Raw genomic sequence first — 142,952 nt, 5'->3', positions numbered from 1 at the left:
ACTCGGAGTTTTGACCCAATTTTTTTTAATACAAATTTATATTGTTAAATTTTTAATTCAATAATTAATTAGATTGAATAATTAAAATATATTATTATGTGTACAATTGATATTATTTGCACTATTGTATAAGAGATGTATTTAAACTTTAGATATATAGGAAATCAGGAATTCATATTCATCTCTTATCTTTCTTATCTAAACCCTAGGTAGAACTCTATTCAAACTAACTCTCCACTTCTCTCTCTCTCTCATCCTATACATACACGCGTCCAGATACATTCTCATCCTGTACATACATGCGTCCACATATATTAGAATTGAAAACCCCCCAAATGTGGCACTTGTCCCCTATCCTTTTATCATTATTAGTATCCATCTCCTTCACTCTCCTTCCTCATTCCACTACTTCTACACTTATCGTCTCACATTCTTACTACCTTATTCTCTCTCATTATACATACCCACATAAATCCGAAAATTGAACACCAGTATATTATTTCACTCACAATTCTATTGTTGAGTCTAGAATAGAGAGAGAGAGGGAGGGAGAGAGAGAGAAAGAGAGTTGTGATCGTAGGTGTGTACACACCGTGAGTTTCGTGGGCACACCGCCTCTGCGGGCCCTATCGGAGTGCCGCCTAACGCTGCCTCGAGATTTCAAAACCACCACGGCGATCTACGAACACCGTACAACACTTATTCGGACTTAGAATCGCGTTTGAGGTAGTTTTCTGAAAACCCGAAACCTTAATCTGCATTTTAATGGAGTTAGGACTTACATTTAAAATTTATTGAAGATGATGACCTGCTGTTAAATTGTCAATTTATTTTTAGTCCTATTTATGTTAAAATTTAGTCCAGTTGTGCTGGAATGATTAGTGTTATACCTTGTGAAAATTTATGATCGTTTAACAAGTGTTTGACTGTGAAATTATTTTTGATGATGCATTGTTGATTTGCATTTGAGTGGAAGTTTGCGTGTTTAATAAATTATTGGGGTAGATAAATGTTCATGAAATATTAACAAGAATATTTTACTTATAAAAATTTATTTAGATTGTAAACAAGAAATATTTTAGATTATATATTAGTTAATCTTTAACTCTAATAAATATTGACTAGAATAGCCTCGCATAATTTTGTTGTTATGAAAATCTCATATTAATATTTAATATAGTTAGTAAATACTAAATTTAGCAATAAGTATTTTCTAATAAAATTTAGTTTGTAAAATCTATGAATAATATGAGAGTTAAAGAAAATATATAAATAGTAAAAATGTTTTATAAAATTTATAAACGAGAGAAATAGACTAAATTTTAAGTGTAGTAATTAATTATTTGACTGAATATTATTTTGTTACTCGCATGATTAATTCTATGGCAGGATAAATTTTATCGCATGGTTATGTATTGTTAGCATGTTAGTACTTTTAGTTGAAATGTTGAACCGTGTGGTATTTTATTGTGGTTGTAGATTGGAATAATAGGTTCCCGGAGTGGTTACGAGCAGTGAATCATGTAGACGATGATAAGTAAATGAAAAATGGTAAAGGTTGAAAGTGTGAGTATTGTGTAGATTGTGAATTGAGCCATGGCGATGGCAATGGTAACCTATGGGGCTTTGTGTTGAAATGGGTTACCTGCGGGGCCCAGTGTTGTGACGCTAACGTATGATTAGGGCTGTCCAGTCACCCGACCCGACCGAAGACCCGACCCGACCCGACCCGAAAAATGACTAACGGGCGGATCTGATTTCTCTTTTCGGTCGGGTTCGGGTTCAGTCGGTCGGATTTGAACACATTCGGTCGGGTTTCGGATGCCCATATAAAGTTTCGGGTTAACCCGAACCCGACCGAAACTTACACACGTATAAAAGAAAAAAAACCCTACGATCTTTATTCATTTCGGCGATTTCGCGCAGGCTGCGCAGCCCTCGCTCCCTCAGTTCACTCCTCAGCCCTCTGCCCCTCTCAGCCTCTCCACTCTCCAGTCCAGACTCGGTCCAGTCTCCTCTTCCTCACCCCGTGCTACTGCTCCCGTAGATCTGCTGCTTCTCTCCTGCTTCTCTCCTCAGCCCTCACCAGTACCACCACCACCAACGTCCATGCCCACCGCCACCGGCCACCACCATCAACGCCGAGCCCCACCTTTTCCGACGCAACTATTCCCCCCGTTCTCTCTCAATCGATCCCCGAAGAAGCCAAGAGCCGTAAATCAGTAATCGAGCCCCTCTACAGTGGTACGTCAGTACGTCTTTCTCTCTCTCTCTCTCTCTCTGATTTTCTGTCCGACTGTTGTAGTGATAGGGCTTTACGAAAATATTTTTTCTGTGATTTTGATCTGATGAATGGATAGAGTATTGGATTGGGATAGATAGGGCTTGAATCGATCAAACCCCCTTTTTAATTTTTTTCCCCCTTTTTGGCTGTTCATCAGTGAGGTTTGGCCTGGTTTTTTCGATACAAATGGACAGAGTATTGGATTGGGATGAATAGGGCTTGATCGATCAAACCCCTTTGTTTAATTTCCCCCCTCCCCCCTTTATGGCCGTGAATCAAAATGGCACCCAACCCAACATAAATATCAGAAATATTATCATGCCTTTTCTTTGATCTTGGTTCCTGAGCATGCAAGCATCTAATTTTCTTGTTTCAAAGTGTGGCATAATTTTCTTTGATCTTGGTTCCTAATATCTCTCTGCCGTAAATATTACCAATCAAAAAAATCCTTAACGTGAAAAGTAATATATGTCTTAACTATACATTCTCAACAAAAGAAACAGAAGTTGGCGACCAACTAGCAGTAGACAAGTGCTTACAACACTATCTGAGAATGAATGAATGGTATGTACATTCAGTTTCATTATCGACCTAAAGGCATTGCATTATAATGTAGCCTCTTTACAAAATTCATTGCGGGCTGAAAGTCTTCTTTTTGAACCTTTTCTTTTGTGATGCTAATTATGCAATTAGCCAAGTACTTTTAGTTTTACCACTTCAATGATCTACATTACCGCCTGCTGTTTACTACGTAACAATGTTTTCAATCTCAAGGGGCAGAACTTTCTTCTCTCAAAGATAATAGTTAAAACTTCACTAATCAGCGTGCATACCTAATTATATTCTCAGGAGGTAGGTTTATGGTTAGAATAAGCGATTGCAGGTTCAGGCGCTGGCAAAAGCACTGTGAATTTATCTCTCCTCAAATTGGTCAATACTACTTCCAGTTACTTTCCGATAGATAAAGATACAAAATTTAGTCCTAGTTTTCTCAACCTTTCCTATGGCAACTTGAGCCACAAGACAAAGATATATGGCGTAAATCAGTAAGCCTTTGGCTGGTTTTTTTGACTGTTTTTTTCGATTGTTGTAGCTAATTTTTAGACTGGTAAAGGCTTTACAGCAAAAGAAAACAGCTTATGATTCTATTTCGACCGGTGTAGCACTAAAGCTAATTTTATGATTCTATTTCGAGTCTTCGACTGGTAAAACAAAAGAAAATAGTAAAGCTAATTTTTTCTCTTATTTTGACTAGTGTAGCACTATATCTATATGAATTGCAGTTTATTGATCTTGATTACACTTGTTTGTAGTAGGTGATGGATCCAGATAATTTTGATTTCACGCTTGATCGGGAACTTGAGGATGATGTTGTAGATGTTGAAGAAGTTGAACTTGGAGGTAATTCTAATCCTCTTGTGTCTACGAATGCCAATGTTATTGATATTCAAGATGATACAGTAGCTGAAGTTGGTCAAAATAGATTGAAAAGAAAGGTTCCACCACAAGTGCGTAAACTTAAAAAAGAGCCTGGAAAAAGATATAGATCTCCTGCCTGGGATCACTTCAACGATATTAAAGAGGGTGGGGAAACCAAATGGGCTGAGTGTAAGTATTGCCAGAAACGATATGCAGCTGAAAGTAAAAAACATGGCGTTAGTAATTTAAAAGCTCACATCCCTGTTTGCCCATTATATCCTAATAGAGACCAACATGGACAACAAAACCTTTCATTTCGACCCACAGACGGGGGCGGTGTCAACGTTGTGACTCATGTCTTTTCTTTTGACGATTGTAAGAGAGCTCTTGCCGAAATGGTCATCATTGATGAACTACCCTTTAGGTTTGTTGAGGGGATTGGGTTCAGAAAGTTTTGTAAGGTCATGCAACCGAAGTTTTCACCGGTTTCTCGCCAAACGATAACTAGAGAGGTTGGTGCAATTCATAAAAATGAGAGGGCAAAACTGAAAAAATTCTTGAAGGGTCGTAGGATTTGCCTCACGACTGATACATGGACATCAATTCAAAATCTTAACTACATGTGTCTCACTGCACACTTCATTGATGATGATTGGAAGTTGCAAAAGAGAATCTTAAACTTTTGTCAAATTGAAGATCATAAGGGAGTTACCATAGGCAAGAAAATTGAGTCATTGTTGCTTGAGTGGAATATTGATGGTATTTTTACTTTGACGGTCGATAATGCAAGTTCGAACGCCACCGCTATTGAGTACTTGAAAAGGAAAACAATGGATTGGAAAAGGACTATCTTGGAGCATGAGTACATACATATGCGATGTTGTGCACACATTTTGAATCTTATTGTTGTTGAGGGGTTGAAAGATACGAGTGAGTCTATTCTCCGTGTTCGTGATGTTGTGAGATATGTGAGATCTTCTCCACAAAGAATGGAGACTTTCAACAAGTGTGTGGAGAAGGAGAAAATTAAATCGAAACAAACTGTGTGTCTTGATGTGTGTACTCGGTGGAATTCTACTTACTTGATGTTAGAAGTAGCCATCAAGTTTGAGAAGGCATTCCAAAGAATGGGGGAGGAAGATAGTAGTTTCATAAAATTTTTTGGCATAAAAGAAGGCGAGGACGATTTGTCATTAGAGTTGGAGGGTGGCCAAAGTGGGAGCCATAGGATTAGTGTCCCAACTCCAAGACAACCAACTGTCCCAAACAAGCTTGATTGGAAGAAGTGTGGGTTGTTTGTTACATTTTTGAAACTTTTCTATGATGCAACCAAGAAATTTTCGGCTTCCCTTTTTGTCACATCCAATGTGTTCTTTCATGAGTTGTATGAGGTTCAAACCCGTATAGATGAATTAATTGCCAACCGAGATCCTTTTATGTCTTCAATGGCAATTGAAATGAAACGAAAATTTGAGAGATATTGGGGGGATGGAGAGAAATTCAATCCCCTACTTTATGTGGCAGTGGCAATGGATCCCCGATTTAAGTTACGGTTGGTGAAGTTTTGCTATACAAAATCTAAAGGAAAGGCAGAGGGTGAGAAAATGGAGAAACAAGTGAAGGATGTTTTGAACCGGTTGTATGATTCTTATGCGAAAGAGGGTGAAGGTAGACAAAATGTGCCTAGTGCAAGTCCAATGCCGAGAGTAATGGAGGAGAATGAGGATTGTGATCATCGCTTGAATTTAGCTCTTGAATTTGACACTTACTTGGAAGAGGAGTATTCTAGTGTTTGTTCCTCGGAGGTAGACAAGTACTTGGGGGATTTGTGTGAACGTAGGGACAATCCGGATTTTGATATCTTGGTATGGTGGAAGAACAATTCCAACAAGTATCCAATCTTGTCAAAAATGGCGCGTGATGTATTAGCTATGCCTGTGTCTACCGTTGCTTCCGAGTCGGCCTTTAGTACGGGTGGTCGTGTACTTGATCCATTTCGGAGTTCACTCTCACCGTCAATGGTCGAGACTCTTGTATGCACCCAAAATTGGCTTCTAAGCACGGTTCCAATCTCTCTTCGACAGGCTATGGATAAAGTTGAAGATCTTGAACGAGGTAATTTAATTTAATTGATTTGGTCTATTCAGTCAAAATATTTTTTAGTATTGTATTTAATTAAGTGTGTTTTTTTTTTTCAGAACTCTTACAAACTGAAACTGATGATGCAAGTTCCTAGGGATTGATGAGGCTTTGGACCTTGGTAAAACATAACAGCAGATGTTATTTGATGATCTTTGAAGTTTTTACTTATCAAAAAAACAAAATCTTAGAAGTTTTTAATTGTTTTCTAGTTTTCTTTCTATGTAACAGGTTTGAATGGACATGGGAAATATGGAGATTGGGAGTAGCAGGCAGCAATACTATGGAGTAGGGACTAATGGACTATGGAGTATTGATTACTTTATTTTTATTATGGACTTGTGTGTTTTGCCTAATTTAAATTACTATGGACTTGTATTGGCGGTCGTCTAAACTTGTAATATGGTGGTGGAAAACTGAAACTGTTTTGACTTGTGGTTGATTGGTTGTGTATGACTGCTGAAAAAGTAGGGGAGTAGCCGAGTAGAGATTAGAGAGTTGGCTGCTAGCTCCGTAATTTTTTTTTATTTTTTTGCTATGTGGTGGTGGTGGTGGAAAATGGAAATGTGCATGAGTCGTATGACTGCTCATTGAGTCACTGCTGAAAAAATAGGGAAGGAGAGAGCTAAGAGGCAAGAGCTAGCTGCTCTCTGGAAAGCTAGAAAACATTTCCAGTCACTGTTTTTTTTTTTTTGTTATGTGGGTGTGCTTTCATTCATATTTCAGTCTTGCACATGGGTTTTTTTTTTTCCTGATTGCTTACTGCTTAATCTTGCTTGATTGTAATATGGAAATGTGGTTTTCTAGCCTGCAATCAGACAATCAGTGCAATGGAAATTGTGTTTGAAATTTGGATTGGGAAATATAGAAACTGGGAAACTGTGTTTGAAATTAGGATTGGAAAATGTAAAAATTGAAAAACCGGGCTTGGAGCCTTGGATTGAGCTACGGGGCTTGGCCCAAAATGTTTATCTTAATCCTTGGGCCATTTGGCCTGCTGAAATGATGGAAAACTAGTCCAAAATAAGAAAAGAAGAAAAAAAATAACGGCCCAGAAAAAAAAAACTGGCCCAAAAACTGGTCCAACAAAACTGGCCCAAAAACTGGCCCAATCCGATAACCCGACCGAACCCGACCAACTCAACCCGAAAACGTTTCGGTCCAAGCCCGACAAATTGTCCGGTCGGGTTCGGGTGGACACTATCTCAATCAGAAAACTGTCGGGTCGGGTCCAACCCGACCCGAATCCGAAAAAAATCCGCCCGTGGCCAGCCCTACGTATGATACGTCATGGGAAGTTTCCCTTCGAGGAAGAGAATGGGTCCCATGAGACGGTTATAGTTATTGAGACGTTAATGTATGATACGTCATGGGATGACTCAATCCTCCTGTTATGGTCTTAAGTGAGAACTGCTCGGTACATAACTTAAGTGAGCTCACCTAGGACCCTGGTGCAGGATAAGCAAGAAGAAGGGTGGACCCATGAGACGATTGTAGTTAGTGGATGTGGGAGGAAAGGATCTCGCGGAGAGAATCCTTAGATTACATGTAAGATGATGGATAGTAAAGAAAAAGACGATGTGTTATTATTTTGTACCTTCGGTGTATTATGAATTATTATATTGTTGATCTGCATATTGTCGTATTGGGTTTTAGAATTTCTACTTAGTGAATTATCACTCAGGATACGTTTGTATCCTGGCAAATCATTTGCTTCGGCGTTCAATTTGCCAGAGTGTGCAGAATTTCACAGTGGAGAAGTTGATACAGGTGGGACCCCTGAAACGGAGTCTGGGCCAACGTTGCTTGAAATTCGTGACAAAACTAGAGTCGCTCTGGAGTTGCTTTTGTTAAATAAATGTACATAGATTTTTGTATTATTTTGAAATTGTAATTTTTGTATAAGGATAAATAGGGGCCTAATAGTTTGTAAAATTCAGTGTATTTTAGGACTAATACTTTCAAAATTTCATGAAAAATCGGGCCGTTACAGCAAAGGTCACCGAATCAAACCCTACTTGCTACCAACAACCCCCAAACATCAATACAACCTCAAAAATTTAATATTCCACATCTTTAAATGATCAAAGAAAATAAAAAAATTTACGGATCTTTACAGATATAAAAGAGCAAGTCATTAATTATAAAAGATTACGTCAGGTATTAGTAAAGACCATTTTTTTTATTAACATGGACCAAATCATATTTTTTTAGAGAACATTATCTTTATTGTTTGAGGTACAAAAGAGCAAGTCATTAATTATAAAAGACTACATCGGGTATTATTAAAAACCAATCTTTCTATTTTGATTATAAATGACAACATGTTAGTACTTTTAGTTGAAATGGTGAACCGTGTGGTATTTTATTGTGGTTGTAGATTGGAATAATAGGTTTCCGGAGTGGTTACGAGCAGTGAATCATGTAGACGATAATAAGTAAATGGAAAATGGTAAAGGTTGAAAGTGTGAGTACTGTGTGGATTGTGAATTGAGCCATGACGATGGCAATGGTAACCTATGGGGCCTTGTGTTGAAATGGGTTACCTGTGGGGCCTAGTGTTGTGACGCTAACGCATGATACGTCATGGGAAGTTTCCCTTCGAGGAAGAGAATGGGTCTCATGAGACGGTTATAGTTATTAAGACGTTAATGTATGATACGTCATGGGAAGTTTCTCTTTGGGGAAGAAAATGGGTCCCCATGAGACGGTTATAGTTAGCGTGGGGTAGTGGATGTCCGACCCTAATATACGATACGTCATGGGATGACTCAATCCTCCTGTTATGGTCTTAAGTGAGAACTGCTCGGTACATAACTTAAGTGAGCTCGCCTAAGACCCTGGTGCAGGATAAGCAAGAGGAAGGGTGGACCCATAAGACAATTGTAGTTAGTGAATGTAGGAGGAAATGATCTCGCGGAGAGAATCCTTAGATTACATGTAAAATGATGGATAGTAAAGAAAAAGACGATGTGTTATTATTTTGTACCTTCTGTGTATTATGAATTATTATATTGTTGATTTGCATATTGTAGTATTGGGTTTTAGGATTTCTACTTAGTGAATTATCACTTAGGATACGTTTGTATCCTGACAAATCGTTTGCTTCGGCGTTCAATTTTGCCAGAGTGTGCAGAATTTCACAGCGGAGCAGTTGATACAGGTGGGACCCCTGAAACGGAGTCTGGGTCAACGTTGCTTGGAATTCGTGACAAAACTAGAGTCGCTCTAGAGTTGCTTTTGTTAAATAAATGTTCATAGATTTTTGTATTATTTTGAAATTGTAATTTTTGTATAAGGATAAATAGGGGCCTAATAGTTTGTAAAATTCAGTGTATTTTAAGGCTAATGCTTCCGAAATTTCATGAAAAATCGGGACGTTACAGTAAAGGTCACCGAATCAAACCCCACTTGCTACCAACACCCCGAAACATTAATACAACCTCAAAAAAACAATATTCCACATCTTTAATTGATCAAAGAAAATAGAAAAATTTACGGATCTTTACAGATATAAAAGAGCAAGTCATTAATTATAAAAGATTACGTCAGGTATTAGTAAAGACCATTTTTTTTTATTAACATGGACCAAATCATATTTTTTTAGAGAACATTATCTTTATTGTCTGAGGTACAAAAGAGCAAGTCATTAATTATAAAAGACTACATTGGGTATTAATAAAAACCAATCTTTCTATTTTGATTATAAATGACAACATCGGATATAAAAGATAGAGAGTTGTTCAAGTCAATAACAAGAAGAACACAAATAAAAGATACAAAGTTGTTGATTTTGTATTAATGTTTGAATTATTGAAACGTCCAAATGAGATGAATAAAAAGAGTAAAAAAAATTCTGCAAAATTAAAATTTTTGAATGAAGTAAAAAATAATCTAAACATACTCATTTTCGACTCATTTTTATTTTCATGGAAAAAAAATTTGAACAATATTTATTACACTTTAGATTCTTCTCGTCATGATCAACTAATAATTCAAAAAAAAAAAAAACTAACACAAAACCAATAAATGCGAAAAAAAATACATGAATAAAGGCAAAAAAAAAAAAAAGTAATTCAAATGGCAAAGGTGTGTTTTTGGTAGTGAAAAATTTGTAGAAAAAAGTTTATGGTTTTGAAAAATCATTAGATATTTCCGGTAAATAAGTTTTTGATAGGTATGTGAGTGAAAAAGTTGTTAAGTTGGTAAAAAAAAATTGTTAGTGAAAACAAGATGGTAAAATGCATTTTGAGCTTTTATTATTTTTTATTAGGTAAAACGAGATGGTAAAATGCGTTAAGTTTTTAGTGTTTTTTTGTTGATGGAAGCGAAGAAAATACGCTGTTTATTTTTTTAAAGTGGACATTCTTAAAAGTAGTTTAAAGTTTAATGAAGAGTTTTGGTTGTACGTGGAAAGAGGAGAGAGACGCGTAAGGCAGTTAATGAAGAGAGAGAGAATAATGAAGTTGGCCTTTCAAGAAAGAAATGGGCAAATCGTCTTCTTGCAAGATATTTTGGGATGATATGCCAGATATTTTTCGTGATTTCAGAGCTACCATCACCACTGTCCTGTCATTTTTCCATTTTTGGTAGCAAAGTCAACTCAGGAATTAAGGAACAGATAATCGGCGGTGAGCAGCAGTGTGTAAACGGTTGACCTTTGACAGGTTGGTCATCTGTTTGACCTTGAAATTCTTCCACCTGATGGTTCCATCTAAGCACAGGAAAAAGGTTTGACTTTGACGAACGGATAAGGAAATCGATGGGCAACCGACGGCCACGAGCCCATTTCGGGTCCGATACAGATGATTTGAGTCATTTTAATTTTTAGAAAAAATTGTGTGGACTGAAGATGTAATAATTACAATAAAAAGAATTGAATTTTAATATGATCCTTTTATTTAAACTGTTTAAAAACTTTAAGGTGAGTTTCTTCTAAAATATCTTATAGCTTATGAATGCTGGACAAGTTGTTTCCGCTAAATAAATTTCTAGTCAACGGGAGCCGCATCCCTGTAGTGTTTGAAAAGCGCCGCAAACAACAGTCTCTTGACACGTCGTTGTTTGGGCCAAATTTGATAGGCTTTTGCTCCTCTCCCTCTCTCTCTCTTTGAATTGTACAAATAGTTGTGTGGGGCTCACATTGAAGTCCCATATAAATAATCCAAACCGTTCAATAATTTTAAAAATATTATTTGAGTGGTCATGTCAAAAATCAACAAAAGTAAGATAATTGTAACTAATTGATGGAATCTTTCTATTTTTCATTTAAAATTTAAGATCTTGAGTACTAAATGAATTTCGAGAAAAAGTTAGATAACTATGTGACCAGTACCGTCTTGATATAAACCGCAGATATCGTAAAACTAATTGAGAAGAGCATTCAAAATTTATAGACTTTTTTTTATCATTGTTCAAAAAAAAAAGAGTAGTTCTACCTCCACACCCAAAATACACACCCACATACACACCCACACACAAGTGTGTGGGCCCCACACACACTAGAGTGTGCAGTGTGTGTGGGACCCATACACTTGTGTGTGTGGGTGTGTATTTGGGTATGTGTTTGGGTGTGGTCCTAGAATAATTGAAAAAAAAAAAAAGAAGAAGAAGCAAAATGTAGGCTGTAGCCTAAAAAAGTACTCCTAGTCGGCCGTTAAAAGTAGGATAATCTCACATGGAACGCAGCCACAGGAAACTTCTAAAACAGGCCTTTTCATGTCCAATATAGGGCCCACGGGTCCACTCTTTGTGGGACCCACCCAGTTACCGCCCATCCGAAAACCCCATGTGTGAACACTCCGAACCGTGACGTAAAGTGCCACCTGGCAAAACTCGCTTGCCAACCTGTTGCCTCAAACGCCTAGTACGTCACTGATGTGGTATTCCCAAGGAGTAAATTACACCGACCACCCCTACACACTATAGAAATGTCACTGTAACCCCTTCTCATTCCTTGAAATACCACTGCCACCCCTTGCTTTTGAAAAATAAAAATGGATCACACTTTAGGCCTGAAGTAGTGAACCGATGTGAGAAGCATGACATTAGTGAACAAGTCCTTGTTAAAGACTAACTTTGCCCTTTGTATTGGTGGAACACTTTGTCCAACCCATATATTGCATCCCCTTAAATCACCATGAATACATTATATTTTGAATCGATCATGGATTCATAAGTTTTGCATGAAAATTATGCGTCATGAGTGGATCTTGTTTATTAAGTTTCTTGAAAAGAAAAAAAATTATGAATTTTTACATAAAAGTTTTTTCCAATTAACAAATTTTTGTATAAAAAATTCAAAAGAGAATTAACATTTGCACATAAATTCATAACATAAACATTGAGACCTTAACATAACATTATATGTTATGATTTTTGTCTTAAATGTTATGAACTCTTAAGAAAATATTATGGCCGCGTCTCATCCGAATCTTATATTTAAAACGTAATTTATGCAATGAAATTCTATGCAAAACGTCCTGAATTAAAGATAATTCAAATGGATGCATACCATGCATGTAACAACTCCGATTTTTAGTAAATACGAATCTTGTTAAATATTTGAAAATCCTTATTTAAACCCTAGATTGTTTAATAAAATTTCCTTTTAACTTTTATAATCCGTCATAATTAGATTTGAGACTTATAAAATTATATCATTTCGCACCGGACAATCTAGTCCTTTTTTAAAGACAAATATGCTTATTGAAGCACTTACATATTTTCCTAGTGAGTAAAATAAAATCTTAAAGTTATATTTCTTGGTTAGAAATCCTACTTGGCAAGTAGAATTAGCTTTCAACCCATTAGTTAGAAAAACCTAATTATCATTTCACTTAGTTACATTTTCCTAACCCTAGATGAACCTTATGAACCTTTTGGACCTAAGGAAGTCATCATTATGCTTCCAAAGGTAGAAAACCTAGACTTGCCATGCATGCAAGCCTAAGAATAATAGCCTTGAACCTAATTACCCTCCAAAGTTATTTTCCTAGATTTTTCCCTACGTATATATAAGTATATATACATAGTAGCTTACTATAATAATGCCTATATATACATAGTAACTTACTATAATTATGCCTATATATACATAGATATACTTTCTAGGAAAAGTCTTACCCTTTGGACATTATGTTGCACTTGAAAACTTAACCTTTAATCATCCTAATTCTTACTGTAACGCCCCCAATTTTCGGTACGTTAAAAGGGCATTTTATTGCATAAATAAGAGAGAGTCTGGCTCATATTACATCATAATAAAAAGGGTACATTTATTCAACAAGGGAATAAGCTAGGGTTCCTAACTATACTTCGTCTTGCTCCTCCATCCTAGCGAGCTCCTCGGCTCCAAATGCCTCCAAAGTGTACAGTTCTCCCTGTTTATCTATGAGGTCTGACACATTATACCAGCGTCACCACCAATATAATATGTCAGTGTCACCAAAAGGTAACACCGTGAGCTACAGCGCTCAATAGGAATATCCTTAACCCCAACCTTAAACTTACAAACAATATATAACAATGCATAACAATCACACATCCACATTCGATATTCAACTACCGTTGGTGTCCGTGATTTTCTGAGTTTCTCCTACGCGACTCATCGTAGACCGTGTCACCATTTTCACATACCTATCAACATTTTCCAAAATCCTTTGTTTAACACACCTAACCTCGGTTCCGCCGTTCCGGGTTCCCGAGTATCCTCACAATGGTTCCGCCGTCCCGGGTTCCCATTGACACACATTGCATTGGCTCCTCTCCGCGGATAACCAAGCCACACACCCAATCTCGGTTCCGCCGTTCCGGGATCCCGAGTATCCTCACAATGGTTCCGCCGTCCCGGGTTCCCATTGGCACACAAAATGCACACCACACAATGGGCTACCACGTCCGGCCACATTGCGGTTTCCAAAACATTTCACCCTTTTCAAATCACTTCTTTTCATTAACAACACCCTAGGTGCCATGTTTCTACTTTTTCGATTTCCGTGTCTCGTTTTCATGTATTGACTCCGCGGTAGGACTTCATATGTAACCATGAATCTTTCATTGAAATCTTTAAACTAACAAGATCATCCAACTCAACATTATACCACTAGTAATACAAGCAATTCATGTATGCATGCTCATAATCGTCCTAAAGATCAAAATACGAATACTTCTAAACAAGCGATAGTTTCTATCTCTCGAAAACCGTTCTTTCTTCTTTTGTGGGAAGTTCAAAACAACATATGTTTAATGAAAGTAACAAGCTGATTATCTCAACATGCTCATGCTTCCATTAGCAATAGTACGTTGGTATTCCAAACATTTCAAGCAATAGATAATCTTATCTACTAGAGAAAATAGTTAGGGATGTACTAGTTATAAGAGTATCCTACATTATACTAGGGCTGGAGGATAAGGAGATCCTACCTTCCTTCTTGGCGGTAGAGCGGCTACGATGACAATCGAGCGGAGTAACTTCCTACGGAATGCTTATGGTAGCTTCGAAAGAGAAAGGTTCTCTCGAAACTAAGTCTTGACTACTACTATTACTACTTTTGGATCGAGAAGGTGGTCGGGTGGCGGTTTAGTGGCGGCTTAGGACGAGTTTCTTGAAGAATACAAGAAGAACTTCAAGAACAAGAAGAACTAACAAGAACAAAGGAAGAATACAAGTTTTTCTAGAGAGAGAAGTTGCTAGGTGAAGGTGTGAGTTGAATGACATGAGGGTGGCTCTATTTATAGCCAAAACCTTGGCTCTCTCTCCCTCTCATAAGGCCGGCCCCCCTCTCACTCTCCATATCTTATCTTTTCTTGATTGAAAGCTTGAAAGGTTAGGCTATGGATGGCTTGTACAACTTCTACCTAGTTTTTAGGCATGCAAGGCTAGATTTTTGTCCATTGGATTGGATTATGGAAGATTTGATGGAGAAAATGAGGGATTGTACAAGATTTGATGTTTAAACAAACATAGAAGGACAATAGTAGGGTAGATTTTTGGTTAGGAAGAATATACAACCAAGGATTTGAAAGGATGTAAGAAGATCATGGTGGTACAACCCTATCTTTCTTTCTTTTCCTCTCTCTCTCTCTCTCTCTCTCTCGTACACTATATATACATATATAAGAATGGCCAAGTATAAAAGTACATGGGTACTAGATTTTCAAATAAATAAATCCATTAAAGAATTCCAATTAGGCACATGTAGTATTAAACTAATAGATTATGTACTTTTAGAAAATCTAGGCATTGATACATAAGTACACATGTCCATATATTTAAATATATAAAGAAGTACCAAGTATCTAATAGAATATAAGGCTAGGATTCTCTTATTAAAATAATCATAAAGTACTAGTACTTAAGTATTATTAAAGTACTTTTAGAAATCTAGGGATTAGATTTCCCCAATATTATAATGCATATAAGCACATGGAAAATCTATGGAGGAATTATTTAATAGATCCCAGTACTTTGTTAGAAGATTAGTGCTATTATTCAATGGATAACAATTCCCCTAGTAGTTATTATCCAATGGGCAATAGTTTTCCTAGCGGTTAATAACCAATGGATAATGGGAAAAAAGATATCTAATAAACAATGCATATTTGTCCTTTGCACATGTGAATATACACCAATATATTACTATATCTTTGTACTAATTAAATATTCTAATGAAAGGCCTATTGTTCAATGGACAAAAATTACCCTAACATTTATTGACCAATGGGTAATGGTCCAAAAGTAAGGTAACTAAATGGATCGGTACTTAGGTCTCTCTAACTAATTTGGTTAGAAGCTAACTATACTAGCCAAGAGATGTAATCTAAGTATGACGGATTAACAGAGATCAACGAGAAAATTAATAAGCCTTTCAAGAGGAATTTAAGAAATTTGAATAAACATCGAATTTTTATTTACTAAAAATTGGAGTTGTTACACTTACTTACAACCTAGACCTAGGATTGACTAAACATGAGAAGACTACTTCTTAGCCTATCTATCATTATCTTTATACTTGCAAGACTTGCAACCTAGGGTATAATTACCTAGGATTTTCTTTGAAGCCTTAGGATCCTTCATGATCACATAGTTTTGCACCTAAAAATAGAAATGACAAGTGAGGGAAGGCTATGGCATGATTAAAGCCAAGATTTGACAACACAATGGAGCAAAAAAGTAAGAGAAAGAGAGAGAGAGAGGAGGGGGGAGAAAAGGAGCCCAATTTTTCTATAAATAGCACCCCACTCTTGCCTTGAACTCACACTTTCAAACCTTCAACTTCTCTCTCTAGAAATTTTGTGTTTGATCTTTGTTCTTGCTTTGTTCTTGGTGTTCTTGAGTTTCTTCTTGAGTTCTTCAAGAAACTCATCCAAGGCCGCCACTAAACCATCACTCGACCACCCTCTCGATCTAAAAGGTTTAGTAGTTTAGTCAAGAATTAGTTTCGAGAGAAAAAGAAAATCTTTTATTTTCTCTTTCGAAGCTACCGTAAGCTTACCGTAGGAGGTTACTTCGTTCGATAGCCGACGAACTTACCTTTTTCGTAGCCATATCAACCGCCAAGAAGAACGATAGAATACCTCTACTCACTATCTCTAAATACAAAAAAGAAAATTATATTTATATTTATATTTTGTGTTTGAAAATGAATATTAAGTTAAAGTACTAAAAATATCTAGCAAACTTGTTTTACTAAAATTTTGAAATGAAATATGATCATGTAGGTTATCATTACTCACTATCTCTAAGTATAAGTATAAATGTGTATATTGTTTTGTATGTTTGAAATGCATAAAAGAAAGTAAAAGCTAGTAACTTACTTTACGAAAATCTCGAAAGGAAATATAACCATGTTGAATATCCCGATTTGAATTACCGGAAAAACATATGTTGGTTTGAACTTCCCAAAAAGAAAGAAAGAAAGAACTTTGAAACGTAAGAAATAACAGTTTGATTGAAAGTATTCGTATTTTAATCTTTGGATAGTTATGAGCATGTATACATGTTTACTAGGATTTTTTATTTTGATGTGTGATAAAGCGTAAGTGGTTTCAACTCCAAAGGTATCCGTCCATGTGATACTATGCTTTAAGTGTGTGGTAATTGTTTGAATGTGATTCCGTGAACATGAGCATGATAAAGTAATATAGAGTTGGATGATCTTGTTATTTTAGTTTCAAAATTACAATGAATGATTTATGATTACTTACGTGAAAAGTCCTACCGCGGAGTCAATGCATGAAAACGAGACACAGAAATCGAGAAAGTAGAAACATGACACTTAAGGTGTTGTTAATGAAAGGTGTGTCTTAATGAAAAGAAAATATTTTGGAAACTGCAATGTGACCGGACGTAGTAACCCATTTTGTGGTGTGTGTGAGTGTGTGCCAATGGGAACCCAGAGCAACAGAACCATTGTGAGGATACTCGGGAACCCAGAACAGCAGAGCCGAGGTTGGGTGTGTAGCTTAGTTATTCGTGGAGAGGAGCCAATGGAAATCCGGAACGGCGGAACCATTGTGAGGATAGTCGAAAACCCGGAGCAATGGAACCGAGGTTGGGTGTGTAAAAACGATTTTGAAAAATGTTTTTGAAACCACAAATGTTTTTTTTTGTATGTGTGTGTGTGCCAATGGAAACCCGGAACGGCGGAACCATTGTGAAGATACTCGAAAATTCGAAACGGCGGAACCGAGGTTGGGTGTGTAAAAACATTTTTTTCAAAATGTTGATTTGGTAAATGAAAATGAGACACGGTTTATGATAAGTCACGTAAGAGAAATACAGACATCACAGACACCAACGCTAGTCGAATAGCGAATTTGGATGTGTCATTATTAAGAATGCATGTGCTATTTGAAATTTTTGATTGACATATTATTTCTATGACATATTGTTTGTAATTTATGGGTTAGCAGGTTGTTTGTAATTTATGGGTTAGCGGGTATGAGATTATTCTGCTGAGCTCTCGTAGTTTATGATGTTACCTTTGGTGACCCTGACATATTATTCTGGTAGCGACGCTAATATAATGTGTCAGATTTTGTAGATGATCAGGATGAGTTATACACCTTAGAGGCTTTCAAAGCCGAGGAGCTGGCTAGGATGGAAGAGTAGGCGGAGCTTAAATAGGAACTCTAGTTTTCCTCCCTTTGTGTAATAAATGTACTCTTACGGAAGTTATGTTGTAATAACGAGCCAGACTTTATTTAAGTTTCCAATGAAATTATTTATTTAACGTTCTTAAAATTCGGAGCATTACAATGCATACCCAAATAAAAACTTGATTTCCTAATTTTAGCATTTAACACTGTAATTATTGCAATTCGCAAAAACAAAAAAAAAAGAAATAGAAATATAGTTTTTAGACATCACAAAAGAAATAAAAAATAATGACATTCAAAACATTTAAGATCCGTAACTATGTAAATATAGATCTTTTTCACACTAAATTTTTTCCTTGTTGATTTATGATGAAAATGATCTAGTAAACATTGGACTAGCGTTTGAAAAAAAATGAGTAAAAAAAATTCAACAAACTAATAGTACTTGTCTAGAGAATGCCAATATTAATTAGGATTTATCTCTTTGAGGGCATTGTGGAATATTTATGTTCGAGATTAAATTAATTATTTCCACCTCAGGTGAAAAATCCACCTTTTCCATTAGCGCCATTTGTGGGCCCTACCATGTGTTTGTTGCAATAATCTGAACTGTTTATTTTTTAGGACCTATCAAGTAGTATATTCACGAAAAAAAAATTAGTTTTATTGGACATCGATAGATATGTCAAAAGTTGGATTTTAATTTGTAAAATGGACGGTCTGATTTTTTAAAGTTAAATTGTCCATGGTCATATATTTCAAAAACTAAAATTCAATTTTTGATATACACATCTATGTCCGATGAAAACTGGTTTTTGTCGAAAATATATTACCTTGCAAGTCTTACAAGATGAACGGTTCAGATTATTTTAATCAATGCACAATAGGACTCACATTATATAGGTGGTGGAAAAGGTGGATTTCCACCTAAGGTAGAAAGGATTTATTGTCTTTTATGTTTTCCAAGCCAACGTGATGATTGAAAAGGGAAGCTGTGGTATTTTTCAAAGAATAGAGGGGGGACAATGTTATTTCAAAAATCTCACGTGCTACCATCCAAGGAAAACAGAACAAAAATTAAATTTAGAAACAAACAATCAAATCCGTGTCTGAAAAGTTTGAGCTGGCATCCACGTAATCCCATGGAGTACTTATATATAACCACTTCTCGCTCTCTCCCCCATCCCCGCTGCAACCTTAAAAAACAAACCCACCTGAAAGAAACACAGTCCAACACCAAGCATGCACAGCTCACCCAAAAACGGCGGAGCCAACACCTCCCACCACCCGTCGACGCCGCAACCGCCCCGTCTCACCCACGAGCAAGAATCCTCCGTCATGGTCGCCGCCCTCCGAAACGTCATCTCCGGTGACACGGCCCAGGGATTCCGGCTCCTCCTCTCGCCCACCGAATCCGCCGCCACTTCCTCCGCCGGTGATCAATACGGACACCCATTGTTCCCCATCCCCGATCCTGACACGTGTCAGTTCTGCAAAATCAACGGCTGCCTGGGCTGCAACTTTTTCGCGCCAAATTCGGCTGAGGAAAACAGGAAGGGCAAAGCCGTGAAGAGGATAAAGAAGAACAAGTACAGGGGGGTGAGGCAGAGGCCGTGGGGGAAGTGGGCGGCGGAGATACGGGACCCGCGGCGGGCTGCCCGGGTGTGGCTGGGGACGTTCGAGACGGCAGAGGAGGCGGCGCGCGCTTACGACAAGGCGGCGATCAAGTTCCGCGGGCCGAGGGCGAAGCTCAATTTTCCCTTTCCGGACAACACATTGGTGAATCAGAGCGAGAATTCAGAATCACAGCAGCAAGAAGAGAGGGAAAATCCGAGGGAGGAAATGGAAATGGAAATGGAAATGGAAATGGAAATGGAAATGGGAAAGGGAAAGGAAAGGGAAAAGGAATTGCGGGAAATGGAAGTGTTTGGAGTGGAGGATATAGAGGAATGGATGATGACAATGGTGGGTTCGGATGGCGGTGATACGACGTCGGACTCTGGTACGGGAAATATTCACAGCTCTTAGCTAGTGTTATATATATATATATATATATATATATATATATATATATATATATATATATATATATATATATATATATATATATATATATACTCATTTTTTGGTTTGCAGCTGGTTAGGGTATTTTTTTAAAACTTGCTACAAATAAAACTAGTATAGAGTTTGAAATATTGTTGACTGCAGTGAAAGTATTGTAACATCTTACTTGGGTTTGCGTTGTTGATAACTCGAGATAACTATTCCTAAAATCTACTTGTTGAATCTATTAGGTTATCCGTGGAAAAATATGATGCATGCAGGCCTTGACATTATTGAGTTTTTTTTATTCCTAAATAAGATTGATTTTTTTGGAATTAATTCTCTCTTTTATTCATGAGGGGAGGATTAAAGCCAAGGGGTGGATTAATGTCGCAATAAATCTCAACATACGACGAGCAAATCAAGGCCTCTAATTTTATGGGGTTGGCTGAGACGATCTCATGTTCTAATCTATCAGGTGTTATCACTCTGACTAGACATCTCGCAAGTGAGCGGTAAAATTATTGAATAAGTCCCAAGTATTAGTCAAGGTGCGTCTAAGTTGATCCGGAAACCTGAGTTATAAAAGTACTGTATTAAGAAATCAAAGTCTAATTAATTATATTTTTTCTCTTTACAATTTTTCAAAAACAAAAAAAAAATTCACAACATTGCAGCGGGTCCGAGTCACAATCATCTCATGCTTCAAAGGAGAGCTCCTCATGGTCCCCCACGTGTACTAAAGATCCTAGTAAACAGTGAACTTGCCAAATAGTAATAGAAAAATGCGAACCTCCGCCATTAGGGTAAAAGGATAATAGATACAGTAAAAAATATATTGATATTCGTAAAAAAAAGTATTGATATTTATTAAAGTATATTAATATCTATAAAATATGTATTGATATTCGAACTTATTTAGAGTTATTTGTGTATTATCCTCTGCTCTTAGGGTGGAGGATAATAGAGTGAAGGATAATAGATAAAAAATGTATTGATATTCGTAAAAAATGTATTGATATTTATGAAAGTATATTAATATACATGAAATATGTATTAGTATCCGAACTTATTTTGAAATTATTTGTGTATTATCCTCCGCTGGGCAAAAGTTAGAAAACCAATAATAATTGCATGTGCTCAATTTGGAGTGAACTCAAGAAAGCTTTTCTCTTTTCAGCCCCATGTTTAACATGTGCGCGTATATGCCCCGCTGAATAATTTCCGTCCCACTGAGTGGATTATGCGCAGAGAGATTGTGTGTTGAGAAATCCGGGGTCCGATCTCCAATGTTTCGAAAACTTCTGTACCAAAAAATTTTCGGCCATTAAATTATATAATTTTTTAAATATTTTAAATTCAACGATTAAAAATTTTCTCGGCACAAAAATTTTTAGCAGAGAAAATCTTGTCCAGAGATTCCGCAGGGAGACAGAAGACACGGATAAGGAGAGGGAAATTGGAAAGGGTGGGCCCATAATAAAATAAAACAACGATCTGAGTCCACTCGGTGATTGGACACTGGTGGGGTTTTAATGGGATGGACCTGGTCAAGTGGATGGAGGGCGCACTCGGTGGATTACTCGGGGATTAGATTAGAGGGTTCGTTTTTACCATTTATCGAGATGATGTGATTAACGTGGGCGGGCTAATTAAGCTAAATGATTAATCCGTTTAATGACTGCGTCAATGACAACTTATTCACAGAGAGGGAAAAGGAAAGGGATAGGGAAAGTTAGGCTCCGTTCCGGAACACTTTTATAAAAAATAAGTACTTATTTCGCATTTTTAAATTTAAAAATAATATAAATGAAAAATAATTTTTTAATTTTTTTTGCACCGTTTAAAAGATCTCAATTAGATCTATTAAACAAGATTCATATTGATATGAAAATTATTTGCGTAAGCACATAATTTTTGAATTAGAAATTACCTTCTTAAAAAATTAGTATTTATTTCCCTTTCGGAAATGGGACCTTAGTATAGTACTAAAATCTAAATGAAAACGACAGCGCTCCAGCGCTAATACAACATGAGGAAAACATTTAAATTCTAGTACTCCGCTTGATTTATTTCATTTATTTTTGAACTGCAACTTGCTGTTACTTTATTTGATCAATTATCTTTGTGAAAGTGTATTACTTAATATTAATGAAATGTGCATTGTTATCCGAACTTATTTAAAATTATTAGCATATTATCCTCCAAGACAGTTTTAAAGGCATCAATCTTTAGGATTAGAAGCAGGGTCTTTTCACCAATGGAGAACAAAAGGGTAAATTTCACTGACCTCCTTTGAGGTTTTTGAAATAGCACTGCATTCCCTTTCTTTTACCGACATTGTCATGATTCCCCCCTCCAGCACCTAGACGTCAGAAATTTGACAAAAATAGGTTGGGAATGGTGATGTCATGGCTGTCTTGCTTTGAAAATGCCAATACTACCCTCTACCTTATATGGTCTACTATAACTCTTAGTTTTATATTATTTGTTAAATCTGTGAAATATACTTCATTGTTTTTTTCCACATCAACTCACATTGTTATTTTTTACCAATATCAATTACACAAGTAATCCATATGTTAATTTTTATTTTAAAAGATGTATTGGCAATACATAGTATATATAGAGAATCCACTCAAATTAACTATTGTTCATCAATAATCCAGTTAAAGACATAATTGCTTGTTAAATACATCACTTGAATCATACTTTATTAAATTCACCTCCCAAGATACTTTCTAAGAAAAATGACCGTTCAAGTGAAAAACTAAACCAAATTCTTTGCTATAATGGTTGTTTCCAATTTCTTTTCTATTGAAATTTATTGTACCCTCAATTTGGAATGCCTATTTTTACCTCTCTCTTTTTCAAGCAAAAGATCATCCCAGTTATATTAATATGGAAATAAAGTATGACACAAAAAACCAAAAAAAAGTCACATGAAATCAAAGTTGAGCCAGAAATAATTTTTACCCATTTTAAGTGCATTTGTTTGATGTTTTCCTATACCACAACATATGAGAGCATTTCCTGCATCTACACTAAACAGTTATTCTTGCAAATGGTTTAATTGAAAAACTTAATTACTTATATGGCCTTTTATATTTTTATAACATACGATATATATGTAAAATTAGTTCAAAGTTGATCAATTGTGTTGACAAGAGAAATTGAAAAGGTGTAACAACATCGATCAAGGTTGAAAAACGTACACTAATTAAAGACTAAAAAAGTTTGAAAAAGACAAAAAATAATCTTTTAGTGTCTTTAGCGTCATCTTATATAAACTTTTTTTTAACTTTGATCTATATTTTTATACTTTTTTGATTTCCCTCGCTGAGACGATAGATGTGACGTAAAATTATCATAAAAGATAACTAAAAGTTAAATAGACTAACTGCTACCAAAAAATAATTTAGTCCAAAGGCCCTCTGATTATAAGAATTAAGTACCTCTATAGTGTGAGTTTGAAAAATAAATTACTTTAATAGTTTTATTCTTAGTCTTGCTCTCCATAAACAAAAAATTATTTGGAAAAAACAAGGAGGGAGAGAATGAGTGCAAAAAGGAGGTAGTACACATTAAACAAGGGCAATTTTGTCATCCTATTGTGTATTTAACACCGTTTGCAAGCAATTTAACAGAAGGGGGACTTGTCACAATGTCAGTAAAAGTAAGGGAGGGCACTATTATTTCAGAAACCTCAGGGGAGGTATCTGTTCGTGTCAAAAACCTCAGGGGAGGTCAATGAAATTTACCCAGAACAAAAAAAATTTGTCGGACAGTTTCTCTTTTAATTTTTTTTACAATCGAATGTTCAGGCCAGTTTGCACGCACTTCTAATAATTTGGAAATTCTGAAGTTAATGGTCGGGCAAACCTCCAGTGGCTCAGAGATTTGAAATGTTTGACCTTCATGAGATTCAAACCTTTTACCTCTTGAGAGATAAGTCCTTTAGTTATTTTCTCGTGCCCACGCGGCTAAACTGTCGCATTTTGTTGGATTGTTAAGAGACCAACCTTTAACGTGGAAATTGTAACAAATATGTGATGTCACACACTTGGATTTAAGTGAGCATTGACATGTAAATCTGTCAATAATCAAAAGGCCTGAAAACCACTGAAAGAACACCCATGTTACAGTGCGCCCATATGTGTGAGCGTGCATTAAGTGCGTGCGTAATTCTGTGATGTCACACACTTGGATAGACAGTTAGACCCCGTTTGTTTTAGAATTTTGGATTTGAATTTGTAGGTAATGATTGTAAAGAAAAATAGAATAATTATTGGAGAGAGATAAAAAAAAATTTTAAAAAAAATTAAAAAATATAGAATAATAATTAGAATTCAAAATCCAATACCTTTAACCGAACAAGGTCTTAGATATCAATGTAAACTGAAAAATAGTAGAATTTTGTTCAAGAGCCTTTTAGTGACTTTGGGCCAAAATTAAAGTGGAGCCCAACCCTTTGAGTTGGGTCCAAATGAGTTTAGGGACTCCTAAATAAGAATCAAGGGCCTTATTCGTTTTGATGTTTTAACTTTGTTTTTTAATCATTATCTTATATTTTTCTCCACTCATTACCCTATTTTTCTAATTATTAATTTTATTTCTCTCTCTATCTTTTCTCCACTCATTACCCTTCTCTTCAATCATTACATTATTTCTCTCTCCACTCACTGCCAAAACTAAAATACCCAAAGTTATCAAACGAACAAAACCCAAATTCTTTCTTATGATTATCTATCATGTTATTTTTTATGCAACGCAAAATAATCATTTTTTACAATCCAAACCCATTCATGTAGTCAGTGATTGCAACCGATTGGGTTTAGATCGGTGGTGCTCCTTCTATATCCGATGCCCAAATTCCATGCTCATTGTGGGATCCCATATTGAAAGCATATGTAAAGGTTAAAGTACTGTAATATATAAGGTAAAGCCCACCAGCTTCTATCAAGGGGCTGTTCGGTTAAAAAATTAAGCCAATTTTCCCGGCAAATTAGGCTAAAAAAGCCACACTGGTTCGGCTAAATAAGCTAGCCTAAAAGTTCTTCCTGAAAACGGAACATAGCTAATCCTACGTAGGCCCCCTACAGAAGGGAAAACTACCAAAATACCCTGACAAAAGTTCTTATTCGGGCTCCTTCTAACCCTATCCTTTACTGTAGCCACACAACACTCTAAACCCTTTTCTCCTCCTTACCGACTCTCCACAGAACCGACATCTCCTCCACCCAACAATTCCTCTGTCCATCTCCAAATCCCATTAGACACAAGAAGTTCCCCTCCGGCATCACCCCTCCTCCGATTGCGAACCCTACACGGTAGCAAGAACTTCCACCTTAGAGTTTTTCGAAGGCAGATCATATTTGTCCTACCTATGCCCCCTCTCTTAACACACGACGGTGAGTTCTCAAACCCTCGTCCAAGTTGATGTATATAATGTTTGTGTTTGTTTGTATTTCTGTGAGAATGACGCTATGTGAAACTTTCATTTGTTACGCATAATTTCTGCAAAGATGTTTGTTTCTGTCGCATTGTTTTTTTTTTTTTCCTTTTTTTCTGGATAAGCTTCTTGGCGGCAATTTTTTTTAATAGATGGCTAGATGCTTGTCGGTGGCAACGGAGGGTTTTTAATATATTAGAGGAATTTGACCATGTGAAAAGAAAATGCTAAACAAATCAGCACTTTTTTTTTTATCTTTTCCTTTCCTTTTCTGCTTTGGGTTATAAATCGATTTCAAAAGTAATCATGCAAACAAAACCTAGAACTTTGTTTGAGGGTGCATCTCCAATCTTGGCTTAACAAATGGGAATGTCAAATTTTGTCTGAAGGCTTACATGATAATTTTGCATACGAAAATTAGATTTTTTCAGATGTAGGCTGCAACCATTATGTCAAACTTAGGTATTTCTTTAATTGTTTTGTAATTTAGCAAGTTTTGGCAAAGAATGAGGGTCTCACTCCAAAAAGGTACTCAAAGAAAATAATTTGACATCAGTTGCCAAATTTTTTCCCTTGTGAGAGCGATGCTAAAATGACACTTATAGCATTTTGATGTGTTTGTAGTTTCATCAAATGCGAAAGGGGTGTGGAGAGAAAAAAATGAAGTATCTAAAAATTATATAGATTTTGTTTCTGTATAAATGTTAAAGCCAACAGAAATCAGAATCAATGGCTTCAAACAGGTCCTCCCCCAATTCTGGTTTGATGCAGCGAGTGTGTGGTTGGTGTGGATCTGGACCTTGTGTTGTCAAACCTCGCGATCATTGGAGAATCCTGGACGTCATTACTTTAAGTGTCCGAATAACCCAATAAATGTACATATAATATATTCATCCTTAACTTGTCAAATTCAGCATAAATATAGTTACTACAAATACTTTTACTGAACCCTAACATTCTACTACAACAACTAGCCTTGCGAAAAATGGAATGGGTGGTGTGACGAGTCTCTTCCAAGCAACGCTTTTGTCCCACGTCCGAATGAGATACATGGTGTTCCTTTCGAACTTTCAATTGTCATCCCTACGTTGATTGCTGACATCGCAAACCTCAAGGCTGAAAATCGGGAGATTCTCAACTTAGTGAGGACACTTCAGACAGTCATGATTGCCATAGGAGTTGTCCAACTATTGTTGCTTTGTCTTAAGTTTGCCTAGATGAACCTGACTTGTTGACGTAGTTCCATAGTTGGACTCGTAATCCTTTTGTTTTAATATTGGTAATCGACTTTTGACTTGTAATGTGCCTTATGTTAAAGTGCCTAAATTTATGTAATCAACTTGTGACTTAAGGTGCATAGTATGAAAAAGTTAATACTTGTTTGATGTTTTATATCTCCTTTTATCTTTCGTAACTTTTAATTTTGTGGCTACATTGGATTTATACCACATAGTAAACTGTAATATTGTTATATTTTTTGCTTTGTTTAATATACGTGAAGACATGATGTCCCTTCGTAAGAGGATGAACCTTGGGAAGAAGGTAGCACCAAGTGGCACTCATCGCCTTGGGGTTATGCCTCCCAGAACATACAGACCCGGAAGAGCTAATTGGGATTCACATATGACAAGGCTGTTCTTACAGCTAGCCATAAAGGAGATTGAAGCTGAGGGTAAGGGAATGACACAACTTTCCAACAATTCGCTGCACAACATTGCTGCAAAGATTAGCGCTAGGACTGGAGAAGTGATCAATCTCAAACAATGTAAGAATCAGTATGGCGTCTTAAAGCGGGATTGGCAGGCATGGATATTACTGGCTGATTCTAGAAAAGGTGCAACAGGCCTGGGTATGAATCCAGTCACGGGTACTTTTACAACACCTGACCATTTTTGGGCTAACCTAATTGCGGTAAACACTTTCTCCAATCTAAAAGCTTTTATTCATTTATTTTTCTTGCATAACATATGTGCATGACAACAGATTAGAACTTTTACTTGGTTAAACACTTTTTCTCCAATTCAGAACCTTTTTATATGTTTTTCTTGTATAACATATGTGCATGACAACAGATTAGAACTTTTACTTAATTAACAATTTAGGTGAAGCAACGTAAGGAAAGACAAATCTCTCAATGATAAAATATTCATTTTGCAAGTTCTAGCTCCTCTCTTCCACAGTCTAATATATCTAAAATTAGCACAGTTTCTTTGGTCTCTATGTTATAAGACGAAGTTTTATGTTTTTCCCTTTCTGGTTTCTCCAATTCTCCAATTCTTTTGCTGATTAAAGTAATGGTGCCAAATTATTTTCTGTTTTGCCTTGCGGTAAATCTTTGATTGCCCGCTACTTTTGTCTAGTCTTCACATGGCAACAGTGAAGTCTGCCATGCTTTACATGTTTTTGACCAAAAAAATAGTATCGAAGGATCAAAGCTCACAAGCCAAACAGTGAACTCTGCCATGCCTTACATGTTTTTGATCAATAATGGTATTCAAGGATCAGAATTCACATGCCAAACAGTGAACCCTGCCCCCATTTTCAGCTCCAGGACCATTATGTAAAAGGAGGAACAAGGCAATCGGACAATAGATTTGTCTGCTGTGTTGGCCTTGATTTTTTATTTTCCATTTCACCTTTTGCAGCCTTTTCAGGCTTTTAAGAATGTCATTTGCTTTTTCATCTCGCCCGGGGTTATAAAAACATGGTACAATGCATGCAATATTATTCACCCACAAGTTAAAATCATTGACCAGGTCATACTCTATCCTAAACATTTCTGTTTTAGCATAGAATTATACTTCTCAGATTGCATTTTTTACTTTAATTATGTGAATGTCTTATGTGAACTCTATCATGAAGTTACCTTGCCATTATGCTGAACTTTTTATTGCTTTATTTGTTAATGCATTAAAAAAATTGTCACTGCATTATAGTGATGGTTTACGTGTTTGCCACTGCCTTTTTTGCCACTACATTATATTGACAACAGAGATGTTTTCTATGTGTAACTTATCTATGTCATGCTATATGTATTTATGTTTTGGTGTGTCTCTCTAGCAAAATGAATCTGTGGCAAAGTTCCGCGACCATCCGTTGGAGCATGAGGAGTTGATGCAAAGGGTATTCGAAGAAGTTATAGCCACTGGCTCAGTACAATGCACTTTGGGAGCGAAGGGGGAGCTTGGTATGTTTGCAGATGGTTGTCGAGCTTTGACTACCGACAATGACGACCGGACTGATACGGATGGTGAGGGCAACATGGTTGGAATAGAAAGCGGAGAGGAAATTGGTAGTGAATATACAAGCACAACCCCTGAACATGGTAGGGGAACCCCCTTTTGCAGTCAACAAGGTACTAGCAACCCCGTTTTCCCTCAATATGGTGGTACAACCAATCCTTTTTCCCCTCAACATGGCAACCATAGCAGCCCATTTTTTCCTCACCATGGTGGCACAAACACCCCTCCTTTCCCTCACCATGCTGCCACAAACACCCCCCATTTCCGTCAACATCTTAGAACAAGTCCCCCACCTTTCCCTCAACATGTACATGGTACACACACCACCCCTTTTTGGAACCTTGGTATAACAAGTACCCTCCCTTGCCCTCAACCCGAAATCAGATGCTCCCCCCCTTTATCTGAACATAGTACAAACACCCCCCCTTTTTTGAGAGCTATGCCCATATATCCCGGTTACAACTCAAGTGGAACGGAACAGAAAAGCACGTCAAGCAGGACAGATGCTCTCTCGCAGTCCATGACTAACATTTTGGAAACCATGATTTCGAGGCAGAATCAGTACAGATCCGTGATTAAGCACGGATGTAACATGGTGGACATAATGAAGATCCTTGGTCAAATGGAGTATTTCCAACAAGAACCCGTTCCCCCGGTCTATTGGTGGCTTGTTGACTGCTTGTCCAATGATCCCATGAAGATGGATGTGTTCTATGGCTTGCGAAATGATGAACAGAGGATTGCTTTCGCTCAACGGGAGCATACAAAGGCAATGTTAGCACAATCATGCGAACAAGGCAACCCAACTGAGACTCTCCCTCCTTGGCACCCGCCCCCTCAGATTTAAATATTTCATTATTGGAAACATTAGCACCTATGTTTGTTTTTAATTTGTAGTGGCAATATGTTTGATATATGTTTTCCATGTTGGTGTTTTTGGACTTTAAAAATTAGGATTGTGTGCCCTTTTATCCTATACTATCGTGGTTGAATTTTCATGTATGCTTGAATATGTGACAATCATGATTTGCTACATTCAATGGATTGTTATGAATTGTGTTTGGTAATATATTTTCAGAAGAGATTAGTCCACACATCCACGAATATCATCAACAGTAGAGGTCGAGATCGGAACTGGGCCTTTCAATTGCGTTCGACCTGGTATACATTTTTCTTGTTATGGTTAAAGTATTACATGCTAATTGATTCCTTTATTTTTGTAATGGGCAATAGTGTAAAAAATCGTATGAAGATGTTAGGTTACCAAACATAGTGTTAAAAACGTATTATGTAGCATATTCGAAAGGTTAATCACAGTATGTCTTGTTTAGCTCCTTCCTCAGGTGAAAGAAAGCGGTCTTGATGCTGAGATTGAAACTAGCAGTTTTTTTTAAATCAATTCCATTTCCACTCCCCTTTCTCATTCAACTGGCTAGAGTAGCGTAGCAATTACCATGTCTTAACCCTTTTGGCTTAGCAGGATAACAGTTCTTTTGCGAAAAAATAGTTGGCTTGTTGTAAATGGACAAAATACAAATACGAATAGCTTGCATGAATAAAGCTCTGGGACCGATGACTTTCCTTGGGCATTTGCAAGTGTGCTAGATCAAATTTGCATTTTTTTTTCTACAAATCATCATATTTCCAAAAGTTTAAAATTGTACCATCATTTCATGACAACAGTCAAATTGAAATTTTATTCCTCAACAACGGATTGTTTTTGTTTGTAGGGGTCATGGATAATCCAAGTTGGGGGAACTCTGAAAGTGCAGATGACATTGGAAGGGGGACGTTCAACCTTGGTAGTTTTAAGAGGTTATTGAAAACTGGAGTTTACCCAGAAAATTATCCCAACTTTAACTCTAGAAACGGAGGGAATGAACTTTCCAACTTTTACTATCCTAGAGTACATCAACAATCGAACGAGCTACACCAAAATGGTGAGGGGTACGCAAACATGCCATGGGTGAATAGGTTTGCCACTATCGGGCAAGGCGATGCAGGACCACGTGACAATGTTCCACGTATTCAATAATTTGTGGAGCAATATAATTCTTCGCCTCACTTGCATGCATCTTCTGACTTTCGGCAAAGTCACAACAGTAAAGGTCATGGAACTAAGCCTTAGGCCAGATATGACAATGGGAGTGGATGAATGTCACAACCCCGATTCTAGAAATTTTGTCGAGTCATCGTGACCGGCCGATGAGTCCTAACGCTCATCTAGGCCTCTTTTTCATAATTAAATTTGGAGACAATGTTATGAGAAAAACATAACTGTTTTATTTCACATACCCTTATTACAAAACCCAAGTCTTTTAAAAAGATAACTTCTTTACAATATCTACACAAAAGTATAACAAGCATATCCCAGGGCAGCAGCAACTCCATCTCTATTCTTCATTATCTGTAAAAATTATCAATTTTCATAAGCCAAATGCTCGTGTGAGATACAAATACAAAAGTTACACGTTTTATACCATGGAAACAATTTTAACACAAATGTTTGCATAATCTGAAACAAGTAATCTTATGATATTCATCCAACAGCCTAATCTTTCTGTAGGGGAGCGACCCCTCTTGTTGTGTGAAATGATCAAGTCACTGGCCACTAGGGCCCTATTCTTTCCGTCCGTATAACTCCATTATGTGTTATGGTATCTTTTTATGCATCCCCCAAACTCGGGACAATTGTCTGGATGCATCAATAGGTCATCCCCTTTGTCTGACCGCTTTCATTTTCTAAGCTTAAACTTTACAGCGTCATCACCTCTGTTTGACGTGCTTCTAACATGAAAAATTTATCATATCTTTTCCCATGGCATATCTAAAAAAATTATAATCTTTTCTCAACACAAAATTATGCTACTTTATAAAGGAAAATCATGTAACTAGAGTATAAGTATCTCACCTTAGAATTCTTTGTTACGTATACTTGTTAACCTCTGGACAACGTAGTGGTAGCTCAGTGAAAGAAAACTAAAGCACGGCTGGGAGTCCAGTACCTCTTTTCCCTTTATTCAATACTAATCTACTACTATTCAGTACACATTTCTTTCTTCCCTTTTTTTTTGCCGTACTTAGTAAGTAGTAATTCTTTGCTATTTTTTGGCCATGAACCTAGAATAGGGCTTCTATTTATAGGCTTTCCATATTGGTCTAGCCCTGACACATGGCTTCCTAATTAGCATAACTTTGACACTTGTGTGCCTAACTTAATTTAATTTGGACACATGGTTTCTTAGGTGGCAATATATAAGCATGAGATGGCAATCTCATGTTTCCTAGAAAACCACAGAACCTCTAGCCTACTTCCGTATTTATCTGCTTTATCTTTCTTTTTTCTTTTTCTTTTTTTTTACGCGTATAGCATGAAAATATTCCTCTTTTTTTTATCCGAAAATAAGCTAGATAATTTCAAGCGCCGATTCCAACATTGTCTTCACTTTTAGTCGAGTCACATATGTATTTTGGGTCGGGGTGTTACATCCTTCCCACCTTAAGAAGTTTGGTCCTCCAAACTTGCATACACTTCGAGAATAACCTGAATCTATTTAGTAAAGAAATAATTTAAGTATGGTACTTGATGGGATGTTCTTGATTTCTCTCATGTATCGCCAGGAAAAATTGCATAAGCTCTTCCTTGTCTCTGGCCTTTTCCTATGTGTCCGGTCTTATTTTGCGGGTTTCCATTATTTTCTCTTTGTTGATCCCCATTTCCAACCAACAAGTTTGAGTTCTTTGGGCAATTCCTTCTGATATGGCCCAGCTCACCACACCCATAGCAACCAGTTGATCCTTTCAAACATATCCCTGTATGTGCTTTTCCACAATTTAAGCAGTTGGGGCGATTCTCAGTCCTATTCTGATTTTGTCCTTGCCCTCCTATATTTGGTCGCTTAGTCTGTCCATTACTAGTATTGCGGTCCTCGTTCTTCCTTTTCTTAGGTTCTGACATATGGTCTGTTTTTGTACTTTCATCTTTTAGCATTAAAGACCGATCTAGTACTTCTGCATAGGTGGGTAATTTTAATGACTTAACGAGTTTGCGCAAGTCTGGGTTTAATCCTCCCTCAAATCTACGAGCTTTCATGTTTTCGTCTGGAATCAGATGTGGAGCATAGTGTGCTAATGTTGTGAACTCAGCCTCGTAATTGGGCTATAGTCATGCCTGGTTTTTGTGTAAGGTTTTGAAATTCCATACTTTTGTTATCTCTGATGGATGGAGGTATATACTTTTGGTTAAAGAGGTTGTAGAATCGTTCCCATCCCATTTGTGGTTCAGCCCTCCTTACTAGTGTCCACCAACGTTGTGCTTCCCCTGTTAGGTTGTATGCTACTAATGCCACTTTTTCTCTTCCTTCACATTGCATGACTTGGGCTATCTTTTCTATGGATTCCAACCATTCATTGGCTTTTACGGGATCTAATCCACCGGGGAATGTTAATGGTTTTAACTTTTGAAAGTCTCTTACTCGGACCTCAGTTACCGCTGGAACTGGTAGGGGATTTTCTGGGGGAATTACGGGTGGGTCATTCAAATTAATATGCACTCCCTGTGGAGGTGGCTGATTTTGCAAAAGTGTAAGAATTCTTTCCACTTGTTGTTCTAGTCTTTCAAATCGTTGGCTCGATTCCATTTAAAACTAAGCTGGAAAAAAAAAGAGAAATACAATCACAACATAAATAACGGCATTTATTTATAAACATAAAAACATCACACTTAATTTACAACGCGAATTTACATTGTCCTTTTCCTTTCCTTCTCTTTCTCTTCTTTTTTTTTTTTTTCATCTCCTAGTCGCTAGGGATGTCTATGGGTACCAATGACGCACATCCTGGAGACAGGGGTTTCGCACTGCAAGAACCCTCGCTAGGAATATGGTGGCGAACTCGAATTGGAGGATTTTTCTTAGCTTTCTTTTCAAGTTCCTTCATTTCTTCTGGTTGCTCCCCAATCATTTTGAATGCCTTGAACCACACTAAGCAATTGCTTTTAGCACGCTTCTTTAAGATAGATTTCTTCTGCTCTTTCGTGTAGTATCCAAAATATTCTTCTATTCTACTTATTTCTCCCGTTAATGCCTCCTTGGCCCGGTATTGGACTCTTCGCTCGTGAGAATCTTGATTTACATGCTTGGCTTCATTTCCTTTAACTCGGAAAGGTCCCCATTCGTCAATAGTGATAGAGTCCGATAAGCTAGACATCCTGAAACAATCATTTTTATTGTAATTCAATTTTGTTAGTATACTTCACTATTATCAAACCGTAAGACATTCTGTTTGGTTGCCATCAGACGGGAAAAAAAATGCGACATCAATTATTTCCTTTTACGTTGTTCTAATATATTACTATATACTTTGAAATTCCAATTACTAGGTGGTACCAAATTCATTACAGAGAAAACAAGACCTTTTTATTTATATACATATCTATAGACAAACTACTTCTTCCCTGTACACTTTTACACTATTTATACTATTTACACAGGCATTTCCCCTTCTAGTGGTACCCATTTTCCATTGGCAACGGATTATCATTAGAGGGTCTTGGTCCTTCCCTATTAGCAGCTCGTCTCCCATATTCTTCCTCTTCTGCATTTATCCAATTCAACAAAACTTGGAAGCGTTCATTATCTTGCAAAAGTTGTAACGCTTTCTGCCTTATAAGAGTTTCGGTATCGAGACGATGTTCTACAACACTTCTTTTTGCTTCTGTTGATAGTAAGGGTTGGAATTGCACCACCCTTCGTACTGCTCGGTAGGCGAGTGTTTGGGCATCCTGAGCGGTAAGATGTTCGTATAGTTGGGGGTTCGTTGGGTGAACGGCAAGGCGTCCACTAACAGATGGGTTGACTATGTATCCGCCCCAAATATCCATTGCATGATGATTTGCCATTCCTACAATAAATATATTTAGAATTTAAATAATTTCACCGTTTAAGTTATGCCAGTTGCCCGGAGACTCTGTTGAACAAACAAATAAAAATATATGTATATATTCTTTTCCTTCAAAATTTTAGGGCTGCTAAAACTTTTTTTTTTTCACTTCTTTTTCTTTTAAAGAAAAATTTTCAGGTTGTTTTTTTAAAAAACATATATATTTCTTTTTGTAAAAAGCTTGCTCTGATACCACAATTGTCACGACCCCGATTCTAGAAATTTTGTCGAGTCATCGTGACCGGCCGATGAGTCCTAACGCTCATCCAGGCCTCTTTTTCATAATTAAATTTGGAGACAATGTTATGAGAAAAATCATAACTGTTTTATTTCACATACCCTTATTACAAAACCCAAGTCTTTTAAAAAGATAACTTCTTTACAATATCTACACAAAAGTATAACAAGCATATCCCAGGGCAGCAGCAACTCCATCTCTATTCTTCATTATCTGTAAAAATTATCAATTTTCATAAGCCGAATGCTCGTGTGAGATACAACTACAAAAGTTACACGTTTTATACCATGGAAACAATTTTAACACAAATGTTTGCATAATCTGAAACAAGTAATCTTATGATATTCATCCAACAGCCTAATCTTTCTGTAGGGGAGCGACCCCTCTTGTTGTGTGAAATGATCAAGTCACTAGCCACTAGGGCCCTATTCTTTCCGTCCGTATAACTCCATTATGTGTTATGGTATCTTTTTATGCGTCCCCCAAACTCGGGAAAACTGTCTGGATACATCAATAGGTCATCTCCTTTGTCTGACCGCTTTCATTTTCTAAGCTTAAACTTTACAGCGTCATCACCTCTGTTTGACGTGCTTCTAACATGAAAAATTTATCATATCTTTTCCCATTGCATATCTAAAAAAATTATAATCTTTTTTCAATACAAAATTATGCTACTTTATAAAGGAAAATCATGTAACTAGAGTATAAGTATCTCACCTTAGAATTCTTTGTTACGTATACTTGTTAACCTCTGGACAACGTAGTGGTAGCTCAGTGAAAGAAAACTAAAGCACGGCTGGGAGTCCAGTACCTCTTTTCCCTTTATTCAATACTAATCTACTACTATTCAGTACACATTTCTTTCTTCCCTTTTTTTTTTTTGCCATACTTAGTAAGTAGTAATTCTTTGCTATTTTTTGGCCATGAACCTAGAATAGGGCTTCTATTTATAGGCTTTCCATATTGGTCTAGCCCTGACACATGGCTTCCTAATTAGCATAACTTTGACACTTGTGTGCCTAACTTAATTTAATTTGGACACATGGTTTCTTAGGTGGCAATATATAAGCATGAGATGGCAATCTCATGTTTCCTAGAAAACCACAGAACCTCTAGCCTACTTCTGTATTTATCTGCTTTCTCTTTCTTTCTTTCTTTCTTTTTTTTTTTTACGCGTATAGCATGAAAATATTCCTTTTTTTTTATCCGAAAATAAAGCTAGATAATTTCAAGCGCCGATTCCAACATTGTCTTCACTTTTAGTCGAGTCATATATGTATTTTGGGTTGGGGTGTTACAATGAATAACAACAATGGAAATGCCTGTTCAAGTAACAATGTGTTTGACGATGACGATGACGATGACTCTGAGTACTCGATCTCGGCTGATGAGTTTTATACCGAAATTGCAAAGGACGAATTTTTGGTTGACCTGGCGACCGTAGCATTGTTGCATGCCATACAAATCCTACGTAGGCCGCAGAGGCTACCGTTCCACACGTGCCCCTTGTCAGGTAAAACTTATCTGTATGACCTAATGAATAGTTGTGATGAGAGGTTTCAACTTGAGCTTTGCATGCCCAAAGACACATTTGCAAAAATAGTCCAAGAACTTCAAGGAACCTATGACTGGAGTTCTTCTCGAATGAAAATTGATGGAGTTGACTGTTTTGAGAGTTTTGCAATGTTCATGTATCTACTTAAGGGCCCCTCAAATCGAAGAACATAGGAGAGGTTTCAACACTCGGGAGACACTGTGAGCAGACATGTGCACAAGATATTAGCGTGCATGAGGAGAGGTTTCATTGCTGATAAGTTAAAGCCAACGAGACGACAAGGTAAGACTCACGAGTACTTGGATAGACGCGACTTCTATAAACCATTCAAGGTGAGTTATCTTTCGTGTTTCATTGTGTTTAGGTAATGTTAGGATAGCGTGTCTTTGCACAAAAATGAGGGTCAGTGAATCGGTTTACACTTTTTGTATTGGTGCAGAAAAATTGTATTGGGGCTTTAGATGGGACCCATGTTATAATAAAATGCAAGAAGAAGGAAGACGAGAAGAGGTTCTTTTCACGAAAGGGTTATGCCAACCAAAATATAATGGCCGTCTGTGATTTCGACCTTACTTTCATGTTTGCATCAACTGGATCAGAGGGGATCTATCACGATTATAGCATATTCAAGCGTTGTGTCTTGAATCCGAGATATCGTTTCCTTCAACCAGAACCAGGTAATAATTTAGCTCCATTTACACCGTATAGGAGTTTTGTATGATTCTTTTTATATATTCCATTGTTCCAATTTCTAAAAAAGTTGGTGTACAACTTGCACATGAAAATACTACCTAGTGAATGCTGGTTATCCCAACAGGCCAGGTTTTCTTGCTCCCTATAAAGGGTTTAGGTACCACCAGGCTAAATTTAGACAGGGGCAACGATGACCTCGCGATGATAGAGAGCACTTCAATAGGGCACATTCATCGCTTAGGAGTATCATTGAAAGGACGTTTGGCATTTGGAAAAATAAGTTTGGTTTCATGGCCATTATACCACCATGGCATGAAATGCCAACACAGTGGACCTTGTGTTGGCGTCGATGGTAATTCATAATTACATCCGTAGGGATAGAGAACCTGATAACTTCTTCGCTCCTGTAAGCTCGGCTTATAACTATGCATTTGAGGCCCGGCCAGATGAGGACCCAGAGTTGAAGGACAGATTAGACGAAAGGGGTGACATTGTTGATGAAGATAATATTCCAGAAATGAATGACGTGAGGAATAATATAAGGAGAGCACTTCATAGACTACGAATACGTGGTAATAGAGCTAGATAACCAAAATTGAATACAGATGAGGCAAGAAATATGAGTGGCAATGAACTTCTAGTTGACCTTTAGTTGATTTGCTGAAATGTTAATGTGTGTATGGAAATTGGTTGTTGTAAGAGAAAAAAAGGAAAAGTGTATAGGGTGTTAACTTACTTTAACACATAAAGAGCTTTATTTATATTATGTCGTGACCCATTACATAACATGACTACCTAATGTGGGACTAAACTATTCTAACACTCCCTCTCAAGCTGGAGAATAAATATCACAAAGTCTCAGCTTGTTACATAACAACTCTAAACGTTGTTTGAACAATAATTTGGTGAAGATATCGGCCAATTGAGCTCCAGTAGACACAAACAAAGTAGCTAACACACCACTGTCAATCTTCTCGCGAACAATGTGACAATCTACCTCAATATGCTTGGTTCTCTCATGAAACACCGGATTCGAGGCAATATGTATCGTCGCCTGATTGTCATAGTACATAGGAATGGGCAATTGCACCCGAAATCCCAGCTCCTCAAGAAATGATCTCAGCCAAACAACCTCACATGTAGTATGAGCCATAGCACGATATTCTGCTTCTGCACTAGACCTTGCAACCACAGTCTGCTTCTTACTCTTCCAGGTAACTAGGTTGCCACCAATAAAAGTACAGTAACCAGTTGTTGAACGTCTATCAGAAGGTGACATTGCCCAATTTGCATCAGTAAATGCCTTAACACGCAGATGACCATTGGAACAAAAAAATAAGCCACGTCCATGATGAGCCTTAAGATACTTCACAATGCGAATACAAGCTTCCCAATGTGGAAGACGAGGAGCAGACATGAACTGACTCACCACACTAACAACAAACGAGATATCAGGACGAGTATTGGTAAGATAATTCAACTTACCAACCAAGCGACGATATTGGTCTGGATGAGGAAACTCCTCCCCCTGATCAACGCAAAGCTCGGAGTCTCCACAGGTTTGGCTCCCAACAAACCTGTCTCTTCTAGAATATCCAACACATATTTTCTCTGGGACAAACTAATACCATCCTTAGACCTTGTTACCTCAATACCCAAGAAATATCCTAGCTTACCCAAGTCTTTAGTGTGAAACTGACTATGTAAGAACTGTTTTAGCTCTTCGATCCCTTTTTGGTCATATCTAGTAATAATAATATCATCAACATAGACAATGAGCAATATTGTAATACCAGCCCCGGATATTTCGAAATTTCAATTACTTTTAATTGAACTATGTGTTTTAGGGGTTTAAATCGTAAACAATAGAACTTGCGAGGGTCCTGTGTGATTTGTGATTGGAGCATAAGTTAGGACATGGTTCCGCTTGCATGTGATAAATTCCCTTATGCCCTTATATAGCAAAATATCCTGAGAATATTTATCTTTCTCCATACGTATCTTGTTTCTACGTAGAGAGAGAGAGAGAGAGAGAGAGAGCGAGAGGGGGGGGGGGGGCAGAGGGAAGGAGAATAAGGAAAAAACTAAGGTGTAGGGCTGTTCTTCACAAAATTATTCAAGGTACCTAGAAAGCTTGTTAATTTCTGGTATTTTTACTGAAGGTTCATTAGTGTGTCTATTATATCGTGTTAAATTTTCAGAATTTTCTAAGAAGTGTAGAAAAAGATAAAAATTATAAACCTAATTGTGGTCAGGATCCTATTTTTTAGTAGACAGCTTATAGAGCTACGTCTTTTATCAATTTTTTTTATAGTTAAGAGATCCTCCTGATTATGAGTTCTTATGTGTCTGAAAGATTGATAAGTTGGTGATGTCTTGGCATTGGAATTACTAAAAAGTATTAAGTATTCAATTTTTAATAAATTTTCGAACACAAACTGTTCTATTGGAAATTGTGCTTCACTGCACAGAATTTCTAAGTTTGGGGGTAATTTTGACTAGGTTCCTTTATTGTGAAAAATCTGGAAAAAAAAATCAGGCATGAACTTTGATGAGTGATAATGGTGTGTACCAAATTTGGGGTTTATTAGATGCATATTCTAAGTTTGGAGGATTTTACAAGTCGGTGTGTCCCTGTTGAGTTTTGTATTTGCTGCACTGACACATTTTGGAAAAATGGTCATATCTTTTAGCTCAGGTATCGGGTTAGCGTACGGGTTGTTGATTCTGAAACTAGACTCATATGTCTTTCGGAATATGTGAAGGTTGTGGCTTAGTTTGTACCGAGTTAAATCAGTGTTTAATTTGAAGTTGATAAATGTGCAGAATACGTGATTTTGGACAGATTTTTGTGTAATTTTGGACGAGCATAACTTTGTCGTTCGGACTCCGTTTTTAACAAATTTTATATCAAAATTCATGTACTATAGGTTTACTTTCTAATGGTGGTGGTTTCAAGATTTGATTTTAACACTATAAGAAGTTATAGGCAGAATACGATAGGCTGGTCGTAGATTTCAAACTAAATATAGGGGTGATGTGGTGTTTGAGTATTACGCTTGTTTAGGGACACTTATAAACCTTTAAAATGGACATGCTTGTATGCGTTAAGCATCGTTAACCTATTGTTAGTGTTATAGATTATTTTCAGGAGTTGGTGGTAACGTTTAAGCGTTTAATAAATTGATATGGTTAGCTTGTGACTAAGTAATAAGCCAGTCAATTGGAGAGGTTCCGAAACCGTAAATTTGGCGTACCTCGGTTGATACAAAGGTGAGTGTGTTTAATATGATTTTTCTCCATATAATACTGTTATGGTGGTGGGTGTATATCTTGCTAATCGTAGTTAGCTTTTGATATGGTTATCCTTACTGAGATATTGCTATAGTGGTGAGTGTATATCATGCTACTGTAGTTTAGCTTTGATATGTTGTGAATGTGTGTGTGTGAGGCACACCATGTCGTAAGCCATATCGTTCAATGGACGATGGTTGGGAACATGGTGTGTGGGACACGAGATTTGGTTGTGCTATGCATGTTTGACGAAAATACATGCTGATGGGTGTTGATTGAACCGCTGAAAGTTAACGTGTAAGACATACCATGTCATATGCCATGCCGGCTAATTGTCGATGGATGGGAGCATGGTATGTGGAACACCTTATCTTGGGTTCATGGGATATGGCAGACGTGCAACTGCATGTGTTGTGATTACATTCATATGGTTGTGCATTGATTATTATTGCTCAGTTGGGTGGATATGTTGGTTATAACTGTTATATACATTCTAGTATTTCAGTTACATTGGTGATGTGTATTCATATTGATATTCCTTCGGGTATTGTGATATTATGTTGAGCATTTCTATATCTCACACACTCTGACTTTCCATTTTGGTCTGCCAGGTAGCAGGTTGCTTAGAGTGGGTCCACTACCGGTCATCGTGTTGAGGTGTTTTGCTAGTGTCAGGTGGGGTTTTGGTTACGTTGTTGTCGAGTGACTTAATTGGTACAGAACTTAATTTGTAAGGAGTTGTAGCTAAGGATAGTTAAAGTTTTTAAATTGTATAGGTTGTAATTAAGTTTGGTCGATGGTTGACGTTCTATTTGAGGTTAGCCTTGGACGTTATGGATGGTCGAGTTTGTTGTAGGTGGTTGATGATGAAGTTGGTTTATTCAAGTTGTAAGTAAGTCGTTGGTAGATGTATTGTAGTATAGAATTTTTAAAGTACTCTAATGCAGATGTTGTTTCTTGGTTGTGCTATGTCATGGTTGGTTGGTCAATTCATTGACTCATTTTTTGTTAAGGTGATAAGTCTTCCGCTGGGTGTTTTTTTTTGACAGGTTGTGAGGTGTGTTTTGGTCTTCTGTGTGGAATGCCACGTGGTTGCGCCGACTAGACCCCACTTTATGTGCCGTTTGTGGGGCGGGGCGTGACAAATATTTTCCCTCGAGCTGACATAAGGGAAAATACAGAATGATCTGAGTGACTTTGACGCATGCCAAACCTCAAAACAGCCTTAGTAAACTTGCCAAACCATGCTCTAGGGGATTGCTTAAGCCCCTAAAGTGTCTTGCGAAGATGACATACCTTGTGATGCGCCCCCTGAGCAACAAATCCAAGTGGTTACTCCATATAAACTTCCTCTTGGAGATCATCATGGAGAAAGGCATTTTTGACATCAAGCTGAAACAATGGCCAACCAAGATTGGCGGCAAGAGAAATAAGAATCCGCACAGAGCAAAGGTTGGCAACAGGAGAGAACGTATCGGAATAAGCAACACCATAAGTTTGGGTGTAGCCTGTAGCAACCAGGCGAGCTTTGTGATGCTCAACAGTGTCATTAGGAAGATATTTGACAGTATAGACCCAACGACAGCCAACAGTAGATTTTCTAGCAGGAAGAGTAACCAACTCCCATGTGTCGTTAATAAGAAGAACAGATATTTCATCCACCATAGCTGTACGCCACTCAGACCGGGATAATGCCTCTTGAACATTTTTAGGAACAGAAACGGAGGAAACAGTAGTAGTGAAAGCACGAAGGGATGGAGAGAGATGAGCATAAGAGATAAATCGAGAAATAGGTTGAAAAGTGCTCGAGATATTAGTATAACCATATTTTACCGGAGGACGACGATTCTCACGAGTCGGATAACGAGGGGCAGGCAGATTCAGCGACGGGAGAGAAGACAAATGCGTGGGCACGAAAATTTCGGCAGACTGGAGTGGATTAGGAGGTGGAGGCGGAGACGATGCTGGTGCCAGAAAACGACGAACATATACCTGCAAAGGGTTGGGTGAAACAGTTCCAGTAGGAACAAACATAGGTAATACAAACTCAAGGGGAAAAAGGTCGGTAGTAGTAACAGGATCCGAGTAATATGGTAACAACTCATTGAACATGACATCAGCACAGACAAAGTGACGATGTAAAGAAGGAGAGTAACAACGATATCCTTTCTGGGTGTGTGAGTATCCCAGAAAGATACACTTAAAAGATCGAGGATCAAGTTTACTCCTATCAGGGTCAAGAGTGTGAACATAACAGGTACACCCAAAAACTCAATGAGGGAGAGAGTGAAGAGGCTGACCAGGAAATAACATCGTATGAGGAACCTAACCACCTAAGACCGTAGAAGGCATACGGTTGATTAGGTAACATGCAGTGAGAGCGACGTCACTCTAATAGGACTTAGGAACCTGCATTTAAAATAATAGAGCACGCATAATCTCAGATAAGTGTCTAATCTTGCGCTCAGCAACTCCATTTTGTTGTGGAGTCCGAGAGCACGACGATTGGTGAACAATGCCATGATCAACGAAAAACTGAGAAAGTAGATGGTGAAAATTTTTGCGGGCATTATCTGAACGAAGTATCTTAACAGAAGTATCAAATTGAGTTTTGACTTCCAGGTAAAAAGTTTGAAAAATGGATTTCAATTTAGATCGCTCTTTCATTAAATAAAGATATGTGATACGAGAAAAATCATCCACAAAAATAATGTAATACTAAAAACCATAAACACTAGGCACATGAATAGGCCCCTAAATATCTGAATGAACTAACTGAAAAGGATGTGACATAAGACGCTCAACCCTGGGTAAAAAAGTGACTCTACGGTGTTTACTAAACTCACAGACCTCATAGACCAACTTATTAATGGAACGACAATAGGGCACCAGGTGTTTCAGACTCTAAAGAGAGGGATGACTAAGACGACAATGCTGTTGGTAGGGAGATTCTGATGTCTGAAGAGCTGCAGACTGAGGATCAGTCAGGTAATATAGGCCACCTCGCTCAGTGCCCCCACCAATCTTCTTCCCCGTCTTGAGATCCTAAAAAACATAGCCATGAGGAAGAAATGGGACGGAACAGTTTAAAGATTTTGTAAGGCGGCTCACTGACATAAGATTAAACGGTAAACGAAGAACATGTAAAACAGATGACAAAGTAAGAGAGGAAGTGACAAGGACGGAACCAAAACCAGTAACAGCCGTGGTAGAGCCATCAGCCAAGGTAACATGAGATGGTCTACCAACTGGCTGTCAATCAAAGAAAATAGATGTACCAGTCATATGATCAGTGGCACTTGAGTCAATAACCCAAGGAGAGGAAGAAGAGGAGGTAACACAAGCAATAGATGTACCGGTCTGAGCGAGCGTAACAGTAGAGGATCCTATCACATCCTGAAATGACAAAAAATGCTAGTACTCCTCAGCTGGAATAGCCACACTATCGAAAAAAGATTGAGTAAATTGTCTAGTATCTTGAGAGCTAGCAGCCTGATGAGCCTGGAGAAAACCATGAAGATTGTAACAGAACTCTGCCGTATGATTTGTTCCCCAACAATGAGTACAAAATCTAGAATCATGACCGCGACCGCGGCCACCTCCCCCTGATATGCGACCCCCACGAGTATCAAAAACAAAATCACGGCCACTAAAGCCACGACCAAAACCACAGCCTCTAGAGTCACGACCACGACCACCAAACCCAGATTCACGACTGCCAAAGCCACGACCGCTCACCCCATAGTCGCGATCATGACTATTAAACCCAGACTCACGGCCACGACCACGGCTAACATAGAAAACAGAGCCATCAGAACTACCAAAAGTAGGACCAGAAATAAATGACAACTATTGGAGACTACTGAATACATCGCTGAGAGAAGGTAAGTCACGACTCCCCAAAATCTGATTACCCACAGGACCAAAATCAGATGATGCACCAGATAAGAAATGAGTAACCCGCATGTGCTCATGCTGGCGCAGCATAACTTGAATATCAGTAGACAGTGGCTCACAGATATCCAATTCATTGCAAATGCGTCGAAACTTGGCATAATAATCTTTAAAAGAATCAGCACCCTGAGATATATCAAAGAAAGACCGATGAAGGTCATATGTGCGACGGAGATTGTCGACCTGAATATAATTCTTTTGCTTGGGTCCACACCTCTTTAGCGGTATCACAGAACATCAGCGTACTGGCAACCTGTTCCATCATTCTATTCCATAACTTTGATCGAACATGAGCATCAATAGCTTTCCATGCCCTATATGTGGGTCCATTAGTAGCAGGAGGTTCATCAATCAAATAGGAGTCCTCAAATTGACCCATATAATACACCTCAACAGCTTTAGCCCAAAGAACATAATTGCCTCCATTTAATGGTGTTGAGGTAATAGGGCGCCTCTCGCGAGACCAAGAACCACTCGATGAGCTACCAACAAGAGTAGAACCAGAGCTAGAAACAGTACCAGACTCAGAATCCTTCTTCTGCTCAGACATTTTACCGGTCAACGGAGAGACAACAACCAATAACTAGTAAATAACCAGTACGCAACCAAGTTAATACAAACCAAGCGGAATATCAATAACTACTGATCAACAACATCAATTAATATACTAACACTGTCACCAAACTACATCGGTACCCAACATTAGCAACTCCAACATAACAGATCCGTCACAACTAATAACTGTAGGCTCCGTAAATCAAAGCGAACGACAGTTGAACCCAATTGCATGAACAGCAACAAAAAACATCCAGAAGACGATAACGCATGAAAAGGTGAGCAAATAAGCAGTCAAAGACACAATACCAGAGGCAGAACAGCAAGGCGATGAACAACGCGCGATGAACAGTAACGTCGTGAACAATAATCGATGAACAGTAACATCGTGAACAGTAATCGATGAGTTACGATTAGGGTTAGGGTTAAGGCAGAGGCTAGGAGTAGGATTATGATTTTAGGGATTATGTACAGAGGCTAGGGTTTAGGCTAGGGTTGTGGTGGTTTAAGTTTAAGGTTAAGATCCCGTTTTAATACCATGTTGTAAGAGAAAGAAGGAAAAGTGTATAGGGTGTTAACTTACCTTAACACATAAAGAACTTTATTTATATTATGTCGTGACCCGTTACATAACATGACTACCCGATGTGGGACTAAACTATTCCAACATGGTGTATACGCCAAATGGGGAATGGGGACGGTGGGTTTCTTTTCTTTTTCTTTCTTTACGAGGTAGGTGGGTTTCCCTTTGTTTGGAAAATGGAAACATTCAATTGTATTGCAATTATTGTGTAAGGGCATTATAGTAATTTTGTTGGTATGAGAAGGAGTCAAAACTATAAAAAGCCTGTCAACATCATTTTCCACCATGGATGCGGACCTTGGCTTTTTCTAGGATAAGCCAATAAGCCAGGCTTAATTTTTTAGCCGAAAAACCTGTAACGACCCTAATTTTTATCAATAAAAATTATTTTACTCGATTGTTTTATTTATTTATTTATTTGAGTATTGATATTATTAAACAAATCCTAAATTATTAAATTTAGATTTGGGAGGCCATAATAAATATACATACACATACATGGAGAGAGAGCCGAATGGGATTTCTATCCCAAAGAACCCATCATATCACCTCATTTTTTCCCACCCTATGTCATCCCAACATCTAGCCTTATGAGTCTAGTAGAGAGAGAGAGAGAGAGAGAGAGAGAGAGAGAGATTGCCGAGAGAAGAGATGGAGGAAGAGATAAGACCGCCATCAGATTTTCTTCCCACTTGCATCATCATGTCAACCTATATTAGCTTTGCAGGCTAGAAATTTAAAATTTAGAAAGTGAGGGTGTGTGCCGTAGAGAGAGAGAGAGAGAGAGAGAGAGAGAGAGAGAGAGAGAGAGAGGGAGAAGTTGGGATTTTTATCCTAACTCCCATTAGTCAGGACTAAAGACTAGGCTATGACAATCCTATAATATATATATATATAGCTTATAAGAGAGAGGGAGAGAGAGAGAGAGAGAGAAGGAAAAAAAGATATGGATAGCCTCAAAAATCTCATTATAGAAGGCTTACTTCATCTTAATGCATAGGCTCATAAGTCTAAGAGAGAGAGTGAGACCGGAAGATAAATGAGAGAGAGAAAGTGTACTGCCAATAAATACTCCCAATTCTAACCCACCAAACCACCCCATCTTTCTATCCTCTTTTGGAAAACCTGTGAGGAACAGAGAGAGAGAGAGAGAGAGCCGAGATCCACTTTCCAGTTAGTCTACTTTTTTTTTTATTTGCCTTTCATTCTCCAAGAAGAAAAGGCTAGGTGTTCGGTCAAACCAAGGCTTAAAAGAGACGTACCATTTGCGACCCGATTCGACACCAACCCACTACCGCCAAAAAGCAAGGTAGAAACCTCCTATCTACTTACCTAAGTATAACACCGTTATAATTGTTGATAAATGTTGGAAATCGGCTTCTACATTATTTGCAAGTACAAAAAAAAAAAAATGTGTCAAAGTAAGTTAACAGGAAACTTGGCAATGGAAAAAAAGAAAAGAAAAGATCATGGTTGATCTAGAGAATGATGCCACGTAAGTGATGAGCTGTTATTTTCTTTGTTGACTTAGGAAAGCATGAAATTAGAGTAATACAAGGAAATCTTGAAACCCACGAAGTAAAGAAAATACTGACATGTTAACGTCACTTCCTGGAAATAAATTGAAATAATAAACTTTAAGTGAGTAAGAGAAATGCTGCCCTTACATTTCGAAGCTACTGTTTTTCTTCCTAGAAAAGCATGACTTAGATTTATTAATTCTAACTGTTCTTGTAAGATTAATTTGTAGCGAATAGCTCAAGCATGTTTAACAATGAAATATTGAACCGGAATTAAGTGTTGTTACGAACCCGGATTTAAAAGAACAAAGGCCTAAGAATATGATTTACTTATAGTATCGCATGATTTTAGCAAGCTTTGAAAGAATAATGTGTTCGCGAGAAAATGATGCATGTATACAAGACACGAGAAATGAGAAAAACGATATTCGAAACGAAAAGAGCAAAAGAGAAATTTTGACTTGTGTAAACCTGGGAGACCGGAAAGGCGGAACCAGAGTTTGGGTGTGTGTGAGTAAACCTAGGAGACCAGAACGACAGAACCAGAGTTTGGATGTGTGTGAGTAAACTTGGGAGACCGGAACGGTGAAACCAGAGTTTGCATGGTCAACCGTCATTCTGAAAGAGGGAGTAAACGAAACCAGTGCTAAAGGAAAAGAATTGATAATAAGTGAAATTGACGTTTTGACACGAAGTACGATACACTATTCTAAACCCAACACTTGACACATTATTTTTCCGTACGATGTCTATAATAGTTGATTGTTAAAGTCCTGTTTAATGCCTTGTAAAGTAGATGTTATTTTTTGCTAAAGTTTGGGACATAGGGGTAGGAGTTAGTTACTGAACTTAAAAGCTCACGGTGTTACTTTTGTGGCCCTGGCATTTTATGCCAGACTTAGAACGCGAACAAGAGATGTACTATAATCTGGAATAGTATGGAGCTAAGCAGAAAATCGCTGAAGAAGACAACCACCCTGAAGAGTAGAAATTTTCCATAGTACCCCTCTCTATCTGTGGGCAGCGTGCCCTTCGAAATTTCCGGATTCCGAGACGCGAGATGCCCGGGTTGAGGGAGCGCGAGCGGGGAAGCAAGCGCTCGCAAAATACAGAGTCGCCACTTGGGTTTTGAAGGTCCGACACCCAAGGAACCGTATTTCGAAGCACTTGCCGCGCTGTTTGATTTGAAAAAAGTTAAGGAACCAGTCCGTCATAACCATATCTGGGTTCGGGAGCCAGGTTACGAGAGGGGAAGGGTTTTATGGCACCCCTCTCGCCCAATCCGGAGATCGGTCTCTACTTAGGCATTTGCGAAAATGTTTGTTTTGCGATTCTGTTTCATTAATCAATTTTTAGCCAATTAGGGCAGGGGAACAGTTAATCGGGGATTTAAAACTGTAACAGTTTGCAGGATGTGATGAGATATGGCATGGATTAGTAAGATGACAGGTAATAAATGGAACGAAGTTCAAAACATCGATCATACATCAAGACAGCGCTTGTGTATGATTTTGGCACGAAGAAACAGCCAGCTTGCATGCGTGAGTTCATCCGCATGCAAGCAAACCGTCGCGCGACATATCCATACCCTCGCGCGAGTGTTCATGTTTCACCAATGGTTTGAATTTCATTCCCTTCTGGGCTCTGGAAGGACCAGTGCTCACCCAGGTGCAAACCAAGCAGTTTATGGGTACTTGAAAGTAAATAATATTACAGCCAACAGATAGAAATATTATGAAAAAGCAACCCCTAAACAGTGGGGGTGTCTAAACGAAGGCCAAGGCCAAGCTGCTCATGCAAGGGCATTCCCTGGGAGAGAGAGAACCATCGCGCGACAGTATGAGACAGCCGCGCGATTGTTCTGACTGGACTTCCAGGAATTGCTTTGCATACTTGGGGCTCTGAGACATGTTCAGGAGCATCCCAAAAGCATTCCAAACCAAGAGGTGTTATAAACTAAGCCTAACAATGATTTTCAACATGCAAAATAGCAAAGCAGTGAGCTAAATCTCCTTTAAAGACTTTTAACAGACTATAAGCACGATAATAAACTTAAATACCAGGGTCCCTTCCCCACGTGGTCCATTCTCACGCAGACAGAATCGTCGCGCGAGCATCTGGGACCATCGCGCGAGGGTTTCCCTGCTAGCGGCTCTTGAAACTCTGCCAACTTTAGGGCCAGAACTGGTATCAATTACCAGCCTTGACCCTGCCAGCCCCCCTTAGGGGTTCGAACAGTGAGCAGAAAGATATTATACCTTTGCTTTGAGTGCCTTGGAAATGGCTTGCATGATGAGATGGTGAGACTTGGAGAGTGATTATGTGGGAGTGAGTAGTGTGAGATATTTGTGCTTGAGCTTTTCTTCTTCTTTCTCAAAGAGGGGTTTTTTTTGTAACCCTTTGCAAGGAAGCAAAGGGGTGTATTTATAGGAGAAGAGGGTTAGTGGGTGGCTAACCAAGCCCTTGTAACCAGCCAGCAATGCTGGTTACAAATGCTTGGTGGAGGAGTGGGGTGGCAAAGGTGATGGGAGAGTGGGGGGTGAGGTGGTGCAAGGGGAGCCCCCCCAGAACGCTGTTCAGCCGAGAAAACGGGGTCACATGGGTCTGTAGCCCCCTGACCAACACGCAATCTGGGTGAAAATGACAGGTGTTGACCATCGCGCGATGAAGTGAGACCATCGCGCGAGGGTTAAGCCAACCCCGCGAGGGTCAATGGTCAAAGCTTTGACTTTGACCACCACCTGGCAAATGAACCATCGCGCGAGGGTTCCAGTACGTCGCGCGACATTCAAACCCAAGGTTCAGGTTCTGATTTAAGGTTTTAAGGCTAAGGATGGGTTCCTCACATACCAAACTCAAGCCATTCCAAGTTCTCGGGACTGTTTCGACCTGACTCATCATCGGGGAATCAAGAAACCGAAGAACAAAGTAAAACGATTGGGAAGTCAGATTGGGGTGTCTACACTATCCTTAAATAAATGTAATCTTGATTTGAGAATAATTTGGAATGTAATGACTTATTATTCTACTTTTATTTATTAAATGTTAAGTTTGAATGAAACAGTTATTATTAATGTTCCCAAAAATTTGGGGTGTTATAGATTTTGAGTCACGTGATTAAGGCTAAGAGTTAGGAGGTCAGTTAGCCCGGACCGTCACAAGTGGCATCAAAACTTGTACCAATTGAAAGCGTGGGGCGGGTCCCGCGAGAGAACATGCTTAGGTGGATCCAACAAGTGAGGAGCTTCAGGTGCTTGACATTCTTAACTAGGCTCGACAAATGAGGAGCTTAACATGCTTAAACGGGTACTTGTCCCACATTACTTGGTGGGAGAATGTTGTTGGATCATAGGGCACAACGTTGACGTTGCGACTTGCGATCTTAAGTGGAGGAGATTGTGAAATTTCACATTTATGTAAAGGCTAAGTAATACATAAGGTAAGGCCCGCTAACTTCTCTATATTAACCTAAGTTATTGTAACGCCCCGAATTTTGGGTACGTTAAATAAGACATTTTATTATAAAAACGAAGTGAGTCTGGCTCATTATTACATCGTAAACCTTACAAAAGTCTACTGCTCCGCTTCTTCCTCCATCCTGGCTAGCTCCTCAGCTCCGAAGGCCTCCAAGGTGTACATCCCACCCTGTTCATCTATGAGGTCTGACACATTATACCGGCGTCACCACCAATATAATATGTCAGGGTCACCAAAAGGTAACACCGTGAGCTACAACGCCCAATAGGAAAATCTTACCCACCAACCTTAAACTTACAATCAAAAGGTTATAAAAACACATCGATTTTCACATGATACATGTATACACAGCTACAAAAGACAATATCAATAACACATCCGCAATCGTTATATAACTATCGTTGGTGTCCAAGATTCTCCGAGTTTCTCCTACGCGACTCGTCATAAACCGTGTCAACATTTTCATTTACTAATCAACTTTTCAAAAACCATTTGTTTAACACATCCAACCTCGGTTCCGCCGTTCTGGGTTCCTGAGTATCCTCACAATGGTTCCGCCGCACCGGGTTCCCATTGGCACACAAAATCTTGCATTGGCTCCTCTCCGCGGATAACCAAGCCATACCTCACCATGGTTCCGCCGGTCCGGATTCCCATGGGAACGCACACAACCTCACAATGGTTCCGCTATTTCGGATCTCCATTGGAACACACACAACCTCACAATGATTCCGCTTTTCCCGGATTCCCATTGGAACACACACAACCTCACAATGGTTCCGCTATTCCGGATCTCCATTGGAACACACACAACCTCACAATGGTTTCGCTTTTCCCGGATTTCCATTGGAACACACACAACCTCACAATGGTTCCACTTTTCCCGGATTCCCATTGGAACTCACACACCCATTTCACATTATGCCACCAAAACCGGTCATAATGTAGTTTCAAAAATATTTTCTTCCTCGAAAAGCATTTTCTTTCATTAACCACACCCTAGGTGCCATGTTTTTACTTTCTCGGTTCTCGTGTCTCGTTTACATGCAAAGACTCCGCGGTAGGACAAAGTAAGCATGAATCATTCATTGTAATCTAACAAGATCATCCAACTCTATAATATATCACAAGTAACACAATCGATTTATGTATGCAAGCTCATACTCCTTGAAATATCAGAATACGAATACTTCGATTCACATGGTAACGTTTTAACTTTCGAAAACCGTTCTTTCTTAAAGATCAAACAACATACGTTTTACTTGGAATAAGTAAGTAAGTGAGTAAGGATAAACTTAGAGTTAGGGGTAAGAATAATCTACCTTGATCCGAAACTAGTCGGGGCCGAATAAGCTAGTTGGAAGATTCTACGGGTGGTGAAACTCGCAAATCTGGACCGAACTTTGGATGGCCGTAACTCAGTCAGTCTTTGGCCGAATATGATCGTTCTTGGGTCGAAATCGAAGCTCTAGAAGCGCTCTACAACTTTCGTGAAGGAAGTTGATCCTAAAAACTACTTTAGGTAGGAGAAAAATGGGGATAAAAGAAGGGACAGTAAGCTGTCTGGATATGGAAATCCGAGATTTTTACTGAACTTTGAATGACAATATCTTTGGCATTTCTTCACCGATTGGGGTGGTTCTTGGGTCTAACTTGAAGGTCTCGAAGTGCTCTACAACTTTCCCGAAGAAACTTAGCTCTAAAGACTAACTTAAGAAGGAGAAAACTGAGGATTTTCGAAGGGTAGTAGGCTGCCTGGAAAAACAGAAATGGTTTCTAGAGAGAAGTGAGAGCAAGAAGTGAAGGTGTGAGTTGAAATGCTTGGAATGGCTTGCTATTTATAGGCAAAACCTTGGCTCTCTCTCTCTTCTCTTCAAGGCCGGCCCCCCCTCTCTCCATAGCTCACAATTTGACACTTGTCAAGCAATCTTTGAAAGATCAAAGCCTAACCCTAGGCTTACATGGCTAGATTTGTACCAAGGATTGATTTATGGAAGATTTGATGGAGAGATGGATAGTTTGTACAAGATTTGGTGTTAAACAACCATAAAAGGACTATGAGATGATAGATTTTTGGCTAGGAATGAAGATACACCAAGGATTTTAAGTACAAGGAAAAATCAAGCCAAGGTACCACATTCCTTCTCTTCTTTTTCTCTCTCTCTCTCTCCCTCCTCTCTCTCTTGGCCGATTCTCTCTCTCTCTCTCTCTCCCCTCTCGGCAATCTCTCTCTCTCTCTCTCTCTCTCTCTCTCTCTCTCTCCCTCCTAGTACACTACATATATATACATATATAATGATAGAAGTACAAGTACTAGATTTTCAAATCCAAATACCCCATTAAAGAAATCTAATTAGGCACATGCCCCATTTAAACAAATAAATGTAGTACTAAGCCATTTAAATATTCATCCAAGTACCATTATAATATTAACTAAGGTACTAAGTAATCTAGGGAAATCAAGACTCCCCATTAAATTAATCTAATTGAGTACAAAGTCCCAATACAAAATAATATTAGGGTACCTAGAGAATCTTAGGTCCTAAAGTCTAATAAGTACCTCATCCCATGGGATTTTTAGGAAAAGACTAGTTTATTAAAACCCTTGTACTTAGTAGAAAGAATAACCCTATTACCCAATGGATAATAAATCCCCTAACTTTTATTGTCCAATGGACAATAGTAAATAGGGAACTTTTATATTAAAATAATCAAAAGTTGTCCTTTAAAGCATGTGACAAAAAGCCCTATATTTAAATATAGGAGTGGTACCAAGTACCCCAATTAAATAAAAAGACTAGGATTCTCCCCATTAGATTATAATAGAGTACAAGTACTAATTTAATAAATAAAGTACTTTGAAAATCTAGAGTTTAGATATACCCTAATAGTTTAATGCATAAAAGTACATGGGAATCCAAATCTTGAATATAAAATAGGATCTTTGTACTTAGGAGGAAGATTTGGGCTATTACCCGATGGATAATAGTTTCCCTTGCGGGTAAGGACCAATGGATAAAAGAAGTACAAGTACTTTTGTACTTAAAATATGATTTTGAAAAGACTACATGTACTTTAGTCAAATATTATAATGAAAAGTTTATTGTCCAATGGACAAAAATTACCCTGACCATTATGGACCAAAGGGTAAAGGCAAAAGTTTCAAGAGGTCCAAAAGGTTCATCTAGTAACTAGGTGAGTTGGTTGCTCGGTTCCTCCAAGTAGTCGGTTAGAAACTAACTAAATTAGTCAAGTAGGGTTTCTAGTCGAGAGTTAACCAATGACCAAAATCTAACTACGACGGAAATTAATAAGAAATCATATAGCCACTCAAGAGAAAATAAGTAATTCAAATAAAATTCAAATATTTAACAAAATTTTTATTGACCAAAATTCAGGGTCGTTACGGTTATAACTTCACCCATACCCTTAACAGGTAAAACGGGTATTACCCATGACCAAGTAGTATTGTACAGAAGTGTGAATCTCAGATGAGACCCAAATAGTATTGTCATAAGCTTGATTGATTTCTTGAGTGTTCTTATTTACAGAAGGGAATGTTTGCAGAGTTTTAATGTACCCTAAATTATGTGTTGCGGGGAGGAGTACCAAATTATGTATGAAAAAATCCAATACGTGCTAATTGTTTGGCTTCTTATCGACACTAGATGAACAGTAAAGATATAGGTACCAAAAGGGGGGGAGGGAAAACGTACCGACTGGCTGAGCCAAGCTGTCTCCGGCCACCGGACGGCCGATCAAAGCCGTCAAAAAATTCTATAAAAAAAAATCGATTGGGCCTACGCGAGAATCAACGGCATCCAAGGTGTGTAGGGTGCTTGATCCGAGCACCCATTTTTCGTGTATATATGTATATACGTGTGTATACACGAAAAAGGGGTGCTCGGATCAAGTATCCTACACACCTCAGATGCCGTTAATTCCCGCGATGGCCCTATCGATTTTTTTTTATAAAATTTTTGGACTGCTTGGATCAGCCGTCCGGTAGCCGGAGATGGTCCGCCAGCGGCTATCGGTACGTTTTCCCTCCCTCCATTCGGTACATATAGCATTACTCCTAGATGAATTCAAATGGCTTTGGATGGCCTTGTTTCCCTTTTATTTTTTCTCTACAACTTCTTGCCTTTAGTAAAGTTGTTTCCACTGAACTTTTTAACTCAAAAGATTTTATTTCCCTTCATTTTTTTTCAAACTGGGGGATGTGCTGTGTGGGTGGTGCATAGCACCATGCTGTGCGTCTTCCTAGCCGTCCGTTCAGCAATCCAACGGTTCAAATTTCTTCTCCACCGTTTAGCATCCAATTCGTTCATTGCCAAGATGAGATTTGAACTGTTGGATTGCCAAACGGACGGTTCGAATGGTGCTATGCACCACCCGCATAGCACCATCTCATGTCTTCTACAACTTGTCCACTCCTTTTAGTTTAGTGAAAACAACTTAACTATACGTTAACGGTAACAACTTGTCTACTCCTTTAAGTTTAGTGGAACCAGTATTTAAAAGAAAAAACATGAATCTACCAGCAGCAGGAAATGCTGTATAGAAAAAGCTTAATCTACGGAACCAAGAGAGCACTACAAATGACACGAGAACATTCAGACTCAGACCCGCGGCATGGTACGCAAGGGACCAACCATTCATACGTTTCTACCACTCCACCGAGCGTTGGTGTATCACAGCAAGTCCTGTTGCAAGTGCAACCTCCGCTAACGAATGCTCCACCGCCAGTCTAGCTTGTTGCTGGCGAGAATTGAATAGATGGGAATAAGAAGGAAGCTCAAAAGGTCTAACAATCTTGTCTAGCTTTCTACATATCTTTTTCTTAGAACTCTCTTTCCTTTTCTAGCCAAAACCAGCTGAAGGAAAGGCTTCATAGCCTTGCATAACCATAGGTGGTGTGCAAGGCAAGATTTGAAGGGGCGTCAACTGTACGACTCGATCCTTTTACATTCAACTTATCAATTGACTTATGAGAGTAGAAAAAGAACTGTTTAGTGCAGCAGCAGATTTCTCTGCTTTGAAAAGTACCAACTGTTAAGGCAATCATACAAGGCAGTAATCCCTTAAAGCCAACACCAAAATGAAGTTTATCAATACATTCTACATGATCAAATAATCATGACCCAAACCGACCCACTTACCAGAACAAGAAAAAGAAACCTTTAAGAGACTCACAAAAAAACTCCATTCAGAATTCATTTTCACTGGACTCTGGTTTGTTGGAAAGCGGAAGCGACTACGAACACACACACACTCAAACACAGAGAGAACACAGATTTTACGTGGTTCCCCAAAGAACGGGTACATCCACAGGCAGCGGATTTTACTATGAAATTAGGGAGGAGAATACACAAATCACCCAACTCAACCTCACACTCTCACAACTCTCTTTTCTCTCTATTTCCCACCGGTGGTGGGGGAGTTCCCCCGAAGGGACTCCTCTTTCTCACGTATCTCCTCTGCTCACATTTTTCCCCACACTTTTCTCTATACAAACACAACTATAAATAGGATACAAGATAGGGAAGGAGTCAGAGATTTGGATCACTCTGAATCTCCAACTCATATCACAAATACAATCACGTAACTCCAAAGTCAAACTTTGTGGCTGGTTCCATTGGAACAGTCCAACACGTTTTCCTTATTTCATAATCAAGCTTACTTTTTAACATGGTTTGACTTTGGAATCAAGTCCAACAAGATTCGATAGGCCAGCGATAACCCTGCTCCTCTACTGTATCCATTGTCACATTACAACCTTCATCAATGCTTCTAGATTTGTATGCCAGAAAAACATGGTACCAAGACGGGCATACAAATGATACAGATGGGCTGAATCCCGAAATAAATAGCTAAATTTTTCTACGTCACAAGGCATCGCGGGCAGCAATCCTACATGTAATAGCATCTGCAAGAGAAGATATTCCCAGTTCCGGACCAGGTATTTTGTAGTGCTGAAATAAAGAATCGAAGATTTTCATCTGTCAAGAGGTCAAGCAGACATGGCATTTCAAACTTCCACCCAAAGCAAGCTATTGAAAATATCCACAAACCTTCTGTATCTGGGCTTCGTTTGCTCTTCCTAACAATTCCTCCAAATCAATCTCTTTACCCTTGACAAGCTTCTCGATGGATTTCATCTAGTATAAGAATGGCATTTAAATCTTATACTGGGCTAGCCAACTATTAAATTTTACTGGACAGGTCAAAGAAACACTGCACCATTATTCTTACCTCATCGACATAAGAACCAAAACGAGCCACAAGAACGTATGTTGAGCTTTCAGAAATCCCGCACCTTTTGAATGATTCTGTAATCTGTAATAATCGAAGAATAGAAGTGAATCCCTTGAAATGATGAAGATTAAAATACAAACCGAAGTTAAATATACATAGAAATTACATGCTTAGAGCCTGAATAGTTGTAAACAAGCTCTGAATGAAGAGTGCGTGTTGTCAAGGACTCCAGGGACTTGACCAGAAGCGTCTTATATGCGGCTGCTAGAACAGGGAAAACATCTGGGATCTGTTGTGATTGTTAAAGTAGTGTTAGATAAAGTTCCTTGAAGGTAAGCTTAGCAGACCAACACACCGAAACAATAAATAATGAGAACACGGCATATAAGGCAGGTAAAGGAATGCATGAAAGGAAACCTACAAGTGATGCATTCAGAAATGCTACTTCTGGTTCCATCAAGTCCAGAAGTTCTCTGCAAGATAAGTAAGCTTATAAGGCACGTAAACCATCTACTATCATGAATATGACCCACAAAGACATTGATTAATAGATCAGGACGTCGAACACAAATAACGCTTAGAGGACAATGCTTTAGACAATAGGCACAGTATTACGCAGTATTTTGACTACAATTGATACAGAAAGTATGGTGCTTTCCATTACTTTCACATTATGATCCTATCCCCTAGAAATTGGTTGTCAATCTAAACATATAAGGGACATTTACTGAGGAAGAATGAAAATCTAAGCCTCGGCTGCAAAATTGAGTGCCAGAGATATATCTAAGCTTCCTTCAATGTTTGCCAAATCTATGTAAATCACTTGCATAGTACCAGGTTTTTATATCAGAGTATTGAGATGCATAACAGTGTCGGTGATACTACTCCGTACAACCATATATCAGGCGATATTAGACAGGAATAGCAAATACATTGGTAAACAACAGTATCGGAGGCCCAAAATCCTATCGTATCGGCCTATACTAAGAACCCTCCGAGTACCAAACCATTCATAACCAAATTGCCAATTCTGCATTTTCTTTGCAAAGCAAGCAAGTGAAACATCGTATGTAGAGGTGTCAAACGGGCCGGGATAGCAGGGGCACGACACGGCACGAGCACGACAAATTTAAATGGGCCCGGAAGTGGATAGGCACCACACGGTCTTAGACAGGCACGAAACGGAAGTGGGCCAGGCACGGTTATGGATGGGCACGGCACAACAAATAATGAGTTGTTAGGTGTTACACAAATCTTTTTTCCCAACGAAACTCGATTGGAGATGGGTCGGCACGGCATGGTAAGATTAAGTGAATAGGACAGCACAGCACGAAGCTACATGCCGGGTGGGCCTATTTGAAACCTCTAATCATATACAACTTCAACTGCCAAACAAACAATTCCACACAGCAGCCCAAAAGGTTAGTGCAAAATGGTCGAAGTAGAGGCCCCCCTGTTAACGATGCAGCCACGAGTTCGAAGGTTGCGGTTTGTGGCGTGGGTTGTGGACTCGTGGGTAATTCTAAAAAAATAATAATAAATTCCCTCGCAGACCGACCACAATGTTCAGCTTCTACCCTGATCTCAACGTGAATACTAACCATTCCCAATAGCATAATAATAAGGCGCTTAACCAAGTTGAAGACATGTTACGCAATTGAGCATATGCAAAAACACAGATACAAGTAGAAATATGTATTTTGAGAGAGAGAGAGAGAGAGAGAGAGAGTACTTGGAATTGGTGACGTCTGCGCAGAGGGCAAAAGTGAGAGTGCTTCCATCGATCTCGAAGACCTTCATATGGATCCTGGTTTTTGGGAAACGCAAGGGTTTTGAAATTGTGCCCAAAAAAGTAACGTTAAATTTAGGGTTTAGTTACCAAACAGGGAAGAAAGAAAAAGAGTTACCAAAAAGGGAAGAAAGAAAAAGTGAAATTCGCGCCAGGTAGGGGTCGAACCTACGACTTTCTGCTTAGGAAACAGACGCTCTATCCACTGAGCTACAGGCGCCTTATTATTGCTTTCAAGGTTCCCTATTATTTATTGAAATAAAATCAATCTATGCACCATCTGTGTAAGTAGCAATGGTTGTTTTTTTTTTTGAAAATTAATTTCTACACCAGAAAAGCTACGTGCACAGCATGATGTGCGCAGATCCCTTTTTCTCCCGCCTCGGGTCGCACAAAAATGATCGGAGCCGCTCATTTTGTTCAAAGAATGTCATTTAAGGTATCTGTAAAAAATGAGCTTCGTTCGATATCGTTAGAGGCATTAACAGAACACCCAAAATCACTTCAGAATTTAGGCCAATGAGCGGCTCCGATCATCTTTGTGCGACCCGAGGCGGGAGAAAAAGGGATCTGTGCACACAGCTCTTTCTACACTTCCCTTTTGGTCATCAGTAAAGATACAAGTACAGAAAATGATGCATAGTAGCCGCGCACAGATAATTTTTGCGCCCATATCGGGTCCCGCAAAGATGATCGGAACCGCTCAATTTGTTTAGAATACTTCGTTTAGAGTTCCTGTAAAAAATCACCTCAATCCGATATCAACAAGGCATTTATGAATTTTCCAATTTTGCTTCAAAATTTATCCTAAACCTCTCTTTATTAAAAAAATAAGTTACTTGACTTGTTTAACCGATCAAGCCCTTAGAATAGCAATTACAGTCAAATAAGCCAAGACAACCTTAAACAAGAAATCCAAATCACTTTTCAACAAATCCTTTCTAGCCTAGTGTTGGAGAAAAGGAGGTGTGACCGGGTCAAGTATCAATCCTACTACTATCTTCATGCACAGCCCTCTACGTGTCCACACCTCTCAGACCCATGTCCAAACCTCCCTTTTTTCCATTCCCATTTCCTCTCTCTCTCTCTCTCTCTCTCTCTCTCTCCAAACTTCCCAAAAATCATCCTTTCTGCTATCCATGCCCTTTCCCATACAATGTCCGCCCCAGTCTTCATCCTATGGCTTGTTAGCATCCCTCTCATTGTCCATGCCGCTGTCCCTGCTCCACCTAGAGGTAAAAAAAATCGCATTCCCAATTTCTTCCATTCTCTATACGTTTATCTATACGTACCATAACTATATAGTATATACACACTACCTTATCCATATGTATATACTCTTGGGTGCTATCCCCTTTTATGGGGTCGGTTTCGGTGGTTGTAATGGGACCCGCTAGTGCAAGGGCTGAACCAGGAATTTCTAACGGTGGGGTCTATTTAGGAACATGCGTGATCTTATTCTTATCTGCTAATCAAAAATTGGATATGTATTACTAGCTACTAGAAAATTATTAGTGATTGAGCACCCTTTAGGAAGCTGGAAGCGGTAGTTGTGCAAAAAATTATCTCGATATTTATGAAAAATGCATAGAGGTTTGCAAATGTGTATTTTTAATTGATAAGCGTGTAGTGAAATCGGAACATTTTTTTGGCATTCAGTGAGTATTATCCACACTTACTGATAGATAGTGAAATTCAAGTTTTAAAAAGAGGACAAGTTCATAATTTTAATGGAATTGCTTCATGCTTGGGGCCACTTCGTTAAAATCATGGGGTCAAATTCACAAAATGTAGATTTTAACCAAATTAGTGGATTAATGTGGGAGTCAGTGGGGCAAGTGAACCCACTTGCTTGAGGATAGCTCCGCCCTTGCGCTAGTGGATGGTGGAATACTGGAATTGGTAACTAGAGATTAGTCAAGCAATGCAAGCTGGCCGGACACCTGAGGTATCAAAGAAAAATGCTGAATTCAGTGTCAAAAGTCAAAGCCGGAGTTAAACCATAATCACTCACATGGTGGTTTGGTAAACCATCATGTATGAGGATCCCAACATCCTGCTATGCATTCATGGGTTGGATGGTTAAAATCCCAAAACTCGTAATTGGTGAATTCGTAGGTTCAATTCTTGCTGAATGCACGCTAACGAGACTCCCTATTAAGTCTCTTCGAATTGTCTGTGTACCAATTTAACCTTAACACCCATTGTTTTGTATGTACTGTGTAAGTCTGCCATGTTTACTTGATGAAAGTGGAAGCTTGTCCTATCCAATAATAGTGACTAATAGACTGTGGACGTAGGCCTGTTTGGGTGAACCATGAAAGTACACTACAAGAAAAATAAAAATTAGTGACGAAAAAGTGACGACGAAATTTAATTTTGTCACTAAATGAGTATATTTGGCGACGAAAAAATAAATTTGTCACTATTTTGATAACTTTTGTGACGAAATAATTTTGTCACCAATTATGCCTGTTTAGCGACGAAAAAAATATTTTCATCACTAAAGGTACCCATTTGGCGATAAAATACATTTTTCGTCGCCGAAAGCTTAAAAAGGTGACAAAATTATTTTTTGTCCCCAAAGATAATCATTTGGTGACAAAAAATATATTTCGTCGCCAAATGTGAGCAATTTAGTAACGAAATATTTTTTTCATCACCAAATGCTTAACTTTGGTGACGAAAAATAATTTCGTCACCATTTTAACGCTTTCAGCGACAAAAAATATATTTCGTTTTCAAATGGGTACCTTTCGTGACAAAATTTATGAATTGCGCTTTGTCACTAAATGTATTTCGGACATAACTCTTTACTAAAATCTCCGATTGAGATAATTCAAATTGGGTTTGAACAATAACTCAATTGCCTACAACTTTCATGTTTATCAAAATTGCTAATTTTAATGTTTAAAGGTCCAAAATTACATTCGAAATATATTTTCATGTTAAACATATGTGTTATATATTAGATATTTCAAATATTTACTGAAAAGTGTGTGTAGTGCAGTTGGTTGGAGCTTGCGCGAAAAACTCAAGAGACTCGGGTTCGAAACCCAGCAGGAGCAAGAAAGATGGATTTCTTTTCCCATATGAAAACATCTTTCGCAACGAAAAATTTCGTCGCCGATTTCTTATATTAGTGACAAAAAATTTCGTCACCAATGTGACCCATCGGTGATGAATTTTTAGGAAAAAAATTTCGTCACCAATTATTCACTTTTTGGTGACAAAATATTTCGTCATCAAAAGGCACTATAGGTGACGAAAAATAGATTTCGTCACCAGGTAGGAATCCTCGACAACGTTTAGTCGACAAATTTTTTTTCGTCACCTATATTATTTGTGACGAAAAACATGCAATTTGTGACGATTTTCATTCGTCACCCAATTGAATTTTTCTTGTAGTGGTAGAAGCTTGTCCTGTCCCAATAATTGTTACTAATAGACCGTGGATGTAGGCCTGTTTGGGCAACCCACGTTAAATTTGGCATCTTCTCATGGTTATGGTTATTAGCTCTATGAAGTAATTTTCTAGCATAATAAGCACTCACAAATAGCTATTGAGGCTATAACCGAGGAGAGCTTGCTGATGAAAATACAGTAGATTTGAGAATGGAATCAAATATGCCCTTTTCAGAGACAAAAGTAATTGGTTTTTAGGCAAAAAATGTAGCTTTTGACATCGAATCGGCATCAACTAGAGCAGAAAACAAGCATTGGAGGCAAGGGAGTGTCTGTCGTTAATATCTAATTGTCGTTGATCTTTTTCGTAGAAGTTATTCAGGGCTTGTATTGGCCCATACATTCAGGAGCCACATAAGTGTGGATCCTATAGAACTCAGCGGTACTTGGGCATTTCCTTGGAGAAGAAAATAATTTCCCCTGATATCACTACTGTTTTGATGCAGGAATCCTGCTGAGCTGTGGCTCGCCTAATGAAACAGTGCAGGGTGGCCTCACGTACATGACTGACGAAGGGTTCGTATCAGTCGGAAATAAAACAACCATCAACCAACCAGATTTACTTCCTGTATTGTCCACTCTGAGGTACTTCCCAAACACTTCGGCTCGAAAATATTGCTACACATTTCCCGTGATCAAAGGAGGGAAGTTTCTTGTTCGAACCACGTATTACTATGGAGGCTTCGATGGAGGGAAAGAGCCACCTGTGTTCGATCAGATCATCGATGGGACCAAGTGGAGCATAGTGAATACGACAGAGGATTATGCCAACGGGCTTAGCTCATACTATGAGATTGTAGTCGCTGCTCAAGCTAAGACCCTGAGCGTGTGTTTGGCGAGGAACGAGCAAACAGTGTCGAGCCCTTTCATATCAGCTGTTGAATTGCAAACTTTGGAAGACTCTGTGTACAATTCTACTGATTTTGGGAAGTATGCTTTGGCCAGTGTTGCTCGAAATAGCTTCGGTTATGATGGGGATATGATTAGGTAAAGCTACTTGGCTTGAAATTTTCATTATTATGGATTTGTTATTTTGTTAGATTACTAGTCGTTGCAAAAGCTTAAGCTGAAAAATGAGTCTAACAATGTATACCAAGCTAGCCATTCTGATAACCTGGAAGAGACGCATTTCTATAGTGCATGATGGCATAGACCATTGGCATGAAAATATTTGAGCCCAATGCCTCTTGAAAGTTGAAATGTATGTTAGATCATCTTTTGAGTTTTGAGTTTTGAGTTTGTTATGGATAATGATTACCTGCTAGAAATTTAGATTTGTTATAAAAAAAAACCTACTCGCAATGATGTAGCAGTGATTTTTCAAAATTATGGGGCATAGCATGCCAATCTTACATGTTGTAATCATGTATAAGATGCGGTTTCTTGAGCATAAACCTTTTATTATATACGAGTTGCCTCAGAGTTGATTGAGCACATATACTACAGTACATCGATTAAATGGCAGATGTCACAGAATCCAATTGTGGACTTGGTTTGAACATTACTTATTTCTTGTTTAGGTTTGCGTAGAAAGATGCTTGGATTGGTTTCTGATACTGAATATTGAATACATTAAACTAGTTTTCCAGATGATCAGTTTGACCGCTTCTGGCAACCTTTCACGGATGACAATCCTGTCGTCACATCCCACTCTAACATAACTCCTTCAGAGTTCTGGAACATCCCTCCGGCAAAGGCACTGTCAAGTGCCCTCACAACAAGCCGCGGGAAGACACTCACGATCAAGTGGCCACCATTTCCACTCCCAAAAGGCAACTACTATATCGCGCTTTACTTCCAAGACAACCGGAGCCCCAGCCCTTATAGCTGGAGAGTGTTCAGTGTTTCTGTGAATGGAAATGACTTTTACACCGACATCAATGTCACCTCAAGCGGCGTGACTGTCTATACGGGTCAATGGCCGCTTTCTGGACAGACAGAGATTGTGTTGACTCCCAAAAGTGATGCACTGGTTGGTCCTGTTATCAATGCTGGGGAAATCTTTCAGATTATGAATCTTGGAATGAGGACTCTCACTAGAGACGGTACCGACTTTGTTGATTTCCATCTCCTTTATGATTGATTTTCAGTTTCTTTCTTCTTGTTGAGTTTGTTTATTTGGGTATCTTGCAGTGATAGCTATAGAAGATTTGGGAAGAAGCTTTGACAACCCTCCTTCGGATTGGCATGGAGATCCATGTCTACCTAAACAGAATTCATGGACCGGAGTCAAATGTTCTGATGAAGGAAAATTTGCTCGAGTTGTTTCTCTGTAAGTTGATTATATTTTCTCAGTCCGTGCTTGGATCAAGGATATGGGTGAAGAAGAGGAAGATGAAATGGAAAAGTAAGAATCTAATGGCTCATGACGGGTAGTTTGTTCACCCTTCTATTTCTTTCTCTTTTCCCTTGCCCAAATCCTTGATCCAAATGCAGCATATAAAGGGACCAATGGATTTAACTCAATGTTTCCTATATGCGTATGAACCAGCAAAAGCGAAAACAGATGCCCAGTAGATTAATTTATGATGCAGTGGTGCAAACCAGCTAGAAATATACTTATTTGGTTTACTTCCGATTTCTGTACGAATTAACTTGGATTTGCATGCATTTTGTTTTTTGAAGAGATCTATCAAACATTGGGCTCACTGGGGAGCTGTCTGAAAGTATAGACAACTTAACAGCAATTAGGAGCATGTAAGTACTTGGCCCTATCATCGTACTTGCTGAGTTTGAACTGTTTGATTGATTCGTTGTATCGTTCAATAGACACTTGATCTTCTGTCTATTCTCTGTCCCAATACATGCTTCGCAACTTGGCCGAGCGCGGCCGGGAAGCTTGAGTTTAGACTAACTTTTCCCAAACGGCTTACTTTTGTATTTGGTAAACATTTTCCAGGTTCAGTTAAGTTTTTTCCACTACATGAACCAAATGTAAGAAATGTTCAGAAAAGACAAAAACTGTTCCAATTTGGTCCATGTATTACATCTCTTTCTTTTTTTGATTTCTCCCATTGAGACAAATCAAAAACACAAAATGTTTCCAAAATATTAAAGAAGTTCAGTAAAAACAGAAATAAGCCAATCTACAACCAATAAGTTAAGACAATCAAAACCGAGGAGGATCTCAGGCACAATCAACTCGAAATCTGACGATCGGGATGTTTTGCTTACAGTTACCTTGGAGGCAATAAGCTCTCAGGTCCACTCCCAAATATGGGCTCCTTGAAGGCCTTAGAAACTTTGTAAGTTTTCTTTCAATTGTTTCAATCTCAGTCTTGTCAACTTAATCAAGCTTCCATATGTTTGTTGGCACTGCCTGAGTTAGCTTTTATCATGATCAAACAAAGGCATTTGGAGGGTAACCAATTCGAAGGACCAATCCCCGAGTCATTGGGCAGACTTCCTCAACTTCATGAATTGTATGTTTCTCTAACTGATAAAAGCCAGTTATTTAATCCAATCCGCTTTACTGTCAACAAAAATTCCACTGAAAAAAGGCTGCGCGTATTCGTATGACTGAGTGTGGGGCTTGATTCAGAATGAATGCGCAACAAAATTCTGGACACTTCGACATTTGAATTTTGGGTTTGTAGTATGACTGACTGTAGCTTGGTGGCTGAGTTGATGATGTGTTTTGGTTGCCAGGTTTCTCGAAAATAACAAACTCAATGGTACCGTACCCGAGTCCCTAGCCGAGAAAGTAGGCATAAACCTTCAGTAAGTGAAGATTTCTCCACTTTGATTTATGTCTACTAATATAACCTCATAACCCTTTTTGTTACGGGATCCTCTGCTACTTACAAAATGAGATCAAATTGTCCATTTTGCTTCAGGCTTTCCCCCGGAAATCATTTGTCGCGGGTAGCATAATGCTAGAGAAACACGTTGAGAGAGGTGCAGCGGATTATTCAGAACAGGTTTTGAGAAAATTGGGAAGTTTTAGGCTTAAATGAGATGGATGATGGCAAGGATTGTTGCGGAGGGTTGCAGAGAGAGATGCATGGACCCCAATTCTCCTGTGTCAAATTGGGTTGTCAACTTTTTGATACTTGTATTTTTACACTCAATTTTTAGCATCATGCTGCTGTATTTTAACCATAATATTGCTGTGTTCTGTCTATGGATCCTGGATTCATAATACAATGGATTAAAAGCATGGACTTCATACTTATTTTTTGTAACTCAGGTGTCCGAACCAGCTTACGCATACTTCGACTAATCTTGGAGGACCAATCTCACCATCTGCTTGCGGGATTACGAATTAAAGCTAGTTTTTTTTTTTGTTGTGTATGGACTGGCTCTAAAAATTTTGTACCTGAGACTTTAGAAGAGAACAAACTCATTATTCCCATGCCTTGACTAGTATGCCAACCCTTTAGGGTTTGGACTTCATACTTATTTTGTTCACATAATTTGGACAATGGAAAACCACGATCCAATTAAATACGTATATGTATAAAACTTTGGCAAACTTCACTCATACCCTATGGTTTGGCCATGTGTGGATACAACATGTTCACTTTGTTGCATCCACACCTCCTGTGTTTTGTGAATTTGTGCAGAAACACCCAATTAACGGAAATAACGCAAAATCTATTTAACAGAAATGATGAAAGGTCCAATGTCCCCTTATCTTCTCCCTTGAGTTCTTCCTTAAATCTAATCAATCCATCAACTATAACAAAAATTTAATCCAAATTGTTGATATTGTACACCTTGACTAGTGCTACATCCATTCAAAAATTCAACTCGATCGGAAAATGAAAACCTCATGGCCGAATAGAATTTATTATGAAGTAGATTTCAAATTAAATTTAACTTCCACTTTAATAAGAATAATCCTCTCCGATTATTGAGTTATTGATATTGATCGACATGATTTTTTACAGAGATGCTCTGCTTTTTAAGGGGCGTGTGAAGCGGTTTACATAGAAGGATTTTGGGTGCATCTGCATAGATCCACAAAGCATACGGAATTGGGTGCCTCTGCATAAATCCACAAAACATAGTCGGGTGCAGATGCAACAAATTAGCGAACGTGCGGAGATGTTCTTCACGTGGCCCAGACCTCAGGGGTATAAGTGAAGTTTACCCAAAAAACTTCTTACCTTTTCTTTTTCCCCTTGGGCGCTGCTATTCGCAGCCCTCTATTTACTCCCATAGCTCGTTAAAAATTTTCAATTATACTCGACAGTTAGTTACCGAAATTGAGATATATTTTCGGTATCCAATTACCGAAATATAATATTTTTTTCAACAGATGTTTACCGAAAATGCATGTTCGGCAGTTGTTTACCGAAAGTTGAACATATTTTCGACATGTAGTTACCGAAATATAATCTTGTTTTCAACAGCAATTTGCCGAAATGTTATTTATGATTTTCAACAATCATTTACCGAAATGTAGTGGGCTACAGGAGTAAATAGAGGGCTGCGAATAGCGGCGCCCTTCCCCTTTTCCTTCGTTCTCGACTTCTCGGGAATCATTGGCAAAAGTTTGGAGTCCTCTCCTCATAGCATCTCCAACCAAGTTCTAAAACACAAAAATAGATAATTTATGTGACATATTAAGGAAAAATTTTGTAATTTATTTTCTCTTTTTGCACTTTATAAAGATAATTTTAGAGGGATCCATGGTACTTTTTAGAAATTCGGTCTCCAAAATAGGAGTAGAGTCTCTATTTTTGAAGATCCAAAAATAAATTTGGAGACCAAATCTCTAAAAGTATCATGAGTCCCTCCAATATTCTCTCATAAAGTGAAAAAAGAGAGAATAAATTACAAAATTTCTCCTTAATATGTCACATTCATTCTCTATTTTTATGTTTTAGATGATGAATCGGAGATGCTCTTACCACTCCTTGCACCATTGTGGAGTATAATTTTCAGCTACCTTTCTCCATATTCTTCACCCTTTTTTATTCTATAAAAGGTCAACTAATAGGCAACATGAAGGAATGGAACCACATAAGAGGATATGCTTTCGGATGCACGCAAGAATCTGGATAATTATGTTAGAACACAAATGTATTCTGACCGTTCGATGTATGTGGACCTCGGTCAAGCAATTGGTCGAAATCTTATATATTATGTGCACCTTTTGCAAAAGGATACCAACCGTAACTTTTCATATACGGACACTGTATTGTGTGAGACTTTCACGTATATGACGGCTCCGAACACATACGTGTGCGAATTTGTCTGTACAACCGTGTTCGGACTTCCCCGTATATGATGGCTCTGAACACATACGTGTGCGAATTCGTCTGTACAAACCGTGTTCGTAGCACTGCTGGAGAATTTTAGATAACTTGTTCTTAGAAATAGGAATTGATTCTTCTCCTACGTTCCATTCCTTTATGCAGCCACCTTCTCCTCTCTTTTCTTATCCGATCCCTTGCCTTTGGAATATTTTTGTTCTGCTTAAATCTTTTACCTAAGGAATTAAAGTTAACCTTTGCTTCGTCCTCCTAACTTTAGCATCCGAATATAATCCACACGATTTGATCCTCAGAAAGCATATAAAGATCAATAGCCGCGTCTACCGATTCAAACCACAGCCATCGCCGGTCTCTGACCTTTGTTCTGGTTCAATCTACATTCCGCTCGCTAGCTGTTAGATTCACCAACAGAATGCCGAAGACGAGTTTTCTTGAGTTGAAGTACAACCTCTCAAAGAAGAAGTTCCTGACAAAACCGAGTCGCACGTTTTCATTCGGGGATGGACAAAACGAAGGCCTGACGACCACTTACCAGCCAAATCCAGGTGAGATGAAGAAGGTGTTCGACAAATTCGATTCCAACAGAGACGGGAAGATCTCACGTGAGGAGTACAAAGCCATGCTGAGAGCACTGGGGAAGGAGAACATGATCAAGGAGGTAAGCAAGATATTCAGGGTGGCTGATTTGGATGGAGACGGGTATATCGATTTCAATGAGTTTGTGGAGTTGCACAAGAAGGAAGGCGGGGTGAAGACCATGGACATACAACGTGCCTTCCGGGATTTCGATGCGGATGGGGATGGGAAAATAAGCGCCGAGGAAGTGTTTAAGCTGCTTAAGAGGATAGGGGAGAAGTGCAGCTTGGAGGATTGTCGGAAAATGGTTAGAGCTGTGGATGCGAACGGGGACGGTGTGATCGACATGGATGAGTTCATCACCATGATGACTCGCACCATGAAGCTTGGTTAAGCTTGTCAATTAACCTCAACATTCCAACACTGACCAATCCCCTGCGCTCGACACTCAAATACACGAGGATCGAACCATTTCCTCGGGCTCTTTGTTTCAGTCACCTCTATGTCATATGTTTACGATAGATAAACCGTTTCATGCATGCAAATTAATAGGCCCTAGCTGTTTCTGCTTCATGTTAGCTACGTTTATGTTCCTGAAACGGGGATCGATCATTGGCCATGTATACTATAAATAAGAACATACATTTGTCACCTCCGTCTCCGCCGGAGATGTTAACAGTAGCAATTTAACAAATTGAGTAATTGCCCAACTCTCAAAATAAGGTCAGATTTACATGTTTCCGGTTTAAAGTTCGCCGTATGTAAGCTAGTTGCGTAAGCTTTTAGGCACTAGCGGAATTCCCCACGTACCGCGAACTTTATTCTGTTACTGAAGTAAAAGACATCCTCATGGTCAACAAAAGAAAAAGAGGAAGAATACAGTATGGGAAGATTGGTGGTGATTGCTAAACCAACAAAATTTTTAAAAGCAATAGGGGGCGACGCTTGAGGAGGGCATATTTCAGTTCTCTTCTAAGAAATAGTAATCGTTCCAAGGGGGTGATGGGAGTGGTTTATGCGCAAAGTAAAATTCCCCCAAGGCAAATGTTGGTATCAACTTTCAGACACCAAATGAAGAAAATGAACAGAAACTTGGTTGATCATTTTCGAAATTCTGAAATGGCATAGGATCAAGTAATTCCTCCAATTTGATAATATGGATAACAAGTGCCATGTGCGATTGGAAATCAAGAACGCATCTAAACTGCTATATCTCTTTCTCACACAAAAATGCAATGATGTCAAATTGTTAGTAAATCTCTTCTGCAATCAAATTATATGTAATATCCAGAAAGACCGTAGATGAACAGCACCATTAACATTTCCTAAGATACTGGCAAAAGCAAGAAAGGGTGAAAGATAACTTCTATGATGGATCAGCCTACATACAATAATAACTTAAAATGGGACTGAAAAGTAGAACATGTCTCCAAGCGATCATGTTTCAATGGATAGTTCATTAAGCGTCAGACTGAAAACAAAGTAAGAACGTAGTACATTATACACTGTGGACAATAATTTGTCACCTCCTCATACCAATATAATTAGGCTTACTGGCACTCGACAAACTAACCTGCAGATGAGGTTTTTTTTTTTTTTTAACAGTGAAAGGCGAAGATATTATCGACAACTAAGATCTGTACAAGAGAAAAGTAGTGGGTAAAAAAGGAATCAGAACGAGCGAATGACATCCCAACTAAGTTGACACCCCATACGCTCGACAATCATATGCCAACCCAACTCCCAAAAGATACCACGGTTGGCAAGCTTTCAACCGAGCAGTTAAGACACCTACAACGCATACATATAGAACATGTTACAATTCAACACCCCCTGAAAACAGATTGAAATCAGATTACAATGTTCCAGAATAAGCGACTCCAACCCTTTGTTTGGACATGAACCAGGCTGGTATTCCCCCAAGCGAAGCAGTAGTAGATTTTATTTTATTTTTTTGATCCAAAGCAGTAGTAGATTGCAGGCCATAGTGAAAGCCAGAAACTGATGCAACTTCGAGTGTGGCAGCAACTGAGCATAGAATCAAATCATTTGATTCAAATGTGATTTGATTCAAATGTATCAGCAGCAGAGCATAGGATAAAAATGGCATTTTTATCTTCAAATGTACCAACAGCAGGACCCAAAAAGTTTAAATGGTAGCCTATTTTGGAGGCCAAAGAGTTGATATTCATTCACAGACACCAGACTGGAGGTAGGAGACTCACCCCAAAAAAGACACCCACCCCCCAAAGACAGCCCCAGACACAACCACCAAGTGTGCTTCCCCAACCCAACCCACAGGAACCAACAGAAAAAACCAAACAGAGACACCCCACCCAAACAGAAACCCAAAAGAACAACACAGACCAGAAGAGAGAAAGGCCCACCCAAACACAGACTCCCCAAACATACTCCAAGACCAGATGAGAAAGACACCAGACACACCAAAACAGACACCAGACTCGACCAAATACAAAAGAAAAAACAGGATATGAAGACACAACACAGACACAAGGGAAGCACACCCACAAAACTGAAACATTGACAGATTACACAGCATCAATGATACTTTTTAATTTGAAAATGAAATTATCCGTAACCATGGTAACCTCAAGAGCGTTTCCCATCCTTGAAAGGATGGAACCATTTAAGGCAAATATTAGTATCAACTTTCGACACCATAATTATTACCAACAATAACCCAGGAAAATGAATAGAACCTTAGTTGATCATTTTTCAAATTCTGAAATGGTATAGCCATATAGGATCAAGTAATCCCTCTGATTTGATAATATACTCCCCTGTGCGATTGAAAATCAAGAATGCATCTAAACTGCTACATCTCAGATGATGGCAAATTGTTCAGAGTAAATTTCTTCTGCAAAAACAACTTATATGTAATCTTCCGTAAGACTGTAGATGAACAGCACTGTTAACATTTCCTATGATACAGGTGAAGGCAAGAAAGAGTGAATGATAACTTTCATGATGAATCAGCCTACAATAGGAACTAAAAACGGGACTGAAAAGTAGCACATGATAAAATAATACCAAGTGATCATGATTTAATGGATAGTTCATTGAGCTTCAGACCGAAAACAAAGTAAGAACAAGGTACACTATACGCTGTCCTCAAGAAATTGTCATCTCCTACTACAAATAGAGTTTGGCAGTTGGCACTGGACAAACTAACCTGCAGATGAGAAGATATTATCACCAAAATTCCGGAACAACGGTAACCTCACCAGTAGTCTCCACAAGAGCATTTCCCATCCTTGAAATGATGGAACCGTTTGTTATCCCTGACGATCAACTCCCTCCCAACAATCCTGGACATGATCTTGATGGCATTGTGACAGTCACCGCACACACGGAGATTCTTGATTATCCTCAGAGGCGTCCTGGCTGGAGTACTAATCAAACCATAAGCAATCGCCAGACGCTCACTGTGATATTGCAATGCCTGCTCCTTTGCCTCCTGGTCAATATCATGAAGTACATATCTTGTATCAGGCACATACCCTTGTTCCTTCTTTGCTGCCAACAACTTCTCATCATCCCTATACAGAGTTGGGTTTCTAAACTCGCTTATCCTGTTTTTACCCTCAAGCATGTTGATCGCCAAGTGCTTTCTGGGAGGTGGTGTAGGGATCTTGTTAGAAATCGCCTTCGAAGGGTCAAGAAGAACCATTAACTCCTCAGCATGGTCCTCAAGATCGATATCTCCATGAATACGAGCATAATTCCTTAAAGCCTCCCAAATTACAGCTGTGGGTTCAAATGGGAGATTTTCAATGAACTCAAAAGCCTCATGGACATGCCCAGGATGACCAAGAACATCGAGAAGCCCCAAATAATGCTCAATCCCAGCAGACATTCCGTATTCGGTTTTCATAGACTCAAAGTGCAGAAATCCTTCCTCCACAGCATCAGCACTAGCACAAGCTGATAATACACTAAGAAAAGTTTGCTTATTGGGTTGCAAACCCAACTCCCTCATCTGTTCAAACAATCCTAGCCCATCGTCACCCATGCCATTTCCTGCATACCCATTAATCATCAAATGCCAAGAATCCATGTTCCTCTCAGGCATGTGATCAAAGACCCTCCGTGCATCGGTCATACTTCCACATTTTGAGTACATTTCGATCACCTTATTATTCAACTGAAGATCGCCCCTGAAAGTGGATCGGAGAAAGTAATCATGCACTTTCTTGGCATTGTCTAGTACCTTCGACTTTGCACATAAACCAAACAGGGCATCAAAACACTGAGCATTGGCAGATACCCCTTGTTCCATGAATTCAATAACTTCTTTCACCTTGCCCTCTTGGCACAAGCTCATCAAATCAACATTAGCGGGTGGGCCACTGGGGACTTGATTGTTCACAACCTGGCCTTGATTTTGGGCCTGGCTGTCCGGCTGATTAGAGCTTCCGCGTTGTGGGTAAGCTTGATTCTGATTGTCAAACTGATCACGCTGCGGATAGTTCTGAGTTTGATTACGGTTATCGCGTTGTGGGTACGCTTGATTCTGATTGTCAAACTGATTCACACCACGCTGCGGATAGTTCTGAGTTTGATTACGGTTCTCGCGTTGTGGGTAAGCTTGATTCTGATTGTCATACTGATTCACACCACGCTGCGGATAGTTCCAAGTTTGACTAGGGTTCTCGCGTTGTGGGTAAGCTTGATTCTGACCATCCAACTGATTCACACCATGCTGAGGATAGTACCGAGTTTGACTAGGGTTCTCGCTTTGTGAGTAGGCTTGGTTCTGACCATCCAACTGATTCACACCATGCTGAGGATAGTACCGAGTTTGACTAGGGTTCTCGTGACGTGGGTAAGCTTGATTCTGATTACCATTCACGCCTCGTTGTGGATAGTCCCCAGTACGGTTCGGCCCCTGATTTTGATAATTCCACTGTCTATCATTCCCAGGAGGCAGATAACTCGTATTACGACTCGGGTTTTCACCCTGAGTATAGCTCTGATTAGGAAAATCGGGGCTTCCGCGGGGGGGAGACGAATATCCCTGACCCGGATTTGGGTTTCCTCGACCGGGATAGTTCTGATTCGGATTATTCATCTGATTGAACTGATTAGGGTTTCCATACTCATTATAGGTCTGATTTGGGCCGTTCCACTGATTAGGGCTACCATTTCCGTTCTGATAATAGTTATCAGACTGTGGTTGTCGTGGGCCCTGGAAATGGTTTGGGACGGCTGAGGTGGACAGGGACTTGAAAGGGAGGTTTAGAGTAACACAGGAAGAAGATAACGATATGGGTTTGTTCCTTAGGGTTAGGATTTGGTTGTTGCGGTGAGTGGAAGTGAAGCGAGAAGAGTGGAAAGAACGTACCTTGAATGAAGTTATGAAGATGGAAGTCATTGGTGCTCGACGAATCGCCATTAGAGACGCCATTTCTCTCCGTGGGAGTAAGCAGGCAAAACCCTACAGAATTTGGAGTGATAAACCCTGATAAGGTGGAGGGAGACGAAACCAGAGGTTTCTTTCTTACCCTCTAGGTTTCTGCTACCTATAAAGAACTTCCGTGGTGGAATAACAAAAGTTAATAATCAAAAGTTTGGCACATTATCTTTTTGTTATTGGATTACAAAGGTTAGTAATATAGAAGTACATAATAGTACAATTAAAATTGAATAATTAAAATTTTTTAAATTATTTTTTAATTTATAAAAATTTAAAAATTGTGACACAGAAAATAATTTTTTAAGAATAATTTTTAAACTAATAAAAACAGATTATTAGAAAAAAAGAAAATAGTCTTTTTTGAAAACATTGATTTAAAAAAAATATTTGGAAAAAAGGTTTTAAAAAACAGTTTTTGAATAAAAAGTTTTTTTTTTAAAAAAGAACAATTTTCGGGAAAAAAGTTTTAGTAAAAAAACTGTTCTAAAATGGGAAAAACAGTTTTAATTAAAAAAATAGTTTTTGCAAAAAAAATTAATTTTAAAAGTATTTTTCTTAGAAACATGTTGAAAATGAAAGAGAGATAAGGTTTTTGTGTAATGATGGTGTGCTTGATTAAAAAAATGTGAGGACAACTAAATTTGATTATTGGCAAAAACTTGCTAGTTTTGATTATTCAATAGCCAAAATTTGATGAGTTAAAGCATCCATAGTGAAATAATCAAAAGTTGCCACATCATTTTTTAGTTATTCATTTAAAAGGTTGCTAATGTTAGCAATGTAAATATCCACAATGACATATTCAAAATTAAATAATCAAAACTTGTTAGATCACCTTTTCAACCTATAAAAATCTAAAAATTGTAACCATATAAAATAATTTTCAAATAAATAAAAACAGGTTACTAGAAATAGAAAATAAATTTTTGAAAAACACTTTTCAGGAAAAAAAAATTTTAAAAAAAAAGAAGAAGATAGTTTTAAAAAAACAGTTTTTTTAAATACATTTTTACTGTTTTTGCAATAAAATAAAATAAAAACTTCTTTTAAAAATATTTTTCTTAGAAACATTGTTTAGAGAGAGAGAGAAGTTTTTGTGTAATGATGTGTGTATTTGATTGAGAAAATGTATGGACCACTAAATTTGGTTATTGGCAAAATGTTGCTAGTTTTGATTATCCAATGGCAAAAATTTGATGGGTTGCTAAGAAATTGTTAAGTTTGGTTATGCCACTGTGGGCTCTTTTTTTAGAAAACATTGCTAATTTTAGCAACCATATAGTTTTGGTTATTCCACTGTAGCTACTCTAAGAGGTTGCTAAGTCTAGTTATTCCAATGTGAGCTCTTTTTTGAACAAATATTGCTAACTTTAACAACATTTTAATTTTGATTAAACCATTGTGGATGTTCTAACAAATACTCCACAATTAAATCTTAAGGTTTAAGAAACTACTACATTACACCCCCCAAGGCTCTCTTTGGAAAAGAAAAGGAAAAGAAAGAAGAATTAAAATAATTCCCTTCTATTATTTGGTTGGAAGAGGGAAAAAAAAACAACAGTGAATAGTAAATTTTTTCTCACATTTTTCGCTCAAGGAAAAAAAAGAAAAATAAAAAATTTACCCTTCTATTGTTTGGTTGGAAGAGAAAGAGAATTAAAAAAATCAAGTTTAGTGAACAGTAAATTTTTCCTCCAATTTTCTGCCCTTTTTTTTTTCTTTCTTTCTTTTTTTCTTTTCCTTAGGTTCCAAACAGATTAGTATGGAACTTGTAGAAGGGAAAGGAATAGAAGAGAAAATGTTTAAAAGGAAAACTATAAAGAAAGTGTATTTCTTTCTCTTGTTTGGTTCTAAAAAGAAAATAAGATAAAGTAAGAGAAAATGACTTTCTTTTGTTTGGTTCCATAAGGAAAAAGAAAAAAAAAAAAAAGGATTGTGATTTTGACACTCCAAAAATTGATGGAAGAGCTCCAAAACTGAATTATGTTAATACACAAAATGACGTCGTTTTAAAACCCCTCTATCAAATTTTAGAGTGCTAAAATCAATTTCTAAAAAAAGAATGAAGATCTTTTCATTTCATTTCATTCCATTCATCTCGGTAAGCACACAACTTTCCATCTGCTCCGTTCAAAAAAAAGATCTTTCCATTTGTTCAACACGTGGCACGTAAGCCTGTAAGGAGCAGATATGCCCGGCTCCTTTCTCTTTGCAGGGACCTAAAAAGCTGAAGGGACCGTGCATACCGATGGATTATCGACGGTCATGCATGGCTCACTTTGGGTTTCTCATAGATAATTTGAATCGTTTAATAATTTGAAAAATAACAATCGAGTGGATCCATAAAAAATTATCTCAATCTAATATCTGTAGATGCTTGATCAAATCTTTTATGTTTTTCATTTAAACTTTTTTTTTTATAAGCTTTCATTCCGATTTCAGGATCCAAAATTTGAATGAAAATCCTTTTTGATGTTAGTTCAGAATCTTAAAGATATTTCGATCGGTTGAGATAAGTGTGTGAGATATGATAAAAAAAAGAAGAAGAAGAGGAGGAGATAAGTGTGTATGATAAAAAAAACTAAACTTAAAAGCAAAAGTTCAGAAGTGCAAAACATTACCTATTATATATAGGAGGCCCCTAATGCCACGAGCCTTTTATCTAATGCCACGAGCATTAAATACTCTGCAGGGTAGAATTACTTAATTGTCTTCTTTTGGTCAAAAGCGGTAGCCCGTGGAATTTGTTTCCCAAACTACCCTTCTGTAAATGAACAAAAAGTTACAAAACCCTTATTCGGCTTGAACAAAACCCTTATTCGGCTTCTGATAATACCGCTGCTTTTCCACCGCAAATTTTCATCACCATTTCTGTTTCATGTTTTGTCTCTTTCCGATCTGACTTCCCATCTGTGCTTCACCAACTTTCCCAGGTTTGTATTTTTTATTCATTGCCGGATTTTTTTCTTAAGAAATTTTTTTCTGACAAGGATAAACAAAGATTATTTTCTTAAGTATACGTTTAGGCCAGGGTTTTATTGGAATATTCAAGAATTACTATTGTTGAGCCAACCTCAAGGGGTTGGCCCTGTTGTCAAGACTTGAGACTTAGGGGTTTACTTCTTTCTAAGATTTTAGGTTTGAAATCTCTTAAGTGCTATCAAACACTTCGGGGCTAGTCCATTGATAGCTTTGCTCTAACTTTAATTGGGACCCCGCAAATAAGCAATAAGATTGGTCCTCCAGAATTAGTCGAGTTGCGCAAAAGTTGACCCAGACAACTGAGCGATAAAAAAAATACTATTGTTGAGCCTATGTTTAGCATTAGTGTACTTTGTATCCGGTAATAAACAAAAATTTAAGTGTTTTGAATGTTTAGGGACTACGATTTGTTGCGTTATTTCTTTTTTTTCCCTTTCTGTTAGTGCTTACTTATGAATTTTTAATGCCACAGTCTCTGCTCAATTTTTTTCATGATGTAGATTTGGTGATTGAACCATGGACATTGAACAACCATTTGAATGCCTCCATGGAAGTTCTAGTGATCTGATTGATGAACACGGAATCGACATGCAAAATCAAGAAAACAAACAAAAGGATATGCTTGAGCAATTTGGTTGGAAATTTGAATCTCGGAAAGAACTTCTCGGTACTCTTCGAGAGTTTTTCTCAATACAAGGATATGCAATATCTATCAAAAACTCCAGACAAGATAGATATCTTACCATCGGTTGTGATCGGGGTGGTTGTTACCGGAATAAGTGGCATGTTCCCTTAGAGAAACGGCAAAGAAAAACGACAACTCGTCTCATAAATTGTCCTTTTGAATTCTATTGTAAGAGACAAGATGATGGCTTGTGGGTGGTTAATGGAGTCAAAAATAGCTCACATAATCATGAACCCTCAAGTGATATGTCCAGACATCCCTCTTGCCGTCGTTTGTCAGAGAAAGAGATTGCGAGAATTGAAGAAATGACTAGATCAGGAATACCCCCACGCCAAATTCTTTCTTCACTTAGACAATCCAATCCGAAGCTTCAAGCGGTATCAAAAACAATTTATAATACAAAGGGGAAAATTCAGAAGGACAATTTGACAGGACGAACTATGATCCAAGCATTGTTTGAAGAGCTTTGTCAAGGTGATTTTACTTTCGACGTTGCATATGATCAAAATGATCGTTTTACACATCTATTTTTTGCACACCCTTTTTCAAGCATATTAACCAAAAGCTATACAAATGTCTTTGTGATGGATTGCACCTACAAGACAAATAAGTACAAGATGCCACTACTTGACATAATTGGAGTTTCAAGTTTTAACAGTTCCTATAACTCTTGTTTTGCCTTTTTGGAGAAAGAGGGAGAAGGAGATTATATTTGGGCTTTGCAAAATTTTAGCAAGATTTTGGGTCCGACTTGCCATCCTTCTGTTATTGTATCAGATAGAGAATTGGCCTTGATGAATGCCATAAAAGTTGTTTTCCCTTCAACTAGAAATCTATTGTGTGTGTGGCATATTGAAAAAAACATTTTGGCAAATTGCAAGCCTTACTTTGATACTCAAGATGATTGGACCACATTTTTGTCCACTTGGAACGAATTGATAAACTCTCAAGATGAGGAGGCATTCAATGAAGCTTGGAAATTAGTTGAGCTACTGTACAAGGAAAAGGAAAAAGTGGTATGCTATATTCGAAAGACATGGCTTCCATTCAAAGAGCGATTTGTGCATGCATGGACTGAAAATTGTGCTCATTTTGGAAATCGTGTTTCTTCGAGGGCAGAAGGTGCACATGGAAAATTGAAGAAATATTTACAAGTTTCAACTGGTGATCTCTATCAAGTGAAGAACAAGATATGTCTTGCTATTGAAAATGAATTTAAAGAGATAACGAGTCAACTCTCAAGTGAAAGGATTCGAATCCTTCACAACTGCAATAATTACTTCTTTAAGGAGTTGATCACCAAAGTGTCATCATTTGCTTTGCGGAAATTAGTTGATCAATATGAGATGTTGAAGCATGGTACAATGAAATCAACATGTACGGGACACTTCATGGCAAGTATGGGTCTTCCTTGTGCACATAAGATGATTGATTGGAAAGGTAAGGTGCTACCGCTTGATGCAATACATTCACAATGGAGGATTGATACGAGATCCTTTGCATTTTTTGGTGGGGGAGAAACTAATTCGAATGGGGAAGAATTCAAAAGGTTAGTTCATGAGTTAGAAAATAAATACCAAGAGTGGCCTGCAAGCCAAAGAGAACGTGTATAAGAGAGGATTTCTCAACTTGTAAATCCATCACTACCGTTGGTTATTGAGCCAAATATCCTACCACATAAAGGACATCCATCGGGGTCAAAGAAAGGTAAGGAATCTAGTTCTACAAGGCGGAATGCACCAAAATTTGAGATTGTGGATGCAACACGAAAGTGTAGCATTTGTAAAGGTGTTGGTCATAATTCATGTAAAGGCAAATGGGAGGTGAATGCATCGAATCCAACTCATGTAGCTAATCTGGAGGAGGACGAAAGTACCGTGAATGTGCTCGACACAAGCCTAATTCCTACTTCACTTGACTGCTTTTGGTTGGATTGACCACTTGAGGTAAGACATTTCTTTGTTCATTGTTACATAGTGGGCGTATTATTGGTAAGTCTTAAAAGATATCTCAATTTATTAAAGCCACAACTTTTACCATTTCTTTTGCAGGAGATAAAATGTGTCTTTCCCATTCAATGCTAGCAAACATCATGCTGATGAAGTGAAGAATGTACCACATTTCGTTTAACACATGATTTTTAGTTTTCTCTCCAAGAGACATGATATATAGATTCCATTTTTCGTTATAAAGTTCCAGTTTGGACTTCGCAATGCTTCTTTAGATTCACTTTTGGAATGTTATTATGGATTTAGATGAAAGTGGAAGAAACAGGGCATTTTCCTGTGAGGAAGCGACCTTAAATTTTGTATCTTTACCGTATATTGACAATTGTTAAGGAATTTTCTTGAATGGTGATTTCTTGAATGATGATATTTCTACTTGTACTAGAGAGCAATTTTTTGGTTTTATCGTTCGTCAACCACAAGAGGAGAGGAGATTTTTTTCTTATTAAAAGGTTCTTTTTTTTTTAGAAGTATCTTTAAAAAAAAAGTAAGTTAAAATGGAGAACCATGTGTATGTTTATTAGAGGGTGTAACATAAAAAAAGAAAATTGAAAAAATGGATAGATTATTTAGGGTCACCAACTCACCAGTGTGAATGATTTTGAGAAAAAAAAAATACTGTACTAAAATCTGGAGTGTGAGAAAAGCACAGTTTTCGCTTTGTTTTTCCAGTAGTTAAAAACTTGACTTTGCTCACTATCAAACAAGATAGGGATTCTACTAGTAGGGTGAATGCTTTTGACGTCTGCTATCCACTCAAATTAGAAGGAAGCTGTCAGGGGATGGGTTGGGTAGTTGAAGAGTCAAATTTAGAGCTAAGGATAGTTTGGGAAACAAATTCCACAGGCTACCGCTTTTGACCAAAAGAAGACAATTAAGTAATTCTACCCTGCAGAGCATTTAATGCTCGTGGCATTAGATAAAAGGCTCGTGGAATTGGGGGCTTCCTTATATATATTATATCGACATACTCCACACGCATCACATCTAGAATAAACATAACAAGAACATCCCAGACATATACGCCAAAATTTGTTCATATCTATCTATCGATTATGATTCTGGATCCTTATAGCGTCTATTAAAAATGGATCATTGATTTTGTAAATCTTCATTCGACAATGTATATCCTTGCTATTCTGCAAAAAGCTCTAATTCAAGAAGACATTCTTCGAATCAAAAAAAAGAAGAAGACATTCTTGAAATGCATCATCTTTCTTAATTCTTTTCTTGTAATCTGTATATCAATCTCTTGTTCCATTTCCACAAGAGAACCATTACAGGTGAAGTCATTCGAGTCAAAAGTTAACTATCAACCATCCGACAAGATCCGTAACGTACATAATAAGTTCACAAAATAAATTAATCTCAATGACTCATTAATTCAATAAATGAGTACCACAATACCTCGAATTCAACCCAAGGCACTACTCATCACGTTCTTTAAACAACCAGCAACGCAACACAAAATAGATGCACCAACAGACATGATTTGTTTTTGAAAACATCAATTTCTTCCTAAAATAATCTCGAAAAAATTTACTACACTTAAATCTCTCACAATAATCCTCTGGCATGAGTATAAAATTGACTATTTCAACCCCGTCCAACAAAAATGCAGATCACTCTCATCGAATACTCATCATGCTCTTTAAACCCAAATACTCTTCCCAAAACCCAAAAAAATGGAGAACGAAGTGCCTCGAACCGGCGCGGAATTGATCATGTCAAACCATGCGAGGGTTCTGTGCTAGGTGGTCTTGAACCGCCAATCCCGCGATATGCTCTACCTTCCCAAGGTCGCCTTCAGCAGGGTTATGCAGACTGCGTTAACGAGTGCCGAACAGGCACAGACCGACTTTGGCACCAGCGTCGTCCGTCAGTACTCTGAGGTCCGTTAAACGTAACTACTGAATAAATAGTTTATAATGTAAGAGGTGTCAACAGAAAAAACAAGAAGGAAAAAAAAATGTTTGCCAATACAAAAACCAGGGGAAAAAAAAGAATGGAAACCCAAAAAAAAAAAAATATTATTGTTTGCCTATATGTGGTTTCAAACCAAGGAAAAACAAGAACTCCTAGTTTAGAACAGGGACCAATTGATTTCAAATACGTTGCACACACAATCAAGCCAGCACTACCATTTGCATTGTAAGACGGAAATAATTATATATAATATATACTTGTATTATGTGGACAATTCGGAGGCCTAAAGCGGCGCATCTCCGGCTTCACATCAGGGTCGGCCCTATTCTTCTCTTCACTCCCTCTCTCTCCCTCGCTCTCTTTTTTTTTTCTTTTTCTTTTGTTTTTGTGTTGTGTGTGCAAGTAGAGAAGGGATGGCACACCTGTTTATATCAGAGTGCTTAGTATCTAGAATTATCTAAACATCTAGAATAATCTTGTATTATCTTTAAATAAAATTCAAATATATCTCACATTAGGGTCCGTTTGATTAAGGAGATAATGGTAGAAAATGCAAGAAAGGTAATATATATATATATATATATATATATATATATATATATATATATATATATATATGTGTGTACTTTTTTGTGTGTTCACTTAGCAAGAATATCCTAGAAAGTGGTAAAAAGTGAACTTTTCTGTACAACCCTCTAAAGCATGAGAGCTTACTTTACTTTTTCTCACAAAATGTGTTAGAAAATTTTATTTTCTCGAGAAAAGCAAGAATAATTACTCTAACTTCCTTCTTTATCCTCTTCCCTCCACATTTTCTCTTCTAATTTCGGCAATTTTATTCCATCCAAACAATGTTATCTTATTTTCTCTACTCTTTTCTTGCAAAACTTCCATTCTAATCAAATGGATGTAATAAAAAAAAAAAATTTTCTTTTCTTTCACTTCACTTTCTATCATTTTCACTTGCTATTTTATTTTTTTCGCTAATCAAACAGACCCTTAGAGAATAATCCATGGCAAAATCCATAAAATCTATGATAGACTAATAATTTTAGGGTGATTCCTATAATAGGATGCCAACTCACCCACTTTCCGAATTATTATTGTTTGATCCCTACAGTTCTTCGCCTCGCGGTGACTTGTGCCGCAACACTATTAACAATCACTTACTTAAATGTTAACAACTTTTTTTCTTTTCTTTATTATTATTTTATTGTTTATAATATTTGGGGTCTTACACCTCATTTCTAAAGACCAAGAAGTGTTCTCTAAGGAGAGAAATGATCCAGTGGCAATTTATGATTGGGCCCAGCTAAATACAACTGCGAATTTACTACATGTAGCCAATTCATAAAAGGGAATCCAAAAATTTCATTTTATGAATTGACTACATGTAGTAAATTCGCAGTTGTATTTAGCAGCACCCTTATGATTTTACCATTGCAGCTCATCAATCTACAACAAGAGGCATGCCAGAAATTGACCTGTTTTCTTTTTTTTTTTACCATAATTAAACTCGATCTATATATAACAAGCAAAATACAAAGGACCGGAACTCCATCGGTCTAAAAAAACAAAAAAGTACAACAGACAAAACACAAACAAAGAAAAGCCGCAACAAATCAGCGCCGAAGTCGAACCCACCAGACACACTCGTGAAGGAGGGTGGGCCAGATCTGCCCAGAGAAGAAGCTCGTTCTCGCCGTAGACTGAAGTAACACCATCGGATCCACTGCAGACGTCGTCATCGATGCCGTTGGAGAGCTCGAAAACCTGTCATCAAGACCGATCATATCCAAGAGCCAAAACCCAAGCCTGGTTCCCCAGATCTAGGTCTCCAGAGTCCAAAAATGATGGGGAGAGGGGAGATCTCCCTTCCGAAGGAGAGAGTCCCAACCGACTCACAACCATGGGGGTCGGAGAAGAGATGAGAGGAGGGAGAGAGAGAGAGGTTATAGCAGAAGGGGGACAAATAGTTGATGAAGAAAGAAGAGAATTGAGAGGGGAAAAATGAATAGGGGAAGAAGGGGAAGGGGGACGATGGGGTTGGGAGGAGAAACCCAACTGCCCAGCTCTCTAGAGCTCTCTCTTCAAAACATTGTTGTACGTGTCTTATTTATCTTCTTAGTTCTTGGTTCTTTCCACTTCTCAACATGAAACAGTCACCAAAACTCTTTTTGATAGCCTTACAGAAAGGGTCAGGCTTCAACTCTAAAGGCATCAAGTGTTAGAAAAATATGTTTACTTTTTGTGATGAAAATCAATAATATGAGTGCAATGAAATCGGAACTCAAAAACCTAGAAATCGATGAAAATCAATTAGTGATCAAGGCGAGTGTTTGATACTCTATACTTAAGACAGATTCGACATCCCTGCTATGATGCTTATGGTTTACATGAACGTCTATCTCCCAACACTAGTTATCGAACCCCCCACAGAAGCAACACTACAATCGATGGGTTTGTTGAACCTCCTTGTGTTTTGTAGTCTCTCAAATGAATGACTCTGATTTCATGAAAATAAGGACATAAACATCTTTTTGAAATCAATATAGAATGAATAGGGAACATCCTATTTATAGACTAACTGATGATTATTCGAAATAGTCACCAAGGGAGGAGACACATTTATTCATATAAGACGCGTCCATCCACGACCACGAATAGATCTCACTAAAAAGACATGACTCTAAATCAAGTCAATTCACATTCAAACCAAATTAAAATATTATATTCTAATAATATTTTCCAACATCAAGAAGCTAAGAGCCCATTTGGTAGGATGGATTCCGTGTGAATTAATGAGAAAAGAAGAGAAGTACAGTCCACTCTCATGTTGGGTTTCAAATCAAGTGAGAAACGGTGAAAAAGACACCTGTCCTCATGAAGTAGTGAGATATGGTGAGAATTGGAGTTGTTTGGTCATGTATTTTTCATGATACCAAGATTGTCCATCGAGTTGTCTTTGTCACAAAAATAGTGAAATATGGTGATGAATGAAACTGTTTGAATTCTCAAAATAATATTGAAATTGAATTTTCAAGGACCAATTAAACCTTGCAAATCCAAGGATTCTAAAAAAAAAAAAATTCTCTAAGTCTTGAAATCAGATTTTCTAGTCCCTATACAAATCTTGAAACCAGAGTTTTAATTCTTATTTTGAAATCGAATTTTCAAAATGCTCATCTCTAGTATTAAAACCTCAAGACCGAATTCTTGAGAATTTTCAAGTCTCAATAATTTGAGACCGAATTTTCAACATTTTTGTCATCATTGTAAGGACCCGTATTTTTTGGATATTATTTAAGAGTTTTTATAAATGTTAGAAAGTAAGAAAAATATAAAGTTTGTTGAATTTATGTGATTAGGAGTTTATGTGATAAGATTGTTAGATGAGGGAGTGCTAGTGTGATTTGTGTGTGAGCAAGTATATATAGGTATGTGTGAGAGTAGGGGATCATAATCCCACCTCCCTTCTCTCTCTCCCTCCCGACGTCTCTCATCTCTCTCTCTCTGCTCATCTCTCTCTCCCTCTTGCTCTCTCACTTACAACTCATTCCATCACTCAAAACCCATATGAACCAACCTCCAACCCATCATCTACGCGTGTTTTGGGGCTTGTGCTTCGTTGGCTAGAGCTCAGTGGAAGTGTATTGCTCTCGGTGTCGATTTTGGAAGTTAGGGCTCGATCTCTCTTTGGGTTTCGTTCTTCAACGTGAGGTAGGGATTTCTTACTCTTGTTATGAGTTTATGTGATGCTTATATATCTGGATCGTGCTATGGTTGATTGGATTTCAAAATTATGCTCATTCTTTATTTTTTGCAAATCGCGTACTATAATGCATTGATACCGGTACCTACTTTTTGAGGTACCGGCACCTTGGTTTCTGATTTCTCTTTGGATTAGTACCTATATTTTGTGGTATCGGTACCCAATGCTTAGAAAACTATTTTAAAAATGTTGAATCCCCTTCGATTATATTGACTCTCGATCACTTATAACATACTCTAAACATTGTGAAACCATCTATAAACTTGATAACTCGGGTCCCAATATATGATTCGTTGATCGTCTCAATCCCTTCGATACTCGTTAAACGTAATCTTAGTACCGTTGTAAATGAAAAATGTACCGTAACATTGTTTAGGTGTACCGTGGGTTATATGAGGCTTTGTGGTGAGTGTGATGGGTAGTCGTGAGTTTGGCTAGTGATCCGAAAGGTAACATAGTAACTCGTATCCTTGTGATGCATCTCGTTAATCACCCTAAACTCATTGAGCTCTCATTCCATGAGCTTCTAGTATAGAGGCTAGTGGTTAGTGTGTCGTAAAGTTACTTATGAGTTCAATACGCCGTGTAGGATGTGGTGATATACTTAAGGAAAATGTGTGTGCTTATCTATTTGTTGGTGTATGTGATGGTTGAGTATTTGTAGCATAATGCCATAATGGGATATGATTGATTGTTGAGATTGTGGACACAACGTGAATTTGACACAACGGGTATCACCATTCTGCTAAATACCGATATGGTGAGAGAACCACAATGGACACAACAGGTATCGCAATGGACATTCAACGAATTGATAAGATCTGCAGATAATATGAATGGGTATCACCATGGATATTCGGTGAGATAATCGGACTACACAAATGAATGAGTATCACCAATCAGTGAGATGACCAGAATACTAGCAATACATGCGAAAACCTTGTTAGTCATAATATGAGATTATCGAAAAAGGGAAGAAAGATTGGTTTTTACCAAATTGACTTGTTTTAAAGGGAAAATGATTTTTTTAATAAAAATCCTCCAGATATTCTTGAACGAATCAACGGTTTTCGGTATTCATGCACATAATTAACGGACTCTGGCTATTCAAGCTCGAATCAATGGAGTTTGACCATTAAAGATCATGTATTTCTCTGCATTAGACCTATTTGAAAACAAAAGAGAACGATTTATGGGAAAAAGGATTTTGATGACTGATGATAAGAAAAGGAGAATGATTGTGAAATGAGAGAGATTGTGATATAATATGTGAAGTGACGAAACGGTTGAGAAACCAAATATTGATTATTTGTGAATGATGTGGGAATGTTAGTGGCACTAGTATGGCGTGTGAGATAATAGGTATTACATATAGGATTGTCTAGAATTCTTTGGCCATAGTGAGCTGCTTGTTGATAACCATATAAATCTTGGACATATCTGTTTATACTCATTCACTCTAGAGGTATAACTCATTATATTTTCTTACAACTTGTGTATAAATTTCTCTACTAGGCGCGTGTTTGCTCAACCCTATTATTTTCAGGTACAACACATGTAACGCCCCGAATTTTGGATACGTTAAATAAGTAATTTTATTGAAAAAGAAACTGAGTCGGGCTCTTTATTACAACAAAACTTAAAAGAAGTACTTTTATTACAAATGGAAGGGAACTAAGGTTCCTAACTACTACTCTGCTTGTTCTTCCATCCGGGCTAGCTCTTCGGCTCCAAAAGGCCTCCAAGGTGTAAAGTTCACCCTGTTCATCTATGAAGTCTGACATATTATACCGGTGTCGCCACCAATATAATAGGCCAGGGTCACCAAAAAGGCAACACCGTGAGCTTAAACGCTCAATAGAATAATCCAAACCCTCTAACCCTTAACTTACAACAATACAACACATAGTCAAAGAATTCCTCATAGCATGCCTATCTAGCCAATTTAACTAACAACAACACATTCGTATACGATAAACAATCAACGTTGGTGTCCAAGATTTGTGAGTTTCTCCTACGTGACTCCTCGTAGACCGTGTCAACATTTTCCACATTTCATAAACGCATCACCTTTTCAAAAACTCGTTTTTAACACACCCAACCTCGGTTCCGCCGTTCCGGTCTCCCGATTATCCTCACAATGGTTCCGCCGTCCCGGGTTCCCATTGGCACACAATGCATTGGCTCCGTAACACGGATAACCAAGCCACACACCCAACCTCGGTTCCGCCGTTTCGGTCTCCCGAGTATCCTCACAATGGTTCCGCCGTCCCGGGTTCCCATTGGCACACAAAACACACACCACACAATGGGCTACTACGTCCGGCCACATTGCAGTTTCCAAAACATTTTACACTTTTCAAAACACGCCCTTTCATAAACCACACCCTAGGTGTCATGTTTCTACTTTCCCGATTTTCGTGTCTCGTTTCTCATGCATAGACTCCGCGGTGGGACTTTTCACATACGATATTATTCATTGTAATATGCAATCTAACAAGATCATCCATTTTAAACTACTTAACATGCTTGAATCACTTAATAACGAACATCATGCATTTCATACGTTTCCAACAAAAGATAACATTATCTACTTTAAATGAAATGATTAAAGTTACTTCCTAATGAACTTATATTTGGGTACAAGACTATATTTGGGAAGGTAGGTAAGGATAACTACCGTTCTTCTTGGCGGTGGTCGGCTACGAAGATTTGGTCGTCGGTTTTGGATTTCGGCGGCGTAACGGCGTCGTTTTGCTTCGAAAGGAAAAGAGATGTACTTTCTTTTCCTAGAAACAACTTTACTAACTAAAGTGGACTACTTTAAGATCTATTGGTGGTTTTGGAAGTGGTTTGGTGGTTTCTCTCAAGAACTTTCAAGAACACAAGAAACTAGAACTTTGGAAGCAAAACATCTAGAATTTCTAGAGAGAAGGAAGAGCAATGGTTGAAGGTGTGAGTTCAAAGCTTAGAGTGAGCTTCTATTTATAGGCAAACTCTCCCTCCCTCTCTCCTTTGGCCGGCCCCCCTTTCTTTCTCTCTAAGTCTCACTTTTCTTTCACATGTCAAGGTGGATTGAAAGGTTGATGGGTGAAGTAAAGGCTTGCTTGCACACTAACCACCTAGATTTAGGCTTGCATGGCTAGTTTTAGTACCTTGGATGGGATTTTGGAAGATTTGTTGGAAGGAAATGAGACATTGGTACAAGATGCTAGTGTTAAACAATTGAAAGATGTACAAAGGAGGACAATGGAGTTAAGATTTGGCTAGGAAGAAAAATCACCAAAGATTTGAAGTACATTGGAAGACCAATGTCAAGGTACACATCAATCCTTCTTCTTTCTCCTTCGCTTTCTCTCCCTCTCTCTCCCTTTCGGCTCATCTCTCCTCTCTCTCCCCTCTCTCTCTCCTCATGTACTAGCTATATACATATATTACAATGTGCAAGATAACAAATAAAATAATAGGTACTTTTTGTACTAAAGATCAAAGAAGTTTAAAAGACTAAGATTTTCTCAATAAACAAATAAATGGGTACATGTGTACTAAGGCAAATTGCATCATCCAAGTACTTATATAAATATATACATATGTACTAATGTACTCTAGGGTTAAAAGGGTCAAGATTCTCCCACAAAACTAATACAAAAAGTACTAGTACTTAATTAATATAATAGTGTACTTTGTACTATCGGGAATCTTAACAAAATATTAGTTTAATAGGTCAAGTACTTAGTTGAAAGATGAACCTATTACCCAATAGATAATAAATCCCCTAACGGCTAATAACCAAGGAATAATAAAGGACGAGTACTTTAAATAATAAACTAAGTCTTTTAAAAAGACTACATGTCCTTTGTAATTACACATGTGTATATATACGTGTACTTATCAAGATTATAATATTTGGAAACACTATTGTCCAATGGGTAAAGATTACCCTAACGGTCATTGTCCAATGGACCATAGTTACTAGGGTACTTTTATTAGTAAAATAATCGAAAAGTACTTTCAAAGTAATTATAAAAGTCTATTTCTTAAAAGATAATAGTACTTTGTTCAAATCTTTCAAAAATCCTTTTAATATAAAGAATTGGGTTTCTATTATCCAATGGAAAATAGTTCCCCTAACATTTATCGTCCAAAGGATAAAGAATAAAACCAAAATAATAAAATAAAATAATTAAACAATTTCTAGTCTAGGGTTTGAAAAGGTTCAAAAGGTTCAAGATGGGCAAAATGGTCCATCTATGGTTAGGAAAAAAGTAACTAGGTGACTTCCTAGTTTGGTTTCTCCAACAAGTCGGTTAGAAGCTAACTAGACTTGCTAAGTAGGACTTAAAAGTCAAGAAACGGTCCTTGAGGGGCTAAAGTGTAATTATGATCAACTACCGGAAAAAATAAAAAAAAATCAAAGCAATCAAGCAATTTAAATAATAACTTGAATAATAAATAACTTTTTATTTATTAAAATTCAGAGTTGTTACAACACAGGTCACTGTCATGAAATGTTTAGAGTGCATGCTGATGTATGATTTTAAAGCTATTTTTTTGGAGAGCACTTTATTATCATTGTAAAATAAAACTGCATTGTTATGTATTTTCTGTTTTGGATCGTTGTATTTGTGGACAAGTTTGTGAAATTGGGTACTGTATTGTATTTTGGGGTTTTGTATGTACTATTGTGAGGATTTTGTATTTCTAATGGTATTGTTATTTATATTGAAAATCGAGGATGTGACAATCATTATTGAGCTTTGAAATTATTTCCAAAAATTCTTTTTAAAAAAAATTCTCTCAGTCTTGAAATCAAATTTTCTAGTCTCACAACAAGCCTTGAAACCGAAATTTCAATTCTTATATTTACAAAATAGACCTTTATTAACTTATTAATTAAATTTAAGTATAGGTTTGCGAGTCTAACCGAGCCGAATATCGTTAGGCTCAGGTTCGGCTCATTTACGGAACGAGCTTAGAATTGAGGTTCAAGTTCAGTTCGTTTAGCAGACGAATCAAACTCAAACGAGCTCTTGTCGAACAGAGTCTTGAACAGTTCGCGAATGGCTCAATTCATTTAGGGAAAACGACGGCTCATGACGTGTTTTAATAATTAATACTCGCCAAGAATAAATTAAAAACATTTGTTAATGCTAAAAATGTCTTTGACGGATATTAATTATTAAAATACGTCCTTAGCCACCATTTTTCCATTCATTTACGGCCCTGATCAGAGGGTCCATGTCTGGAGAATGGTATCCTAGCATCCAAACACACCCTCTTGCCTCGAAATATTTACTCCTTACAGTATATATTTGCCGCCAAATAATGTTTGATTTTAGTACTAAAGTAGAACCGCCAAATTAGGTCTGATTTCATACTCGCTAGTGAACGGCGCCTGAACGAAGCAGGCGTTCAAAATGAAAGAAGAGGACGATGACGATGACGAAGTCCTTTCCCCGTCCGACGCCAGCGATTCGACTGAAGAATTCGATTGCAACGGCGACGAATCGGATTCTGAATCTTGTGGCAATGATAAAGGTAACGGAGGCGGAGATGACGACGAACCATCCACCGTCCTTCGGCTTCCGTTAAAGGACGACAGGAAGTCTGCGTTAAATGACGACAGAAAGTCTCAAAATGTCGCGGCTCTTGTGACGTAGGTTCCGATTTCAGTTCATTTGGTTTTTTTATTTTGTTAGCTCGTTTCGTACTGTGGAAGGTTTTTGCTTCAATCTAGGGTTTCACATTACTCCATTTTTTTTTTTATAACTCAGGTGTCCAGCTAGCTTTTGCGCACCTCGACTAATCCTAGGGACTAATCCCACCGCCCAGTTGTGGGGGTCTCAATTAAATTTACAGCAAAGCTTTGTATGGACCGCCTCAAAGAGGTTACTTACTAGCGCTAAGAGGTTTCGAACCAGGTTTCGAACCTGAGATCTTGGGAGAGAGCAAACCCCCTAAGTCCAAGCCTTGACCACTAGGCCAACCACTTGGGGTTATCTAGAGTTTTACATTACTGCAATTTTGTAAGGCGCTGATGGTAGTTTAGGGTTTTGATCGTTAGTTCACTAGACGCCCGGATGCAAGTGCAAATTGGATTATTTAAATGAGGAAAAGTGAAAACTCGTCGATTGAAATTAATCTGGATTCTGGAAGGAAATCTGAGATGTGAAAGTAAAAAAAGGGGATGAAAGAAAATTAGGGTTACAGTTCCCCCCTCCCCCCTCTTTTCTTGGCAGTTTCTTCGGTAGTTAAAGGGGTAGTTTAGGAATTTAGAAGTGCCAGCCAATTTCATAACCACCGTTCACACCAAGAAGTGTGTTCCCTTATAAAAGTAAAAGTAAAAGACATACTAGGTAAATTACGTTGATACATATATTTGTTTGCCATAATTCGTCGCAGCCATCTCTGGGGTAGTAATTCTATTGGATTTGGTGGTTGAAAGCAGTTGGGTTTGGGTGGTTTTAATGAAAATATCATAGTTTCCCCTTGCAGCTATCAGATGCTAGAAAGTGAATACTACGGGTAATGTTCGAAATTGAATGTGTGAGCCAGCTTCATAACTGCTGTTCACACCATAATGGGGCATTCCCCTCATAATAGTAATAGGGGTGTGTGTGAACAATAACACAAAAGGCCCCACACTTGTATTTATATATCTTCAGCTAAGGTATAACTACCTCGTTTCGCACTGTGGAAGCTTCCTCTTTTGATCTAGGGTTACACTTCACTGCAATTTGGTAGCTCACCTATAAGAGTTTTTGGTTTTGACGTGTGTAGTTACGTGGATGGAATTATATTCATTATTCAATGTATTTTATCACCTAATGTATGAACTAGCATGTTCTGTGGAGAAGTATCTGTATGTGTGTGAACAAGAACATACAAATCCCCACCCTTGTTGAATGGAATTTGTATGGCTTGGGCTGAAATTTCCCGTTTTAATCTTATTGTTGATGCTATCTGGATGAAAAATGGGGCTAATTTAGCCTTGTGTTTTATACCAGAGGCCACCTTCTAGTGAAAAGACAATCGCTGCTTCCAAGGGTACTTTCAGTGACAGATGGAGCAGCTGTTGTTAGAAAACCCTTCAAGCCTCCCTGTCCTAATGGATACAGTAATCAGAACGAACAGCTCAGTCGTCGTCTTTGGGCTCGTAAACGGTTTGTACCCTGGGGCTCTACGAGACCTGCATTGGTTGCAATTACCAACAGGTTGGACATTCCTTCTATTGCTGAGGAACCAGTGTCAGAGGAGATTGTAAGTCTTCCACCAGGGGTCGAACCATTGGTCCTGTGGCAACTGGAAGAATATGATGAAGGAGCTGGTAATGTGGAGCCAATATCAGTGGATCCTGTGCTTGTCCGTTTCCTTCGGCCCCATCAAAGGTATTTTCCAGAAATGATGTTTTTTGTTCAAATTTACTGCATGAGGAAAAGCATGTACATTTGCCACTGTCGCTAACTAGATCTTTTTTGTTTCAAGGAACATATACCTTTTCTCACCTTTCAGACTGACAGCTAGGTCTAGTCTATACTAAACCACACGAACAAGTATTTTTCTTTATTAAGAGCAAACTGGTTAGTCTCAAGAAGGAACCAACCAATTGGCATATCCTTTTACGTTAGAACTTCGCTCCAAAATCTTCTTTTACTCGTTATGCAGTCACAAACCAATGCACGGGCCTGTTCACTATCCCTCGGTAATGGAAAACTAGTAGAGACATTTTTTTCATGGTTATAACAAATCATCACTTCTCTGGTGTCTGGAATTGTTGTATGTTTATATGTATGCAGTTGTAAATTATACGCTCTACATATTAGATTCATCACTTCAAGTATGGTCAACTGCAACTATTCTATGCAGCAATTGTTTTGGAATTTTACATTTTTTTTTTCTTGTCTTATATTTGCATATGCTTGTGGTTTGTTTTGATTACTGAAAGGCCATTTTCCTAATTCTTCATGCAGAGAGGGGGTTCAGTTCATGTTTGAATGTGTTTCAGGGTTATGTAGTGCTGCCAACATAAATGGATGCATTCTGGCTGATGATATGGGGTAAGTACAACCCCTACTGGCTATTTCTCTAGACAGTGTATATTGTGCTCTACTTGGCCATGTGTGAAGGTTATTATTGTTTTTGGGTTCGTTTTTGCAGTTTGGGAAAGACTTTGCAGTCAATCACCTTACTATATACTCTTCTTCGTCAGGGGTTTGATGGAAAACCAATGGTTAAAAAGGCTATAATTGTAACTCCTACCAGCCTTGTCAGTAATTGGGAGGCTGAAATTAGTAAGTGGGTTGGAGAAAGAGTTCAACTTATTGCATTGTGTGAAAGCACTCGGGATGATGTTATCTCTGGAATTGACAGTTTCATAAGTCCTCGCAGCTGTTTACAGGTAAATCTGCATAGCCATTAGTTGTCTCTTTGGAGTCACAAAGTGATTTATTTGATACTCTCCCAGGTATTGATTGTTTCTTACGAAACATTTCGGATGCATTCGTCAAAATTCAGCCATGATGGATCCTGTGATCTTCTCATATGTGATGAAGCACACAGACTGAAAAATGATCAGACCTTGACAAATAAAGTAAGATGCACAAAAATGGTCTCATTCTAAGTTTGTTCATTTTTACACATCTTGTTCTGTGGCATGCTGATATGGTTGTTGGAGTGTTTGCCTCAGGCTTTAGCTGCTCTTTCATGCAAGCGTCGCATCTTATTGTCTGGAACTCCAATGCAGGTTAGAGAAACTCAGTATTCATTTGAGATCTCTGTTTCTTGGTATCAATATCTTATTCACGTTTTGTAATACCGTGCCTCTTCCTATTATTATCATAATCTCCAGAATGACCTAGAAGAATTCTATGCAATGGTTAACTTCACAAATCCAGGAATATTAGGCAATGCTCCTTATTTTCGAAGATACTATGAGGTGAGTTAACTGCTTACACTTTTGAACTACAAGAATGTTGACTTTATATTAGCATTTGATTTGCACAATGTATAATACGATTGCAATGTTCCAGAAATATCAGCTACTAATCTGCCAATTAGAAATTGGACTATTTTCTACCAACATTAGTATAATTGTGTGGTAAACAATCAATTGACTGAAAGCATTGATTTGCCTGGCTGGAAATTATTTTTTGATTTTATGGGTCTTTCAGAAATTGCAATGTTTATATATCTACCAATACTTGAGAAGTTATTTTCTTCATTCTCTTTCCATTTGTTGACACTCATTTTTTGTTGTTTTTAATTTTAACACCTGGTTAATGAAGACGCCAATCATTTGTGGAAGAGAGCCAACTGCTGGTGAAGAAGAGAAAAAGCTAGGTGTTGAGCGCTCAGCAGAACTAAGTGCAAAAGTAAATCAGGTGATATTTTCCTCTAGAAATTGGTAGAAACTGCAACCTGGCTTCTACCGCTTCGTGCTTCAATGAAGAGATATCTGTCTTTTATGACTGCTCGAGCATAGGGCATGATGTTCGAGTATTGGGTGTGGGTTTTTTGTGTAGGTGTTAGATCTCCCTAAACCCCGAAGCTTAGGATATGGGGAGATGTATCCGAAAATCTGAGACCGGTAATTTGATAATGATACGTCATGGATCTTAAAATATGATAAACGTTGTAGAACTTTGCAGAAGATATTGTCAAGGAATGCACTGCAAATCAAATGGGTTTAGGGGAAAAGGAGGTTATTTTTCCGTAAATGTGAGCTTCTTCCTTTTTTTCCTCGTCTGGTTTTCTGAGGAAGGTATATGCGCTGCTTCTTCTTTATCATCAAACATTGGTAAAGATCCTAGATCCAAGGTTTCCAACTTGGGTACAAGTGTTGGGCCCATGTCCTATGGTAAAAACAAGTAATTGGGGGGATTGAAGGGTGCGTGCTGGCCCTTAGGGACAGCATGCATGTTAGGCTAATCTGGGCCGTCCATGCTCGGCAATGGACAGCTCAGATTGCATCTCAACGGAACAGCAATGGCCGGCCGAGATGCAAACCGTCCATTGCCGAGCATGGACGGCCCGGATTGGCCCAACGCGCATGCCGTCCCTAAGGCCCCCAAATTCGTCCATCTAAGATTTATATTCTGAAACGATGGGATTGTTTTGAATTGATGTGCACCTTAGGTAAATGTGCATGTGCAATAAGCATTAATTGACTTCAATTTCAAATAATTAATTCTTGCGCTTGTTTACAGTTTATACTGAGGAGGACCAATGCATTGTTATCAAATCACTTACCACCGAAGGTATTTATTTAAAACCTCAATCAATATGTTTGTTGAATTTGTTGAAGCTTGCATAATGTCCTCCAACATATGTATAAGGTCAATTGTCAAGCTTTATGGATTTTCTGTTTGTCTATAATATGATAAAGTACAGCCCACTTTATGCATGCTATTTGATGAATTGGCATATTTACATAACAGAATTCAACCTCGTCCTAATTTCTAACTGTGCTTGCAGATAGTTGAAGTTGTTTGTTGCAAATTGACTCCTCTCCAATCAGAATTGTACAACCATTTCGTACATTCAAAAAATGTAATTTCTCATCTTTATCTAATAACTTTTGGAGACGTGCACAAAAGTATGACAATAGGAACTTGAAGGTAGTTACTTCTTGTTTTGCTTACCCTAAAATACAGGTTAAGCGAGCAATTACAGAAGAAGTGAAGCAATCAAAGATCTTGGCTTATATTACAGCTCTTAAGAAGCTTTGCAATCATCCCAAGGTATAATCATCTGGAAGAATAATATCTGTTAAGTTTTTGTTTTGTTTTTCGAGGACTTTATCCTCTGTATAAGAAACGAATGTAAGAAAGTTAGTACAATATGAACGAGTAAATGGACCCCTAGTTGCAAAAGTACAAATAAGTAAGATTTTCTATTTGCTCTCACAAGTCACAAGTATTCTATCTTGGGGTGGGAAAGGAAATGCACTATAGGGATGTTGAAATCTTTTCGGATCCCTACAGTACATCGTACAAAATTTCTTCTTAAGCATTCTCAGGAACTTGAATGTTGAAATATTTGAGGGACGATTTTTTTTTTCTATCATAAAAAACATCTGTTTTTGTATCTTTAGTTTCTAAGTGTTGGAAATCATGGGTAGAAGTAAATGTCGGCCAAGGTCACCAAATGCATTTCTGCAAAGCTGTCATACAGGTATTCTCTCTCAAAGTTTGAACAAAGGTCAACAGGTTTAGAAGGAGAGCGAGTGAAGAAACTCAACTTTGGAGCATTCCTTGTGTTGTATTTTGAGTTCTTATCATGCTGGACAGTTATGGGATTTTCCATCTATATGAGATGCACTTTTTTCACAAGATGTCCAGATGCTCTTTAGTTGCCAACACCTATGCCATTTGTAGTCTCATTCTCGAGAATCTAGGATGACCCTATTGTGAAGTCAGTGATGATTATTTTGATCTTTTATGTATAAGGATTTATTATATGTTTTTGGCAAATTTTTCTGCTAGTATATAATCTTATCCTTGGACTTCCCGGTGTCATGCCAGGTAGAGTTCTGATCCTTAACGTAGTCATGGCATTGGTTTCTTTGAAAAGTCTAATGTCCATTAACTATAATTTCTGATATTTAATTGATTGATTTGAGAATGCTGGTGTTGGATTTGATTCCGAGGCCCTCTAGGCTTGCTCTCTACTCCTTGTTACTATGGACATTGTGATGTATTCCCTTTGTACTTATTGATTGTGTTTACTATGAGTTAATGGTTCTAATACAAGGTAGTTTAATTTTGAAGCTAATCTATGATACTATGAAAAGTGGGAGTCCTGGAACATCAGGATTTGAGGATTGTTTACGCTTCTTCCCTCCAGAAATGTTCTCCGGAAGGTAAGTCATTCTATTCCCCACGTTTCCTGTATTATTTCGTTCATTATTCTGATCATGGAGGAACTGTCTGTTCTGTTAGATCTGGATCTTGGACTGGTGGTTACGGTTCTTGGGTTGAACTCTCTGGAAAGATGCACGTCTTAGCCCGCTTACTAGCCCACTTGCGTCAGAGAACAGATGACCGAATTGTTCTGGTGTCAAACTACACACAGGTTGGTCTTAGATAGAGTGTCTTGCAAGCTAAAGAAACTTGTAGACTTAAGTACAAGTTGAACAATGTTTCAATGGGTTATGCTTTTTATCTCCCACAAAACAAATTGGTTTTGTCAAATTGTCACGGTTTGCAGTTTCTGCATTAAGGAAAATGGATCAAATGTAATGTTTCTGTCGTTGAAATTGTTGTTTTTTTTTTTTTGTGTGTGTGTCTATGAAAGTACTTACGGCTATGCAAGTCATCGTCTTATTTACAAAAAACGTAATGTTCACTTGAATATCATCAGTCTTTGTGTTTTAAAATACTAATCTTAATTCATCAGACGCTGGACCTTTTTGCCCAATTGTGTCGGGAAAGAAGATATCCGGTTTTGAGACTTGATGGAGCTACATCAATCAGTAAAAGGCAAAAGCTGGTGAACAGCTTTAATGACTTTTCGAAGGTACCTAACTTTTGGTCCATTGTTTGATTGTGCTGCGATAACTAAGGTCACTTCGTATAACAAGTTCAATTTGCATCTGGCAGGATGAGTTTGTCTTTCTCTTGAGCAGCAAGGCTGGTGGTTGTGGCCTCAATTTGATAGGTGGGAATCGACTTGTCTTGTTTGATCCTGATTGGAATCCTGCCAATGACAAACAAGTAATCACTTACCCTAGATCCTTGTACTGGAATTGACGTTAGTTGAAAAATAAGCCAATGTTTTTTTCCATTAAATCCTTTTGGTTGTTGCTTGATTTTGTTTTATTTTGTCTTCAACCCATATGCAGGCTGCTGCAAGAATCTGGAGAGATGGGCAAAAAAAGAGAGTGTATATCTATAGATTTTTGAGTACTGGAACAATTGAAGAAAAGGTGTTAACACTGCAGAAATTTAGTCAATGTTATAACTTTCTTTTCCCTCTCTTGCGTTTAGGTACCGGTTAAAGCATGAATGAGTGATTTATCTAAGTTTCAAGTACTACACTGATCTTGGGCAGGTATACCAGCGTCAGATGTCAAAAGAAGGGCTTCAAAAAGTTATTCAGCACGAGCAAACAGAGAGAACAACGGCACAGGTACTTGTTCTGATACATCCTCTTTGCTGTTAAAAATGCCTTCAAATGTGTAACACCAAGAGTTGTAATGACAGGGGAACTTTCTCTCAGCAGAAGAATTGCGAGATTTGTTCACGTTCCATGAGAATGTGAGGTAAGTGCTTCATGTCAGAACGTATTATGGGATAATCATCTGTATGAGATGGCAACTTTTCAACCAATGACTCGCTGAAGAAAATCACTTTTAGGCTTCATTAAGTGGAGATAGACAACGTAAACTTAAGAGGAGAAGGAACATTATCTGTATTATATGCCAAAAGCTTCTTCCCCCCCCCCCCCCCCCCCCCCCCCCCCCCCCCTCGCTTTCTTCTTCTTAACAAGCTTTAACCTAACTGTATTTGCCATTCTTTAACATACTCAAGTAAAATATGATTAGAGAAAATACAGGTTTCCAAATTCCTTTAGGAAGTACAGTGAGTTTTGCCTTGGGGACAGTCTAATCATTAAGTGCTTATGTCCTTAATATGAAGAATTTATCTGCTCACATTGGATTAGTAAACAGAACCCAGTGATCTATGCCTTGGTGACATGGTATTCACTGCTTTCAAATTTTGTGAGGAAACACTGTAAGTTTTGCCTTAGCATCGGACAATCTGTGATATATTTCGTTTTAACATGGAACTAATGAACCAAAACTAGACTGGCTTGAATCTCTCTTTTCAGAACAAGCTTCCCGGTTTCTTACCAGTTTGGGTTCCTTTCAATTGTGGATTGAAATATGTCGTCCACGTATTCATGCTCTGATGAGATCGTTATTAAACAATGTTGAGCTATACCTTCTTTCTCAATATTTGCCCGTTTATGCGCCTTAGATCTGAAATTCATGAAAAGATGAGCTGCATCCGTTGTCAACACTATGACGCAATGGTAGATGATGGGCATGACAAAGGAAACGATGTTGATGGTGTCAGAGCAACAAATGAAATTTGTCAATCAGAGCAAGAGGATATAGGAGGATTTGCTAGCCTCTCAGGGTGCTTGCATAAGTTAAGAAGCTCAGAGAAACAGGTTAGTTGAGGTTACTGGACTACAAATTTTGGTGTTAAATTTATGTTTGACATAACTAATATTCATGTTTTGGAGATCCTCTTTGAAAATTCTTTGGCTTATTTTTTCAGGTGGGAACTCCTCTGGAAGAGGATTTAGGTAGTTGGGGGCATCATTTCTTCACGTCATCAGTGCCTGATGCTATTTTTCAAGCTTCAGCTGGACAGGAGGTGCTAAGAGATTACATTTTCTTATAGAGTGGAATACTATGGATTAGGATTTGTATTGCTTCCTTCAATATTACAGAAGACCCTTCATATGCTAACCATTAACATTAAATTGGCTTTGAAAGGCAGATCAAAAAAAAAAAAAAAAAGAGGCTTTGAAAGGCTGAACGTAGAAAATTTTCACAGTTGAGTAATGCATCTTTTTTTGTTTGCCTGAGAGATGAGATGAGATAGTTGATACGAACTCATGCATGAGTCTTAGTGATGTGTCAACCCAGGTTTAGGTGGAACGATCATTTCAAAGTTTTGCAAAATTGATGAATGTGCCATTCCTTTTAAGTGCCGTTTCATGCCGTGGTCTGATGGAAGTGAAATAACAGACAACACAAGTCATAGCCTCTTGGTTTTTAGTACATAAAACATATCATGTGCGGATACCAATCTGAGAAAATCATTCACACCAATCACTCATCAATAAAATGTTCAAGTCTAGACTCTGATAATTGCATCTGCTTGTTTGGATGAGTTAGCTTATTTTGCTTTTAGCAGTTATATGGATGTAACATATTGTTCCATACACTTTCTTAAGAATGAAACATAGATCACTCTTAATGTGGTGAGCATTTTCTTGTGATAGTCAATGTTCTCATGCCAAGAGGTAGACTACCTAGATCTCACATATTGTGTGTTTTTGCAGGTTACATTTGTTTTCACAAATCAAATAGATGGGAAGCTTGTTCCTGTGGAATCAGTTCAAAGCCCAAAGAACCATGGAGTAGAAGGAAATAAGAATGAGTCCTGTTCAAAGGAAAACCTGAGACAAATCACCATGTCCTCATCAAAACGACTCTCATCACCATCAGTTTCTTCTAGTGTTGGTCCTGTCCGGAGCATGCTACCCGCTTCTTGCAAGCCTTTGCAAAGGTCAAATTTGAAATCAGCGATAAGTTCTCTAAAAGGTACACTGCATGTAGCATTAGAGCCTAAACTCTCTCTTGAAAATCAATTACCTCGGAAAAGATTGTCTCCTGAAACTATAGACCTTGACGATTTTCAATAAATCATATTAATGTGTTTTTCTGTTCTTTCTTTTGGTTCTAACTAACTAGGGGACTTTTGGCTTCCACTAACTGACAATACTATAGAATCCTAATATCTAATTTGTGATTGTATTATTACGACATTGAATTGCCATTTGAATCAGCTGAAATTTTTTGCTTCTATTTGCTAGGACATAATAAGCATTTGTGCCCCTTTAATCAAAACTGCTGGGAACTAATTTGCTAGGACATTGTTTATGTGCCCTACAGCTAAACAAAAATAAAAGCCTACAGCTCTGAAAAAAAAAAAGTTTGGTGAATCATATTTTATCTATCTTTAAAAAAATTTACATGGTTAACGACTAGGGTAATATCATAACGTATATGGATTAGAAAAGGTAAGTTTAACTCGATAAGGAAAAGATGGCTGTGATGAATACTTTTACATACTAGGATTCTCATGACTTCAAAGTCTATACTGGCCATCTATCTTATCAACTCATCATTGACTTGGGTATGTGTGCTCAGTGCGGGTATAGATCTAAGGGTTGAATTCATTTAAGTTTGATCTCAAGGACACAGGGACAAGCCAAAATATTCAGATTATTTTATTTAATTGGTTGAATGGTGGGTGATTAAAAGGTGCCTTGGGGCATTTCATCCATAATGTAGGAGTCCTATGCCTAGTTCATGGTAAACTCCAATTAGAAATTGCTAAGTGAATGTCCGACTAAAAATGTCGGACAAGGATCCCATACTCTTTTATCCGAGTGCCTTTGCACATTTAGAAGGATCCATGTAACATAGCGAGCCATTTAAGTTCAACCGTTGAAGTTCTAGATTGATAAGAGTTGATAGACACGTCATCCTGAGCTCTGCCTCATGGATGCCTTAGAATTTTAACTTCATTCAAATTTTTTAGGTCCTTTGTCACTGACACACTGTCATTATCTATGCCACTTTCATCTTGAATTCCAAACCACCATCAGTTCAACTCTATCCATGTAAAGTAGTGGCCGATCATGGTAGTCGACTAGTAATTAAATGTGAAAATAAGTTGAACAAATTGGTGACCTTAATCAGGTTGATGTAAAATTGTTAATTCTCAACTGAACATAATAGATTGACTGCCAATGTGGATTGGCCTAGTTGACTGCAACTTGGAGTTTCACCTTTCAGCATTCGTTGCAAAAGGAGGAAGGTTGTTATCTTTTGGTTTTGTCTGGAGTAATCTCCCGTTGTGTCTAGTTAGCGTTGTGAGTATAAGTGATGCAACAATGACCTCCTTTTAATGAGGCATAACAAAGTTTCGTAGCTGCAGATAGAACATTTCATAAACGGCTCCAACATTATTCTCCTCTTGTCGTACAGGCTTCGGTCATAAAAGTATTGATATGACACAAATACGGAGACATGACATGGCAGTTCTAAATAAAAGGGAACACAGACATGGTAGGAAACAACAAAACTAAATGTATGGATATATGTTATATTTTTGTATCGTTAGGTATGCGATTAATGTATCCACAAAGACCCAACATTAATGAAAACCAACACCAAGTAGTAGAATAGAAACAAACATTGTTAAAATTTCTATTCTTTATAAGTTTGTTAGAGTTTTTAACCCTTAATATAAGTTCTTTATATTATGAAGTGACACCATGTTGTGTCCTCACACGTGTCCCCTATGCGTCCCTGCTTGAATTTTATTAGTATAAGTGAATCAAGTGATTGGACACGCTCCATACATATCCCTGAGTGTCCCCGGCATGTCGGTGTGCTAGGCTTCCTCAACACAGATACGGCAAATAATTCAGCTATCGGTGCTTCATATATGGTCGAATTCATCCAGAAGGAAGAAAAGCAATAGTTAAATAGAACTTTTAATTGTAAAGCTGATTCATATTAGAGCAGAAATTCCTGTGGTAGGTTGTCAAAGGTAGTCAAATCTTGAATAGAATCAACCTCTTTTTCGAATCGTGAATCGTAACGATTTGGTCCAATTTTTTCAACTACATTGGAAAATGTATCTGCGCACCTACATAATAAAGATACATTGTAACATTAAAAATTGTAAGCTTAAATCTATATTATAGTTTGTTTTCTATATTAGTTGATGATGACATTGTCTAATAAGTGAGACAACGCATCCATATAGATATTATCCTCAACAATATTCAGAGTTACTTGTATAATTACCATCTAGCAAATTAAAATTATAACATTTTAAAGACGTTGAGCACATCTATTGACTCACATTGTAACAAAATATGAAAATTTTACCAAAATAAAATGCATAACTCATCAGTATAAGATATCTAACTTGTAAAGTGATTTTTAATCTTTAAGAAGACCGAGGAAAAAAAGGTTAACATGCTCCGAATTAGAATAAATACCAATATTAACAAATTTTGTATGGGAATAAGAATTTTTGTACTTAATAGTATATTATCTTATAATCTTGCTTTCCTACGAGAAAAATTAAGGCGAATTGCAAATGTGGGTTCATATTAGTCTAACGCAATTGTGGTAAACCTTGACTCACCTATAGATTCGCATTGTTTTTGCGTGAATCGTGAATTGTATAATTCACCACCGATTGTACATAAATCTTGATTCACCTATTGATTCGTATCGTTTTTGCGTGAATCGTGAATTGAATCGCAAATCGTATCGTGAATCATACAATTTTGACAACCATCTCCAACCTTAACATTAGGTTATCAGAATTTTGTGCTCATCAGTTTGGCCGGATCATGGGTTGAGAGGACCACTACCTCAAACACAACCTTTTTTTTGCTCAGCAATCAAAAACATAACCTTCTTGAAGGATGGATCCATTGCTAGTAAACAAAACTAAGTAGTTAGTTAGAATTTTGGATGACTAGAACCACCAAGTCTGTAGTTTAAGATTCGATTTGATGCTTAGGCCCTTTGTTTCGATTGAATTAAGATAGACCTTCAGAAAAAAAAGAGTACTGACATTAGTTGGAGTCGTAACGATGCAGGATGGTGCAAAACATTCTTTATCAGAGAGAGAGAGAGAGAGAGAGAGATGACATTAGTTGGAGTCGTAACGATGCAGGATGTTGCAAAACATTCTTTATCAGAGAGAGAGAGAGAGAGAGAGAGAGAGAGAGAGAGATGACATTAGTTGGAGTCGTAACGATGCAGGATGGTGCAAAACATTCTTTATCAGAGAGAGAGAGAGAGAGAGAGATATTTTGGTCATGTGATGAGAAAGAATAGTTTGTTGTGTATGGGGAACATTCAGAGCACCCAGATTAAGAAAATAAAGGGTTTTCCTCTTGATCTGACATTGTAATACGTGTCGAGAATAGAAATATGATATATAGGATGAAAGAGGTACTTAGCTGAGAGTACAAAAACAAAACTTGCTCACAAATTGGGAGACAGATTCCCTTTGACCAAGCTTTTTCCTCCACTACTTCATGGGGTTGGTATTCATGTCTTGAGACCAATCGAAAGAAGTTTTCACAGTTGTAGTGTAGGGAATCAGCCACCTGTCCAAAATCCCATTTGGCTATCTGCTGGAATTCCTGCTCAAAAGAGGATAAACCATGTGCAGGTCAGTAGTGCAGTCCAAGAAGTGGAATCCCCCTTCATTATATTCCACCAATTACTATAACTCGATGTAAACTCTGGTTTTTTTGTATCTTTATTGTTTTTTTGTACCATCTTATAGGCAAACTCACACCTAACTAGCCTTACTTTTTTACTTTCCATTGAATCGGCCAGATTGACAATACAAAGATAAGCACAAGTACACATGGCTCTAGGGACTAGGGAGGTTGACACAGTCTTGTAAACGTGCCGGACTGAGCTGAGTCTAGGGCCTTTTTTTTTTTTTTGATAACCTGATGTTCGGACCAGCTTGCGTGCCTCTCGACTTGTTTGATACTACATAGTTATTGATGTTTTTTATTTATTTTTATTTTTATTTTATCGGCTTGCATAGTTATTGATTCAAAGTGTTCATTTACTTGTTTAACAAGATTGCCTTGTTTTTCATTTTCATTTTGGTATTTGTCGTTGAAATCTAGAACGAGATTTAATTGAGCGCATTACCAGACGAACACTCTGAGTAATTATAGTCATAGGGCTTATTAACTTGTCGAACCAAATTTGAGTCTAGCACAGAAAACAAACGACGTTTAATATGGACTCAAGCTTGGGTTCTTAGTATCACGAGCTGATTCAGTCTGAGTTTTTAGTGGAGCTAACCGCGAATTTAGCTCGAGTAGCTTAGTTCATTTTAGATTCGTAGTCTAATGTCTAAATAATGGAATCTCAAACTCCATATGCTGTGGAAAATGGAATATAACTTAGCTTATGGTAACTTGTCATCAAATTTTGTCAAGCAACTCCATTTCGTTATCTTTTGGGTGTTATGAGTACATGTTTCCATTGACTATATGAACTGTCTTGGTTTGAAGTGCCTTGCTTGAGAAAGTTCTAAGTTTATTACCTTTCGGCTCTGCATTTTTGCATTACTTTCATTTTAGCATTTGAAAAACAAGCACTGGGAAAAGAACCAGTGAAATTTGGGGAATGCTTTATTAGTAGAGCCAACTTTTGAGGTATTTTTGTTGACCTTGTGAAAGCACTCAAGACCCTCAACTTGCCTTATCTCTTTTGTAAAAGCTTAAATTACAGAGTGCTGTAAAGTGGCTTCAAGTTCGTATCCTGGAAATACTTTATGATTCTTCATCACATACTAGTAAAGTTACTAAAATGATTTCTCGTGGTACTCCTAACCAATCTTGCAGCGGCAAATTTGTGTTAAAATAGCGGTAGTCACTTTTGTCGGGAGACAAGTGGTAAAACCCACATTGTCCGGATATGTGATAATTCATTTGTTGAGAGTACCACGCAAGCATTGGGATATACTAATACTCCGAGTGTACTCAATAATTAGTTCATACGAACAGCAAATTGTGGTTCTCTTTTTACGGTTTCATTTATGTATGGAAGTTGCAGTTTGACTAATTTTAGTTTTGACCCACGGATCGCGCAATTCAAGCCCGGTATCTACAGCTAATTTCGATGCTTAAATATGTGAGTGTTGAAGGTTGATTTTGTTTAGTCCAAAGTTTTCAGATACATCTCCTGCAAACTAAATTTGTATATTTTCTCTCCAGACTTTGCATGTGAGTAATGGACTCTCCATGCCAGGCAATGTTTATTTATTGCAGCAAAAAATAAGGATTCGTTTGGATAGATGATAATTTCCAAGTGAAGTGATTTTTAAATTGTAATTATAGGAATTATAGTTGGCTTGTGAAAATAAAGTGGAAGATGAATTGGAATTATAGGATATTTAGTTTACTTGGGGGGTTGCATAATTATTGTCCTTAACATAAGGGGTTTTAAAATAAAGTAATGAACCAGTTCAATCTTTTTTCTTTTTCGTGCCTGTTTCTTGGAGTATTCATTTTGATAATTAGAATTGTTTGGTTTGTAGAGCTTGTCAAAAGAGTCATGTCGATCAATATCAATCAATATAATTTTTTAAAAAATAGGTTGACACATTATATTGAAACTCAGTTTTTTCAAAAAATAAAAATCTTGTTTCTTGATATTCATTAACATGACTTTTGACATAATTGAACTTTTCAAAGAATTTTCTGACATAATTAACCGTTGCGATCATCAAAGTGGATTTGGAAAGACTCCTAAATAGACAACTGGATGAATTTATTTTTTTTTTTAAATTGGAGAGGCCCCCTTTCAAAATTCATCTTGATTGAGCTCTCAAAATCAATCTTGAAACAGCATGGTAAAACCTAATTTTTTTAGATATACAAAAGTGTTAGGATCCAGGAAATCCAATACATAAAACTATTCATGAAAATTGTTTATATTTCATGGGAGTTTCATGTATTGGATTTCATGGACCATACTACTCAAAAAATTATTGGATGCTTCTGGGTAACACCACCTATTGCTCCAACTCTCTTTACCGTCACATATTTAAGACTTGGAACGCTATGTTGCAATGCCCAAAAGACAATAATTACTCGATATTAGAATATTTTGTTTGCGGTTTTGCTATTGTCAGTCTACTGGATTGACGATAAATACACTAAAATACAAGGAAAATATATATTTCTGTGTACTTTTTATACCATTTAATATACATTCACACGTTTATTATTGTCAGTCCATTTGGGCCGATTTTAGAATTTTCTTGGTTTTTTGAACGGCAAAATTTTTTTTGGAACTGCAATATCGGAGTAGCTTCCATTGTTTTTTTGTTCTTTGAAAATTGTAGCCGCAGCATGCAGTGCCTTGAGACTTGTATTATGTCATTTGTGTTCTTAGGGAACTGGATGGAATAGCACCAAAAAAAAAAAAAAAAATGACAAAAAGCCTTTCCTGGTGAATTGAAATGTCGGAACTGGTGCTGCTCGATCTGGGTTTCTATGTAACTTGTATTATATTTAATCCAAAAACTTATGTTGCTCCCTCCGTCTCTTTTTAAGTATTCACTATAACTCTGTGTGCCATTTTTAATTAGCTATATCTCTCAATTTATATTGTTAAAAAAATATATAATATGGATCTTATTTGATATAGATTTTCAATTATTTTTACAACACAATGATTTTAAAAACATAAAACATAATATACATTAAGATATATGAGCCATTGAAAATGGTACGCAGAATTGTAGTGGATATTTAAAAAGGGACGGAGAGAGTATTACTATGTGATGAGGAGCATCTAATCACCAATTCATGCACAACCAATGTAAAACTATAATTCTGACGTCCTTTCACGTACAATCTCTTTTTGGGTTTATCATTGTGCAACTTAGGCCTATTTAGCAAAGTGGTTTTTTTTTTTGTCCTTAATCAATTTTTTCTGCATTTGTTAGTTTTGCGGTTATTTTTTGTGGATTATAGTGTCGTCATGACGAGAGGAATTTAAAAACTTAAAAATTACCATTGAAATCCAAATTTTATTGAATAAAGACGAATTTTTGGGTTTCGATCGTAGTTTTTTACTTTTTAGATTCCTTTTATCATGACGAAGTAATAATTCACAAAAAAATTGACGAAAAAATAATAAAGTGGAAAAAATTTAAATAAGGACAAAAAAATAAAATTCAAATGGATTATTTATCGAACGCACCCCACATTTTTGGTTGAATTCGTCAGTGTGTGAATGTTTTGTATTGTTTATAATTTAGGATGGGATAATCCCAACCATGATACATGTAACAATTATAGATCTAAACCTAAAAGATTAAATTGAGAGAGAGAGAGAGAGAGAGAGAGTATCGTAAGTCCAGTCTAACTACAAACTCCTTTGAGTAAAAATCACTTTCTATGAATTTCCGTTTGACCGGGAAAAAAAAAAAATCACTTTCTATATTCATAAATTTTGAATGCCTTATCTCATACCCACATACACACATCTATCTAATATCTATTGTTTTTTTTTTTAAACACGATAGCAATGCATTAGATAAAGGATAACAACTTACAGAACAAAATAAAACGCAAAGGGGAACAACAAAAGATACAAGCGAAGGGAGCTAGGTAAACAAAAAGTAATGTTCAGCTCCTGTCAAAAAGGGGTTCCCTGTGTGACCGGTGAAGCTAAAGGGGACAACAACACACCCGTTTGGCTAAGCAATGGGCTTGGTGTGCATCTCTGCAATCAACCTTGGTTAACCTGCAAAAAGATAGCTTGAAAGTTCTTGCCGAAGATCGTGCAAAAAAAACATCTGCCTAATGGGGTTCAGCCCGCTAGCTGCAAAATGGCATTGGTTAGTTTCTCCACTGTACCCACCTTATCTTATCCAGTTCAACTTGTCTGCATTTCCAAGTAGGGGCTATTGTTAGTTCATTCTAATTTCTGATAACAAAATTACACTTGTTTATAAATACACTTTAAAAATTATCTTTCCCTAACCGTAAATGAACAGAATTTCTCTGTTCATGAGCTCGAGCTCGGCTAACCGAGTGGATCGAGAAGCTTCAGCCTTACATTTCGAGGAAAGATGTGAAGTGCAACGATAAAAAATAAAAAAAAAAATTTTGCTACGATAAAAAAAATAATTTTTCGTCAGATAATAGTTATACTACTAATTAGCTAGAGCACAAAACTCCAAAAAGACAAATCACGTCCTCTAGTTTATTATTATTGTATTATTTTAGAACATGTCTTCTAGTTTATTAGGATAAAGACAAATTTCAGTAGATCCAGTCAAGGAAAGCAGCTACATAAAAAAACAGTTAGACATGGTACCAATAATTTAGATGGATTTCACATGTCTGTTTTCAAATGTTAAGCATAGAGACATTTTGTGTAATGACAACCCAAAAGGAAAAATTAAAAGGTCTACTGCATGCATGCTCAATTAATTTCTATGTTAAATGGGAGACAAAGGGCACTCGTCCCGCCAAAGTGCCATGCTACTATTAAATGTAGAAAATATATATACGTAACGTGTCAGACACTCGATACCCAGATAGTTTGTATTCCGAGATTACATGAACTGTGCATACGGTCCTTGTTTTAGGCACGAACTGTCATGACACGCCTTGTAAATGCAATTTACACTTCAAAATTGTATGATGTATCTATTTTGGAATATTCATGTTCCGGTGTTTCCATGTTCTTGAGATGAAAATTAGATGAATGTGAACATTTAGTACAGCTTGCACCTCACACCCTGCACTTGAGCCCATGGAAAATTAAAACAGTTACTAATTTTTACAAGATGCCATGGGACTTCCGTGGTAAAGATTCCTGTCTCGTTGTCTCAATGCACTCGACGCAGCCACCGCTCATTTCCCGGGCTTCAAATATCTTTGAAATGGGTTGTTACGTTGTGCAGAGTTTTGAATGCATTAAGATAAGGCGGACTTAAAAAAAATTTAAAAGAGAATCTACAGCCCTTTTACTGACTTTCATTTTCATCAAATTAAGCTGTCATTTTGTTTTCTAATAAAGTACGACGGACACAGCACAAGACAGGAACCTTCCTGTATAAATACCAACACCTGCATGGAAACTTGGTAGTAGTTCAAAAGACAAAAGACTAAGGTCGTGTTTGGTATATATATATATTGAAAACATTTCTTGTCTTGATGGCATACATAAACATGTTCAACAATGAGCAACAGCAAGGCCACTGCACTTCTATCCCGAGGATATCCTTCTCCAGTGACTTTGCCGATTCGCAACAAGCGGTTAAACCCGAAAACAGCTACAGGGAACCCCCCGTGTCCTCCGATTTCGAGTTCTCCCTCTCCAACTTCGGCATGATCGCTGCGGACGAGCTTATTGTCAAGGGAAAGTTGTTGCCTCTGAAAGAACTCCTTGCCGACGAAGAAGAAGACGACGAGTACGATACCGTTTTCCAGAGGCCTCCGAAGAGTTCCGGTCGATGGAAGGGGAAGTTGGGTCTAAAGAGATCTCAATTTTTACCAAAGAAAGCTGAGAAGGGCCAGGAGCTATATAAAAGGTATTTCAAACACATTGAATACTTTTCTTGTCTCTTCGTGTTTTCCCTATTGAAACCCAATATCCAAACACGGCCTAAAATTCAGCAAGAACTTTTCTTTATGTAACCCCGGGGTTGTTGGTGCAGTAGCAGTCACCTCACAATAGGGGCCTCAAGAAGCCTTTGGTCGGGATTTGAATCCCACCTTGTGCTATCAATTTCCCTGTTGCATCCGCCCATACAGGACTTTGCCCAGTTTTGAAGTGGCCCTTAGTTAGTGTATAGTGGAATCAATCTCCAGATTAGTCGATCCATTGTGCTGGATACCCGTCTTGTATATGTAAAAAGTAAAAAAAAAAATACTAGTCTTGATCAATTATTTACTTGATTTCTTTTGATGCAGGCCTAATTGATGGACTGCTAGTGGTAATGGAGGAGGAAAAGTAATGTAGAATCATGGGCATTGTCTAAAGGAATCAAGGATTTTTGGATGCTAATGCTAAATAGAAGTACAGGTTTGGCTGGAAGTAGAGATCTTAAAGGCTTGTTTGTTTGGTTTAACTCTTTATCATTTTTCTCATTCGAATCGTGTACGCATGCAAATGGGGCCTATTTTATTCTGTACAAATGTCTGCTGAAAGAATTTCAAGTAGTATGCTTAACATGTATTTGATTGATCTAGTCTATGTGTAATGCAATAATCCTTTGCTAGCTATTTTTTCACCATCTCTATTTGTATGTTGACTTTGGAGCTTCCCTTGTATCACAGAATGTCACAAATGCTAGAAGTAGCCTCCTTCCACGATTTCGATTTTACTTATTCCCTTTTCCTCAGAAATCTCAGAGCCAAACATGGCCTAATCCGGGTTCAAATGAATGAAAATCCATCCATTACATGCACGAGGAATTAGAGCTTTTGATCATATAAAATTCTTCAGCAAGTGAAAAAACATACACATACAGATATTGAGAAACAGTATCATGCACATCAAAAGAGAAATCTAAAAGTTACCTCCATGGTTTTGATAATAACTGATACATGTTCTCATATTGAAGTTGGGGATTATCCATGTTTCAATTAGAAAAAGAGATGTTTTATCAAAACGTTCTCCTTTGTGGGACCTTAGGCCTTGTTGTGCTCATCATATGAGTCCCATCCCGAGCCTAAAAAAGTGATATGAACTGTTCATCTTTTCCGGCTCGTCAAGTTTCTCGTGTGATTATAAAATCACGTTTATTGAAGACTGGTATCAACATGAACAAATTTTGATTGTCTTGAAGAAATTTAAGTAGTATAATTTTCAAAATAAACTCTAGGCAAATGTGTCTCAATCATTGGCTACGGATTTTCCATTGGTGTCCTCTTTTTTTGTTTTCCTTACACGATAAACTCAACAAGCTAGCCGAACAAATTGAATCGTTCATATCACATTTTTGAACTCAAAATGGGACCCATATGATGAGCACAGCAGGCCCCATAGTCCTTTTTGGGACTAGTGACACAAGAAAGGATATGTAAGAAGCTTCAAACCTTAGAATTAAGTGATTGATGAGAAAACATTATAATCAAGTGATAGTCTTCAGTATTTCACAATCCTCAAAACAGGAAATATAAACGGGTGATGACATTTCACAAAAATATACCTATATATCTTAGCAAAAAGTTCGTTCTTTAGCATGGTGGTTTGGGTTGTTTTACTCAACCATATGTTTACCCTACATAATTTCAATTTTCAAGGGGACAAGCAAAAGAGAGAGAAGAAAAACATCTGCTTGCCCCTACGTTGATTGAATAAGAATTTCACAAATACTTCATTGGGTGCGTTAGGTTTTCGGTGTTGGAATCAGCCTTGTTACACATCGCAGCGGATAGTTCATGGACATACTATAAGACAACATAAACAGTACTTTCATCTTAGAGGTGCTTAGAGCACGAGTGACAAACCCGCGAGGCCAGCTATATATTGTACTAAACGGACAGTACAATACATTCAGAAAGGGCTTGCACCGTGCCTCCTATGTTTATTGGGGATGCTACAATGGTTAGAAACACCCTTGAGCAGTTGGTCCCCAAAGTTGATCCAAATGTCTATTTTTCTCTTCAATTGGCTTGGAATGCTTTAAGGGCTGTCCATCCAGTTATGCCTTGGTATAGGGTCGTCTGGTTTCAGAAGCATGCTCCTAGGTGGTCTATAATCCAATGGATGGCAATTCATGGCAGACTCCCTACCAGGGATAGATTGCTTCAACTGGGAGTGGTTTCTAATCCTACTTGGGTAAAAACTCTGCAATAGAATTGCAGAGAAGCATGACCACTTGCTTTTTTGTTTTTTACTTGCCAAAATATACAAATCAGGTTTCGAATAGTATTTTGTCCAGATCGAATTGGTATCAAGAGGCAGTACTCAAACCTTGGAATGTGTTAGGTTGCAGCACAGAGGTTCTGATATGGTCTCAACTGCGTTCGAGCTCTCGCTACTCACTGAAACCAACAAGGTAGCTTACCCAATCGCACAATGGAATTGATGTTTGCAGCCGTATGCGGAGGGAGAGGAATAATAGGATATTTTTCAAGGCGTGGCCCAAGATGCTCTAATGGTGGTTGGTGGCATTATCAAAGACATGAGAAGTTGCATTCACTCTTGGAGGAACATAAAATAGACCGATCGATCAAAATAGCCTTCATATGTTTGGAGTGGAATATTTCCAGTAAGGTGATAATGGTGGTGGGAGCAGATTTGGATAGCTGGGCTGGAAAAACCTTTATTTTGTTGCCTTTCGGCTTGGTTTTGTCCATTCGTAGCCGGTGTTGGTTTTTCCTGTAGTGCTGGTCATGTATGTTCCTATGCTGTAGTTTTGCAGTGTGCTGGTAATTGCTTGCGAGTAGGTTTTGGTTGTTTGTGTTCTCTGGGGTATAAAGAGGCGAAACTCGATCGGTCTCTGTCTAGTGTTCTAAAACAAGAAATTAATCGGCGGTTAATCGCTGGTGGAGTCTATCCAATCAGGTCCGACTAACGATTAATCACCGATTACTAATTAATATGCACCAATTAATCCGATTAATAGCTCGAAGGTGACCGACCACCCGACTAGCACCTAGCGACTCTTAGAACACTGGCCTTTGATAGTAAATGTGAACCAAAGACATACACTCCTCTCAGCTTCATTTTTATGTGAAAACATTTTCAATTGATTTCATGAAATCGAAGAGGCAATGTCAATCAATAATCGAAGAAGCTTTTACTTCTTGCGTGTGGTTAGTTGAGGCCTTTTATCTAAAAAAACATGTCTTTATCATTTTATTAAATCGTGTTTCCATTGAAACTTTGAAGTTTTGAAATTAGTAGTAGCATCTTATAATAGAGTTGAAGAGGTCATGATCTATGCGTGATCGATCTCAGTGTCTTAACCACAAGACCAACACCTTGATGTTGGCTCAACAATAGTAATTCTTGAATATCCTAACAAAACCACAAACGTATACTTAAGAAAATAATCTTTATTTATCCTTGTCAAAAATAATACTTAGGAAAATAAACCCTAAAAGTATACAACTACACAACGAATAAAAAAAAAATACAAACCTGTGAAATCTGGTGAAGCACATATGGGATAACTCCAAGAAGGTTGAGAAGTCAAATCGGAAAGAGACAAAACCTTAAACAAAAATGGTGAAAAAAAAATTGCAGTGGAAAATCAGCGGTATCAGAAGCCGAATAGAGTAATTCTACAACCACACCCATTTTACACACCCAAATACACATCACACACAAGTGTGTAGGTGTGGTCCTAGAATAGTTGACCCGAATAAGGGTTTAGTTCATTTACGGAAGGATAGTTTGGGAAACAAATTTTATTGGCCGACAAGCTTTTGATCACATAAGGACAAGTGAGTCAATTTACACAGTAGAGCATTTAATGCTCGTGGCACTAGAGAAAATGCTCGTGGCATTAGAGGCTTCCTGGTATATAGGAGTATGTTTTACTTCGATTTTAGTCCGCCCTCTGCTATGAACGGTAGGATTGATCCCCCAATAATTAATTAAAATGTGTATACAATGGCCCGAACACCTTGAGATTAAAAGAAGTTTGAAAAAAATGACTTGTCTAATATTTTTATTGCATAGTATTGTCATTTTAAAAAGTATCACACAATTTTTTGCGAGTTACAATTAACTCAAATTGTAGTTGTTAGCAAGACATGATGCAAAAAAATTGTTATGAACGGCTATGCATGCTGAATTGAACTATTTTACACTTCGAATCCTGTTCTATTAAAGTTCTTATTTTTTAAGTGGAGTACTTATTTTTCGCTTTATGAGACAAGTCATTATCTCACAATACATTATTTTTAATTCAAGAAATAAATAATACTTATTTTTGTTAGCGGAATAGGGCTCGTACCAAAAAAGGAAAGAAATTCTCCAGGCCACTCAACTCAACCAATCTTTCTACTACTCCTATTAGTCTTGGGTTGGCTTTAGCTATTTTTGAGAGAGAGAGAGAGAGAGAGAGAGAGCGATTGCTTGAGCCAAAATTTGGCTTGGCTATGGATGCGGCTTAGGATTGGAGAATGATTTTGCTGAGACTCAAACTATTGTTTTTCGTTACAGAAAATGACTCGGGGTTGAAGATGCTCTTAATATGCCTTTCTTTACTTCTTCATATGACGTGCGTCCTTCGCTATTTAGCTTCTCGTGTGCAGATCGTGAACCAGATCCTCGAGCAAGGGAGCCCAATGGTTGGATCCTCGTACTCCAACGCATGGGATTCAGGGTTCAGTTGCCGCCTCATCTCCTTATCCTCTCTCCTAGGCTAGGCTAGGCTAGAGTATGTATTCCCAGTGTACGAAGGAATTGTATTGCAGAATCTCAAGATACAACTCTCACCATTGGTTTTAACTTTTATGCTAAGCACAGGTTGAAGATTATCCTATTTTGATCAAGAATATTACGCGTTCTGATCTTTCAACTGTCTTGTCAATTGTCGTTACACCATGGAACTCCACATGCATCACAAAGCATCTATTCACAGCTTTTGATCTCCAGCTAGGAGAAGACTACGGTCCAATTTGCTTCCGTGGGCCATTACTACACGGCTGTCAACGCCCATTTTAATAATTCAAGTCGGTCATTTTTTAGATCCGTGCACGTATCCTCCATGAGAAAAATCACACTGACCCGATAATCGTAACCTCATGATTTCATCAATTGCAACTGATTTTCTCAAGACGTGAATAACATGTCCAGTGATTATGGGATCAATTTCAATTCAATAATGCTCTTTCAACCCAGAAGTTCACTTCCATAGAACAGTTAGTAAACTTTTCAAAACCATGGGAATCAACAATTTTAGCAACAAACAAAGAAAATCACTTCAGAAGAATGTGGACTCCTGTTGACATTAAACCTTTTGTGAAGGTCGAGGGAAGCAGATAACAGGCACAACTAGAAGTCGACAGAAACAGGAGTACACGAGTAATTCACTTTTTCTTCTGCTAAATAATATGCTGTTTATTTCAAGAAATGCAACAGTGATGCAGAAAAAAACAGACGTTAAACTGGACGACTGTAGCACAACTCCTCTCCAGCAAAATAATATATTGTTCATTTCAGTTAGAACAACCAGAACACTATGTATATAATTTGTCTCCGACTTGCTTCTTCCTTACAAAAACAATACGAGTTTAGTACAAAAATTGCGTACAGAAAATGGATACAAATTTCTCTTCAGCTAAATCCTATCAGGTTCTTTTTTCGTGTGTGATTTGGAAGTATTGTACACTATGTTGCACATCAGCAAAGTAACTGTGTCAATTTATGACTTTTGAGTGCAATTCTAAAAACAAACACTATATACTAACAACATTACTGCACTTACCACACATGGCATAACCACTTCTAAAAAGCTCAAATCATGCACCATTGCCATTCACTTCCAGAGCTTCTCAGTCGCAGCACCGAGCCTTACATTGGGTGTTTGTCCAACTAATGAATACTTCCGGTTAAGAGCTCTCATCACCCCTTTGACACGAATCTACCTATTCCAGCTTCTCTACCTCTTCGACCCTTCTTGTGTTTAAACCAAGGTTGAATAGCTGCCCAAAAAAGCCAAAATATTATGCCAACTAATCATTTCAAGTCAATTCTCCAACTTGCAAGATGCTATAAATTGCACACTTTCAAGCTCCAACGGCATTTTTGGTCAATAAACTACAAGCATTTCCAGCTGTGAACATAGTATTGATAAACTGGATTTTGAATGCAGCTTGACTCCTTGCCTTGATGGTCGGAGATTCTAGAACCTATAGATCAAACCATTCAAAGAGATATTGCCTACTCAACTCACTTTTTCACCAAATAAGTGCAAAATACTAGCACATCCTATAAATCTTTTACCTTCCAAAACTTCAGAGCCCCAACTGTCGGTGTTTCTTTTAGAAATATCTTGTACAAGGCCAAGGTTCGAGTATGGTATGACTGGATAGTTTTCTTGAATACTCTTTTGAGGAGTATCTCGCAGATGAGGCTCCATAGTCTTCTTTTCTTTTTTCCAAGTCCGGATATTCTTATCTGCGCATCATTTTGCCAAGTTCTAAGTTTAGGGCATATACAAAGACTAGATAGACAAAGATTTGAGTGGATATTCTACAAGAGAGGAAAATGAGAGACACACAAAAGTACTTTTACCAGAGTACGTTCTTTTTGCAAGAGCAACCAAATTCATAAGGCAAAGAGCTGCATTCACTTCATCTAAACCATGAACCCTCACTATGTGCACCTAGGGGGAGGCAGAAACAACAGGTACATAATCAGCCAACTAGCAGACAAAATCCCTGACGTTCATCACAAACGGAGAAATTTTAGTGTCATGCTGTCATTTCAACAAAAAAAACTGCAGTGATGCTTGCTAAAGTTTTCCAATTAAATAATTTCCACCTTTTATGCCGATTATACAATGTTCTAAACTCGCTAGGCACTAGTCGGGCGGAATAGGGACTCCTAGCACCTAGGCAGCGACTAGTTGGCCACCTAGCACCTAGGCGGGAACTTGTCAGCTGACTTTTCTAAGCGAAGAATGATGGCATTCAATTCTCTGTCAAGTTAATATAACAAATGTCTGCCGATTGAAAAAAAGAAGAAGTTAATATAACAATGTGCGTGGATGTTTTTTGGGCAATGCCGGGAAGAAATCTACAATGGACTAACTCTAGTCATTAACTTACACATATCTTTGGATCTGTACCATCTCTCTTCACTACTCAGTACTCGCTTAAAGTTCTGTAAGTTCAGCAGCACTAGTTTTCATATATTTTCTCAGCCACAACCTTTTCTGTTCCTCAACTTCCAATGCCAAGTTGCCAACTATTATGGCAACTGTAGGCTCCAAAAAGTCGAGCTCCATTTTGGTTGGCAATTCCATTGACAAAATCCACACATTTATTTGTATCCCGGTTTTTTATCGACTTGTAATTATTTTTTACTTTTTATAGGTTTAGTAAGTCTGTATAAAATTAGAGTGGAAGGAATCTAATCTTTGTAGTTGAGAGTGAGAGGATCGTGTTGATGAAGACCAGACAAAATCCATCAACAAAATCCACACATATATTTGTATCCCGGTTTTTTTATCGAGTTGTAATTCTTTATTACTTTTCTAGGTTTAGTAAGAGCATCTCCAATCCAATACTCCATTTTTGCCTTCATTTCTTCATTTGAGAGTATCAAAATAATATATTTTATTGCAAAAGTGATTATGGAGGAAATCTAACTCCAACCCAATACTCTATTTCTACCCCAAATCTCAAACTTTCCCACTTTCCCTCCAAAACTCAAATTTTCATTTTTCTAACTTTATTAAAAAAATACTCAATAAAGGTCTTATTTTGAAGATATTGTACATATCTTTTGATTGGTACCAATTTTATAAAGGATTAGTGTATCAAAACTAATTTGATAAACAAAACAGGATTTGGTGAGGGTGAATAGTGAAATGGAGGACATTCTCCATTTTTTTCTCCATCCTCCATATTTGAAATACCAAACTTGATCCTCTCAAATGGAGGAGAAAATAGAGGATGGGTTGGAATGGTATTTCCTCCAAAAATGATCCTCTCAAATGGAGAAATAGAGGAATGGAGGGTGAATTGGAGATGCTCTAAGTCAGTATAAAATTAGAGTGGAAAGAATCTAATCTTTGTAATTCAGAATGAGAGGATCGTGTTGAAGAAGACTGGTCAAACACAGGGAAGCAGATCGATTGCATTTAAAGAGATCGATCAGACTGAACCTAATCTATCGGGTCTTGGCCGGACATCGGTCGGACCCCTGTGGAAAAATGGCCTTATGAAGCATAGAGAAATCGACCGATCCGAATTTGCGCGTTTCTGGACATATAAATACACGTGTTCTCTTTATTTCCAGGATTCTGAGCACTGCAAAGACCAGATCTAACATCGTTAAGATCACAAAGAAAAGAAACCCTAGAGTGGGTTAGAGTGAATCTTGGAGCATATACAAGATCTATGAACCTGTGATCATTCAATACAATTGCAATACATTCTTCATCTTCAAATCAGTCAACTTGAGTTTCTTCCGATGGATTTTTGGAAGAGTATTAGAAGGCTTGAGGATTCAAGGCGGAGGTGGTCAAACACAAGGTGTGGTGAACGACGATTTAACAATCGATCTTGAGTCAATTGTGAGCAGTCTCAATTATGTAGTAAGGTCATTTGTAATCACACAATGGTTTTTATAGTGTTTGATTCCTTCTGTGGTCTTTACCCATTTAGGGGTTTTCCATGTATATCGCGTGTTCATTGTATCTCTTCAATTCCTATCTTATACTTGTTGATTGATTCAGTAGCATCATAGGAATTTCAGTAAACCAATTTACTTCACAAAACAAATCCTTGACAAGATATAGTACAGCTTTCAGAATGCCTTTCCCTCCTTGAAAATTACAAGGCTAAATAACTGAATGACTGAACACAAGCATCATAAGAACTTCAATAAAAAGTTAAAACCATTACCTTAAAGGTGCAAGGTTTGATCAAATAGAAGACCAAACGATCTCCTTTAACTAGTCTCTGAGCTAGGGAGAAGCCCCTCCATCCGCCGCTTAACCCATGCCTATCCACTAAATAATTTGCTTCATACTCTTTCCCCCATTCATCCACCAAAATTACTGTGGTATCTTGCATTGGCAAATGCAAATTGCAGAATTTTTTAGGAAAAATCTGCAGCAAGAGAAGTTAGCACGAAAAATTCTGCTTGGTACACCATATAAGGTTGAGCTCTGAAATAAAATAGCGCTTACCAGCCAAAATCCATGAGTGACGTTTGAGGGAAGCATACACTTAACAAAGCCTGGGAATCCATCTGCTATATTTGCCAGGACCTCTTCTGTGCGCTCCATAACGGAAAACTTAGCTTCATCATTATCATACAAGTCTTCAATCTTTGTCCTCTTTTTTTTACAGCTTTAAGTAGATCACAGAGGCAAAGCAGCCTTGTCACAAGATACTCCAAAAAACTGCGGTTTTTGGATGTTGTCCACATATAAAAGGACGAAGAACTGAACAGACATTCAAACAATATTACTAACCTTCCATATTTTCCACCATCATCCGAAGTTACCTGCTCATGAATGCAAAACATTTTCAATAAGTGCGCTAGTCTAAAACAATTCCCTGTTATTTGTTGACCCCGCAAAATGAAAAAATCGGTATGCCGAATAGTCATTGTGGTTAATTGTATGAGAGAGAGAGAGAGAGAGTGACTCTCTATTCATCTATCATTACTCGCTGCTGAACGAACTCATAATGTACGACCACATGGATTAATCATCTTTGAACCACTTCTAACTCACTTTGTGTATGTGCGTATGTAAAGGTGTGCAAAGAAATAGACTTTTCTGCCCGTGCATATCCATGTTGCAGTCCCATGTGCCTCCGCCGTTCTTTTGTTTTTCTTTTTATGCACAAACTTGTGACTTGAAGTTTATAGCTTCCTGGTTTCATCCTTTTCATCAATCTTCTCACCCAAAGATTGAACCCTCTCCTCTTTTAATCGCGGGTTCCTAATTCAACAACTATCAGACGTTACCAAACCTTATGCTTGCCAATCTATTTCTGTACCACTCAATGCATCCAAAGACAACCTTAGCGATGACTGTGATTCAATAGACACCCTCACAATCACTTAAGAGAAGATAGCACAAGCAATATGTCCTTAGCATGGGCAGAGGTAGTAAGAGCAAAAAAAAAAAAATTCATAATCCCTAGGCCCCGTGAAAAAAGAAGAAGAAACAATGGTATTCTTTACAATTTTGTCACACACTCCGGAAAATGTATAAATTTTATCCATGAAAAATATATGACCAAGTTTACTTTTAGTATGACAAGTGTTGAAGAGTTCTGTCTCTGCAGAGTCTGCACATAGTGACTCGCTGTTGCATTATGATACCAGGTGTTATTCATACACGAGGCCAATAATTTCTCAAGAGTTAATCCACCAATTCGTAAAAACGCTCCATAAAAACTAGAAGAATCAGACTTAATTTTCATAAACATCGCCAATCGAAATATCTTCTTTCCTAAATGACTCCCGAGTGCAAATCCTAGCTCCACCACTAGTCCTTTGATAAGATCTGACCGCTAAATAAACTAGATTCACAGAAATTAAATAACGAACGCAACGAGATTTATTGGTAGCTTCAAGCACGGGTTCCAGCGTACGCTAAGTGTAATTAGGGTTTAAATAGGTTTCCATCAATTTCCATATCACCTTGTAACCACAACCAAATCAATAACAAGAAGAAAGAAAACCTATTATCTGTTCCAACATATCCTAAATCAAGAACTGTAAACATAGTTATTCCATAGAAATCAAAGAGTTGGTGTAATCACAATCAAGAACACGAAGAAGGAGTTCTCACTTTCTTGGCATTAGATTTAAGATTCGAACGCTTTCTTTTTCGAACCACTTTTCCCTTGGTTGGTGACCTCTGCTTAATCTGCCCCCAACACAAAACAAAAATCCCAAATGATCAGAGGAAAATAAAATAAAACATAGGCTAAACAAGAAGAAACCCATTATTTACATGTACTATTCAACAGAGAAAGACAGACCATGGGAAGTGAATCCATCTGGGTCTCCAACTTCAGCTGCTCGGATTCCATCCCACTAATCTCCGCCTTTTACGCGTTACGTCGCATGTATAGATTTGTGTGTCAAAATTTGTAGAGAGAGAGAGAGAGAGAGCGCAAAAGGTTGGGAGGAGCAGCCAACCCTGCTGCGGCTAGAGCTGAGCTGAGAGCGCCGAATCTGGGGCAGACGGAAAGTGGTTGACAAGTTGTAATAAAGTTGCTGTTTGCTTTATTTTATGCTTAGGGACCGTTTGGATAACACTTTATCTAATCGCATTCAGTATTAGTCTTCTTCCCACTTGGGGTCAGTTGTACTGAACGTTGCGTGTAAAATGGATTCGCAAGAAAAGTGACATAAAAACACGGATTATCATCACCCCTAGGAGGGCTATTATCATTCATGATTGCAGGGCAGGACCCTCAGATGGTCATTTCGTCCGATCCACCCGTATTCAATCCCATCCCCACAACCAACGGATCGATAATTTCGATATCTCTTTAGGGATTAGGTAGGATATGAAATTTTTTCGGGGATCGGGGTAAAAGGGGGGGGGGGGGGGGGGGGCGGGGGGACAAACATATTCTCGCCTTTCCTCGATTTTTCGAAACATATGTATACCTTTGGCGGTTGATTTTGTTACACTTTTTTTTGTTAACGTTATTTTTCTGTAAATATATTTTTGCAGAAAAATGACGTTAACAAAAAAAAAAGTGACAAAATCATTTCTTATATCTTTTTGTATTATTTATATTTTTCTAGGGTTACTTTTCATTCTCATTCTTAAGCTACTTTTCATTCTCATTCTTAGGCCTGTCAGTGGACCGGATCCGATCCGAAAAATCCGAATCCGAATCCGATCTAATAATGTCGATTCGATAATCCGATTCCGGTAATCTAAATACGGATCGGATCGGATTAAATCCGTTATCAATCCGAATCCGAACTTTATTTTTTAATTTTTTTTAAAAAAATAGTAAATTTTTTATTTTGAAAAAAAATTGTTTAATAAGTTGTATTTTTATTTTTATTTTTATTTTTTTATTTTAATTTTTTAAATAAGTAAAAAAGTTTTCGGATCGAATACAAATTTTTCGGATTCGGATCCGGATTGCCACTATCGGATTCGAGCCTTATTGAATTTGGGTCTTATCAGATCCGGATCGAATTTAGATCTTTCAGATCCGGATTGGATCTGGCCCATTAACAAGCCTACTCACTCTTAGTTCTCACTTTTCAGTGCCACACATATATTTTGTGCTGCTTGTATTGTAAGCAAAATTCAGTTTATTTTACTTCAGCTTCAATTAGAAAAAGTTTCTTTTTTACTTCAGCTTCAGTTATAATGTCCTTAAAATTCTGCATCATATTTTGAATCTTTTATTCATTAAAAGTTTCTTTTTTGATTTTACTACTTCTGTCCCAATTTAATTGTCACTTTTTGGAGTTTGTGCCACTTTTCAATTGATTATATCTTATAATTTATAATGTTTTAAGTGATTTTAAAAACATTGTATTATAGAACAAATCGAGATCTATCAAACAAGATTCATATTGGATATAAAATTCATTATCAATTTAAAGATATAATTAATTTTTTTATCCAATTATAATAGAATTGGGACAAGTAAATTGGGACAGAGGGAGTAGTTGTTTAGCAAATCTAATTTTTTTTAGTAAAAAACTTTAGATCCCCGAATCCAATCGGAACGAGAAACAGGGATGAAGGGAGAAAACAAATCCCCATTGGGGATCGGGTTCGGGGATTGGGGACGAAGATAATACTCTCCGAATCTGATCCGTTCCCATTAGGAGTGTGTAAAAAACGCGCGACCCGACCCGACCCGACCCGAAGGGTTTCGGGCGGCTCCGAATAGGTGCTTCGGTTGGTAAGGGTTGGGTTTTGTTAAAAAAATGAGTTTCGGTTCGAACTTCAGGTCTGTTCGTTCCTTACCCTTGGGGGTCGGACCCGACCCGACCAACTTAAAGGCTACACCAACCAACCCAACCCGAAGTAAAAAAAATTGGGCTTGCGGACGGGTCTATACCATCAGTCGATTCGGTTGCGGGCTTGAATTTTCCTTACCAGACATGGTTGGGTAGGGTTCGGGTTGCGGGCCATACCCGACCCGTGCACACCCCTACTCCCCATTGCCGCCCTACCCTCACATAACAAATAGATGGGCGGATAGGTTGGCAAATGATGCTTTCTCTCTAAATTCTACTAGCAATGTTGTTTTATTTTTACAGCTTTTTTTTATGTTGGAACAATAATGTAATGATCTTAGAACATCCAGAATATAATAATCAAAACAAAAAGGTTGCTAAAGTTAGCAATGTGTGCTAAAAAACTGCTTACATTGTAATAACTAAACTTAGCAACCTTTTAGCAACTCATCAAATTTTGGCCTTTGAATAATCAAAACTAACAATCTTTTGTCAATAACTAAATTTAATGGTCCCCACATCTTTTCAATCAAGTACAACTATCATGGAAAAGTGAGTCACTCTCCCTAAAACAAATGTTTTATTGGTAGGTAAAACTCACTCTTCACTTTAGCAAGTGGTTGTTCATTTAACAATATTGATCACTTTATGAATTTTAACAAATACTTTCCACTTTCACTTATTTTACTAGAATATCGTTCAATGTAGACCATTAGATTGATAAGGAAAAAACTGACCGTTAGATTTGAATTTTTTCCAACTCATTTTGATTATGGGCTAAAAATAAACAATGTGGGACTTGATATTGTTAATTTTAACAACCTCTAAATGGATAATCAAAATCTAATGTGACAAGTTTTGATCATCCACTTTTGATTATTACATTGTGGATGCTCTTACATGGGCTAAATACCCCGACTTTGTCACGTTTAATTTTATATGAAATCTTCTTATTACCAAAAATAAGTGACGCAAAATAATTAGTATTTATATGTACGTTCACCAAACAAAAGAATTTTGCAGAAAAAACAAAAATTCTTTCATTTTTGGAAGATATATTTTGTAGGAAAATATTTTCGAGTCAGAAAAATTAAAGTATGTGAGTCTCTATCTTTCTTGGATCGAAATTGAATGTTCTATTCTAACCGGATAAAAAAATTAATTATATTATTAAATTGGTAATAAATTTTATATACAATATGAATCGTATTTGATAGATTTCAATTAGTTCTATAAAACAATGTTATTAAAATCAAAAAATATTATAAATTAGGAGATAAAATCAATTGAAAAGTGGTACAAACTTTCGAAAAGAACTATTAAATGGAGACGGATGAAGTATTTAGAACGATACAAGAAGGTAAATTTTCTCATCATTTCTCATTATTTCGGTACAACTGATATAAAAAACTCAACTTTCAAATGGAAAATAAAGTTTAATATGATTTACCACATTTTCCCTTGTCTTCTACCTTCAAAACTACTTTGACTTATTTATGAGAATTACAGTAATTTATTTGTTCTTGTTTACATATATTTTTCTTTGACTTTTCAAGGAGGATAAACAAATTAAAAAACTCTTGATAAATAAAACGGGACGAAAAGAGTATCTTATTTGCTTGCTTTTTGTCTCAATTTACACACGAACCACTATAACAATATGATTTTATCTTTCACTTGATTATGAGTGCGATAATCGGTTTTCAGGGTGAAACGGATTCATCTCAACTTTTAATATTCAAACTTCAGTTCACATCAATTTCTTCACATTGGAAAAAAAATTATACTTGCACTCAACATTAATTTGACTTGTAAATGGAGTAATTGTATCTCCTACCTCTCGAGAGATTTACCCCTCAAAATTACGAATATGGCACATGACCCATCGTACACGTGCGAACTAGGAAGGGCAATTTTGTTTGAACCGTGCGGAACCGATTGGTACGGTTTTTAACCAAATTTTCAAACATGGTTTTGGTTATTAAATTTAAAAATCCGGTTTGATTCCGATTGTGGTTAACCAAACTGTAACTGTAACCAAATTGAAATATAATTACATAAATACTTTTATATATTTACCCCTACATACTGAAATACACCCCAGTCTATCTCAGTTAGGGTTTCTAAAATCACCCTTCCGCCTCAGTCTCTCCCATCTCTCCGTCTCCCTCCCTCCCGCCTCACTTTCTAAAATAATTAATTTGTTGCTTTGACAATGAATATTTGGTGTTTTAGTTAGTTTTTTTTTTTTTGGATATATATTTTGTTGTTGAACAATGGCTTTTGGAGTCTTTGAACCTATGATGTAATAGTGTATTCGTTTGTTGGCTTTTTGGGATATTAATTTTGTGGTTGGATGCTTGACGATTTCCTAGTCTTAAATTAACGGGTTGTCCCAAGCGTCGGATTGAGATCAACGTAGCACAATATTTGGTAAGATCGGAGTCGAATCCACAAAGACGGTGGTATGTGCTGACTAAAAAAATACGGGTTGTTACTGTTTAAACTAGCTCTTAGGTAGCAACCTCTCGTGTTCGATGTAGAGATTAACTAAACTCAAGAACTTGTTTGGTTTTTTATAAATATAGTTAAAAATGAGGTACGGTCATAGGGTTTATAACACTCGCAACAAGTCCTGGACTTATCTGCTTCATTTGATGTTCTTAAAAACGTTTGATTTTAGTGAGAAAAAGTTACCTCAAAAGATGCGAACCTTTATGGTTGCCATTTACCTATGCGCGGCGGAGAACAAATTTTGGTTCCCCGCTCACATGATGTTACCTAGACAGCAACCTAAAGGACCGGGGGGGGGGGGGGGGGGGGGGGTTGAATAGGGTTGCTAATTAAAAATTACCAATTAAAAGCTACAAAGGCAAATAACTAATTAGCAAATATATAGAGGGAGTTAAGAAGTACAAAATCAATTTATAGTGGTTCGGTTTTAATTTGTCCACGGTCCAGTCTACTCCGCTTCTCTCCAAGGTAATCGCTTGAAGGTTCCACTAATAAAAATGGAATATATTACACTAGTAAGCCTTGCGGGTGCTTACAATTACCGTCGCTCCTAGTTTTCCAGAGGAGCTAGACAACCGCAAGGATTAAAAGTACAAAATCCTCAAAAACCCATTTCAAAAACAAAACCCCCGTTTTTGGAATTACAAAACTAGTGTTTGATTTCTCAAGCACTTAATCTCTCAAAAGATAATAGAATTTGTAGCTCACAATTACAACACTCCTCAAAGAGTAGATATACTTCCTCCGTCCCTTTTAAAGTATCATGCTTCATAACTCCAACTTATTAATAAAATATTATCATTACACATTTTACATCAACTTTTATCTCCACCTTTTCTACCCTCTATGGAAATATCATTATTGCACTTTTACTCACTAACTTTTCAAAATGGAATCTATTTTTAGAGGCAAAATGAAAAATGCACTAACTTTTACCACTAACTTTACAAAATGGGCACTTATTAAGGGACAACCTAAAATGAAATACTGGACTCTAAAAAAAGAACGGAGGGAGTAACAATTTTGCTCACGAATCTCTCAAAGTAATTGTATGAAAAATGAAGTGTAGGAGAGAATGATAATTGTTCTTGTAATGCTCTGTGTGTTTTCTCTGATGTAGTTTCGTTGTCTTCTCTTCTGTTTTTTTTTTTTTTTGATCCGCCTTCTCTTCTGTTGAAACTTCCTTTTTGCAGAAAAGAAGAAAATGACCATTCAAAATATTTCCGTTGAGCAAAAATCGTCTTGCAGAAAACTTGTTCTTCATTAACTGCAAATATAGACTTTGAGTCCAAAATCATCTGTGAACTAATTTGCAACGATCAGTGAATTAAATGTAGAGCTTCAAAGTCAACAATGTGCCGTTCCAGTTTTGTGAAAAATGAAGTTTTAGAAAAAGAAGTAATTTTAAGTTCAAAAATCATATGTTTATGCAAATAATTTTCTATCAATATGGATATTATTTGATAGATCTCATTGAGATCTTTTAAACAATGCAAAAAAAATTTAAAAAATTATTTTTTATTTTCATTATATTTGAGCTTAAAATTATATTATTTTTAAAAAAAAAAGATTTAAAAAGAAAGCGGGTAAACTGAAATGAAGAAAAACTGGTCGATCATATTAAAGAGGTCCACTGTGCAAGTTTACTTTTGGGCCAAATGGATTTTGATTACATGTATGCACATAGGCGAAAATCTGATTTTAAAAAGAGTTCTTTTATTATGAGCAAGATAAAAAAAAATTGGGGCCAGGAGACTTTTTCTTTCAAAATGAATTTGCACACGAGCTGTACACATATAAGTATTATTTTGTCCACACACAAACAAGGATTTCTTTCTTTTTACAGAAATGCTACTGGCACAGTACCTGCTGTGCCAATAGCACTGTTTTTCTTTTTATGGGTGACATATAGACTTTTACCCTTTCCAATAGAGGTTTTATAAGAGGATTTTATCCATGCATTTTAAGAAATCAAGTCATAAAACATACTCAGGGGTGTTCCGGGTAGGGTTTTTTTTTTAAAAGTTTTTTTTCTTCAATTTTCAAACTCAAATATAATGAAAATAAAAAATAATTTTTTGATTTTTCTTGCACCGTATAAAAGATCTTAATGAAATCTATCAAACAAGATCCATATTAGTAGGAAAATTATTTACGTAAACGCATAACTTTTAGGCATGAAATTACCTTCTTTTTTCTAAAACTTTCTTTTTTCTTAGTTGGAACACCACCTCATTCCGTTCCAAAATGAGAGTCCATATTTCATTTTTTGGGTGTTCCGAAATGAAGGCCCAATTTGACAAGTCAAAACAAGAATGGGTCCAACTTTTCTTTCTTTTTTACCCTTATTCAAAAAGGGAAATGATTTTGCTATACTATTTTTTGATAATGTCACACCCTGCAAGTGTATTTTTGTACCAAAAAAACATTTGCAGGGTGTGCCATTATCAAAAAAATGTGTAGCAAAATCACTACCCTTCAAAAAAGACAAAGTTGTGTGTGTGTGTGTGAGAGAGAGAGAGAGAGAGAGAGAGTTGTATTCAATTTTGTATGCTTGAACTGACTTTTATCAACTTTGCCGCCTGGAGACAACATATTTCCATTTCAAAATTTCAAAAGCTATTCCAAAAATAAGGGGCAAAATGAAAATTGCTATTCCCCCCCCCGACACACACCCCCCCCCCCCCCCCCCCCCCCCCGGCCCCACCTCCCTTTTCCCATTCTACCCCCCTCTCTTCTCTCTCTCTCTCTCTCTCTTTTCTTTCTTTTTTTCTTTTTTTCTTTACCGTTTGGTTTTTTTTTTTCTTTTTCTTTTCAGTTTCAGTTTCGTTTTTTTTTTTCATTTTATTTTCAGTTTCTTTTTTTTTTTCATTTTATTTCTTTTTCGTTCTTTCCAGTTTGAATTTTTTTCTCTCTTTAATAATAGGTTCAAGTCTAATTTTAGGCTTTGTAAAGTAATTGAGAGAAAAAAAAAGTGTTTTAATTGATCATGTTTATCCGACTGTTTTATTTTTATTTTTTTGACCTTTATAGATTAAAAAATATAGTTACTAAAATAAGTGTTTCAATTTTCAATCCGTTTGAACCGGTGCAAAGTTGTTATTTTTCTGATCATTTCATCCTAAATGGATCTAGTAAATTTTTGGCTCCAAGGCCTTTCAATGGACACCCTAAGAGAGTTTTGAAACTAAATAATGAGTCTTAGGGTATTTGTTGAAAGGCCTTAAACCAAAAAATTCATTATGACCATTTAAAATAAAATAATAATAAAAACGATCTTTGCTCTGATTTAACTGAATTGACAATTAAAACACTTAATTCTTGAATTATATTTTTAAATATACAAATGGTGTATTTATAGAAATTAAATAAATAAGGTATAAGTAATTAAATAAAAAAATAAATGAAAAAATAGGTGGGACCCGGGGGGCTCAACTGCCCTCATTGGCACAGTAGCCCCTACGAAGCCCCTAAAACGTTTCCGTTTTAGTTATAAAAAAAATAGAAACCAGCCATTTGCAATCCTATGGAGTAGAGACGTGATTTGAAGCAACATACTACTGAATCAGTTAAGAGGATTTATGCTAAATAATAGTTAACAAATTTATTAAATTGTACTATAGTTAAAAAAAAGTAATCCTAAATATAACATTTGTATTTTGGATTAGTATGTCGTTTGCAAAATACATTTCGTAATTAGTTCCCGAACACTAATTGTAATCTTAATTGAAAATAGAATTTGAGTTAACCAAAAAAAAAAAAGAAGGGAGGTAAATGGGAAAAGAAACAAATAAAGAAAATAATTGAAAAAAAAAAGATTCAAAGTGGAAGGAATAAAAGGAAATAAAGAGAAAAAAAACGAAAAAAAAAAATCCAGCCGAAAAGAAACAAAAAGAAAATAAAGAGGGAAAAAGAAAAAAAAAAGTAAATGGGAGGAGGGAGGGGCAGGAGAAGTAAAATGGGGGGAGGGGAGGGGGTAATATGGGAAATGGGGTGTGGGGCCGGGGGGTGGGGTGTCAGGGGGGGGGGGGAAAAGCAGCCCTCGGGCAAAATTGAAAATTTCAAAATCTGTGCAAGTAATAATTATACTCCCTTGAAAAGTTGGAATCCCAAAGCGGGACTCTCAAATTGGAACGGAGGGAGTAATCAAAATAAGTTATTTCTAACACATGAGCTCCGACAATGCATGAGTTCGTCTAACGGAAGTACTTTCCTAACCTAAAATTGCCTTTCCATTATTATTTTAAAACAGAAACAGAACGTGTCCGGCCTGGCCATGGTGTGCTAATTACCCCGCGACCCTACCTATATGACTACTCACTCATTATTAAGCAAGGTACGAAAGAAACCCTAGTTTGAAACATACTTCTATTATTTGAGATAGAAAATAAACAAGAGGTATGAATTAAACGAACACCAACGAACAACTTTAATGAAGAACAAAAGTTAATACGAGTTACCAGAGTGCGAGTACTTACAAAGCTTCAAAAACTTGATGGGAAAAGAGCTTTGAAGAAAAACAACGTAGTCTAAAGCTGCTAATTAATATTCGGAACCCTAAAAACGAAGTTTAGAGGGGTATTTATACAAAACCCCCAATATCTGGAATTAAAACGTTAAAAACTATTTTTGCCCGCTGTTGCCACCGATATCAATACAAGCATCTCTGTCCCGCGGCTGTCCACATCCGTATCGATAGAGCTTAGAGCTATATCGATACCGCCTCTGTTAGTGGACCTTTCGAGCTTTGCATGCACTTTTGGCGCCCCGTTGGCACCAACGACGTCACCCAACGCCTCATGCCTCTACTTCCCACTGCGACATCCAATCTGGCTTCAAGGCCTTGCAATCCAACCTTGGCGCAAAATTTGCCTTATTTCCTGCGAAACTAACAAAAATACAAAAACAAGACAAAGCACGGCATCAAGCGGAAAATGAGATAAAACGCGCCTCTAATGCACTAATTTGCCCTACTTAAGCCCTCATATCTATGATATCGCGTGACTATCATTGGATATTTGATGTCTTTACCTCTATTAAAAATTTTGACCACACGTTTTGGTGAAAAGCTGAACCGAACCAATAACTATGGTTTTTGCTATGGGTTCAGATAAAATGAAAACCAGCGGTTTTGGTTTTTGATTTATGTTCCGGTTTTTGGTTTTGATTTTGCCAATAAACAAACCAAGCTGTACCGTTGCCATCCCTAGTGATAAGAACCGTATAATTCTTACAATAAAATGTTCGAAGTTTATATTTAGGTTGAAAACTCGTACTAATAATTTTTTAAAACAGACGTCTTACATGGGAATCCAAAAGTCAATAAGACCATTGCTATCACAAATTGAGAGAAGGAAATTTCATCAAATGGTGAAAAGTGGTACTAGAAAAAGAATGAGAGATAGAGACAGCAAACTACTCCCGGGATTTTTCCTAGTCCCGGCTTAAATGATCTGTCTTTTACCGGATTGGAGATAGAATTAATTGAGGTGCGCATAAGGTGGCCCGATCCCCAGAAACCCCTTACCGTCAGAAAAAAAAAAAAAAATACTCCCCTGATTCATCAGGAGAAATGAAACAAATTGTGATAACATCTCTTCCTAGCATCTTTATTTGAAAAAAAACAAAAATAATGAAATTCAACAAATCAACTATAAACCTCCGAATTTCTTCAGTCGATCGTTAAATATTAGGAGTCATAGTTGAATCAAAATTCTTCTTGTCCATTTGTGATACAAAGTGTTTTGGCTAAATAATTGAGCCAGATTATTTTTGTCCTTATTCATTTTTATTTTTTTTGCATTTATTAGTTTTGTATTTGCTTTTGTGGATTATTAGTTTGTATTGACAAGTGGAACCTAAAAAGTATAGATTTGTGAACCAAACTTATATTTTATATGCTTGTTTTGGATTATTTTTGTCTTTAGTGAACTTTTTAAAGATTTTGATCATAATTTTTACTTTTTAGATTTCTCTCATCGAGACGAAAAAATCGATGGAAAACTAACAAATGCAAAAAAAAAATCAGAGTAAGGACAATAATAATAATAATCTGGCTCAATTATTTAGCCAAAACACTCGTATAGTTGTGCTAATGAGTTACAGTTTAAAGAAAGGAAGAGAGTGCTCTGAAATTTAACTGGACGGTAACGTTTGGTGATGAATATGGCAGAAAAGTGAAGAGCTAGAGAACGACTCAAACGCGTAGAAGGAATTTCCGTTTGACCGGAAAAAAAAAAAAAAAAACGCGTAGAAGGCTTCTTTTTCATTTTTTAAAAACCAAATAGTATAAAAGAAACGGTAGTTATTTATGTTTCTTGGACTTTTAATAAGTTCTCCCGTTCTGCTGATTCTTGGAAAAACAAAATTGTTTACCCTATATTTCACAGTTTTTTTTTTTTTTTTAAAGAAAAAATGGGACTTGTACATAAATTATGGACGTTTCACGTGCATTGGACGGTTTTGAATGCAATTGTCTCCCAATCTAGGCGCTTAATATTGTTCTATGTATAATGTTGAGGATCAAAACGAGCGCTTCATATATATGACACCGCAAAGTGTTGCTGCCAGAATTTTCTGAATATGTGATTTTCCTGCATTTGCAAGTGTTTGGTATGACATGAAATGGAGGCCAACAAACGATGTATAACCTGATTCTAGCAAAAAAAGTTTTCATATTTTCAATGGCAAAATGATTTTTGCTGAACCCAACTATTAGAGCTTAGCACATGTTCTTCATGTGTGAAGGCTTGGTCTTGGATTTGCTCCAACTTAATGAGTCCCCTTCCTTGGCTTTGTGAAGATCAACATGAGGGATGTCTGAGCAAATTGTCCTTGTGTGAATGTGAATAGCAACCCCTCCCATTGCCCAAGGGTAGTGGTAAGCTCCAAGAGTGGCAATCTAGTGAGAGTGAGATAGCGATATGGAGTTTGGTTTCTTGTATTGGCGTTTGGTGAGCGAAACCTTAGCAATTCTCCTTCGCATATTGAAATCCTCTGGCAGTTTTGTAGGCAATTGGCGAACCATGCAATATCTGTGCGTTTATTTTCTAGGCATAACACTTATAACTACTGCATTGAACAATCTTACCATGCCAAGCACTATTGTCACCATCGCCTGAAGACCACATTGAACAACCACCGGCATGCTGAACAACCACATCGCGCAACCACCTCCATTCACTGTCGCCACAATACCTTGCCACTGCTACCAGCCTACCACCCCCGTAAGCACTTACTAGAGCCATGCTTTTCAACATCACAATCAAACAAGCGAACAAATTTTTAGCATCTCACATTTTTCCTTACATCAGCTAGTGCATCTTGTATTCCCCTTACATATATGTCTGTCTTTCTTCCTTTCAATATCTCCAAAAGCTATGGTACAAAAACCAAGAGCAGAAAAATGGCATCAAGTTACAAGTTGTTTTCTCTTGATTGTGTACAAAATGGTTGATGACTCAGTGTAACTCTACAAAAAGTTGCATCACTGTCACAATGAGTAATTCCACCAACACAAAAATCGTTCTTAGAACCGACCGACAAGTGAATGGATAAATAAAATTTCACAAGATCTGATTGGTAGGAACCAGAAAATCTTATCTATCCCATTTCGTGACAGGTTTCTGTGTTAGTAAAATAAGTCATGTCACGAACTGTGAAATAAGTCATGTCACGAACTGTGAAAGGCCTTTCACCATGGAGCCTTAGCTTCCTTCTGGAACATAGATTCCAGTGTATTGTTGTTTCCCTTCAGCCCCTCAATCTCCTCATCTAGGATTTTCATCACCTTTTTCACATCCAAGAGCTTCACCTCAAGAGTCTTCTTCTCCTCTTCCGCTCGAACTCTTTCAACTCTTTTCAACTCCAAAACCTTTTCCGAGTCAACCACAAGGCTCAAAAGCCGGTCTAGGCGAGCAAGTAAGAATCCAACATTCATTCCCAACTTCTCAAAGGCTTTCAGAGTATTTTCCCATATGGTCAAATTATTGCGAGATGTAGTCAGCTTAGAAGCCCTAATGGCATCCGCAATGTTAACAGTTTCAGATATGATCCCAGAAACTAGTTTAAAGTTTAGCCCCTCGAGAAGATGATCATGAAGGAAAGCATTTTGACTGCAACAAAGCTCGTAGTACTTGATCCGAAGATGTGGGGGTATTTCTGAGTCTATAACTAAACCATCCACGAGAATAGTGAAATTCTCAATGCTCTTTATGTCTTTGAAATCAACCGAAGCCTCAGAAAATCTGATTCCTTCCAACAGCTCAGAGCCAAAATCTTCACTGTCATTTCCAGATTGTTCTGCTAGATTCTCAATTTCAGTGCTTAAAGTCAGCAGTTTATTCTCCTGAGCATCACATTGATGAATGTCTCGCGAAAGTGGATCCAAGACAACCACGTCCTTTTCATAGATTTCAATACCTGTTTCTGTTTGAAGTTCAGCAAACAGATAAAGATAAATGAACGCAAATTTGGGGCTGGGGCTACTATCAGATGATAAAGTCATGAAATAGATTAGTTAACGAACTTACCAATGTCCATTGGTTTTACACAGGAGTCCAAAGTTAAAAGGCCAACGGCACCATCTACTTCACTGAAACCATTTGCTCTTACGATGTATACCTGTAAAAGATGGAAGGCCCGTAACAGTCGAACTAGATATATTCATGCTATGAGGAACATAACATCTTATGCCATGGCAATCGAGTACTTATTCAGTAGTCCCACCCCAACAACAATTTTGATATAAATAATGCATTTTCCTAGTATTCTTGTCCAACTACTAGTACTTGAAATCTAGGATTTAACGGGACGGGAAAAAACAATGGTCACTTAGATGAGCATAAAATGAGCAACGTTACCTTGAATTTGCAAGGTTGAATGAGTTGGAAAACTAAAACATCCCCCTCTAGCAATCTATGCGCAATGGAGAACCCTCTCCATCCACCGCTTAGCCCGTTCTTGTCTATGAGATACTTTGTCGCGTACTCTTTATCGCTTTCACCAAGCAAAGTGACAATGTCATCATTTTTTGGCAAATGCGAAGCGGAGAACCATTTAGGAAAACTCTGTCACCAAACACAAATTAGTACAAAATGCCATTTAGAAGTTGATGTTTTGACTAGTTCTGAAGTCAAAAAAAGATTTGATTTTGGATTTACCAGCCAAAATCCCCCAGTAACGTGCGATGGGAGCATAAGCTTCACAAAGCTTGGGAATTCGGGCGCTAGTTTTGCTTGAACCTCTAGAGCTCGATCCATAGCCGAAGATTTGGTTTGGAGGCAATCATGACTGATCAGAGCTCCCTTTGATTCACTGCTTATTGGAATAACACAAGGCATTGTGGTTATGTGCTTATGTCCATCTTGTTCCGAAATAGCAGGAATTCATTCATATAGTGTGTACTAACCTTGTTGACTTCTTTGGTTTATCTGGAATCACCTGTTCAAAGAATTCACAAGGAAATTCCATAACTTGATTGTTCAAACCTAAAACCCGTCAAATAAAAATGTAAATTCCATAATCGATCATTACAACAAGTGTGTTTTTTGGCTGTTTACTACATACCAATTTCCATGTGCCCATGTACCAGTGTGTTTTTGGCCGTTGGACCACGTGAGAATTTCAAAGAATACAAAAAATTCTAACTTAATCTAACGATTGAATATGTACCGGAACAAAGAATAGAAATTTGGGTACAGCGGATTTTGAACTCCAAAAGCTAGTGTTTGGACCATGAATTTTTCAAAGGGTTTACTGAAAGAAAAATCATGGGTAAAACCGAAGAAATAAATGTAGTATGATTTTCCTCACTTTAATATCTTTCCATGACCCAAGCACAGTCTCAGAAGTTAGATAAAGAACATACAAATGAAAAGTGTGAGACTACTTCTCTGGAAACAATTAAAACAGAAAAGCAATAAAGGTACTGGTACATTAAATTAAGACCCCATTTTGTTAAGGTTCTTATTTTTTAAGTACTTATTTCTCGCTTTACGAGACACGCCGGCTAGGTCATTCTTTCACACAATACATCACCTTTAAGTACTTATTTTCCCTAACGGAACAGCGTATAAGTGGCAATATGCCCAAAACAAGGATGTCGAACTTGTATCGCTTGTGATTGGCCTTGTAAGTTCGTTTTCTTCAATACCAAAATAAATGCCCAAAAGAAAAGTGAGAAACAGAGAGAGAAAGCAGACGATGCTTACTCTTATAGCTTCCAATAGCAAAACTACCATAGAAGAAAATCAATATTCTTTGAGGAGAAAAGGATTTCAGAGAAAATAAACGCATATTGATTTGTTAGCTTCGACTATTGAGAAAATACGAGAGGGTTTTTTCCCTCTTTTTTTTTTTTAAAAAAAATTTCTAAAGGAAAAATAAAAGCGAAAAAATTCGTAACCTTTCTGGTAGTAGTTTCAAGATCCGCAAGCCTTTGTCGGGCCAGCTTTTTCTTGGCTTCCCATTTCTTGTTCACTTTAATCTGCAAAAATAGCAACAAAGTAAAAATACCCAGTAGGTTACATATATATAAACAAATGTATTTGGAGAGAGAGAGAGAGAGAGACCGTGGAGGAAGGTTGAACGGGGCTTGGTTTAGAAGAAGTAAACCGGGATATAGCCATTGTTTCCTTTCTTCTTCTTCCCCAGAGAGAATGCTCTGTTTGCTGAGAAGAGAGAGAAGCCGACCGTTGGGTTTAAAAAACTAGCAGTGGAGTAGTGGAAGAGTACTAGGCATGGGGTTTAAACTTAAAAAGTGACTGCGATGGAAATGTCAGAGCACTATCATCTCGGGACAGAAGGAAACGCCGAATTCGAGCCAAGGATTTAAAATCCTCCTCAAACATAGTACTGGTAATTTTTAGTAGTACTAGACTAGACTATACGTTTCATTTTAGTCCTTTCATTCTCTGTTTCCAATTTGCGAGGTGTCTCTGCCCCCTTCCATTTGCGTGTGTAAAGTGGACCAATTGTGGGTCCGGAAAGAGCTCCCAATAATGATCGGAGCCGTTTCACATTTTATAATTTTGCTGAGAACATTAATATCGTTTAAAATTATGTTGATTCGATACTATTTTATATGAATTTAAAATGCATTATGCTTCGCATAATTGTATTACATGGATTGTAATCAAATGGTATCAGATTAACGTGATTTTCGAAACAAGCTCTAAAAATAAACGGCTCACAAATGACCCTAAATTAAACCAGAACCATATGAGATGAGACGGGATTTGCCCCTCCATTCTAGAATACCTGTTGGGTTCATTTATCATCCATAGGAGTTTGTAGTATATATTTAGATAAAGAAATTACCCTTTACGAAATTACAGGAATTTTTTTTTTGAAGGTGAATTATTTTATGGGCAAAGTACGGATTACCTCCCTGAGTAAGGCTGTTAGTCAAGATCGGAAAATCGATTGAAACCGGAAAAATCAGACCGGATCGAATTTTTTAAACCGGTCAAATAATTTCAATCCGGTTTATGTGTTTTCAAAATCGGTCGAAACCAGACCAATTATATATATGTAAAATATATACATATTATATAAAAACATAGGAAAGGGGTTGAATTATGAGTTTTTGGTTGATATTTTGTGGTGTATATTGGTCTAATAAATATATTTATTATATAAAATCAATTTATATATATATATACATATATATATAAACTGTTTTTATAGGCTTAATTATGTTTTTATGGGTTTTTTTAAAATGTATTGCGCTCAAAATTGATCATTTTTTTGTTGGGCCCAAAAAAAAAAGTTGAATTATGAATTTTTGATTGATATTTTGTGGGTTGAATTGTGAATTTTTTGATGTGTTGGGCCCAAAATATTGCCTATGAATGAAAACTGGAAAAATCGGACCGATTTATCTCAACCAGTTCCGGTTTCTAAAAATCTCAAACCGGATAACCAGTTTCGACCGAAAAATACGCCCAAACCGGTAGAAACCAAACTGGTATCACCCCTATCCTTGGTTTGGCTCTTTGGTAGATGACCTCCCTGTGTTTTATTAATGATCAGTTTGTCTCCCTATGATTTTAGAGTAAAGTGCAACTTCTAACTCCATTAACGGCATAAGTAAATGACCATGCTACCTTTCTTAAATGAAAGGTCTTTACTCTACTTAGCATGTCTGACGGGAGATGTCAAAGTTGAGGTGGACAATCAAACGGTTAGTTTTGATATTAAGTCATTACCCAACCATGATGCCTTCTATCAAGGCATCATGCCAAAAGTGACATAGTTTTGAAGGGAGGTAATATGATTTTGAAAGGAGGTGACGTGACTTTGAAGGAAAGTTCCAACATGTCAACTTTAACATCAACTTTCTAGACTGTCAATTTTTAAAAATTAACCATCAGCTTTCAAAATAATTTGACATAATTAAATATTTCAAATTGCCACATAAGCCTTTAAAATAATTTTAACATCTCCACTTTTGACCTTTTTTGATGGAGATGCTCTGACAACCTCCTATTTTCTTCACATATACACACAGTACATATACTCGGAATAAGGCTCCGTTCCTAAAAAAATAAGCTGTTTATTTCACATTTTCAAACTCAAAAATAATATAAATAAAAAATAATTTTTCAATTTTTTTGCATTGTATAAAAGATCTCATCGAGATCTTTCAAACAAAATCCATAATGTATATTTTTAGATTTTAATAAATTTATAATTTTTTAATATGAATTTTTCTTCTTAAAAAATAAAGAATTTTTTAGCATTATGAAACGGGGCCTAACTCGCGGGAGTAAAGAAAACAAAACCTTGCCGGAACAAAGAAACCAACACCGAACAAAGTGGAATTGTTTTTTTTATCCGAACAAACAAAGTGAAGTTGGAAACCCACAAATCTGATCCTTGTTCACGATCAGCCCCACAAATCCCACAAATCTGGTTCCTCCTTGTTGACTCTCTGGGATTATAATGGGGCCCATTTTGCTCAAAACAGTCATAACATGGAACACATTGGATCCAATTGAGATCACTACCAGTATCAAGAATCAAAAGAGTAATGTGTAGGAGGTGTACCCACAAGCACATCCATGAAGTACTCTCCTGATCCAAGACTCACCCCGGACTCGAGCGTTGCCATCAGCTGTTCGCCGGCAGAAAATCCATATGGGGAATGCTGCGGGGAAGAAATCAATTCTTGCTTCCTAGATTCATATTTCCCCAAGTCTTCCATCTCTTTCCTCTTCTTCATTTGGATCATCTTCTTCTATTGGGATTTTTTAGTGGGTTTGTGCAGGCGAGGAGAGAGAGAGAGGGGAAATGGACAGTGGGTTTCTAAGGACGGCAGAGTGGGTTTTGTTGTTTCGGGGGGTACTGTTGGGGAAGATGACGGAGAAGGGTAGTGTGGTCATCTTACACCAAAAATCTATCTTTATTTTTATTTTTTTTTCATCCCACTCTCAAAATAGGTACGTGTTTTACACCTTCCGTCAATTTGGAAGGAAAATGTAACGTTAACACTTTAGCCCAAAACCATAGGAAGGCGAATTGGTCAATAGTAAAACACAGGAAAGTTATTTGCCAATGGGCCAAATCATAGGGAGGTAATCTGTATTTTGCCCTATTTTTATTAATGTCTGAAATTGTTACAAAAATTAATAGGACAAAGAGTTATGACATCATATCCCTAACCCAAGACCTATACAAGAGCTACATAGCTAAAGATAATTCTATATCCATCCGAGATCCAAACCCATTTTGGCAAGAAACCAAAAAAAAGAGAATCCAATTGAAACAAAATTTACACCTGTTGGCTTGAAAGCCCAAATACAGAAAATTAAGCTCAAACATCTAAGGGTCTAGAAGCCCTAATAAATGGGTCAAAGCCCAACCGTGCAAGCACAAACAGCAACTCAAGCAGTAGCATCTGCCCACCACCGCCACAGCGGCACTGGTCACCCATCAAAGCCATGGCAGCAGAAGCACCACCAGCCGCGCCGGAGCCAATGAGCAGCGAATCCCCACTATGCCGTTAAGCGAAAAACCGGAGATACCCAACAGTATAACTGACGGGAGACCCACAATCTAACTACACTTAAACTTGTTATAGTTATAGGAACACCTCCTAAAGTTCTACTGAGACCCCGTTCCAATAAATGCAACCTATTATGAACGAATGACCTGTCTCGTAAAATAAAAAGCAAGCACTTAAAAAATAATAACCTTACCAGAACAAGGCCGCAGCTTCCTCCGGTAGGAGATATGGAAAGCTGACCATTTCACCTTGATACATTACCTCCGCTCCAAAAAATTAACTCATCAATCATCAACCCCTTGTGGCTAAAAAAACAAGTCAACCTCTTTACTGTGCAAAATTTTACATTACCAAATTTCATTCTCCAAAAGCAGGCCAATGTTCTCAAAGATGCAAAACGTCCCTCGTCTACCGTAAAGGAAACTATACACATGATGGAGTATTTTCTCATTGTTTCTGTACACTTAAGCTGTTTGGATCTAGAATTCATGGACGAAATTGTGGGAAAAGAAAAGGCAAACAGGTTCTTCTTCGTTGTCGTCTTCTTATGTATAATCATTCCGTTCCTTTACCTTTCCCCAAAATTCTCACATATCCAAGATCCAAATATAGCCTTAACGAAGCAACAAATCAAGCCATAGTAGATATTCCAGCCAGCAGCACACAGTCGAAAACACCTCACCCATGATTCTTTGGCCTTCTTACTGTGGCAAGCACATGGAAACTTGAACACCCCAGGTTTACAAAATGACAATTGAGCTTCTCCTTAGTTATACCTGGAAAAAAGGTCTTATAATCTAGAGCGGCGGATGCATTTCTTCCCGCTCAGAGGGGAAAAATGCTTATGAGCAGAACCCAACGGCTGGCCATTCAATGAACCAGAAAACTTAATATCCCAACCTTCAACATTCTTGGGAACACAAGCGTCAAAGAGGATTTTACCAAGGACGCTGTGAGCACTCATACTTGGAGGATTCGACAAATGAACTGACCCTTCCTTTTGCTCATCTTGTAATGACCCAGATTCTCTTGAACTAGCATATTCTGCTGAACTCGGCAAGAAGAAATGGTCGTTTGGTCCACGTGCAACACGTGTAAAGCTCTGGTTTGATTCTACTGCTGCCTTCTGGAGGTCGCATACTAACTCAGATATCTGATCGTGCATACCCTCCTCCATATAATGCCTTTCTCCAAGTACATGGCGTTTACGGGAATACACTGAAACTGCCTCATGAAGGAGATTGGTCACAGCGGCCCTGTATTGTATTGGACAATGCTCGTAATGACCTGCAGAAGGATAGAGACAATTATTAGCTAAAGAAGTAAAACAAAAGAAGGTATGGGGCCGTTCACAACTGAATTAAGAATCTCAACTTCTCAGGCAATAAATCTAAACAGGACAAAAGGTGAGCTGGAGAACCCAACACAAGGTGTAGTCTGCTTAGCTCTGTAAACACCGCGTATTATACGAGTTAGAAAGAGCGAGAACCACCACACCAGAGTTGAAGATCATGACAATTTGGACAATAAATTCATTGTCATGAAGTTCTAAATTGGAAAATACATATACATTCTCATACTATGTCTCCAATTGACATGGGAGATATCTTTTTGGAACAATCTTCCACTTGCAAAGAAGATAGAGATCCCTTCCAAGCTTTTAAGGCATGGGCGACGTCTTTTTGTTCACTTGAGCATGTAGAATGTTTATGCCAAGGAACATACTATATAGCTCACTTTATTTCCCCAGGCTTTCAAGGCAGCTAATGCAGTAATAGATGATAATTTAGAACTTCACAAACTGTAAAGAGGCAATAATAGAACTATTCTAATATTCTTCAATGAAGACTAACCTAAATGTGGAGATCCCTTCCATTTCACAAATTCGACGTTTCCCCCCAGCTCCTGTAAACGCTGAGCAAAATTGTAGACGGCTGAATATGGAGCAAGATCATCATATTCCGAGCATAAAATGAGATATGGGGCCCCCAAACTCTACAACAGAAAGGAAAGGGAAAAGCTCAAATTAACAAAACAGGAGTAAAACCAGATTTAATAGGTAGCATTTACTATGAACTCACAACAGAGGAGTAAAGCGTCTGCCAATACTCAGTGCGGTCGGATCCAAACTTAGTGATAAACAGAGCATCCAGACCAGAAGCAACACCTTTGGCAATCGATGATACTATTTTAGCTGCACCAGGCATTTTAAGAATGGTTGGGTGCAACGAAAATCGGGCACCAATGTCACTAGTAAAATCAACAGGACTAGAATCATAGATGTGACCAGAGATGCAGTTCCTGATCAATCTAGTATCATCCTGCAAAAGAGAAGAAAGTACATACAACTATATAAGAGAAGTGATGCGAAGAAATGAATGCATGAATTCCATAAGATAAACCTAGAAATGGGAATGCAACTACTGCATTTCAGAAGAACAATATTGATTCCCCAGATCACTAAGCAGAAATACAAAAACATACCAGAGTGAGTTGTACTTCACAGGCTCCTTCAATAACCTGCACAAGGTGAAGGATATTTTAAAAGATATCCAAACTTGAAAGAAATCACCAAGTTTCAAACCTCGAGAATCACGTAAATTAATGGGAAATCCTTGATTTTACATTAAGTCCCTCTATGATGTATTTCATTCCACTCCAATTAGATTAAACTCGTTATAATTTAAAATGATGATTGTAATGCTTTAAACCATTTAAGAAAGGCCATTCTCTCTGATTCTCTCTGCGTGGGTGCACTTGTGCAAGTGGTTGTGTGTTTGTGAAAAGTTTCTTGTCAGTCTTTATGTTACAGCCTGTAGCTTTGAAA

At 37.6% G+C, this 142,952-nt stretch overlaps 13 protein-coding genes and 1 non-coding gene across 18 annotated transcripts in view; 8 read left to right on the top strand and 6 right to left on the bottom strand.

Moving 5' to 3' along the window:
* LOC131327551 (zinc finger BED domain-containing protein RICESLEEPER 2-like) overlaps positions 1-5,965 on the top strand; it is a 6,458-nt gene extending 493 nt beyond the window's left edge. Inside the window, exons 2-5 of the mRNA XM_058360705.1 lie at positions 1,927-2,252; positions 3,378-3,443; positions 3,601-5,818; positions 5,902-5,965. Coding sequence (XP_058216688.1) covers positions 1,927-2,252; positions 3,378-3,443; positions 3,601-5,818; positions 5,902-5,939 — 2,648 coding nt within the window. The 3' untranslated portion in view covers positions 5,940-5,965. The remainder of the gene's footprint in view (positions 1-1,926; positions 2,253-3,377; positions 3,444-3,600; positions 5,819-5,901) is intronic.
* Positions 5,966-19,114: 13,149 nt separating this feature from the next.
* LOC131326918 (ethylene-responsive transcription factor ERF109-like) lies at positions 19,115-19,987 on the top strand. Its single transcript, XM_058359830.1, has one exon. The coding sequence runs from the start codon at positions 19,187-19,189 to the stop codon at positions 19,970-19,972; it is 786 nt and encodes a 261-aa protein (XP_058215813.1). The 5' UTR covers positions 19,115-19,186; the 3' UTR covers positions 19,973-19,987.
* Positions 19,988-26,834: 6,847 nt separating this feature from the next.
* Positions 26,835-29,564, top strand: LOC131326917 (uncharacterized). Its single transcript, XM_058359829.1, has 2 exons — positions 26,835-27,350; positions 28,500-29,564. The coding sequence occupies exons 1-2, from the start codon at positions 26,943-26,945 to the stop codon at positions 29,526-29,528; spliced, it is 1,437 nt and encodes a 478-aa protein (XP_058215812.1). The 5' UTR covers positions 26,835-26,942; the 3' UTR covers positions 29,529-29,564.
* A 26,545-nt stretch (positions 29,565-56,109) lies between these two features.
* On the bottom strand, positions 56,110-58,685 carry LOC131325893 (uncharacterized). Its single transcript, XM_058358373.1, has 6 exons — positions 58,481-58,685; positions 57,170-57,221; positions 56,915-57,037; positions 56,746-56,829; positions 56,565-56,651; positions 56,110-56,465 (listed from the first exon to the last, which is right to left on the bottom strand). The coding sequence occupies exons 1-6, from the start codon at positions 58,546-58,548 to the stop codon at positions 56,379-56,381; spliced, it is 501 nt and encodes a 166-aa protein (XP_058214356.1). The 5' UTR covers positions 58,549-58,685; the 3' UTR covers positions 56,110-56,378.
* On the bottom strand, positions 58,685-58,757 carry TRNAR-CCU (transfer RNA arginine (anticodon CCU)). Its single transcript has one exon. It is a non-coding gene; the product is annotated as a tRNA-Arg (tRNA).
* Positions 58,758-59,568: 811 nt separating this feature from the next.
* Positions 59,569-66,188, top strand: LOC131326214 (probable LRR receptor-like serine/threonine-protein kinase At1g51810). The gene is made up of 9 exons (XM_058358901.1): positions 59,569-59,772; positions 62,449-62,989; positions 63,584-64,047; positions 64,136-64,274; positions 64,628-64,699; positions 65,179-65,247; positions 65,353-65,424; positions 65,651-65,722; positions 65,839-66,188. The coding sequence occupies exons 1-9, from the start codon at positions 59,694-59,696 to the stop codon at positions 65,873-65,875; spliced, it is 1,545 nt and encodes a 514-aa protein (XP_058214884.1). The 5' UTR covers positions 59,569-59,693; the 3' UTR covers positions 65,876-66,188.
* Positions 66,189-68,382: 2,194 nt separating this feature from the next.
* Positions 68,383-69,453, top strand: LOC131325815 (calmodulin-like protein 30). Its single transcript, XM_058358269.1, has one exon. The coding sequence runs from the start codon at positions 68,639-68,641 to the stop codon at positions 69,194-69,196; it is 558 nt and encodes a 185-aa protein (XP_058214252.1). The 5' UTR covers positions 68,383-68,638; the 3' UTR covers positions 69,197-69,453.
* Positions 69,454-70,427: 974 nt separating this feature from the next.
* LOC131325894 (pentatricopeptide repeat-containing protein At2g15690, mitochondrial-like) lies at positions 70,428-74,357 on the bottom strand. The gene is made up of 2 exons (XM_058358374.1): positions 71,996-74,357; positions 70,428-70,830 (listed from the first exon to the last, which is right to left on the bottom strand). The coding sequence occupies exon 1, from the start codon at positions 74,228-74,230 to the stop codon at positions 72,044-72,046; it is 2,187 nt and encodes a 728-aa protein (XP_058214357.1). The 5' UTR covers positions 74,231-74,357; the 3' UTR covers positions 70,428-70,830; positions 71,996-72,043.
* Positions 74,358-77,737: 3,380 nt separating this feature from the next.
* On the top strand, positions 77,738-79,519 carry LOC131327550 (protein FAR1-RELATED SEQUENCE 5-like). The gene has a single exon (XM_058360704.1). It carries the CDS (start codon positions 77,738-77,740, stop codon positions 79,517-79,519), a length of 1,782 nt encoding a protein of 593 aa, XP_058216687.1.
* Positions 79,520-90,929: 11,410 nt separating this feature from the next.
* Positions 90,930-101,168, top strand: LOC131326959 (protein CHROMATIN REMODELING 25). Of its 3 annotated transcripts, none has more exons than XM_058359886.1 (21): positions 90,930-91,266; positions 92,618-92,998; positions 93,581-93,667; positions 93,768-94,008; positions 94,075-94,200; positions 94,297-94,353; positions 94,459-94,545; positions 94,895-94,981; positions 95,816-95,866; positions 96,084-96,158; positions 96,263-96,349; positions 97,379-97,470; positions 97,550-97,682; positions 98,007-98,126; positions 98,210-98,323; positions 98,452-98,535; positions 98,661-98,738; positions 98,813-98,871; positions 99,590-99,785; positions 99,896-99,994; positions 100,689-101,168. In XM_058359886.1, exons 1-21 carry the CDS (start codon positions 91,028-91,030, stop codon positions 101,049-101,051), a joined length of 2,856 nt encoding a protein of 951 aa, XP_058215869.1. In that variant the 5' UTR covers positions 90,930-91,027; the 3' UTR covers positions 101,052-101,168. The 3 variants fall into 3 exon arrangements, with proteins under 3 accessions (XP_058215869.1, XP_058215868.1, XP_058215870.1); XM_058359885.1 differs by having other exon boundaries at positions 90,931-91,266; positions 94,895-94,990; XM_058359887.1 differs by lacking the exon at positions 94,895-94,981 and having other exon boundaries at positions 90,931-91,266.
* Positions 101,169-110,077: 8,909 nt separating this feature from the next.
* On the top strand, positions 110,078-111,235 carry LOC131326248 (uncharacterized). Its single transcript, XM_058358958.1, has 2 exons — positions 110,078-110,533; positions 110,916-111,235. Exons 1-2 carry the CDS (start codon positions 110,157-110,159, stop codon positions 110,923-110,925), a joined length of 387 nt encoding a protein of 128 aa, XP_058214941.1. The 5' UTR covers positions 110,078-110,156; the 3' UTR covers positions 110,926-111,235.
* Positions 111,236-116,097: 4,862 nt separating this feature from the next.
* LOC131327196 (B3 domain-containing protein At5g42700-like) lies at positions 116,098-122,000 on the bottom strand. Of its 2 annotated transcripts, XM_058360234.1 has the most exons (8): positions 121,641-122,000; positions 121,448-121,525; positions 120,116-120,147; positions 119,828-119,990; positions 119,541-119,747; positions 117,202-117,292; positions 116,911-117,084; positions 116,098-116,609 (listed from the first exon to the last, which is right to left on the bottom strand). In XM_058360234.1, exons 1-8 carry the CDS (start codon positions 121,689-121,691, stop codon positions 116,530-116,532), a joined length of 876 nt encoding a protein of 291 aa, XP_058216217.1. In that variant the 5' UTR covers positions 121,692-122,000; the 3' UTR covers positions 116,098-116,529. The 2 variants fall into 2 exon arrangements, with proteins under 2 accessions (XP_058216217.1, XP_058216218.1); XM_058360235.1 differs by lacking the exon at positions 117,202-117,292 and having other exon boundaries at positions 121,641-121,893.
* Positions 122,001-133,470: 11,470 nt separating this feature from the next.
* LOC131327193 (B3 domain-containing protein Os01g0234100-like) lies at positions 133,471-136,935 on the bottom strand. Of its 2 annotated transcripts, none has more exons than XM_058360230.1 (7): positions 136,689-136,935; positions 136,523-136,603; positions 135,527-135,558; positions 135,279-135,432; positions 134,979-135,185; positions 134,649-134,739; positions 133,471-134,544 (listed from the first exon to the last, which is right to left on the bottom strand). In XM_058360230.1, the coding sequence occupies exons 1-7, from the start codon at positions 136,743-136,745 to the stop codon at positions 133,811-133,813; spliced, it is 1,356 nt and encodes a 451-aa protein (XP_058216213.1). In that variant the 5' UTR covers positions 136,746-136,935; the 3' UTR covers positions 133,471-133,810. The 2 variants fall into 2 exon arrangements, with proteins under 2 accessions (XP_058216213.1, XP_058216214.1); XM_058360231.1 differs by having other exon boundaries at positions 133,471-134,538; positions 136,689-136,885.
* Positions 136,936-140,451: 3,516 nt separating this feature from the next.
* LOC131327194 (uncharacterized) overlaps positions 140,452-142,952 on the bottom strand; it is a 5,511-nt gene continuing 3,010 nt past the window's right edge. Inside the window, exons 4-7 of the mRNA XM_058360232.1 lie at positions 142,610-142,645; positions 142,207-142,446; positions 141,979-142,120; positions 140,452-141,412 (exon numbers count right to left, since the gene is read on the bottom strand). Of these exons, the coding sequence (XP_058216215.1) occupies positions 140,916-141,412; positions 141,979-142,120; positions 142,207-142,446; positions 142,610-142,645 (915 nt within the window). The 3' untranslated portion in view covers positions 140,452-140,915. The remainder of the gene's footprint in view (positions 141,413-141,978; positions 142,121-142,206; positions 142,447-142,609; positions 142,646-142,952) is intronic.

Source organism: Rhododendron vialii, chromosome 5a (assembly GCF_030253575.1).
Source record: "Rhododendron vialii isolate Sample 1 chromosome 5a, ASM3025357v1".
Taxonomy (NCBI): Eukaryota; Viridiplantae; Streptophyta; class Magnoliopsida; order Ericales; family Ericaceae; genus Rhododendron; species Rhododendron vialii.
The sequence above is the reverse complement of the archived record's forward strand: the minus strand, read 5'-3'. Positions and strand labels throughout refer to the sequence as shown.

Excerpts from the sequence above, each read along its gene's own strand:
- LOC131327193 (XM_058360230.1), bottom strand. The coding sequence starts at position 136,745 with ATGGCTATATCCCGGTTTACTTCTTCTAAACCAAGCCCCGTTCAACCT. Across the intron at positions 135,559-136,522 it reads TTGAAACTACTACCAGAAAG|GTGATTCCAGATAAACCAAA; the intron begins GTTACGAATTTT and ends TTCTTTGAACAG. Across the intron at positions 134,545-134,648 it reads TGTAAAACCAATGGACATTG|AAACAGGTATTGAAATCTAT; the intron begins GTAAGTTCGTTA and ends AACTTCAAACAG.
- LOC131325894 (XM_058358374.1), bottom strand. The coding sequence starts at position 74,230 with ATGGCGTCTCTAATGGCGATTCGTCGAGCACCAATGACTTCCATCTTC.
- LOC131326959 (XM_058359885.1), top strand. The coding sequence starts at position 91,028 with ATGAAAGAAGAGGACGATGACGATGACGAAGTCCTTTCCCCGTCCGAC. Across the intron at positions 95,867-96,083 it reads CAAATCACTTACCACCGAAG|ATAGTTGAAGTTGTTTGTTG; the intron begins GTATTTATTTAA and ends CTGTGCTTGCAG. Across the intron at positions 96,350-97,378 it reads AGCTTTGCAATCATCCCAAG|CTAATCTATGATACTATGAA; the intron begins GTATAATCATCT and ends TTAATTTTGAAG.
- LOC131326917 (XM_058359829.1), top strand. The coding sequence starts at position 26,943 with ATGATGTCCCTTCGTAAGAGGATGAACCTTGGGAAGAAGGTAGCACCA. Across the intron at positions 27,351-28,499 it reads TTTGGGCTAACCTAATTGCG|CAAAATGAATCTGTGGCAAA; the intron begins GTAAACACTTTC and ends GTGTCTCTCTAG.
- LOC131325815 (XM_058358269.1), top strand. The coding sequence starts at position 68,639 with ATGCCGAAGACGAGTTTTCTTGAGTTGAAGTACAACCTCTCAAAGAAG.
- LOC131326214 (XM_058358901.1), top strand. The coding sequence starts at position 59,694 with ATGTCCGCCCCAGTCTTCATCCTATGGCTTGTTAGCATCCCTCTCATT. Across the intron at positions 59,773-62,448 it reads TGTCCCTGCTCCACCTAGAG|GAATCCTGCTGAGCTGTGGC; the intron begins GTAAAAAAAATC and ends GTTTTGATGCAG. Across the intron at positions 65,723-65,838 it reads AAAGTAGGCATAAACCTTCA|GCTTTCCCCCGGAAATCATT; the intron begins GTAAGTGAAGAT and ends ATTTTGCTTCAG.
- LOC131326248 (XM_058358958.1), top strand. The coding sequence starts at position 110,157 with ATGGCATACATAAACATGTTCAACAATGAGCAACAGCAAGGCCACTGC.
- LOC131327550 (XM_058360704.1), top strand. The coding sequence starts at position 77,738 with ATGGACATTGAACAACCATTTGAATGCCTCCATGGAAGTTCTAGTGAT.
- LOC131326918 (XM_058359830.1), top strand. The coding sequence starts at position 19,187 with ATGCACAGCTCACCCAAAAACGGCGGAGCCAACACCTCCCACCACCCG.
- LOC131325893 (XM_058358373.1), bottom strand. The coding sequence starts at position 58,548 with ATGAAGGTCTTCGAGATCGATGGAAGCACTCTCACTTTTGCCCTCTGC. Across the intron at positions 57,038-57,169 it reads CATTTCTGAATGCATCACTT|ATCCCAGATGTTTTCCCTGT; the intron begins GTAGGTTTCCTT and ends CAATCACAACAG. Across the intron at positions 56,466-56,564 it reads ACGAAGCCCAGATACAGAAG|CACTACAAAATACCTGGTCC; the intron begins GTTTGTGGATAT and ends TCTTTATTTCAG.
- LOC131327196 (XM_058360234.1), bottom strand. The coding sequence starts at position 121,691 with ATGGAATCCGAGCAGCTGAAGTTGGAGACCCAGATGGATTCACTTCCC. Across the intron at positions 121,526-121,640 it reads AGATGGATTCACTTCCCATG|ATTAAGCAGAGGTCACCAAC; the intron begins GTCTGTCTTTCT and ends TGTTGGGGGCAG. Across the intron at positions 116,610-116,910 it reads GGGCTCTGAAGTTTTGGAAG|CTATTCAACCTTGGTTTAAA; the intron begins GTAAAAGATTTA and ends TTTTTTGGGCAG.